Source organism: Apteryx mantelli, chromosome 1 (assembly GCF_036417845.1).
Source record: "Apteryx mantelli isolate bAptMan1 chromosome 1, bAptMan1.hap1, whole genome shotgun sequence".
Lineage (NCBI taxonomy): Eukaryota > Metazoa > Chordata > Aves > Apterygiformes > Apterygidae > Apteryx > Apteryx mantelli.
Genome location: NC_089978.1, coordinates 188,939,650 through 189,055,237, shown reverse-complemented (window position 1 = coordinate 189,055,237; position 115,588 = coordinate 188,939,650). Strand labels below are relative to the sequence as shown.

At 39.1% G+C, this 115,588-nt stretch overlaps 3 protein-coding genes across 9 annotated transcripts; 1 reads left to right on the top strand and 2 right to left on the bottom strand.

The window, feature by feature from the left end:
- Positions 1 to 59,709: 59,709 nt before the first annotated feature.
- PUS7L (pseudouridine synthase 7 like) lies at positions 59,710 to 73,422 on the bottom strand. 3 transcript variants are annotated; one of them, XM_067314478.1, is made up of 9 exons: positions 73,388 to 73,422; positions 72,214 to 73,144; positions 71,343 to 71,502; positions 68,259 to 68,454; positions 66,377 to 66,475; positions 64,722 to 64,803; positions 62,931 to 63,208; positions 61,625 to 61,678; positions 59,710 to 60,971 (listed from the first exon to the last, which is right to left on the bottom strand). In XM_067314478.1, exons 2-9 carry the CDS (start codon positions 73,109 to 73,111, stop codon positions 60,648 to 60,650), a joined length of 2,091 nt encoding a protein of 696 aa, XP_067170579.1. In that variant the 5' UTR covers positions 73,112 to 73,144; positions 73,388 to 73,422; the 3' UTR covers positions 59,710 to 60,647. The 3 variants fall into 3 exon arrangements, with proteins under 3 accessions (XP_067170579.1, XP_013802705.2, XP_013802706.2); XM_013947251.2 differs by lacking the exon at positions 73,388 to 73,422 and having other exon boundaries at positions 72,214 to 73,277; XM_013947252.2 differs by lacking the exons at positions 61,625 to 61,678; positions 73,388 to 73,422 and having other exon boundaries at positions 72,214 to 73,277.
- A 95-nt stretch (positions 73,423 to 73,517) lies between these two features.
- On the top strand, positions 73,518 to 88,173 carry IRAK4 (interleukin 1 receptor associated kinase 4). Of its 5 annotated transcripts, none has more exons than XM_067314441.1 (12): positions 73,518 to 73,569; positions 74,009 to 74,196; positions 75,224 to 75,369; positions 75,720 to 75,917; positions 77,086 to 77,246; positions 77,939 to 78,003; positions 78,320 to 78,434; positions 80,289 to 80,398; positions 82,846 to 83,029; positions 83,950 to 84,012; positions 86,377 to 86,535; positions 86,628 to 88,173. In XM_067314441.1, exons 2-12 carry the CDS (start codon positions 74,018 to 74,020, stop codon positions 86,658 to 86,660), a joined length of 1,413 nt encoding a protein of 470 aa, XP_067170542.1. In that variant the 5' UTR covers positions 73,518 to 73,569; positions 74,009 to 74,017; the 3' UTR covers positions 86,661 to 88,173. The 5 variants fall into 5 exon arrangements, with proteins under 5 accessions (XP_067170542.1, XP_067170537.1, XP_067170551.1 ...); XM_067314436.1 differs by lacking the exon at positions 73,518 to 73,569 and adding an exon at positions 73,607 to 73,692; XM_067314450.1 differs by lacking the exon at positions 73,518 to 73,569 and adding an exon at positions 73,611 to 73,692 and having other exon boundaries at positions 74,009 to 74,178.
- Positions 88,174 to 90,774: 2,601 nt separating this feature from the next.
- On the bottom strand, positions 90,775 to 113,281 carry TWF1 (twinfilin actin binding protein 1). Its single transcript, XM_067314424.1, has 9 exons — positions 113,223 to 113,281; positions 109,225 to 109,302; positions 106,968 to 107,146; positions 103,287 to 103,382; positions 100,684 to 100,788; positions 96,631 to 96,756; positions 96,286 to 96,436; positions 95,740 to 95,861; positions 90,775 to 94,026 (listed from the first exon to the last, which is right to left on the bottom strand). The coding sequence occupies exons 1-9, from the start codon at positions 113,245 to 113,247 to the stop codon at positions 93,856 to 93,858; spliced, it is 1,053 nt and encodes a 350-aa protein (XP_067170525.1). The 5' UTR covers positions 113,248 to 113,281; the 3' UTR covers positions 90,775 to 93,855.
- Between the last annotated feature and the right edge of the window lie 2,307 nt (positions 113,282 to 115,588).

Below are 115,588 nucleotides of genomic sequence, written 5' to 3'. Positions count from 1 at the left end.
CACAAGAATAATTCATCTCAAACTGTAAGAAAATGGACAGGCATAGCAGGAGGCCAATTTGGCTGATGGGGAACCCCTTACTGACCTTAACCAAAAAAAGGAAGTGTACAGAAGGTGGCAATGGGGATGAACTACTTTGAAGAAATATAGAAGCACCACCCAGGCATGCAGAATTAGGAAGGTCAGGTTGGCTGGAGTTGAAACTGGCTGAGGAATGAGGTTTATTTTGCTGGGAAGAGAGTAGGCTAAGGAGTATCTGATTGTTTCAGCTACATAATGGAGGTGCATAGAGAAGACAGAGCTAGACTCTTCTCAGAGGTACCTAGCTTAAAAAATAAAAAGCAATGGTCACAAGTTGCAGCAAGGCAAATTCCAATTGAATATATAGGGAAAAAAATCAAATGAGGGAACATGGACGCAGAGAGAATGTGCAGTCTCCATCCTTCTAGGTACTCAAAACTCAATAGGACGGAAAGGCCCGGCTCTAACTTTGAATTAGCCCTGCTTTGAGCAGGAAGTTGGCCTAAATGACCTCCAGAAGATCCTTCCAACCCAGATTATTCTATGATTCTGTGAGGTAAAGAAAAAAAGGATCATCGAGAAAGCTGAAGAGACCGAGGTGGAGAGGAAGAAGGGAGTCATTAAACCTACTAAAAGAACAGATACATAGGGGAAACAATGAGAAGAAAATAGTCTTATATTGCAAAGAAACAAAGGAGGAAGAAAGGAGAAGCAACTGAAAACATTTTATTAGTTTTTTCAAGGCTGGAATGCTTAGAAGCTGTAAACTGGTAAAGTTCCAGCCAAGGCAGTGGAACTATGCTGGTTTACATCTCCAAGTTCTCCATGGTTTAATGTATTTTGACTTTATTAAATCTGCCTTGACATTGAAGCTTGCTATGGAACAGTTGCCTTTAAAATGCTTCCTACATTAGTGAAATAAATCCATCTATTTTCATTGCTTATTCTTGTTACTTATTTCTTCCAGTGAACATGTTTGAAATGAAGTGTGTTGTGCCAATTATTTTGCAAGTGAATGAAATACAAGGATATTCTGTGCTCACTGAAACCACTTGCTTTCCTCGGGGTTTCGCTAGGACTGCATGGACAAACTGAATTGCAATTATGTCATGTTTATTCAAATATTTGTAATGTACACTTAACATTGTGCAGTAGATAAGGCTTATCAGATAAAAGAGTAGGATTTGCAAAAATGCACATTTAGAAGTTAATAAATTTCTTCCTTAGCTCCAGCACAGTCTACCACAGATTAGTTATTAAATCATTTAACTTGTCTTTGCCTCCCATTTCTTGAAGCAGTCTCTTGTAAGTGGCTTTGGCTGAAAATCACAAAGTTGGTTAGCAGTATAAAAGTATAAACATAACAGTATAAAAGCCTGTTGTTTAGAAAAGGCAAAGACAATGTTTAAATAAGTGCAATTGTTATCAAAAATAATACTGATGTACAAATTTTATTTGGAAAAGGATATTATATGAAGTAAATATTTTACTTCTTATTGTATTTTGACATTTTTCTATCTTGTGTAATGCAACTTAAATCAACCAGCCAGGCTCTTTATTTATTGTTCTTGTCAGGATAATAAACCCATTGCACAGGTCTGCTCAGCCTGTAGTCACTTCCCTTATTCATCACGTCTTTGACTGAATGCTTATCCTGAAAAGCCCCAGAGGTTATATTTACACCATGATAGCATATATACCATGGAGCCATCTCGTCCCTGGCACAAGGTGGGGAGTGGTTGAGCCCACACTGCTTGCGGCTGGTGTCCTCTGCCACAGGATGGCCTTGCCCTGCTCTCACCCCCGGAGCAAGGACGGCACAGTGCCTATCCCCCGGCCATTTCCGCCTGCACTGGGCCATGCCCCAATGTGCTGGGGTCCTGCAGAAGCTGCAGCGGGCCCCTGAAGCTGGGGCCGTCGGAGGGGGACCGTTAGCTTCTGTGCTGTGACTCAGGGCCCGCAGTATCGTCCATCAGAAGGCTATCAAGGACTGCCTTTCAGCAAGGCCTCTGGGCATGCTCCAGATAACTTAAAGCCCACATAGGTTGGGCGCTGTTCACCCCCACCTTTGCCTTGCTACCTCCTCCTCAGTCCTGCCCCACGCCATCCTGCGTGATCCCAGCTCCCCTGTCAGAGGAGCTGCCCAGCCTCCCACCCACTGCAGCTCCAGGTCCTGGTGGGGGGGAGTGTGCAAGGGGATCTAGCTGTGCGACCCCACAGTACAAGAGGACAACATATGTATTGTAATGAAATATAAATTTATTACCACCAACAGGAGTAAAATAGAGGCTAAATAACCTCAAAGCCCAAGTAAAGGGCACTTCAACTAAAATGATCCTCATTGGCCAGGTATCAAGTAACAAAATGCCTTGGATAGCACAGTCCTAGGGTCTTCCCTAGCCTTGGGGGCACAATGTCAAGGTCTGCGAGCCGTGGAGCAGTGTGTGGAGATGGGTGAAGGTGCATGGACAGCAGGGAGGCTGCTGGAGGCATTCTCAGGTGAGCCGGGAAGCCAGCCCCAGCATGGTCTCATCCACCCTCGCTGTGCAGAGCTGGAGGAGACTGTCCCTTCAGCTCCCCGCTCAGCCCAGAGGGAGCCCAGGAGCGCGTGTGCATGTGTCGTGTGGGTGCTGAGGAGACCGGGGCACGGGACGAGAAAAGAAGCCAAACTGCCCCTGTGGATGAACCCACAGAATGTAAAGGGGATGAAATCAATGAAATTTTATAGAATCCAGTAGAAACCTGTAGGGGGTTTGAACCATGTTATAAACAGTTTCAACAGTTTTATACAACAAACTTTTTCATTCTTAGGCTTAATTAAATGTTTAGGGTTTTTTTTCCTACAGTATATACACATTTATGCCACTATCCACATTCAAACTATAATATTTTTTTAACAATGGTGATTTACTCTAAGGGTAATTTTTGCAGCTTTATTAATCCCTTAATCGTAGAAGAATACTGCATACCGTACCATGTAATTGGAACTTGCTTCTCTTAGTTTTTATTGAGATCCTTCATTATTGTTGTTACAGCAACAGTAATGTCTCAGTCCACAGCAATTTAAGAAAACAAAGTACTAACTTAGTGGAAAAAATATTATTTGCAAGTGATTAAATGTATGCCAGGCAGTCATAGCTATTAATTGAAGAAACTTACAATTGATTTAAATAATTTTTCTGTACTGTAAGTGAAAACAGGCATTTTGATATCATTACAGGTCCTCTGAGGAGGGAAAGTAAAGCAGCGTATGCCAGCTGCAGGATATTACACCCAGCGTTATGCAAGCACCGTGTAAGTAAGAGGGCTCCGTTTCGCAGGACCGAAGCCGGCATACGGCTATGTTCTTTCTTGCTGACCCCGGAGCAGCAATCATGGGTGTGAACTTCACCCCTTTCCAAGCTCCATCAGCACCCTGCACCTGTTGTGCCAGCCAGGGGGAACGGCAGCTTTCAAGGGGGTACAAGTGTAGGGCACCACAAACTTTTAGGGAAGAGTACACAAGAAAAAAGCCCTCTAACTTGAGATTCATGAGTGAATCTGTACAAATAATTATGAAAAGTAAGAATTACTGTATTGTGGAGCCAAAGGTCTGTGCACTCATTCTGCCAAAAAAACAAAGTTTTTTTTTAGTCACAAGCACACTGCAGCTGTTGCTTTGGCTGTACAGAAAGTATTCCCTACAGTAATGAGACATAGGGCCCAATTCATCTCCCGTATCATCTCTATTAGTTATGCCAGGCATAATTTGGCTCACATAGCACTCTGCTAACTACCCACCCTTTTCAGAGTCCTGCCCTGGGCAGCACCCTAGAATTACTCCACAGGAGAATGCAAATTTAATATTGTAAGACACAAACAACAGTCATCAAATGTGAGCATCAAATGGTTAATAGCAAGTGGAATGACTTCTAATTGGGCTAACTTAAATTGGTGGTTACCCAGTGGTATCCTGTGCCCTTTAGAAATTCCAGCTTTAGTGGGAATTAAAGTCCTGAAAACCAGAAATTTGAATTAAAGTATATGACCATACAAGTGAGCTGTGCAAATAGTGGGATCTGGAAGCAAGTGAACTGCATTCACTGTGCTAGGTGTGGCTGTACTGAGTGATAAAAAGATTAGTTAGAGCACATTACTAGAGCTGTGACAGCCTCATGAGACATCCTCGTATCAGGGTTGTGTTTCAGAGGATGTGTGAGCTTGCTTGGCACTAATTTCACTGTTCTGTGAGATTCTGTGTCATATTATACTCAGGCAGAAACATCCCAAAGTCATGATCTTTGTGATATCTTGCTAGGCAAAATACTAACATAGATTTCATAACTGAATATTCAGTTGGGTAATATATTGCTGGAGACAAGAGGAGAGTGCAATTGTGTGCAGCATTGAGAGACTATCCCTGGAGAGAGTGTGCGCTTCATGTCTTGCGAGAAACTTCTAGGAAAAGAGCTGTCAGTTCTCTGCCAGCTGTTAGTCACTGAATTACTCAGCACAGCAGAAGCTACCATCTTCATTCGGATTGTTTCAGATACAGGATTTTTTAACCTTTTTCTGTGCAATTTTTTCCCTGGTTCGGAGACTCACAAGAAGAATATTAAGCTGACTACCAAGACAAAGAATGGATGAGGGCTTCAGTGGCAAAGCAATAAAAAGCCATATGTAAAGAACTACATTTATTGTACAAGGCTTATACAAGCTCAAGACTCAAATTTAAGTTATGAGTGGAGGAACCTTGAATTTTTTTGTTTTGGTGTGTTTTTCTTTGATAAATCATATATTATTTTCATACCTTTTTGCTGCAGTTTATATTATTCTAAGTAGTTTATCAAAATTAATTAATTTCAGTTATGACTTTAATCTGTCTTGGAATCTATTATTCTGTAAGACTTGGAAATGCTGTCTCTGTCTTTATTAATTAAGATTATCTCCTGATAGCCAGCTTGTCGATATTCTTTATGCACAAAGCAGTGATGCCCTAACTAGATTAATCAATTAAATCTTCAAGACAATTACAGTGAAATTTATTTTGATAAATAAAGTCAAATTCACCAGATGATTTTGGCTGAAATTAGTATTGCATTCATAAAATTAATGAAGGAGGAGAGCTGTTTTACCCCAGCCAACAGTTACAGAACTCATCCAGGGGAAAAACCCAAGTTTAATTCCCATTTCTTGCAAAAGAGATTTGACCTTATGTTTCCATTAAAAACTGTTCATTAGAGTAAGCTGGGGATGGCTGAAACTCATTTCTTGCTGATATCCCACTTCATATAACATATTTTCCATCTACCTAGTGGAAAATCTGTTACAGTATCGCAGCTGGATCAGCTTTCTGTTGGATGGTTTCATATCCCTTTCAGGCAGCAACAGAAAATAAATTCAAGACTCCTGCATCCTTGTTGGAGTCTCTTAGCCTGGGGTTGCTGTGTAGAAGAACTTCTTTCCTTAAGGCTAGTGTCATTTCCTCTGCTTTACTTTTGTCGGCTTGAAAGAAATGGCATTGAAGTGGGAGCTTTTCTAGTTTTCCCTTTTACATTCTCTGGTCAACAATGTCAGGAAAAAATCATTTTGGTTAGATCTGAGCCAAAGAGTTAAAAAACAATTCAGTTCAGTCATTGAACAAAAAAGGAATAGCTTCATACAGCCTCAAGCAGGACCTGAAATATTTGCCTTGAATATTTAGCTTCCTGAATAAACTTGAAGGTAAGACAGCTAAATGGACAGGTAACCAAGTTTGATAAATTTGGAAGTTGTGGGAGTTTGGTATAAAAGTACACGGATACCTACCTCAGTTATTCAAAAATTGATTTAGTAAGAGCTTGTAACCTTTTCCTGAGATAGCACTGTTTCACTGGATATTAGACCAGGGGCTTATAAAGCACTATTGCTTCCAGCAAATGAGAGGTGCAAAACTGAGGCACCAGTTTACCGACTAAAACCAGTATTCAGAGATACTGTTTGTACTTGCTGTTACCTAGGACACAACTTTAATGTTACTAGGAAAATCCAAACAACTATTATTGACAATCCTAAGTCTTCCCTGCCAAATAAAAGCTCTTGTGTTGTAGAGCCTGTAAAGCTAAGGTCTGATGCAAACTGATCAGGGCGTTTGATTTAAGACAGTGGGGATCATGAAATGGACAATATTTGGGTCAGTGCTAAAGGACTTTGAATTTGAGCCATAAATCTAGAAATAAAACATTTTCTTTCCCTCTTTTTCCTGCTAAGTCCAGTTGCCTTTTCTTCTTAACGTTTTCATTTCTAAAACCAAAAATATATTAAGCTTCTGTACTCAATAATTCATTTGTTACAAAAGAATGAGAAGCCCTAAGTAATTCCACTGTAATTTTAACATTACTCTCCCACACATGCATGATAAGCTCTTTCATTACCCTTTTAGAAAATAATGAGCAGTTTCATTCCGTGCATAATAAAATTAGAAGAGCATTCCCTGCTGGGGGTTTGACGAGCTACAGAAATAAAACTGTTAAGCTGCACCTTTGCTAAGGAAGAGAGATTGTGTAGCTGGCTAACTGTTGCCTAACTTTGAATCTTTCTGAAATTTGTTAGTTAATCTTGAAACTTTGTTCAGTGTTAGTTAGCCTTGAAAGTTCATCCTAGTGCATCTATCCTCTCCTCCTGTCATCTCAAACTACAGAAAATGTTTCATTTATGTGCATATACACAACCTCTGAACATATTCAGTAATTTTTGTAGAATAAAGTACACATTTTCCACTTCTAGCTTATGCTAATGCAGAAGGATTTTTAAATATTATTAAATTAAAGTTTTCTTAAAGATTGCACCAGAGACACACCCACAAACAGATCTATGCATTGTACAAATACTGCAACTCTCAGCCTTATATGATGGCCTGAAAGGGACTTCAGTGTGTGCAGTCCTTTCACAGGGAAATTTGCTTTGCTCATATGCACACTTCCTCCTGAAAACTGCTGCTTCAGAACAGCAAGTTACCTGGAAATTGGCCTTTCTGCAAGCCAGGCCACATCAAGTCTGTGCTCATCTGGAGAAATTGTAGATGGTCTTGTTATGTTTGCATTCCTGTGAAACTATTCACGCAAAAAGAGAAGTTACCATAATTTCAAGATGTTTGCCTATTTCTATTTCTAGAATACATGGACAGACTATATCCTAACCTGTGTGTGATAAGACATATATTATTACAGATATCATGCTAGATCATGGTTTGGCATCTTCTAGCAAATTAAACAAAACAGGTGCAAAGTGAGTAAAAAAAGTAAAAGATCTAAAGCAAATTAGGATTTGGATTTAGTAGGGAACTAAAGTATGAGAGTAAGGAAACTAAAATTTTTAAAACCTGAGTCATTAGATTGTGATTTTTTTAAATTCATAATTGCAGTATTTTGAACCAGCTAAAAGTAGGAGAGTATTCCTGGGGAAACCCCTACATTAAAATACAGGTTACAGAAACAGTCACAATCTTGTCATCGGTATGTAAAAACATCAGCTGAATTCTGGCTATATTCCACAGAGCAGGTGGTATAAGGAAATAGTTCCTTATCTGATACAATGATCCCGGGTTAACAGATGGTGGCATCATTCAGGCTTTTTATAAAGGGTGAATCAGTCTCATCAGAAAGATTAAAAATAAATAGAAACACCAATCCTCCCTAACATATATTTTAGTGATTTATTTCACAGATATTCTAACCAGTTAAGATAACTCAAAAAATATAAAAAGGAGCCATCTTAATTCATATGCAGTATAGTTCATTCACTTTTCTTACATTTTTTTTAGTAGTCAGTCTATAATTTGCTCTTAAAATGAGGTTAGAGGTACACTTGTAAAATCTCCATTGCCCCACAATCCTTCTCCCATTTAACTTCTTGGATTTGTCTGTGCACTGTCTGCCTGCAAACTTCTCTGCTCACGGATTGTCATGACTGACCATTCTAGTTACTCTGCTCTTTCTGTATGCCTTGCTGTCCATGACATCAATAAGCAAATATTACTTTAAAATATGCAATCATATTTCCTAGATGAAATAATGGCAAGTGCTTTGTTATTCCCCCTTTCTTAACAGTATTTTCATGTATAGAGTTTATGATTTTATGATTTTTTCTCCCTCCTTTGTTGAGGCACATTTACTAAGACACACATTCAGTTCATATTCTTACAGAAATACAGATGTAAGAAATGCAGTGGAGGAAATCTGTAAGAATTCTTTATTCATAATGTATTTTCTAAGAAAAATGACCTTTTCAAAAACAAAGTTCTTTTAAACTTCTGTTTCTAAAGGCTTTTGCTACTAAATGTTCTCTTTTTAAGCAAATATACACACACACACACATTGTTCTCATAGTTGACTTTCTAGGTCATACGCTATTACTTAGATAGTTTTTATGTTGATAGAATGTGGCCATTAAATGCAGTTGTTCTGATTCTGAAACACTTTGCACCCAGCTTTCTCAAAAGCACACTAAGAATTACGTTCTCTAATTGCTAAAAGATAATTTTTGAGAATACATGGAAACTTCTACTGCAGTCTTAGCAGTCTACTCTGACACACATAGCTTGCATTAGTGAATGTCCTAACAATATGCTCTTGTGTGCACTCAGTAATGCGTTATATAATGCTTCGAGCATAGTAAAAGACTCACTCAGAAATATGGCAAGCACATTATGCATCTGAAATTAGAAACTAACCCATGTTGCTTACATAATACTACTATTATTACTGTATCTCGTTCCTCTTTGGGAAATAATTATCTGCTTCCACATTTAGACAATACACAGGACCAAACTTTTCTGTGAATTGCACCATACATGCTTGTTGAATTCAGCCAGATTTGTCTGATATCAGTCAATTGTAATTTACAGACAGACATGTAATACCTTGCGGTATTAAATATAATTGTCTATAACTTTCCTGCAGTTTCTTAAAAACGAAAACTGTTAGCAGCAAAGATTAACAGTGGCAGACTATTAGACAGTCAGATACCTATTTTATTTTTTTGAAATAAGTGATAAAATAACTAGAACTTGACCTCTATAACCACAGGAAAAAGCCTACAGGGTAATAGATACATTCCTTCCTTGACACACTAAATCTGAATATGTTAGAAAGAACTCTTATCGTGTTAAATGGTGCTCTATGAATCTTAGTTTATATACTTGTCATATAAGTGAAAGTCATAAAAGATGGAGGCAACAGAAGCAGAAAGCTTCATATTGAAGTGAAGCAGAAAGGTTCTAAAGTTAAAGAATTAGAATATAAAGTCCTCTTATGGGAGCTGTTAAAAAGTAAAAGTATACTAACTGTCATATATCCAACCAGGGCTCTTGCCAAGAAGGAGCCTGGCAGGAGATGAGAGAAAGATAACCTTCTCACAGAGATTACCCCAGTGACCTGACAGAAAGCCTAGTAAGGTGGAACAGCTTCAGGCTGGCAGTGAAATGGAGGCAAAGAGCCACTGGCCATTCACGTCAAAGGCAGGAGGGCCAGAGTCCAAGCAAGGCCATAGGATACTTTCCCTGCCCTTATTAAAAAGCAGGACAGGCTAAATACAGCAAACCAAATTCTCAAGCATCTGAAATGGAGAAACTTCCCTTTATCTGGAATTTCTTTCATGTATTTCTTTCAAGTATTTTTGCCATGGAAAACTCCTGCTGGCATTTTGAAACTCCCTGTGCTTGGAGAACAGCATAGAGGAGTGACATGCAACCATTTGTGCTGGGAGCAGCTGATTCCCTGTCACACAGGCACACCAGACCCAAGGACTCCCTGCTCTCCTCTCATATATTATCTTGTCCCCACTGGAGTCCTGCCCAGACACTCATCGTGGGGAACCCATAGACTGGTATCACCAAGAGAGCAGCCACCAGAACGAATGCTGTATGGCATGTATCTCTCAGTGGTTAGCAAGTCAGTAAAGCCATTAACCTGAAGGGACAAGTAAAAGGAGTGACAGTGAGCACCAGCTTCAGGATCCAACCAGTAATAAGCATGGCCGTGGAGGGGCTGTGGGCTGCAAGCCACAGACAAAAGGAGTAATGCGTATTGATGAATCGAGGCTGTTTTAGATGGCACATAAGAGTCATGACTCGAGGGATGATTAAGGAACACACCTTACATTTCCCTCAGTCACTCTCTGTAGGACACATACAGCGTTGACAACAGATTATTCTCAGTAGCTTATAGCAGAAATGTCGAAAAGATGATCTTCACATGCTGTGAATAATTTTGAGATATTTTCCTACATTACCACTGAATTTATTAAATTGTAAACATTTAATCACTAAAGACAACTACATCATAGGAAATAGAAATGCAAAGAGCTCCTTACTTCTGAATGTTGATATTACACGGCTGCTTTATTAATACAGGCATACCTCGTTTTATTCCGCTTTGCTTTATTGCGCTTTGCAGATATTGCGTTTTTTGCAAACTGAAGGTTTGTGACAACTCTGCATCGAGCAAGTCTATCGGCACCATTTTTCCAACAGCATGTGCTCACTTCGTGTCTCTGTGTCACATTTTGGTAATTCTCACAATATTTCCAACTTATTATTATATCTGTTATGGTGATCTGTGATCAGTGATCTTTGATGTTACCATTGTAATTGTTTTGGGGCACCACAAACTGTGCCCATGTAAGATGGCGACCTGAATCAATCAGTGTTGTGTGTGTTCTGACTGCTCCACCGACCGGCCGTTCCCTCGTCTCTCTCCCTCTCCTTGGGCCTCCCTATTCCCTGAGACACAACAATATTGAAATTAGGGCAATTAATAACCCTACAGTGGCCTCTAAGTGTTCAAGTGAAAGGAAGAGTCACATGTCTCTCGCTTTAAATCAAAAGCTAGAAATGATGAAGCTTAGTGAGGAAGGCATGTAGAAAGCCAAGAGAGGCCAAAAGCTTGGCCTCTTGCGCCAAGCAGTTAGCCAAGTTGTGAATGCAAAGGAAGAGTCCTCAAAGGAACTTCAAAGTGCTATTCCAGTGAACACACGAATGATAAGAAAGCGAAACAGCCTTCTTGCTGATATGGAGAAAGTTTCAGTGGTCTGGATAGAAGATCCAACCAGCCACAACATTCCCTTAAGCCAAAGCCTCATGCAGAGCAAAGCGCGAACTCTCTTCAGTTCTGTGAAGGCTGAGAAAGGTGAGGAAGCTGCAGAAGAAAAACTGGAAGCTAGCAGAGGTTGGTTCATGAGGTTGAAGGAAAGAAGCCATCTCCATAACATCAAAGTGCAAGGTGAAGCAGCAAGTGCTGATGTAGAAGCTGCAGCAAGTTATCCAGAAGATCTAGCTATGATAATTGATGAAGGCAGCTACACTAAACAGCAGATTTTCAACATAGATGAAACAGCCTTCTATTGGAAGAAGATGCCATGTAGGACTTTCATAGCTAGAGAAAAGAAGTCAATGCCTGGCTTCAAAGCTTCAAAGGACAGGATGACTCTCTTGTTAGGGGCTAACACGGTGACTTTAAGTCGAAGCCAATGCTCATTTACCATGCTGAAAATCCTAGGGCCCTTAAGAATTATGCTTAATCGACTCTGCCTGTGCTCTATAAATGGACAACAAAGCCTGGATGACAGCACATCTGTTTACAACATGGTTTACTGAATATTTTAAGCCCACTGTGGAGACCTACTGCTCAGAAAAAAAGATTCCTCTCAAATATTACTGCTCATTGACAATGCACCTGGTCACCCAAGAGCTCTGATGGAGATGTACAATGAGATTAATGTTGCTTTCATGCCTGCTAACACAACATCCGTTCTGCAGCCCATGGATCAAGGAGTAATTCCAACTTTCAAGTCTTATTATTTAAGAAATACATTTTGTAAGGCTAGAGCTGCCATGCATAGTGATTCCTCTGATGGATCTGGGCAAAGTAAATTGAAAACCTTCTGGAAAGGATTCACCATTCCAGATGCCATTAAGAACATTTGTGATTCATGGGAGGAGGTCAAAATATCAACATTAACAGGAGTTTGGAGAAGTTGATTCCAACTCTCATGGATGACTTGGAGGGGTTCAAGACTTCAGTGGAGGAAGTAACTGCAGATGTGGTGGAAATAGCAAGAGAACTCAAATTAGAAGTAGAGCCTGAAGATGTGACTGAATTGCTGCAATCTCATGATAAAACTTTAGTGGATGAGGAGTTGCTTCTCGTGGATGAGCAAAGAAAGCGGTTTCTTGAGATGGAATCTACTCCTGGTGAAGATGCTGTGAACATCGTTGAAATGACAACAAAGCATTTAGACTATTACGTGAACTTAGTTGATAAAGCAGCGGCAGGGCTTGAGAGAATTGGCTCCAATTTTGAAAGAAGTTCTCTTGTGGGTAAAATGCTATCAAACAGCATTGCATGCTACAGAGAAATCCTTCATGAAAGGAAGAGTCAATCGATGCGGCAAACTTCATTGCTGTCTTATTTTAAGCAATTGCCACAGCCACCCCAACCTTCAGCAACCGCCATCCCGATCAGTCAGCAGCCATCAACATCAAGGCAAGACCCTCCATCAGCAAAAAATTATGACTTGCTGAAGGCTCAGATGACGGTTAGCATTTTTTAGCAATAAAGTATTTTTAAATTATGGTACGTACATTGTTTTAAATTAAGGTATGTACATTGTTTTTTTAGACATGATTCTATAGCACACTTAATAGACTATAGTATAGTATAGTGTAAACATACTCTTTATATGCACTGGGAAACCAAAAAATTGGTGTGACTCGCTTTATTGCGATATTTGCTTTATTGCGGTGGTCTGGAACCGAACCCTCAATATCTCCGAGGTATGCCTTTACCTGCTTTTATCTAGTCTTTTTTAATGTGAGGAGGGAGATTATCTTGATTGCTATAGCTCTGCTAGCGGCTTGGCTATGTCAAAACCTGACCTGCAGTTCATCTACTCCTGTTAGGGTATGCCAAAAAGCACTTTAATCAGAGCAGCTGAACAATCAATGTTAGGAATTAAACCTTTTTGCAAAAGCTGGCATACATGAAACTATCCAAAAGCAGGAATGAGTAAATGTCGAACTGCAAGTGTCTCCTATGAAAGTGAGCAGTGGGGGAGGACTGCAAGGAGCCTCCACCTCATTTTGGGTGGCCTGTTAGAGACACAGGCAATACTGCAGTCCCTCTCTCGAAAGCCCCAGAAACGTTCACTTTTTGTCTCCACTAAGGGTTTCCCATCATCAAAATGGATAGATAGGAGATAGAGTATATCCTGCTTCACTCTGCTCGTGGTTCCTGGAGCCTGCAGGAACTGTAAGTAGAAGTTACTGCAAGCACCACTCCTCGCACTGGATTTTGGATAGTGGGCAGGACCCTCCTGCATGAGAGGAAACCTTATGGGCTCAGTACCGTCCCCAGAGAAGCTGGCGGGCAGTCTGCAGCTAACATCAAGGGCAGCAGGGTTGACTTCACTGTGAAACAATTCTAAAAGCACTCACATATTTTTCAGAGTAATAACGTATTTTTGCTTAAACACAAATAGTATCAGATTTACCGGTTACATAAGTAGGTATAGTATCACTGAAGCAGTAAATTTCAAGATTATGTTTATTAACTATCCCAGATTTACTTCTTAAAAGATGCTAAAAAAATGCTAAAAAGATTCTAAGAGGTTAAAAAAATGTTAAATTGGTTAATAAAAAGTAAATGTAATTCTTAAAAAATGTCCATGAACTTTTAAAGGCAATCTACTGCCTTAAATGTTACAAACAGAGGACAAGTTTTATTACCTTGAGATTTTTTTAAAGGAATGAAAATTGATACCAATTTCCCAAAATAAGAATGTTTTAACAAATATAAAACTATTTTGAAATGGATGCAAGGTTTTCTTAAACACCATGAAACTAACTACTAACTAACTACAAAGTTAAAAATATTACTGATGCATATAAAATTTAGTTTCATTCTGTTGTCTATGTTGAATGAAGTGTAAAATACATGATACAAATGGCAATATGTAGACAGCACAATTTATCTCAGCTGTGATGATGTGTACAATGTTCTCAGTAACAGAGATTAGGTCTTTTAAATTAAAAACTCCTTCTGAAAAGGAGTATCTCTGATATTGCTAGTGCATGTTGGAGCGGTGGAGAATGTGTATTTGGGAAAAAGGGTCTACACAATTATGGTTTTTTAATTTTCTTGATCTCTAGTATCATTGAACTATCAGCTTCATATTTGAGCATTGAGGACTCAAAAGACCTAGGTCCACTAAAGTGCATGGGAGATTTGCCACTGATTTAAGAGTTCCCAGAAACTTATTCCATTCACTCTGAGCTGAGTTCGACAAAGCATGTCCTTAGAGATGCTGAACACGCTGAAACCCATCAATCTCAGCAGGATTGGAGATGCAGCATTTTTACATGAAAGCCATAGCACCTTGCATTACCAGTTCAAAGTATGAACATCTGCGATGGTGTTTACAAATGTCAAAGATATATAACAGTTTAACCCACTTCTCAAATCTAATTAAACTATTTTGGATGGGGAGTGAGTTATCACTATACCTATTTGTTAAAATTGCATACAGATGTTGCACAGGGCTTGTACAAACCTGTGCCTATGAACAAATTAAAAGCTTTTAAGATCACAGAGAAGTTTTTGATGTTAAAAATTAACCATGATTACATACACAATACCTGTCACTTCTTTAACACTTCCATAATATAAAACATTGGCAAGAAGAAATAAAATGTCCTGAAGAAATATCAGAACATAACTTTACACTGCTTAAAACATACCTCCAAAGCTGCTGTAAGAAATGCCAACAAGTAGTTTATTATTAAAGCACATGTATTCTTTAAAGAGAGCTATTTATGGTCATTTTGATTGACACTAAAGGATTCTATAATACACAAAATTACTTGCTGCACTATTCAAAAGATGAAATTATATGATCTATTTTTTAATTACAATGAGCAAATATACTAAGGCTACTTTTTATGAAATCTAGTAGTGTTAAAATGCTCTAAGATGAATGTACAACAGAACTAGTTGACAAGTATTCTGTGGGGTTTTTTTTTAAGTTTGGCTTAATATTTATTTAGTGGAATGTGCTTTATTCCAATGTGCTTTATTTATTTTCCTGATTCTCCCGGGATGAAGTCAAAGTCGTTTCAAAGCTTCTCATCATGGGAGGCAATATAGAATCCTGCTGCCAGAAAGATGGAAAAGCAGGAGAAAGCTCACTGGTGACACAGGAAAAAGAGGAGAAGAAAACAAAATTTCAGTGGAGAGCCAGTGAAAGAGCTCCAGAGTGCCAGGATTTCTGCAGCAGATGTTGCTGATAGAGGACAGGGACTCACGCTGCCATTAGGACACTGCTCTTTGCCCCTTTGTAGCAGCTATCTCCTATGCTCCAGTGCCTTTTTTCAGGTGCTGTAACACAGGCAAAACAAGCAGGGTGTATATAGTCATTTTTGTCATCCCAGGCAGTGTGTGGCCTTGGGTAACTTTGTCTTTATCTTGAATTGAACCTGTAAGAGGTCTAAATCAGATACTGAAGGTTATGAGTGGCTGCAAATACAATGCCATTGACTCGGAAAGCTTTTGAATTGTAGGAGAGAGATGGTAGAAACGGATTATCTCGCATTCCCCAGCAGTGGGCTCTTGCAGGAGGCCTGAATGCTAGTGAGGAGGTGCACGGGCCTGCTGCTGAGCTCTGGGCTGGAGAATATGACCTTTTAACCTGACTGATTCCAGGTTGCTGTATAAATACTTTTGTTTAAAAGAGCAGGATGGCACAGCAGAAAGGAAAGCTCTCTATTTCTGTTCTCCTGGCCCCTGCGGCAGGGCAGACACTCAAACCCCATCGCGCCACATCCGAGGTGATGAAAAGGAGAATTGCCCTGGGCCCACGGCCGGCTGTGTGGGCTTGGCAGAGCCCGGCAGGCACGGGAAGCCAGGGGATTAAAAAGCTCGACTGGCAGAAAAGCTCCCCTCCATGAGGACAGATTTCCTTTCGGACATTTTTAGTTGAATTGGTCTTTCCTAACAGATCTGATTTTTTTGGTTTAAAAAGTTATCGTTTTCCAGATTACTTATTATTTTGCACTGTAATAAACCAAGTGCCAGTTTGGGAGCCTTCTGGTACCTTCAGCTTGCTCACTTTCTGGAAAAGTGAGGAGCTTCCACTTCAAGTCTCTGCTTAACTTGAAGTCCCACCTCAATGCCCACAGCACTTCAAGCAGAATGAGGTTTGAAATCTATAACATTTATCTGACAAACTGCAGTACATTTTTAAATATTAATGATAACACTTAATTAAAATGAAGGAAGACCTCCTCTTTATATGATTTCCAATGCTTCTAAAAGCAATAAGCACAACTTCACTACAGAGAGGAGGGGAGAAGATCCTTTACCCTTCTCTGCTTAGCCCTGGCTAGAGCGCAGACTGCTCCTGTGCTGTCCAAAGCCGTTGTGGCTGGGTGGGTTCTCAGTTGTCTCTCTTGGGGGGTAAATATATTTCCAAGCTAACTACATTATTATGTGCTAAGAGAAATACAGAAATACATGACAGGTTACAGATGAAATGACCTACAATCCAGTTTAATAATCTTTCGAAACTGTTATTTCATTGCACATATAAAATAGAGTTAAAATAAATTTATTTTAAAAGAATTTTTAAAGCTTTGGCAGCAGTCATTTTGCTGTGACAAACATCTGTTGACTTTGTTTGCATTTGCATCATACTCATATTTGCAAGGAAGCCAAAAGAAGATTGACCAGGAAGCTATTATTTGGAAATTTCTTCACTTAACGCTTTCCTTTGCAGCATTAAACATGATTGTTCATGTCATTAATTTTGTTTATTGTTTCTACTATTCCCCTTCATCTCCTCTGCATTCATATCACATCATAGGTTTCTCTTTCATTCCACCAAGATATCAGAAAGGGAGTTGGGGTGCTAGGGAAGAGACATTGAAAGCACGGGCAAATCAAAAAGCAGATATTAAAAGAAAAACGTTGCTTCATTGTAGCCTTTCTCTAATGTATCCTAAATTTAATTTGATGAATAGTGTATATGCAATCTGATCAGCACTAGGAGCTGTGAGGGAATAAAGCAGATCTCTTGTGGACAGAACTATCATGAGTTTAGCTGTTAAAATGTGCACGTTTCTACTGAAGTCTGAATTTTCAGAGGTTTATAATTTGCAAAAACCTGGGAGAATGCGAAATCCATTGCACTAACATGTATACCATGCCTCTGCTCCAAGAAAGTTTCTTTTACTTAGGCAGCACTTTTTCAGCAAGGACAAAACTTTTTCTATAACCTTATTATCAGAAAAGGCTACAATGTTTTATCTTTTTTTTAAATATAATCAGCCCAAAGTATGATTAAGGAACTTGATACTAACAGGTACTACAGGAAAGACAACAAAGAAAAAAAGAAAGATAAGCATGCTGTAGATGTTTGTATCAAAATGACATAACTCTCTGCATTATTTTCTTAAACATGTGCTAGCTGTTTCTTTCCCCCTTGTTAAAAGAGGAAAGAAGAGCCAGAGCTGCAGAGCTCTTTTTTTTTTTTTTTTTTACTCCACAAACCAAGACACAGTTCTTGATCTCTCATGAAAAGCTGTGTACATCAACATCCATACTCAATCTGACTGCTAAGAATGACCTTCAGCTGCGAAAGTGCGAGTTCTGTAAAAGCCTATCAAAGCGCCAGAATACAGGTAGGATATATGAACAAAAGACCGCGTGCCAGTGAGCAAACTTACGTTGTTATAGCTTGTCCTGTGGAAACAACTTGTGAATATAAGCAAAAAACATATATGCATTCATGGTAAAAATACCCTAACTTAAAAATCTCCAGCCTTTGAAACAAATGAGCTGAAGGAGCATATTTGTCCTTGCCTATACAACTGGGATTTAGACTTCTGCCCAAATTCAGTTTGAGAATTTACTGCCAAAATTCCACCTGTCAGTATGTGGTTCTCCTCTTGTTTACAGCAGTCACATTCAGCAGTTCTTGGGCAGTAAACATACTAAATTTCCCTGTAGTATCTTTTTCACAAAAAAATAATCACCTAGGATCAGATTCTGATTTCACTTACACCAGAATTAGTCTGGATGCCTTTGATCAATACAAAGAAGTTGAATATGTAAGATCAGCAACAGGGGTGAAGAATATTTTTTCAACGCAGACTCTAGCTAGATAAACTGGCATAATTTTATTGATATAAATGGGGAAAAAATATGGATCAGCTGTGTCAGTGAGATACAGATATAACTTAAATAGGGTTAACTGTTTGTATCCACAGAGAATATCATCCTTACTGCATTTGTAGACAATAGTTTATCGAAATAAAACTCTCTGGTCCAGCTAAGCTACTCTGGAGAAAAGACAAGGGTCTGGGAGCCAAAATAATTCTATGCTCCTTTTTCAGCTCCACATTGCTGAGGCTGAGTGGGGGAACACTTGGTCCCTGATACAACCTAGAACAGACTCAGAACTGTTATGAATGAGGCAAAGTTGTCACTGCCTACAAAAGCATCATTTAAAGATGCCAAGTCACAGCCCTGCTCTAACCACACTTCCTTCCCACTTCCAGGAAGTTGGAGCAAAAGCAGTGTAATGCCAAAATGCTACATCCATAGACTCAGACATACTCACCCCCTAAGAAAATCTCTAAGGGAACAACAAACACCCTATGGATGGAGTGGTGCAAAGCAGCTGCATGGTAAAGATTCAGACCTGCCGGTTCTCACAAGAGCTGTAGATTGGTATCCAGTGTATATAAGAAGCACATCTTATTTGTACCTTATATATTTCACTGCTACCCTTAAGTTTTTAATATATATTCCCATAGGAGGTGCCAGTGTTTTTTTAGTTACCCAAACGTGTGCATGTGTTATTATTACATTTTCCATTCCCCCAGGTAAGGAGAAAATACTTCTTCTCTATGAGGTAGATAACTGAATTTGGATCTTAAATGATTTTTAACAAAGCAGCAGTTCATGGTGGGGATTACTGCACATGCATATTAGAAGCCAAGTGCCAAATACTCCTGCTCAATTTCTCTAACAGCTGAAGGAAATCTTTTTAAAAAATATTCTGATAACAGCTGAATGGCTTTCCTTCAACTTTTGGTTAAAGTAGATACGTAAGTTTGTGGTCCAGGATAATCAAGAAAAGCCACTGCAAACACAGACTTAAAAAATAAAATGCTGTCTAAACTGTAACCATAGCATCCCATGAGAGTAAATAAATTACCTAATTACAGCAATAGTAATACTATGTATTTATGTAGCAACTTCCATCCAGATATTTCAAATGCTTTAATGAATTATTAATCATCACAACCTTCCTGATGAACTGTTGTCATGATCCTTATTTCAGAATCAAAACACTGTAACACAACATGATTTAAATACTTCGCTCAAGAAATCTGTAGCAGAGCCAGGAAACATGTCCAGTTATGAGGACTTCACATTTTAAACTCTCAGTCGAAAGTCTTACACTTTAAATGCAATGTGTTTTTATATTTGATCTTTGTCCAGAACTTCAAACTTAAGTTAAAGTCTCAGTTTAAAGTTTTACCCTTTATATACTATATAACCCACAATAAAACTCTGTTATAGTTGGAGACTTCATCTGAACATAAGATGAACAAACCTTTCCCACAAACGTCTTTAAGTAAATCATCAACACCTTGTTATTATATCACTTACTGTAGTATGCATGGATCTCAGAAAGGGTGTTAAAGTGAAGAGAGAGTTAAGTATGTGGCTTTACATTCTTTGGAGTGCTATATTAGTTTGTACTTCCAATCTGAGAGAGACGACTTTTACGCTCCTCTCTGAATGCGCTAAAGTTTATGCGAGGCATGTGCTATGAGGAAGAATGTGCTTCAGGAAGACCCAGAACATTGATTTTAATGGTTGTAATTCTGTATTTGGTAAGGTTTCTTCCAGCATGACAATACAAAGTTAGTTATGTCTCCCACTTCCCTTCCCTTCCAAGTGTGGAAGATAAAAAATGTAGCAAGATGTGTCTCAGTCCTGAAGTGTTTCTGTGACAGAGGAAAAATATTGGCAACTAATCTAACTGTCATGCTTGCTAAACACAAGGATGATCATAGTGTGCTACTATTTTCTTTTTTGAATATCAGTGCACTTCTGTTTGTCTAGAAATAGGCAGATGTAGCCTAAGCATTCTTGAGTTATCAGATACTGAGATGCTGTGTTTTATTTAGTAACTTTCAGAATGAATCTGAGTTTCCAGTTCCAGAGGTCTGCATGGTAAAGATGCCTGAATTCAGTGAGCAGAGTGACTGCTTCCACAAAGAAAGGGAAAACCTTAAGAGACTCTGGAAGGCTAAGGACTAGAGCAAGAGACTTAAAGCATATGCAGAATAGACAAACGAGCGGACCTCTGGTAGAACTTTCACTCTTTTAGCATAGCAGTGTCAAAAAACAGTTAGCCCATACAAACATGAGCTTTCATGCCCCACCTTTCCTGTATCATTATATTAAATCACTGATTAGACGGCAGTGGTGTGCACTCTTCTTTCCCCTTCCTACAGTGAGGCAGCAATTAAAAGTCATCTCGCTACCCACACTGTGGCCCCAGAAAAATAAAATGAATTGCCAAACTAGATTGTATTGAATGCTGAGTACTCCAACAGCACTTTAAAAGACATTTTGTCCTGTCAAGATTTACAGAAGGAAAGAGTAACAGGAAATAAACTCAGAAAGTTGAGTAACTGTCTGCTGACATTTACGTGTGTGATTCACTTTGTGGCTTTATATACAGGGACTACACAAACTATCATGGTTTAAAATGGTATCTCTTGGTAGCCTAACAAGCGTACTCTGTCATCTTTGATGTAAACAGTGACTCTGAAAATTGTATCAGAAGCTGTTACTGATAGATTTGTACATTGTCAAGTAAACAGACAAAAAACATTTCCTAAATTTCTTCTACATGCTGTCATTGATAACTAGTGAACAAATCTTCAGAGATGACTATGAAGAATGTGTTTACCTTATTCCATTAAAAAAAAACAACTGGAAAGACAGTTTTATATATGAGTACCAGAGTCAACAGATGAGTATTTAATTCCACTGTACCTTGAACTGAAAGACTCCACACTTATTGATGGACATGGCAAGCTGAAAGACAATTTTAGTAGTGACACATTCCTCAGAGGAAAAGTTATTATGTGAAGAAAGTCCAGACCTAAAGAAATAGGTACAATATCCTGTTTCCATGGGACTTCCATACAAAGAAACAGAAAAATAGCAGCTGGGAATTAAACAGAAACAGAAATGGGGTTGCAAAAATGCATGTAGAAAATGTTGTTAGTTTACATGTATTTCTCCCTAGCCTGGTCACTGCAGATATAAGTTCCTTCAAAAATGTAATCTCTCAAAAAGATGACAGACAGAAAAAATGAAGGGTAATCTAGCAATAATTCTAAGTAGTATACAGATCTAATTCTGGATACTATACATACCAAATGCAAGGTTTCTCTTAGATGTGCTCTTTGGGTGAATTCAACCCTCTGGGAAAGAGTTATGAACTGTTACAGATAGAAATGGCTCCAACACTGACACTGAGTGGGACTCCAAACTGCCTTTGGGATCGCTACACTGCGCAGCAATGGGGATGGCTGTTGCCAGCGGACCGTTACTCGTTGGCAATAACTCACGCACTGTCCGTTCTGGATCAATGGTTAGTTGTATAACACAAAAATATAAAATACTTGTGTGCTGCAGCAAACTCATCAAGCAGACGTCATGCTGGACTGACAGGAGCCCCCAGGAGGCCCCTTGAGGGGGCCTTTTGGCCCTGCGTCCTGGGGGCATCTCTGAAGAAGCTGCACACATCTCTGTTCATAGGCTCACACCACAGCCCTGCCATCTCTGGGGGTCTCCTTTGGTTGCACTGGTAACGTTGAGCATTCACTGAACTTCCTTCTGCCCTCTAAACATGAGGAAGGGGAAAGCCCAACATCCTGCAATAAAAAGAAAATAGCAAACTAATTCCAATATGCTCATGAACACCAAAAAGCCCCTTGTCCTCCTGATCCATGGTTCTTTTTATCACCCCTTATGCAATGAAACCATGGGCCTACTGTGCACCCTACTATTTTGAATGAAATTTTTCTACAAGGGCATAACGCTTTACTGTTATGTACAGAAAATATAACTATGGCCCTACAGAATAGCAAACTGTAACACTGCTTGCCCTTTCTGGCTGGCAGTTGTTGGCAGAACAAAACTATTTGCAATCTTTTCCACAGCTGCAAAGTAGCTTTTGTGCATTCATTTCTCCAGGGTGTAATGCTACTCAAAATACAGAATTCATTTTTGATTTAATTTAAATTTGTCTTTTGGACAGTTAATTTCATTGCTGAAATGTGCAGTCAGTTATCTAAAAAGTACTATGTAGTAGGTGTATGCACCTTTTCAGGGGCAAATTATCAGGTTGTTTCATTCTATATGTATGCTGCTGTATAAACTATGCATGACAGCCAGATGATTTCAAATGTCATTCAGTTATTTGGCCACAACCTGCAGAACTGTACACATGCCAGGAAAGTTATGATTTGTTGAGAAAAAATTGAGGTCACGAATGTTTTTGAAAGCCTGGAATGCCGCAGTTTGGGGCAGAGATAGGCACTGCCTTTCTATTATTCCAGAGCTGTAACGTGGGAATTCAAAGTGCCTGATGTAGTGGAAAACGCAATGTGGCTTACAAATACCCCGTGTGAAAAAAAATCTTCTAACATCAGTCTCTTTACTGCCATCCAGAGGCAATGTAGAGCCAATATTAATTTCTTGAAAACATCACCCTAGAAACAGAAAAGGTCTGAAGAATAAAATCAGCAAAAGACTTTCAACAGATCAGTAAAGCAAACAGAAATGATGGAAAGTGCTCCATTTACTGAATTTGCATTCTAATATTAAATGACCACATCGGTAGTAATAAGTTCTGAAATAAGATAAAAGATTCTGTGATATTAAGATACTAGCAGCATGAATTTGGGATTTATACTTGTTCACATGAATGAAGCAACAAAGAGATTAAGAAAGTTATTTCAAACAAGTGTCAGTAAGACCTTCCGGTCACACTACATGGATCATTTCATTTCTTTGTCTTCAAGTATTCTCATCAAAAATACCTACATACAACCCCATAATATAATATATGTTGCCCAGAATCCCCTCCAAAAGCTTAGCTTGGGAAGAAAAGTGCACTGAGTTGAATTTCTACCAAAGCAGGAGAAGGTATTACAAAGAAGTAAGAAAATGAAAATAGCGGCGGGTGATTGTTGTGGGGGACTCCCTGCTGCAGGGGACGGAGGCAGCTATCTGCCGACCAGACCTCTTGTCTAGAGAGGTTTGTGGCCTGCCGGGGGCTCGTGTGAGAGATGTCATGCAAAGACTGCCAAGGCTCGTCCATTCTTCGGACTATTACCCACTGCTGCTCTTCCATGTGGGCGCCAATGACACCAAGGGCAAACTGGAGACCATCAAGCAGGATTTCAGAGCTCTGGGGATGGTGGTCAAGGGTCTGGGAGCCCAGGTCATCTTCTCCTCAATCCTGCCAGTGAGGGGGATGGAGGAGAGGAGGAGGAGACGGACTTTCCAGGTTAACGACTGGCTGCGCCTCTGGTGTTGGCAACAGGGTTTTGGTTTCTACGACCATGGGACCCTGTTTGAAGATCGACAACTGATGGCAAGAGATGGGATCCACCTCACGAGGCGGGGCACGCGGGTCTTTGCCAACAGGTTGGCCAACCTGGTAAGGAGGGCTTTAAACTAGGAAAGATGGGGGAAGGGGAGAGTTATAGTGACAGGGTAGCTGGCAAAAGACTGCTCGAGTCAGGATGATTCCAACAGGTGAATGCAGCCAGGGAAGTGCGCATGGGATGTGGCTATGGAGGACCCTCTTGTATCCCTCCTGGGAAACCTGCATGCTTGATCACCTCCCTGAAATGCCTGTACACCAATGCACGCAGCTTGGGGAACAAACAGGAAGAACTAGAGATCAGTGTGCGGTCGCAGGGCCATGATCTCATTGCCATTACAGAGACATGGTGGGATAGCTCGCATGACTGGAGTGCTGTCATGGATGGCTACGTGCTTTTTAGGAAAGACAGGCCAGGAAAGCGAGGTGGTGGAGTTGCTCTTTATGTGAGAGAGCAACTGGAATGTATGGAGCTGTGCCTAGGGGTGGATGAAGAGCGAGTCGAGAGCTTATGGGTAAGGATCAAAGGGCAGGCTAGCATGGGTGACACTGTGGTGGGTGTTTACTACAGGCCACCTGATCAGGAAGAGGAAGTCGATGAGGCCTTCTACAGACAGCTGGAAGTAGCCTCACGATCCCAGGCCCTGGTTCTCATGGGGGACTTCAACCACCCCGATATCTGCTGGAAAGACAACACAGCTAGGCACAAACAGTCCTGGAGGTTCCTGCAGAGCATTGGTGACAACTTCTTGACACAGGCGGTGGAGGAGCCAACGAGGAGAGGTGTGCTGCTGGACCTCGTACTAAGAAACCAAGAAGGACTGGTGGAAGATGTGAAGGTCGGGGGCAGCCTTGGCTGCAGTGACCATGAGATGGTGGAGTTCAGGATCCTGCAAGGAGGCAGCAGGGCACTAAGTAGGATCGCAACCCTGGACTTCAGGAGAGCAAACTTTGGCCTCTTCAGGGACCTACTTGGAGGAATCCCATGGGTGAGGGCCCTAGAAGGAAGGAGTGTTCAAGAGAGCTGGTTAATATTCAACCATCACCTCCTCCAGGCTCAAGAGCGTTGCACCCCTATGAGTGGGAAGTCAAGCAAAGGAGGTAGGAGACCTGCCTGGATGAGCAAGGAGCTTCTGGCAAAACTCAACCAGAAGAAGGAAGTATACAGAAAGTGGAAAGGGGGCCAGGCCACTTGGGAGGAATATAGGAACGTTGTCCGAGTATGCAGGGATGCGACGAGGAAGGCTAAGGCCCGTTTGGAATTAAATCTGGCGAGAGATGTCAAGGACAACAAGAAGGGCTTCTTCAAATACATCAGTAGCAAGAGGAAGACTAGGGAAAATGTGGGCCCTTTCCTGAATGTGGTGGGTGCCCTGGTGACGAAGGATGCAGAGAAGGCAGAGTTACTGAATGCCTTCTTTGCTTCAGTCTTTACTGCTCAGGCCAGCCCTCAGGAATCCCAGGCCCTAGAGACCACGGAGAAAGTCTGGAGAAAGAAAGACTTTCCCTTGGTGGAGGAGGATCGGGTTAGAGATCATTTAAGCAAACTTGACACCCACAAATCCATGGGCCCTGATGGGATGCACCCACGAGTGCTGAGGGAGCTGGTGGATGTCATTGCTAGGCCACTCTCCATCATCTTTGAAAGGTCATGGAGAACAGGAGAGGTGCCTGAAGACTGGAAGAAAGCCAGCGTCACCCCAGTCTTCAAAAAGGGCAAGAAGGAGGACCCAGGGAACTACAGGCCAGTCAGCCTCACCTGCATCCCTGGAAAGGTGATGGAGCAGCTCATCCTGGAAGCCATCTCCAAGCATGTGGAGGAAAAGAAGGTGATCAGGAGTAGTCAGCATGGCTTCACCAAGGGGAAATCATGCTTAACCAATCTGATAGCCTTCTGTGATGGAATGACTGGCTGGGTAGATGAGGGGAGAGCAGTGGATGTTGTCTACCTTGACTTCAGCAAGGCTTTCGACACTGTCTCCCAGAACATCCCCATAGACAAGCTCAGGAAGTGTGGGTTAGATGAGTGGACAGTGAGGTGGATTGAGAAGTGGCTGAATGGCAGAGCTCAGAGAGTTGTGATCAGTGGCACAGAGTCTAGTTGGAGGCCTGTAGCTAACGGTGTCCCCCAGGGGTCAGTCCTGGGTCCAGTCTTGTTCAACTTCTTCATCAATGACCTGGATGAAGGAACAGAGTGCACCCTCAGCAAGTTTGCTGACGATACAAAACTGGGAGGAGTGGCCGATACCCCAGAGGGCTGTGCTGCCATTCAGAGAGACCTGGCCAGACTGGAGAGGTGGGCGGAGTGGAACCTCATGAAGTTCAACAAAGGCAAGTGCAGGGTCCTGCACCTAGGGAGGAATAACCCCCTGCACCAGTACAGGTTGGGGGTTGACCTCCTGGAAAGCAGCTCTGCGGAGAAGGACCTGGGAGTGCTGGTGGACACCGAGTTAAGCATGAGGCAACAATGTGCCCTTGTGGCCAAGAAGGCCAATGGTCTCCTGGGGTGCATCAGGAAGAGTGTTGCCAGCAGATCGAGGGAGGTGATTTTCCCCCTCTACTCAGCTGTGGTGAGGCCACATCTGGAGTGCTGGGTCCAGTTCTGGGCTCCCCAGTACAAGAGGGATGTGGCACTACTGGAGCAAGTCCAGAGAAGGGCCACAAAGATGATTAGGGGACTGGAGCATCTCTCTTATGAGGAAAGGCTGAGATAGCTGGGCCTGTTTAGCTTGGAGAAGAGAAGGCTGAGAGGAGATCTTATCAACGTGTACAAGTATCTGAAGGGAGGGTGTCGAGAGGATGGGACCAGACTCTTTTCAGTGGCGCCCAGTGACAGGACAAGAGGCAATGGGCACAAACTGAAACACAGACACTTCCATCTGAACATGAGGAAAAACTTCTTCACTGTGAGGGTGACAGAGCCCTGGAACAGGTTGCCCAGAGAGGTTGTGGAGTCTCCTTCTCTGGAGATATTCAAAACCCACCTGGATGCAATCCTGTGCAATGTGCTCTAGGTGACCCTGCTTGAGCAGGGGAGTTGGACTAGATGATCCCCAGAGGTCCCTTCCAACCTCAGCCATTCTGTGATTCTGTGATTCTGTGAGTTTTGCCGTGGAACTATACTGGAATATCCATGCATTTGCAAGAGACAGCGTTACCCCTGCTTCATGTATTTCCACGTGTCAGCTGAACAGCAGTAATGCCCTGTGAGCACATTCTTGGACCATGACAGATCTGAAAAGTTGATTTTATCAGCTCTGTCACTTAAATCATTAAAGCTATCCTATTCTGTCTAAAGATGTCTGTGACTGCTCTATAGTCATCTCCTACATTTCTAAGGGACATTTTAAATTGCTGAAGTTACACGCACACTTACATACTTATGGGGTGGTAGTCCGTGATAGTATCTCACCTTTAAATGTGTTGCTGTCATAAGAGTCAGTTATAAAATAGTTTGCCAATGTATACATAAAAAATGCATATGTACAGGATATATATGAAGGAACCTGTTCTTCAAAGCTTGTATGAACTTTAGCTAATTGTTCTTACAGGCTAAAAAAAACTATTATGGACAAATTTAAAGTTCAGAATTTAAATGGTTGATGTATGATTCAATACATGTTGTAGCATTTTGTTTTATTTTAAACTACTAATAGTAAAATTGCTTAGAGAAGAATATTTTTGGTTTACCGATTTTCCTTTCTGATATGCCTTCTAGCAACAACATATAGATATAGGAAATGCATTCAGCTACAATAACAATATGATGTAAACCTGTGAAAATAAAGAAACTAATATTACTGAAAATCTCTTTCAACACACTCTTTTGAGCCTGAGTAGTGACAGCAAACACTGCTAAACAAGGGTAATCTTCCTCATCTTGTTACTATTATACTTAGTTATAAGGAGAGAGGAGTTCAGGAATATTTTGTAGTGTTAGCCTTCATAATATCGACCTCTCTGAGGTTGAGTAAAACCTTTCAGGTTATCTGAAGACAGTTTTGATGCCTTAATTGCTATCATCTTTTCTTTTTTTCCTGGGCTAATTAACCTCAGTTTGCTAAAATCTCCTGCAAGACATTGTAAAACATCACTTGTTAAAGAGATTGTGGGGTTTGTTCTTGACAAATGTGAAGTGACATTCTGCCGGTGTCTTTTGTAAGATCTTATAAAGGAGCTGGTTCATCTACCAGAGAAAGAAAAAACCCCACCAGGAACCAATGAAAAAGACACTACTCATCATACAGAGTAGCAGGGCTAAGTAAATGGTTCACACGTCTTGCGCGCATGAGATGAAAGGGAATGAATCTGAATTCATTTTACATTTGATCACAGACAAGGAATGTTCCAGATCAAAGTGTGCCAGAATAATGGAGACTAAGTAAATGCAACTAGATCCAAAAACATCTGTCAGGGGTTTGATGTCTAAAAATGGAAATCCTTTATATTAAATGTATTATTATATAACCACATGAGAACCAAAAGGCTCTTGAAGTCTTATTTGTTTTTGTGTATTGTGTTTGAGAAAATTCAGCTAACATAACCCCCCGCATAAATCTAACACATTGAGAGAAAGAGAGTGAAATGCAAGAATGGCCGAGTCGCCAAACCCTGTTCTCTCTGTGTATCATCAGGCAGTATTTTAAAATAGGCTAACTGTAGACGTGCTGGTGACCTGAATAAAACACATCAGCAGCATAGGAAATGAATTTGATGGTTGTAATCCAATTTTCAGTGGACAAGGGTGCACATCACAAAAACCTCCTCTACAATTAGCACTAATTGGCAACTTTTTTGGCAGCCTCTTTACAAAAGCCAAAAATTGAATGGACATGGAGATTAAACTGTCCTTTTGCTCCTAGAAGCACTCCCTTTGAGCAAAGGTTGGGGTTTATTGGTAGTGCAATGTGGAAAAAATTGCAGTGCTTCTGGCTGAGTTGTACCTGTTCTAGGGATGAGCAGACTTCATTCTCCAGGGCTGTCAAGGCTGCATTTATGCAAGAATTAAATTACAGAAAAAATGTGAAAACATTTATTTAACTCTTCAGTGAAAGTACTTAAAAGGTAATAAGTGTTTGAAGGCATAGTGAAACAAAGTGCAGAAAATCAAGCTTTAGAGAAATGAACAAAAATGTGCCTGGCATTTTTGATGGGGAGGCTTGTGTGCACAGAAGTCGTCAGTCCTTCCTTTTTTCCTCTGGGATCACTCAGATTCATTGAAGCAGTGCTTTTATGCAAGAGGGATGCATCTTTTTGAGCAGTCTAGGTGTTTGGAAAGACTGATGCTCTTTTCAAGCTGTGTTTAGGTCACTGAATTTCGAGCTGAGCTCGATCACGTAGCTGGAGTTGTGTTTCACAGAGGAGCACACACATTTTGCTGCGGCTATCCTTGCTCTACTGAAAAGCTTTTGGAAGTTGTCAGGCTTTAGAGCAGATCCTGGCTCTGCAGTGGTTGGGACTTGGGCGTAGAAATGACCCTCTCATCTGGGTGAGTGAAGCTACAGTGCAGCAGAGACTTTGATCCGTTACACTGTAATGCGGTTTGCAAAGAAAATCAGGGCATGGAGCAAAGTCCCCTTTCTCATAGGTTAAAAAATCCACCTACTTTTGGCTGTAGCTCTCTGTATTGTCGTTACTCCCAAGAAACTATCTTTCAGATTCCCAGGCCTCACAGTATTAGATATCTCATTTTCAAAGAAACGCATGCAGCTCTGCTTCTGTTGACATCGGTTGCTGTTCTGCTAACATTATTTTGATTAATTCTAGAGTCTGGTCTCTGTTTATTGCTGATCTGTAGGAACTTAGATTACTGTTACATTGGCCTAGTCTAGCAGTACTAATTTCTGCAAACAGAACTTATTACTTCCTGAGAGCTCTTTATTTTCATGGAGATTTCTGAACTTCACAACTTTTGTTTCCTTCAGTTTTGCAAGCTCAGCCTTTCATCCCTCTGAAAGATTAAAATTCTCTTCTGTTGTTGTCTGAAATTATTAAGTGCTAGCAATGGCCCCAATCACTGTGCATGCTTCTCCTGCAAGAGCTTTTTTTCTACAGAAGGCACAGAATAGGTAAGCCTAGAGGAGGATATCACAAGAATTTCTGCTTCTTGTTGTCAATTGTTAATGTTCCTGTTGCATTTTTGTGGGGACTGTGGAGAACCAACCCTTTTGGAATGGATTTAAAAGAATGGGAAGTGATGGCTTGGCAGAGCTGATCAGATGTCTGCAAATAGGAGGTATATCCCTTTTTGAGGTGTTCGCTCTTTTCAATGGTTTTATATTCTGTTACACATTATAGAACTTGAAATGTATTTAAGTGTCTTTATAGGCTAGAATCAACAGGACAGCAAGATGGCAAGTGCTGTTCATAGCAACAGATTACATAGGATTAATTTTTACCAGTGTCCTAAGAGTTTGGTTATGAACCAAAGCCTGTGTGAGGGATAGAATAACAGAGGGTAACAACTTTAAAGAAAGCAGCTCTCATTGAACAGATTACAGATCTTTTACATAAAGCAAGATGCAACAATGTTTGATCTGCCCTGATAAAACTTCCCTTTTAACTTTTTACACTCCCAGGTTTATTTTGATTATTCTTTTTCGAGAACAGGTTATTTCAATGGGAAATAGACAAGAAAGCATTTTTGCACATTCTTTATCTGCAATTTTACCAAATTTTCAAAGAAATATGAAAAAAGGGTACACAGTTGCCTTCAATGAAATGGAAAAAAATCCTGCATGCAAAGTAATAAAAAGTTTTCCATACTTTTAGCCATAGTGTGTTTTCAAATGCTGATCGGATTCTGCTGATATTGCTCGTACTCAGTAGTCCAATACTTCATGCATACTACAACTGATCAAAGTCGGTGGGATTCAGTTCTTCACAATAGTAATGGACCACCTAATAAAAAGAACAGTATTCTAAGATTTTTGATGCTACAGTTGTCTCATACTTCACAGGGATAATGATAGTGGCAGCCTGAAATAAAGCTTTATTATTTTCAACATACCAGCAGCCTGTGAGTGTTAAATTCCCCCTGACTAGCTCTGCTAAAATGAAAGAAACTCGGAACTATTAGCTAAGAATAGCATTGCAGATAAGGGCGCGTGAAACAGTTCCCATGCTTTAAACTCAAAGTAGACTCAAATGCCAGTTTCTGAAAGAGGATATTTGTATTTCTTTAACTGAGTGAGCTATTTTTATGTGCGTATTGTTTTAATTTAACAGAAGTCGTTAATTAAATTCTTCATTATTCCATGGATGGGTATTGTATATACTAGTACTCCAGGCAAGTATAAAAGAAATACCTTAAGGAACACAGCTTTGTCTGCTAATAACATATGTTTCTAGACTTCTGGAGTTTCAGGTCATTCTTTTTGACAGTGTTTGCAGTGTATTTTTAGTATCTTCTGACAGTAAATTACTCCATTTATTATTAAGGAATGCGATGAGCTATTATTTAGAATACATTATTTCCTTAAATCAAAATGGGCTGTTTTATTAAATTGCCAGATCAGTTAAAAATGTGAGCAAGAAAGGAGGATTTCCTATGCTTTTTTATTCATTAATTTTAACTTTTATTCACACTGAGATGCACTCTGACCTCTGTGGCAGTAAATTAATTTTCATTACACAATGCTCCCTTAAGAGAACACAAGGATGAAAAATTCTGGCTCCACTAATTCACCAAGGGGTTTGTCATTTCAGCAAGGCCAGGATTTGACCTAAAATATCTACTGGTACACAGATGATCTGGTTTTGTCAGGGAGGCTAAACTGAGGAATGATGTGGCTTTGCATGTGGTGTGCTCTATTTGCCATTTGGTCACCATATTCCAGGAGTTGTCCCCTCCTCGGAGGGCAGTCAGGGCTAGCTGTGTGGGGATGGTGAGACAGAGCTGAGGAGGTGAACCTGAAAAGATCGCAAAACAAACCCACCCATTTTTTCATTGCTCCGTGCCTAGCAGTATCTAAAAAAAAAACAAACAGAACTAAAACAATCACCATTCTCTCTCTGCTTCTTCAAAAGCCAAAGGCAAAAATGTTCCAATGATTTCAAAGGGAACAGTCTGGATTTTAACAAAAAATGAAACAGAAGGACCCATACCAAAAATGTCACTGTGGAACACACTTGTGGCCTTCAAGCCACCTTCCAGTTCAACAATTTGAGGGAGATTTGGCTCGGCTGGAAGGCTGCTGGACCTACCTCTTGGTGACTTCAGGAGGGGATGCACTGGGACCATCATGTTGTAGCAGGGCTGACTGAGAAACAATATGGAGTCTCCCAGTCCTCCCTTACTATCCTGAGGCTTAGCATCTTCCTTCTGGCTCTGATCTGCAAAATGCTTTGTCCAGTCCTTCTTTCTCTCCTTCATTTTATCCTCAGCTGCTGTTTCCATCTCCCACAGGATGTTCCCGAACTCCCGTACTCTAGCACACAAGACTCTAGAGAGAAGCTTTCTTTTGCCAATCAGGTTCACAAATTCTCTATTAATGTTTCTATAAATACGTGACCTTACAGCTTTTGTCTCCACATTGTGGCATTCAAGAGAGAGCCTTTCAAGAACAGCAGCATGGTGAAATAGATACCAGAATAAGCAGTGTTGCAATTACTGGCGAGCATCCTTAGACTCTTTTGGTGGTCACTGCCAACGAAAACACAGCGTTCATTCAATATCTGTAGTATTGCTAAGGCATTCCCTTTACAAAGAAATATAAACAGTGATTATTTCAAATACTGAAACAATATAGGGTAATCTATATACCCTAATATACAGGGTAATAATTAGGAAGTGCATTATTAGTGTCTCTCACTAATGTTTAATTTACATTTCTGCATAAGCAAGCATGTAGTTAACCTTTCAAGGTAGCAATATTAAACAATAATAGAGTTCAATAAATCAAGGAAATGCTATATGATGTACTGAACTTGGTTTTAATTCAGGGCTCCAAGCCGCTCAGATAACTCCTACTCTTGTTAAATTCATGGAGGTTTTGCCCCCAATATGTTTGCCATTAGTCTCCAAGCATAGCTGAGCTGGCTTGCTCTGAAAGTAAAAAATGAGAGCTAATTCATGGTGAAGTCACAGAGATACCGTGCAATATAAGCATAAGAATCTACTTTTTTTTTGGCTGAGCTTCTGTAGAGTCTGATGGAAAGTTTGATTATTATACAAGAGAATTTCAATTTCCAGAAATTGTTTAGGCTTACTCTTTATTCTGGGTTCTTTGAAGGGTTTTGATAGACATTCAGATAGGCACTGTACATTGCCTGTTATTGCCTTTAACAAAGTGCACTTCATGGAGCAACCAATTGTAACATTTTGTTGTCTTTTTCCTAATTTTTACAACATGGTTCTCTGTGTATAACAAGACAGAAATTAACCAAGATTGTCACAGGGTTTTACCAATGTCTGACACCTACTTTTATACCTGAAACTTCTCCCCATAATAAGCTTTATCAAGGTGAACAAAAATTTTACTAAAGAGAAATTCTGCAAATTTATTGAAAATTTTTACATCACAAACTTTTCACTACCCTTTCAGCTCAGATATTTAATTTATTTATTGAAATCTCAGCAGATAGTTTTTAAGTGATAACTAGAAATCCTCAGTCTGTGAATCTTTTTATTGTTATGCACTGATAGAATAACTTTTATCCTGAAAATTAACCCTGTCTCATCCTGCCAGTGAATTTAAATAAGCAAAGAAATATGACTTTAGTGAAAATCCGAGTCACTGTATGACTGTTTTCCTGAGTATTTCTACAGTGCACTGTCTTATGTTTATCACCAGTTATCACAAAGCTAACAATATAATACTTGGTTCTTTTTACTATCAGGCCCTAAATCTCATGGAATTAATCCAGACAAATGATTCCTCCCATTCGGACGCTCACTTCTTCACTTCTAAAGACGAAGCTGTTTATAGAGACACACTGCAGTGCAAAACATGATTAAGAAGCAACTTCCGAGCAGCAAAGAATCCAGACTCTCAAGTAACAATATTTGGGTTTTGCTGATTTAAAAAGAAACGTGATCTTGGCATTTTTCACTTTGTTCTTCTAATTTAGTCCTTTTTTCTTATCAGTTTTGAAAGCTAACATTTTTCAGTCTTCATTTAATTAATTTTGAAAATCATTGGTTTCATTTCTCTTTTAAAAATTGCTAAATTGAGTCTTGAAAAATATCTGCAATGTATGTGGTGCAATATCATATTGATTGCTTCACTAATAGCTTTCACTTTTAAAGGGCCTCCAACTTTCTTCCCCTTCTGAAGATGAAATTAACTGAGTTCAAACTCTAACATTAAAATTGCCCCTATGGCTGTGATGCTCAAACCCTTCTGCTGCCTTTCACCTGTGCAAGGGGCAGTTATTGGTGCTCTGAGGAGGGCTGGTTTTTAAATCTTTCCTTTGCTAGATTCTGCCTTTGCAAATTCAGTGACCCAGAATCTGTTCTTCAGCTCCATCTAACTAAATTTTTAAAAATGAAGTCAAACTACTGTTACTTAGCTTCAGTATTTAGTAATTTCCTAACACGAAACCAATAGCCTTTGTATTACTTGGTGGATCAAGGGCTGAGCCTACATATTTTATGTCATTACACCGTAGCTGTTCTGAAGTGATCACCCTGAAATTCAGTATTTGCAATAACCTCTGATACCACTGTTTATTATCTTCTTAAAGCCACAATGCAAGACCTAATCCTGCAACTGTTCTGTACAAGGAATGATCCTGTTTACTTCAATAACTTCATGTTTTGCTTGGCCTATTCACCTGATAAGCAGTAACTGCTTGTACAGTCAAGACTACTGCTTTAAAAACATTTTAAAGAAATTTTGTGTTTTAGTAAAAGCTATTCTATGATTAAAAATAATGAAAAAGAGACATTTTTTCAATAAGACCACTTTTTTTTTTCAAATTTAAAACACTGAATTATATACATTATGATCTAGAAAGACCAGATCTGCTACTTGATTATTCATACTGGTAGGTCCTGCATTTTGTCAGTTAGTGGTTTTATTTGCCCAGTCCTCCACAGGTCCATCAAGTATTATACCTCTCCCTTCCCAAAAGCAAACCTGCCTCCAAGAATGGTTTCTCTGTCTGACTCTCAGGGTCTGCAGTGTCACCCCCAAGACAGTGCCCACATCATGGCTATGGGCTGTGTGGTGTCTGTGAGGCAGGAAGAGCGTGTCCATCAGCTGCCGTAACACGGTCTGCCCCTGGGCACCCAAGGCGTTTGTATAACCCAGGAATCAAAGAGACCCCAGCAGGACCGGGCTTTCTGGTGAGGCCACAACCACACAGCTGGCCAGTATTCAGTATGCTTTCACTCAGCCTAAAGACTGTTTATAAGCCTGGTCTAGTTCCTACGTGGTTTGTTCCTCCTCTCTAGCAATGGTGTTATGTATTCATTCCTGATGTCTATTCTTCTCAGTCCACACGAGGCAGGTCTATGTGATTGGATTTGCAGCCGAGACATCAGGGTTTCACAGCTCACTGTGTGAGATCCTGCAGTAACCCACAGATTCTTAATCCTCCTTTTCCCCTTTTCCTTGCTCTGTAGACCCACCGCATGGGAGGTCCCAGCACACCTCACTCTTGTCTCCTAGCCTGGTTTGTTGGGGCATGATGTTTGTGGTCAGTTTGTCCCAGATGATCTGAGAAACTTGCCTTAAAGCCCTGAGTTAGATACTGGGTCTTGGCTGTTGCTCAGGAATAAAATGCTCCCCCAGCCCCACTATAGGACGGATGTGAGGAAGGCTGTAAACCCAGCTGCAGCACAGCAGGGCAGCATGCTTCACGTCCTCCATTGTCATCTCAGCATGTCTGTGTGGCATGTTGCTTTCTCTCACAGGATGGACAGAATATCTCAGGTGGCCCCTGCCAGCGGCTGACAGTACAAGTTGTGCAGTTATGCTGGTGTCTCACTTCAAGGTAAGGAACTCTTCCAGTCATGCACTCATATGCCTTAATGGTCTCTCTAAGACTCCATCACTCCATCAGTTAGCTCTCCTATTCTTGCCAACATGACCCTTACTTGTAAAACACGTCATACTGGTTTTGGATACCCTACCAGCCTGGGCGTCTAGGATAACCACAAGACTGGAAACCATGGAGTGGTTTGAAGGGAGAGAAAGAAGAGGCCTGGAGTTTTAAGCTCCTTCTCACCTGAAAGCAAGAGAAAAGCAAAAGATATAGTTGCTTTTGAAAAGCGCCTCCACATCTCCTTCAAAGCTTTATTAAGGCATCCTGCTGGTTCAGTATTCTGCAGGTGGTGTACTGATGTTCATAAGCTCTTTTATAGGCAGCAATCTGCATATTTCTAACATCAACTTGGAAGTATACTTAGTCTCCGGATCAGCAGTGATCTCTGAGACCTGGGAGAGAGAGGGAAAAAACCCACCTTCACAATTATGTCTTGGCCACAGAAGGAAGGCAAAGCTGGGTGTGAAGAGGAGAGTCATATCATTCCTTGAATCTCCATGCTGATACCAGAGAAGAGTCTGATAAGGTCCACAGGATTCTCCTTCTGGGGTAGGCTCCTCTTCTGCTGTGAAAATAATTCTCTCAGGCCCAACTTCTTCACACATATCTTCAGTCAGACTGCAGACCCCCATCTGTTGCCCAGTCACCTCATGTTATAGGAAGGGGCATCTGGGGCACTTTTTGGCTTTACCTAGACCTTTTTCCACCCTAAGGTGTCTTCTAGCTCTCTCTTAAATCCTTTTAACCTCAGCAGTTACATTTTCTCTTATCTTCTTCCCTTCTACTGCCTGTGTTGACATTTTCACTCTGGGCTAGCAGGTCCCAACCAAGCTTTCCTTAGTCTTTGAGCCAGATTCTGATCTCAGTCATGACTGTGTAAAGGAAAAGATCAAAGGATGTCAAATTTATACTCATTTAATGAAGATTAAAGTCTGAGCCATCAACCAACCCAGTTCTTTTCTTTATGGGACATTTGGAGCTGTACAATTGAGTTCTATGACACAAACATCTCAAAAATAGATCTGACACGGTAATTTCCACTGCAGGAATCTTTGGTAGGGTCAAGTACACATGACATTTAAAATTTTGCTGAATTGAGCTGAATTGGGAGAGCTTAGAAGCAATAATAATGTTGTATTATAATGTTTTATTATAGCATCCATATTCTAATTTAGGGTTTGTTCAAAAATCTGGCTTTGTACACCTGAAGCCTCTATTCGAGTTTGCAGTCTCTCTCCATGTTGTTGTTCCCTCCAGAAAGAGTGAAAATGAGGAGAAAGACTGAATGCAGTTGCCAGACTGGCTTACAGCCTACTGATCAGTAGATGCAACGCCTATAGGAAACTGAATCTCCTCACGTAGAATGAGAACAACAGCAAAGAGTCATAGAGGGTTGGAATTAACATCTCTTACTGAATTGAAACAACTTTTCCAAAAATCCTCTTCGAATATAACCAGGCTGCAAACACACTTGTTTTTAATCTTGAGGAAAAAAAAAAAAAAGTCTTATAATTATTGAGAGGACGATAGGGAATTCCAGTCATACTGAATTTAATTCTGACACAAATTAGCTCATTCTCCAGCTGATAATAGAAGAAATGAGAATCTATCCATCCCTAAAGCTGGATTTATCTACAAATCCATCTAAACTACAGACGCATTCATCGTCTTTCAGATAAAGACTTAAACATTCTTGCTGCTCATCTAAACCTAACACTAATGTTTTGAAACTCTTCTGTTACTGAAAGAAGACTTGTTTTCCCCAGCTTTCTAAGGCTTTCCTTTATTATATTTCCTTTATTTCCAAAGTTTTCTTTTTTTAATAGATATACTGTGGGATGGAAGGTTCCTCATTCTGTAGATTTTAGAGTTAAGGGATGTGATTTGTTACTTTGTTACAAAGAGACTAATCATCCCTATATGCAGGGTCTAGGCAATACCTGATTTTCTGTTCTCTTACAATAATGGAGCCTGACATATTCTGAATAAAACTTGCAACAGTTACGCTGGTGGTATTAAAGGAGCTTGGAGTTGGCAAACTATTACAACCCTCTGCTAAAAGAAATCTGCAGCCCCACTTGGAAGCTCCAGTTCTGCTAAATGGCAGAAAAAAGGCCTGCTGTGCTGGTCATCTTTTTTTCTTACTTTCTTTTTAAAATTTTGTCTTGTTGTCCAACAAAGTTGTTCTGAGGCCTGGCCTTCAAGCCCGTAGTGTGCTTTACAGCTCCAGCTGCAGTTCTGTGGCAATGTTTCAGCACTGTACGGGATAAAAAGAGTCCTCTGATTCAAGCATGTGGAAAGGAGATACACAACGTAAACCCACAACATATCTACTGCGCACCAAAGGGGGGTGCCACAAGATAGCAGCGGTCTGCCAAATCCTCTGAACTTTTGGCATCTAATAATAGGGACAGCGCAATAAAAGAAAATCAAGGAATAAAATTGTGAGAGAGCTGGGAAAAGGATAAGACTTATGTCACTTTTTGCAGGGCAAACTCTTTATCCTGCTTCATTAATGCAAAGATGATTGGACTGATAAAGACTTAGCTCCCAGGATGTCTGTTGGATAATAGCTGCTCTTTATTTATCTCTGCTCTGTGTATCAAAAAGTATAAAGAGAAGTTCACACTCTTCCTACACTCCAACCTCTCACCCCAGTCCCAGAGTCTGGAATTTTCTTTCCCACTGTTTTGTTTCAGTTAGAAAGGATATGCTCAAATAGGCTTTGTTTGAACTTCAGAGAGATGGTGTCTAGGACCTGCAGTCACGTCCAGCAAGAAAGTCAAATTGAGCTTAGTAACCCTCAAGGCACTATTGATCCCCCCCAAAAACCATGGGAAAAGCAGACATGAAAATATTTTTTAGTAGTATTTTTAGAAAAGGTGAAGGAAAAAGTAGTTTAAATCTTAAAATAAGAATGTAGATAAGTAGCTGGGTAAAAGTTGGTTTGTATATATGTATTTACTAAATGTGTATTTATTACATTGATTTACTAAAATAATTAATTAAAAGTATCTGAGTTTGGCTTATCTCTGGAAGTTGTTTTTCCTGAGTATTTTCTAGAAAATATCCCTATTAGGATGATGAAAGTAACAACACAAAGAAAGGTTTAAGTACTTACACTGAACAAACCTCATGTCTTTATCAGACTAATCCCAAAATAACATAGCCAAGAAAATGATTACTACTGGCACTGACTCAATTTTCTTCGCTAAATTCTGCTCTCAGTTTACATGGCTGCATATCTCAGGAATTCCAGGAGAATCATCTGACTTCAGACTTTTTTTAATTTGAAAACTGTTCCATGGAAAGCCAATGATGTCAATGGAATTAGTTCCAACTTATTTAAATGATGGCAGAGTGTGTCATTATAAATAAAGGCTTTCATCATGTTGCATGAAACTATGATCTTCCTAACTACCTCAGAACATGTGGCTTAATCCCCTTTATTCATTTGTATTTTTATTTCCTATGTCTTCCCTTTGAGAAGTCTTCCAGGTACTCACACAGTAATTTTTAATTTCTACTTTCCATTTAGCTCGTTCTCTTAGTTTACTTCATTTCTTCCATGTCACTCTATTCCTAAACATCAGTGTTAACTTTTTTTTCCACACTGTCTCTTTCATCTAGTTCAATTTCTTGGATTTGGGTTTTGGCCTTTTTTTTTCACTTTACCAGGTGGATTGGTCTCTTCCACCTCTCTCGTCAAAATGACTGTTTCTGTTGCAGTTACAACACCAGGGAGCAAGCATTTCCTCCGGGGCCAGAGTCGTCATTCCACAGCTGCTTATTTTGAGAGAACTAAGTTTGAGGAGACAAACAATGACATCGACTTGTTAAAGAAGGCCACGCTAAATAACTACCCAGCCTGTTCTCAGGCACTATTTCCACCTGGGCCATTTTGGACCAGTAAAACCCAGTTTTATAAAGGAGTTAAACAGCAGGCATGTATGAAGAGTCAGTAATTTCACTCTCTTCACTGTTTAGAAATACTTTGAGTTATACTTATGCCAGGTATTGCGGTTAGATGAGAGAAAAGCAGATGGAATTATTTTATTTTATTTATTCATTTATGAAAACCGATGAGCTGTAGTATTCTACTGCAGCAGTTCTCTGGAAGGGAAAATGAACAATCTAGATAGCAACAAGCATATCACCAGGCAGTGTGAACTATTTACAAACCACTGGAGAGGAAAGAAAACAGCACTACTTTGACAAGAACTTGTGAAAAATTAAATTCAAGCCAATCCGGATGCTGGAGATGGGAAACAAGATTTATACAGTTTAATGGGAAGAATCTTTAAGCAACAACTGAATTAAACTACTACAAGCACATTCAAATATCATCTTCTGGCTTCACTTAAGCAAGACTTAGAAATGCAAAATAAATATCTGTAAATGTTCTGACATGAACAAAGCCCTGCAAAAGGAAGATGATTTATATAATAACTTTACTTACCTATCAGAGGTGGTAGTGTATTTTTAAAAATCTAGACATGGATTGTGGCAAGAGGTAAGTTTATTCCCGCCAGGTAAATCATTCCCACCTTTTCACTAGTTGGGTAGTGGAAATTGGGAATCTATTTCCAGCAATCACTCTCTCGTATATCACTGCTGTTAGGCCAAGTTTCTGGCCTCAATAAATCAAGTGGGATCAAGATTTTGGTGATGAACTTCAAGGCTTCCAAAGTTTCAGAATGAAAGGTTCTTATTAGACTCATTCCACAAATTGTCAGTGCTTTCTGTAGCACTTGCAATCTTTACTGGGACCCTTTAACAATTCTGCAAGTATCTTTGAGATGCTTCTTATTTCAGAATTATTTCAATTAAAGTCTATGGCTGCCTCTTATTATTTGTATTTCTTGAGAAGGCCTGCCTGAACCTGTGACACACACACACACACACACACACACACACACACTCACACACACGCCATCCATGGTAAGCACCACAAATTCACATGCTAAAACACTGAATTTTCCCCACAAACATTCTATTGAAAGAGAAGAGGCAAACAAAGAATGAAAAGGAATTATCATCATTTGCATTTTCCAGATGGAAAATGGAGACAGAGACATGTTTTAGGTAGGAGTCTTTTCACCCGCAGTCTAATTTTCAAAAGTCTGATGCTACATTGGCCACATCACCTTGGAGTCCCTCCATAGCTAATGGAGACAAATAGGCACCTCCACAAGGCAGCTCATGTGACCTATACTAAATGTCTGTGTTAGGAGGAAATTAATCTGTGTCTTTAAAGAGAGATTAGTTCTGATTAGCAGCCTCCCAGAGACTCACTCAGACTTGAAAGTCTATCTTTTGGATGCCGAAGTTAGGGCTGAATATTCTTGTCCTCAGTTACTTGACAAGGCTGTACGGCGAGTCTTTACCAGAGCCACAAATTCAAAACAGATTTCTGCTCTGTCAAACCAAAGCCTCCATTGTGATGGCATCCTGCCTTCCAGCAAATGTTGTGAGCAAAAATGGTGCAAACTCTGAATAGCAACTACCTGTTAAAAAATAAATGGCATTCTCTGGACTAGAGAAAGGAAAAAGTGAATAACTAAATAGGATGACAAATTAAACTAAAAGGATGACAAATTGCTTTCTGATTTATATCTTTCCATTTCAGAAATCTGTCTTCCTTTTGTCAGGCTGGCATGTGTATTGCTTCTTTTGTGCCAAACAAGAATTTTTAGAGTTCAGAACATAAATGAAAGGTCACAGAAGTATAGTTTTCTGGCACTAAATCTTCAAAGCAAAGAGGCTGCTAATCACCAAGGATGAAGTCTAGCATAGCAGAAAAGCTTGAAATGGCTTCTTGAGAGAATATTTTAATGATCAGACCCTTTTCTTGGGGAGAAAGTAAGCACACAATTGCAACCTTTATCTAATAATCACTACCAGGGGCTGCAGTACCACCTCTTCCTCAGATGAGTGACACACCAACATCTAAAGGCAGTATCAGAGGGAGAAAACATTAACATTTTTCAAAACTGAGTCTGTGTTCTTTGATTTCAGCATTTAGCATTTGTTGAAATAATAAATTGTTATACAATTTTTTTCTTTTAAGACAATGTAGTTCTTTGGTTTTGGGGTTTTTTTTTTTGGTGATGCTTCATATCTGAAACATTTGCAAAAAAGAGAGTTAAACATGGAAATAGTTCAAAAGACTTTAAGGCCAACCTCCCCCTCCCCATCCTTTGCTAGGCAGGCTGCATGAGATACATCAAAGCTTCTCTTCAGTGAATGTGGTGACTGTTACCCCATGCTCTACATGCTAAGAGAGAGCTAGATCCAAAAAGGAACTTGGGCACTGAAATATGTTAAAACTTCTCTGTTACTTAACTTTACCATCGCTAGCTTTCAGCATCTGGTCCCCAGAGGGGAATCCAGAACGGAGAGTTCGGCACTTGGCCCTTTCTGCAGCAGCTCGGAGAAACACCAAAACAGTCAACACGGTCCCCAACATGCTGCCTGGCTCTTTGGCCCTCAGCCAGGGCTGCACAGAGGTCCTCGGCTACTCTAAAGCCACCACCCCGGAGTTTCTTACGTGTGTACTCCAAATCTTTCTAAAATAGGGTGGAAGACTTTGTCTTTTCTTAAAAAAGAAAAAAAAAAGCCATCAGGGTGGTATTCATGGCCTTCTTTTATATGGCATCCTAACGTCCAAAATTATGTGTTGCAGCCTTTCAAGAAGGGTATTGGAAAATACATGAGGGTTTTGTGAGCTATTGAAGAAAATCTTAGGAATTTTATTATTCTTTATTTATTGTTTATTGTTTTACTCTTTTAATTTATTCTAAGTTGTTATTGTAATGTTAATTTCAAAATGTAATTGCAATAAAGTAAAATATATAACTTAAAATACAGTAAAAGTAAATTATGATGGTTTGTTATTGGCAAAAGCTCACTTCCTCTGGAATAGATTACTTAGAATTGGTTGTAAATAAGAACTGGAAATTTTTTTTATACTGGTTAGAAAGCAACTAATTTTTTTTTAACAACAATGGCTGCTGAATGCCATTGAGGAGGGGCAGGAAAAGGGAGTGGAACTCCTTTATATTTAGCTATTTAATATGCAGAAAGTAATAACAGCTAATTCTCATTTCCTTGACGGAAGTCAGAAATCAAAGACAATTAGCTCTGCTCAGACTTGACTGTAGTAGAAATGGGAAAAGGTCAGAGAAGAATAACAAGGATCTTCAAAGATGATGAACAATGTTCCTATGGGAAACAACTAATCAGACAAAAAATTTCAAACTAGGCATGACCAGGGATTGATGTGAAAGTGGTCTGTAAAATCTTAAGTGGTGTGGATAAGGTGAATAAGGAATTATTGTTTACTGCTTTTTCCACTAGAGAACAACAGAGCCTCAAATGAGGGAGACAGGGTCACAACAAACAAGAAGGCCATTCTTCATACTGCTTGTAGCTGAGCTGCGAATCTCAGTGACCCAAGATGTGGTCACTGATAAAAGTCTAGGATAGCTCAAGGAGAAGTGGACAAATGAAAGACATCTCAATTTAGACAAATTTAAAAAAAAAAGTATTTTTAGCAAGAGATGGCCACAGATTGTTGCAGGCCAGGAAAACATTCTGGGGAATTTTTACTACGTCCTTAGCTTGTTTTTAACTTCCTTTGGCATCTGCCACTATTGAGGGTAAGCTATTGGGCTAAATTAATCTGTGGTCTGATTTGGCACAGTTCTTCTTATGTTTTTATGGATAAAAGCTGCAAATTTTTAGTGATAAGAACATAATCCAGGTCCCCTTTACCACCCTATGAATGTCCTAGATACTGATTATGGAGTCACAGTCACTCTTTATGGTCAAATGAATATCGAATGTCTCAAAAGACACTATACCTATGTAATCTGAAGATTTTACGCAATATTATATATTCTGAAAACTCACTACCTTCTCTCATACTCTGTGATGAGGAAAGCGATTGTGTGCTGTTCACAGTTCACAGATAAAAAGCCACTTTCTGAATGGATAAAACCATGTCCGTTCAGCAGTCTTTATCCATTGATGCAAGGATTCTAGAAGGACTTTAGAAAGGAATTCTAATAGGACATAAATAGTGTAGGGTTACAGTAAACAAACAGATTTAGAAGAAGGATCATTATATTTAATCAGCTTTCTGAAGTTTGTGACAGAGGAAATTCAAACCAAGGGAGGATTTTGGAGAGGAAGAAAATGTTAGAAGTCCACAATAACTTCAAGATTATTGATTTGAGAGCAAAATCAAGGCCTAAGGTAAGAAAGATCATCTCTAATAGAGATGAAGGACAAGCAGAACTTTCTGCCCCAGTGGGAACATTAATCTTTGACATATTCAAAACTAAGAAATTATGGCCTAGCAAAATGGAATGCCTACTTACTCTTTAATTGCAAATCAAGTTGGGCTTCACCTAAGTGATCTTCATCTAAAGTGAAAGCAAGCAATGCTTTGCCCTGCAAAGACAGTGCAGGAGTCTGAACTGGAATGAAAAGGATCGAAGTGGAGTTGCAATGGTGGAGTCCATGAAGCGTCTGAGCTACCAAAATAAGTAGTTTTCATGAGGTCTTAAAGATCCAACAAGTGAGGTCATGAGGGCAGACTGAAACTCTCTTCAGCTCTTTGCAGAATTTGAATACATTTTCCTGGTTTCAGACTTAGAAATCCCTTTTCTTCACAGCTGCATGCAATATTTACTTATCATTTCTGCCATCTGATAGTTTTGTACTTTTATCTCTCTGAGATTTCCATGGTTGTCTCTAAAGGAATTCTATTTCTATTCTGTTTTCTATTCTATTTCTGCTGGACTAGTTTGTGACGTACATCTTTCAGCAGTTTTTACTTCTTTTGCATCCATAATTAAATTAAAAATTCTTACAAGAAATTGTTTCACAAAAATGAGTAAAGTTAGGAATATTTTTGCACAGCAGGTTGCTTTCCACAAGTACATTTTAGCGCTGTACTTGGCTGTTTGAAGTATGTAGTTGTTTTATCTTGCAATCTAGAAATCTCATTCCTTGTCCTCAGTAACACTATATTATTCCTATATCCCTTTATCTTTTCAGCAATAACATCCTCTTTATATTCTCCTACAATTTCTTTTTCCTGCAGTTTCCTGACTTCGGTATGTTGGATAGGAACTTCTGCGCTGTGTATTTTACAAGCTCAGATGCAGATGTAACCTTTTAGAGACAGATTTTAGAATTCAAATCCAGGCATAAGGTGACACAGTCATCTCTGTGGTGCCCTGGTTCTCAAACTGCTCTGTTCATGCTCGCTTCCTTGGTGGACGCTAGGATTTCTTATTGGTTGCTCTAACATATTGCCCTGATAATGGCTCCAGTAGGCTGGAACTTAGGCCAGAGGCTGACTTGAGCTACAAGGCAAGACCTTTGATCAGCTGCCCACTGCAGCACTGGTACCAAGATAGGGCCAGAAGAGCCTCTGTAAAACCATGTCCTTGATTCGGGGTGAATCCAGGCTCAAACTGTGCTGATGCTTTGGCAGAGTGCCCTGGCAGTCTGGTATAAGCTGACTGCCATGCGCTGGAAGCTCACTACTTTACTTAAGAATAATAATCCTACCAATAATGGAGCACCATTTTTCTTCCTATTACTACCATTATCATAAAAATAAGGGCTTTTTCATGATAGTAAAAATTCTTACTATGCCATTCCTATTATCTCATTTTACTTTTACATGGGAATATAGCTTACTAGCCCTTAAACTACGCCTACTCCATCCACATAATAATGGGTTCACATTAAGTAAATGCCAAAGAAAACTGACTTCTAACATCTTTCTGACCAGATGATGATTTATTTTTTATTCCTAAATTTACTTCCGAAGTTTTCTTTTACATTACTTTGTCCCCTTTTAATCCTCTCTGATGATAAAATTGTCTGTTCCCATCATTGCAGCTAACCAAGTTGCCAGATCAGTGACTTGTTCTTATCCTGATAGTTCCCATCCTCTTGTTCTTTTTCCCACACTAACAATAATAAAATAACATTTTTTTAATTAAATAATCTCTGAGTGAAATGTATAAGCAGTCTTTGTAGCAGGTGTCCTCTCTTCCAGGGGAATCTCTCATCATGCAGCTAGAGAATTGTGCTCACTCTTACTATGCCTATTACTATAATGTATCATGATTCCTTTGTTTGCGGAGTGGCCATGCTTCAGAAAAAGAGACAGAGGATATATACACCCCAGGCTTGTAAACTAGGAGATGGGAGACAGAGGTTTGAATGCTCTCAAGCTGAGGAGAACGAATGTGCCAGGTCATTTGGTTTTGTTTTCTGTGACTGCATTTTTAAAGAAGAGTATAGCTGATCCATGAGTCTAGAAGAAACCATGGAGGCACCTGACAGCAGAAGCTACAGAGTCTAGACTGTAAATTCCAGTCTGGCACGTGAGTCACTTTTACAGCCCCAAACCAGATACCAAAGTACCAAAGGACACAGATGTTTGAAACACCTCCAGCTTCTACCTTTCTTGCTTGCTGGTTTAGACTCAGTTGGGTGGCTGTCAGGAATTTCATTTTGAGATGCTCCTTTCTGCTCAGTCATTGCATAAGGGCTTGCTCAGGAGCATGAGTGCCATGCTGTAGGAGCCATGCATGCAGGAGTATCTAATGCCACATGTCTTGATATTAGATACTCCTGGTGACCATATTCAGCTATGAAGCCAGGCTGTAAAATTTTAGATTTGCTCTAGTTTAATCAGACATGTTTATTTTATTGAAATACATTCACATGTAAAAATAGTCAAGCTGTACAGTCCAGCACTGCTCATTGTCTGTATTGCTTTTCATAATGCAAACACGGAAAATTGTCTCAATTCATTATCAAATGAATTCAGGCTTACTGGTCCATCCATCATATAAGAAATACTTGGTTTTAACAAACTGATTTGTCAAGCGGTCAAGTCAAGTCTGTTCCTCATCTTCTGAGTCATGTATATGCAGATATACAGCTTACAGAATCATTTGCTTTTGAAATAGGGACTTGCTTTGTTGATCACCATTTTCTTTTCCTTCAGTGAGTTGCAGAATGTTTTCTGGCAGGTGTAACTGCATACGAACTAGGGCACCGACTAAAATAATCATTGCCTGTTAAGCTAGTATTTAATATTTTGTGCCTCTTTCCTTTCCTTTTTCTTTCTTTTCATGCGTGATTGATATTTTGACTCTAAGCTTTCCTCTACAAAGTGAGCACCTTATGCAAACCAGAAAGTCAAAAAGCTCTTTTTAATGCTAAATGAATTGGTTTTACACTGATCCTATATCCCACCTGGTCTTCAGTGTGAAGAAAACAAATTTTCTATTACCTCCAAAATATGAGAAGGAAACATAGGCACTAAAACACTAAATGCTAGGCTCTGAGAGGTATTTAGGAGAGCTACCAAAGGACATAGGAGTAATGCTTGGGAATCTGGATCTGCTAAGTCCCAGTCCAAAGCCTGCAGTTTGTCCTTTCTGTTTCTCACAGGAGAATAGGCTGTGTTATAACCTGGTGACAGCGCTACTGTGATTCAACCACTTGAAATGATTCCTTTCTGGATATTTTGGAAAATCCTTTTGAATGGAAGGTGCTATAGCTCCCAGAAATAAGATAGCAATGCTATTGCTGATTTAAATGAAAATCATTGTGCTGTCAGTGTGTATAGTTACCTGGTTTATTACTTGGAGTTTTGGCCTTCCCTTTTCATTTGTATGAATATCTTTGATCTCAGTTAATACCTCTATTTGGAGATTTAGACAGCTGTAGTGTAAATACAAGGGGTGGCATTGTTTTCAAAATGACAGGGGTTTCCTCACCTGCTATTTCATGTTATCTTTTAATTCAGTTAAATCACGTGTTCTTATTTTCCTGAATCAGCTTCTGCTTGACAAAGCCACAATTTGGATCAAAAGAGCAAGGGCAGAGTGTTTTCACCTATAGAATACTGCATTTAACTCCAATTGCTTCTGTCAGTCACTTTCATTCAATTATCTCTCATAATTAGAAGATCATTTAAACAGATACTGCAGGTGGCTACAAAATTAGTGACCAGTGGAAAAATGCAGAAATTTCAGACTATTAGTGTGGATTTGTGCCTAAAATGGCAGCAGACGAAAGTCATCACGGTATGACTGCATGTTTCTTTATCTGAGATAATGACTATATACATTCAGACAAATTAAATTGTGAACTAAGGCCCACATCACAGTAGTCAGCTCCATCACCTTTTGTAGAGAAATGTGATACTTATGCTGGTGTCAATGATAATTAGATTACGTTCTCAGTCTATCTCTGAATAACAGCTGGACCCTCGATGCTTGTTCAATCAAAATAAATTATGGCATTGGGGCTACTTCTGAAAAGGGCTGTAATGTTCAGGATCTATTTTACTTGTTTGGTAAAGCAAAGCGACTATCAAAGCCACTGTATAACAATCCTATACAGGAGAAACTGCATCAGAAATGTTAAGGTTCCGTAGTCAAATGCATAGAGTTAGAAAATGCTAGTAAATGCTACTGTGACAATGCATTAGGAAATAACTTTAATAATATCTCTGCATCCTGTGATTCCACACAAGCAGTTATTCAAAATGTTCTTTGATACCCAGCGTACAGTGCACAGCTCTAGGCTCCCTACAAGAGTTCAAATCCTGCTCTGAAGAGATTTATTGAGTTCCTCATTACAATATAGCACCATGCATACCTCACAAACAATAAGTAATTTTTTACAAAAACTTTATAAAGTTGGGGACTCGTTCATCCCCCAATGGGGAAGCAGAAATTAAATAAAAAATCCTCCAACAACTTCAGATGCCCAAGCTGATGCCCACAGTTGAATATTCACAATAAAGAAAGTCCAGGGATCATTACTTTCAATTTCAGTTCACCACTCAGCACTTCTGCAGATCAGATCCCATGGTCTCAAAAAAGCTTCCCTTAAAAGCAAGGAAACATTTGTATAAAGTCTGTGGGTAAATGTCTTGACAAATATTACACAGGAATTCTGTGCTAGAGGCAAGGACAGAATCTAGTTCCACAGCATTCAGCTGCTATAATTCCACATTTTACAATTCTATATTCAACTGCCCAAAACAAAAGATCATTTTTTCTTTCTCTAGAGACCCCTACATCATAAGTTGAGATCACAAGACAAAGCCTCTTTCACTACGCAGTTCTTAGTCTTCATCAGAACTCTATCCATCCTTCACAGTTTCCTGTGGGAAAAATAATTAATAAAGGACTGTATAATAACAGAGACACAGAAGAAGATTCAATTAGGTTTGCACAGGGAATCTCAGTTTCAATGTTTTTTTTTCTTGCAACCATAATGTTCTTCTAATGCAGTTTCTAGACATGCAATTTCCTAGGCTTTTAAGAAAAACATACAGAAAACCCCCAAATCCTCTAATGTGGAACTGCAAATTATGCAATAAAATAATGCAGATTATACATGTAATCTCCCTGCATACATAGCAAGGGTTAAGAGCAGGCTCAAGGCTGGGAAAGCCTTGCATGGTCTGCCCACATTAGTGACTGTGGTCTCTGCTGTAGCTAGGCTCAGAACATTAATACTGTTTAGAAAAAGCCAGCCTCAAGGTATCTGCGAGGGGATGAATCTGTAAGTGTGCTTGGCTCAGTGTATTCCTGATCCATACGAACCAGACAGAGAAGAGCTTGACTCCACTCTAAAACACCTAGAATATCCAAACCTTCGCCTTTGGGAATTTTCTGGATCTGGCTTCATGTAAGGCTTCCAGACAGGCCTGATTTGCTTGGACAGTTCTGAAACATAAGAAACACCTCAGTTTTTAATGGAAATTCACTATTTTGCCTTGAATTTCTCTATATTCCTCCCAGTTCATTGCCCCGGGAACTTACCCACTATCCTTTAAATTATACCACATCTAGGGCCCCTTAAAATAGACTTTTACAGATTTCCTGACTATCTCATTACTAAATAGTACCATGATAATTTAGTAAATTCTTTATAAATAACTATATTATGCGTGTTAATTGGTATAGAGGAAACATCAACAGAATGGAGCTGTGTTTTGTGCAAGTTATGAACCCCATGAAGCAGCATATTCATTCCAGAGTCTATTAATACATATGTGTTTTTATTTTTCCCCCTATATAAATCTGTTTTTAAATAGGTAATTAAGTCATAGAGATGGAAAAACTGCAGTAAACTGTGCACACATTCTGACTCCTATTAGCCACTGTCATGCAAATTGTTCTCCTGCAGTATAGGAATAATCTGTATGCAGTTAAGATAAGCAGATCCACATGAACGTGGGGATCCAGTGCAGAGATCTCGCCATGGAAGAGTCAACAGAGAGCCCCAGAAGAGCCTGTCTGCCTCAGACGTCCTGGGGAACCAGAAACTGGGCCAAGAGCTTCTCTGAAGCATGCCTGTGCGTGTGTGTCTGTATGTGCAGTCTCTACTGGAGCTGGATTCATATCAATTTTATCAATCTGATGTTTTAGAAATGAGGAATGCATATCAAAGTATTTTATAGCAAGCACATGTCAATGTACTTTTTACAGCACAGAATACAAGGGGTGGGACACTTCACTGATCTCACAGCTTCTTCTCCATACACACATCTCCAGAAAGCAGCAATTCTTTTGACTGGTCGCCCTGTTTCACTGCACTTTATGTGCATGTGGGTCTCTCTTGTAACCTTTGTGGTTAGAAACTGTGGCATGCAAAATCAGATGCCCTTCCCACACACATACTTGCAGTGAATTTGTCTGTCTGGCTCTGATTTTACTTCAGCATTCCTACACAGCCACATGGTGGTCTTTCATAAGGAACTTCGGCACAATGATGTGTTGTTTCATTCTTTACTCACTTGTTAAAAATATGACAGTCTGGAAATCTCCTGTTTAATGCCTAAAAGCAATTTAAATCCAAGAATCAAATTTCTTGTGATGTTTTTACCTCAGATAGGCAATTATGCTGATAATAAACTGAGTCATGAATTGTTGTTGCACCTGCATAATTTGTCTGTCTGAAAATAAGAATGCTAGAAGATTACTTGTGTATTACAGAGGAAAATATAAAAGGGGCTAGTAAATACCATTGTTTTGGAAGACAGCTGAAGTTGTGGCAGAGCAGAAATGTTAATCTGTTCTCTTCGGGTATCCTTTCTCAGCATCGTAGCATTAGAAGAGAGTTATGTTAAAAGTGAAGATTGCCTGTCACAAAAGAAAGAGCTCAGATATAATATTTTCACAATTCTTTCCTGATGGTAGCATAAGAGGCCACAGCATAAAACATAGTTATCCCACACAATAAGGGATTTACCTTCCACGTCTGCATTGCTTTCATGTATGGAGCAAAAGAGAGAAGCTTTCAAGGACGAAAAATTCTCACATTCACCTGGTTCTCATTTTTTAATTCATTAGAATATTTTATACTCTGTACGGAGTGCCTTTTTTTACCTCATTTCAGGAAACTTCATCTGTTTGCTCAGCTAAGCCTTGAAAGCACTAAAGACAAACCTGTCCTGTGAAGATGACAAATCGCTTCACAGCTCCTGAACAGAATCAGCACCAAAAAGGTCCTAAGAGAAGAAGCAGGTATGAGCTGTAGGCCAGCTGCTTTGCCAAAGCAAATATACCTGTCTTCTGCAAAGAGTATTTTTCTTATATTTGTTAAAGTCTTGGTTGTGTAAATTTGAGCAGAACAGTTTCTGGGAGCTGCTGGGTCTCCCCTTGCTCTCTCCGGTACCCTCAAATCCAACACTGGAAATATTCCCAATCCTGGAAAGCTCTCAAGGGTCAAAGGGTTGAACTCAGTAAGAAAATGAGTTAGTAACTTGCTGTACCCGTGTTCCTATTGTGAAACCCAGCCTCCGTCCCGCAGTTTTACTTGACGCAGCCTTTTCCACCCCAGTGAGATGGGAAAGGGCTGCCCACACAGTGAGATAAGCTGCCTGGTGGGCCAGGGGCCAGGGTGGGCTTGCATGTGGGGCGGCAGCCTCTTGGCCTGCAGTGCCTAACATTACAAGGTCACGTTTTTAGCTTAGTAGGGCAAGAGCAAGTTGCTGCCTCCTGTGATGAAGACACCTCCCAGCATGTAAGAGTGAGGAAGGGCTTTAAAGGGAAGGTGAAATGAAGAACTCAGCATTAAATAAAAGAGTAAAATACCACAAAAATACATGATATGGGGAGAAGAGAAGGGGGAAGATAGTGAAACAGTTTTTTCCTCAATTAACTGATTAGCAAGCAGTGAAAAGCAGCTAAAAAAGCAACAGTGGCATGCAACCAAGATATTTTTGGCTTCTTTTGAAAAGAAACAGCGAAAAATAAAATGAGCAGCATAAAATAAAACCATTTGAAGCTGGGAATACTGTAATTACACTGAGGCTGCTGCTGCACTGATCCAGACCAGAATCAGTTTTTTTCTCCATTAGGTTCCCTTGTATTTGAAACCGCCCCTTTAATCAGCTTGTTCCCTGAAAGCTCCCACTCCCCTGCGCTCTGTATTCCCTGGAGTATCTCAACTGGCTCCTGTCAGTCAAGCTGACCTGCCATAAAGCCAGAGGACATAGCTCTCCATTTCCATGACTAGCTCTGGAAACGCCAGATCCTGAAGTGATCGCCGCCAACCATTGCTGTCCCCCAGTAGCGTATTTACAGCCTTGCACACTCATCCACCCATCCGTGACACAAGTACAAAACACCCTCTCTGGTCTGCTTTGCCATAGGGGCAAAAGCATATTTAAATTACAAGGCAGCATCTGTTCAAGCCCCTAAGTATCCAGTTTCTACACCTCCCAGCATTTCCAGTGATAATCCCTGTTGCTTTTTTTTTTTTTAGTACTGTTGATTTCATTCGTCTGCTGCACCCCAGCTTTTAACAGAACTGATATTTCAGAAATTGTTTGCCTTCTTTCAAGAAAAAATTATAGTGGCTTAGTACCAGTCAGATGCTGAACTGACTGATGTACCTGTACAGAGAAATATTTAGTTAAATGGGGCTATGTCTATTTACACAAGTAAATCTAATTCTTTATCTCTTACTGACCCTTTAGGCTTTCTCTTCCCATATTCCTCCCTTCCTGAGACCATTCATTTACAAAAACTGCTTCATTCTTAGACTGCCTCTCTCTCCACCGCTCTTGCCTTTCCCAGCACTACTCCACCGAGTGTCAGTGTTACTAACAGGCTCCATTGACACAGCCTCCAGAAATCCCTGCCTCCAAAATCATTTCTGCTTCACACTTCCCTCAGGCCAAAGCATCCACTCCAAAAGTTACTATGACTGAGAATATAACCTTGTGCTCTCTTACTAACCCTGAAATGTGCTTATTCAACTTCTCTGTGAGAGGTTTTCTCAGTAAAATAAAGGTGGTGCATCTTCTAGAGAGATTTAAATTTGATGGGGAAGGGTTTTTTTTCCCCCTTAGGAAAAGCAAATAGGCCAGAGTTCATTTACAGTAATTTTATAACATATATCATATTCTATTCAGGGAGGATAAATAGACAATGGTCTGCTTTAGGCGTTGCTAAAATGCCTAAGAGTTTGTTTATGTGAAAACATGGTTTGTGAACCAGGAAACTCGTCTTTGCCTTGGACCTGGCAGCAGGAGAGAAGCGCTGCCTGCAGCAGTGTCCAGCCAAGAGGTGGGACTGAGGAGCGGTGTGCGGCTGTCAACTCTGCCCGGTACTTTGCCAGGGGTTTTTTTAGAGCAACACCGTTTAAAAATTTGGCAACTCCTTGGTTAACAACCATTATTTGCAAGGTGTAAAAGAAATTGGCTTCGCATAGGAAGCGCTGGGATTAATTGCATGGCCTGGGTGCAGCATGTATCGTTTATGTTTTTTGAGGGTGAAGATGTTTTGAGTCAGAGGTTCTGCCAGGGCGCCACAGGGGCCGGGGGCTCCCCGGGGCCTGCATTGGCAGGGGCTGACAGGGGGCCAGGACAGGCCAGTCCTGGCTGCCAGATCCCGTCCCCCCACCCCAAGGGAGCAGGGCCCGGGGAGCTGGGGTAGCCCCAGCCTGGGAGGCATCAGGCACCACCGTGGGGCCAGGGCTGGGTCCAGGGCCGGGGCTGGGGTCGGTGAGGGTAACTGGGGTCAGAAATTTCATTCTTAGTATGTGCAAAATCCCTGAGAAGTCTGAATTGCCTCACTAGCTCATTGCAGCTGCTGGGCACATAGGAATTGAACTAAGCATTTCCTCATTTTCTCATTGCAGATCTCTGATGCTCTGAAACAAGATTCTCATCAGCGACAATCTTTCACCTTTCTCACCGCTAGGACCCAAAATGCTCAGCATGGGCATGCAGATGTGCCGGTCCCTCGTTCCAAAATAACCTGGTGAGGACAACGCACAGGTTCATAGTCTTTCCAACCTGAATCAGAACTTGACCCTTTACCTCCCATATTCAGACTTCAAGAAAGTCTTTCTCTTGCTTTCGGTTGGAAAAAAATCATACTTTGTCACTACCTTCATTAATATTTGTACAGACTATAACTGTGGTTAACAGGCTGTGATGAAATATGGATTCAAATTTCTGCTTTGAACTGAGTGGAGTACAGAGTCAAACCCAGAGCTTTCAAGTCCTGTGAGTGCTTTAAGTAGCTAAAAAATATTCTAAGTTGCTGCACTCTCTTCAAAGTATTTCTTACGCCTTCAATGTGACTTCAAGTTACTGGTAACTATAATGTGCACTTTCTGCAGAGTTATTTCATTATATAGTAGATATCTAAGCTATTTAAGTATATAGCTGTATATTACATACTGTGTGAAAGGGATAAAGAAAGTTCTGGTCTATAAGCCAGACAGCTGTAGTGGGCACATCTGAGAGAGGATAGGAGGGGTTGGCACTTTGATAAGCGTGAGCTCCTTGGAAAGAGCTGCCATGGCTTCTGCCAAGTGCTGTTCTTGGAGGTGTGTGGAAAAGACAGCAGCCACACGCAATGCCTGAGGTAGCTGATACGGTGTGCTTGGGCTCCCAGAAGGCCCTTGACAGTCCTTCACTAAGTGCCTTTAAGCAGCCATTGAGTAAGCTCGAAGGCCTTGCAATGAGCTTCACTGTGTGCATTAAGGCTGGAGCACTGAGGTGGCTGAGATTGCGGATGCTGCTGAGTTACTCAAGGTAATAAAGATGAGGGCAGAGTGAAAAACTGCAGAAAATCCTCCTGAAACCAATGACAGGGAAGTACAATGGCAGATGAAATTCAAAGTGTAGACACCTGTAAAGTGTCTCGTACAGACAAAAATAATCCCAGCTTCACACAAAAAAATAATCTTTGACCTGACTGTCACCACTTATGGGTGAAATCTTGGGATTATGACAGCTAGTTCTGACTAAACATTGCTTCGATGCTTGGTGTCAAAAATGCCACTGCCAAAGGTGTCAAAAAGCAAATTATTAATATTAGGGGATGTATGGAAACAAAGCAGGCATTGTTATGGCAGTGTCGAAATCCACAATATAAATATGGAACTGTGTGCTGTTCTAGACCCCTCATCTCCAAAAGGGTATATTAAAAACTGGAAAAGGTTCACAGAAGGGCAGCAAGTATGAGAGGTATGGCCATAGGAGGAGAGGATGCACAGCTGCTCCACTGCAGTAAGCGACTGATTTGGGGGATGCAATAGAAGTGGACAAGCTGCCAGGTGGCCAGGAGAGGATGGATGTTCACTATTCCTTTTATTGAAATGCAAGAGCCAAGGGCCATCAAATAAAGTCAGAAGGCGGCAGTTTCAAAACAAAGAAAAGGTGATTCTGCACATGATAGGTAGCAGACATGGAACTTGGGGAGGAAGCTGAATGTATGCAAGGGAAGACTGGAAAAAAACATGGGAAAGAAATCCACTGAGAGTTACTACATAGCCAACCCACATGAGGCTCAGGAAATAGTTGAGGCTATAGTTGGAGGCTAAGAGAGTGTTAAGGCAGGAAGTACCATATATGCGTCCCTTGCATTACTCTTTCCTAGGTGTCCACTTGCAGGAACAGTTGCAGAAAGGATAAGGTGCAAGACTGAGCACTGATCCAAATCATAAATCCAAATCCAGTTTAATTCTATTTATGTCTATGTAAAATCAATACATACTGAATAAATGCTTGAATATAAATTCCTGTTGGGCTTTCACAAATGGATGGTTTGGCTGGTTATTCCAGCTCTTTTTGTGTGGAGTTCTCAAATTTGGCTTATGAGCTCAACACATATATTAATGATTTCAACAGAGTTGTGAAGGTAAAAAGACAAATAAGTGCTTTGGTCAGGGGGCTGGCTTTTCAATTGAAGAAATGTTCTGAAAGACAGATAGAAAACAATTTGTTAAAATCAGGCATCTCTAAAACTAATTAAAAGCCTTAGTACTCTAGGCAGATAGGAGCTTTAGCGTATAACTATTATAAGATGAAAACGCATTTAAACTGCTGCAGTATAAGATTCTGACTTCTTCTCAGCACAATGCAGTAACTTCAGATGCTGCAAACCTATGACTTCTCTGATTCTGCCTCCTTGCAAACATGACATCCACAGACAACATCTACATGAGCGAGTCACTCTGGGTGACAAGCAGACCAACCTACTGGAGCAGTGGCATTGAGGCCCCTGTACCTATACAATATGCAGTACAGTAGTTTTACTTTGGATTAAATACAGCACAGGCTCCACAATGAAATGTATCTGTGTGTAGGGTCTGATGCAGTCCAAATGACTAACCTCTGGTTTGGACCCTTGTACCTCCATTTGGATGTAGCGTGTGTTTGGCATGCACTCGGAGCTCACTTTCTGGTTTCGTTTCCTCTGACAGGAGTTGAGTTCATGCACATCAAACTGCCCTGTGATCCGAACCAATGTGTGGGAAGGGAGGATGACTGGGGACTTTGCCTCAAAATCATACTGCTACTGTAAACCAAACTCATATTGAAAATGCAGCCTTCAATTCCTATTCCAATTTCATGTGAGTGAAAGGAAAGTGTTAATAGTTTCTCAGCTTGGTTCCTTGAGATTTTATTATGAGCAGAAGTTCTGCAAGAGAAAGGAAAGGAGGTCTGTGCTCATCACCTGGATGTAAAAGGTCAAATCACCAGCTGACAGACCCTAAAAGGAGAGTTAATGGAGTTATATAATGAGTGAGCTGAGCCAATAACCACTCATCTTACCTGGCTTCTGAACTGGCTTTATGATGGGAACACAATTTTAATCCATCTCATTCTGAAAGATCTGAAAATTTGTACGTTCTCACTGAGGATAATACTAGTTGTCAAATTTGTAATGAATTAAAAGTAACAGGATTTCACAGATTAAGAACATTTGCATTTTTCCCATTCAAATGCCCAATTATCTATCATCTATGCTGAAAAATTCAACAGGCCATTGAACTTAAAACCTCTTGTGTTAGAAACAGAATCAGAGACCTGTCTTCACTAGTATTAGCAAAGTGCTTTAAGGCATATCAGAAAAGGGGAGTAGCAATAGAAGCATATAGGAAGATGAGAGATCACCAACATGTAAGTCTTCTTTCTTAAACTCAGATCAGTGCACAGTGATTATTTTCTTTTCTAAATGCATGGGCACAGCTGTTTTGCTTATACGGATTACGCTTCAGGGGCTGAGTATTGCACTCATACAACTGTCATTCAATTCAATAGTTTATATGCATAATTCTGCAAAATAGCTAGTAAGATTAAGAGAATGAATTAAAAAAAAAACCACCCAAATACCCACTGGAATAAGCAGGATGTTTACCATATGAACACTTTAATAGCTGACTTGATTTTTCCGAAGTAGAACATTTCTATTACAGGAATTTAACCCATGGAAGTACATAATCAGCTCTTTCACCTTATAGTTGCTGAAAGAATGATTTGCTTAAGAAGATTAGTCCTTTTATAGTGCTCAATAGAAGTACTGACAAATGAGCCTAAAATGATTATAGAGGAACTCTGTTAACACCATCTTCTGGTCCTTTTTTTTTAAACAGCATGCCTTTCAGTAAAAAATCTTTTAATCTGACCTTTTATGTTTTTTCAAATCATGTATCAACTTTTAGTATTTCATGTATTGAAATCTCATATGTGATGCTGATGCCGTTAGAAATGGTTTTCAGGACCATTTTGAGTCACATGGAAGAAGACCACAGTAGTCTGTGAAAATAAAGCTTCAGTGCTTCAGTGCTAATTTCTTCTGGTCAATGTAACTGCATGCAGCTTCCTGTCTGCACTATAGCACTTTACCATTTCAGTGGTGACAGGACAACTCTTCTTGAGCTGTGCTGTGCCAAAATGATTGGGGTTAAAAATAATTCTCCAGAAGAAGGGTATTTATAAGGGCAGGTGGAATACAGAAGAGGTGATACTGAAAAGCAAAGACAGGAACAAAGCAGTCTCAGATGGGGTAGTGGCAAGGAAATGGACTTTAAATCATTTTGGATACATACCTTATCCTGAGGTGTAAACACTGTAATAGATCACGCTCTGTAGCTATTGTTTGCATGACAGTCTATTTTCCCATATAAAAGCTAAGGGTCAAATTCTGAATTACTTATATGGACTTACAGAATAATCCTCTTATTTAAGGCAGTGAATTATCTGGACCCTTCAGTGGTACACAGTTTTATACCAGCACTGAAAGCATGGGAATTATATTTTTCCACAAGTTGCATAAATAAACTGTTTATCAGCCTTGGGAGATTTATCTTGCTCAATTGTTAGCAAGAACTGAAAGACTGAGGTCATAAACAAAACTCAATTTATATTATTAATTCTCTCTCAGTAAAATCGAGTAGACTTTTCCAGTTTACTTTCAAGTCATACTGCCATCTACAGATTGAATAAACCCTTGCAATACTCAGTTTAAGGCCATAGGCCGAAATTAGACTAGAGACCTCAGGAGGGAACCTCCTGCTCAAAGCAGGGTCATCCCTGAGGTCAAACCATGTTGCTCAGGGCCTTATTCAGCTAAGACTTGAAAACCTTCAAAGATGGAGACTGCACAACCTCCCTGGGCAACCTGTTCTAATGCCTGACTGTCCTCATGTGGAAAAAGTATTTCCTTACAGTCTGAATCGCTCGTTTCAATTTATGCCCATTGTCTCTTGTTGTCCTGCTATGCACCACTGAGAAGAGCCTGGCTCCATCTTTTTGATAACTTCCCCATAGGTACTAGCATTCCGCTAATGAATCTCCCTGAAGCTGCCTCTTTTCCAGGCTGAACAAGCTGAGTCCCTCAGCCTCTCCCCCAGAGCAAGTGCTCCAGCCCTCAAGCAGCTTGGTGGCCCTCTGCTCCAATGCTCCTTGCATTGATCCCTTGCTCCAGTTTATTGATGCCTTTCTTGCACCAGGGGACCAAAATCAGATGCAATAGCTAGACACTAACAGGTGCTGAGAAATAAGGGATAATTACATCCAGCGATCTTCTGGCTGTGCTCCTGCTAATACAGCCCAGGACGCTGTGGGCCTTCCTCCCTACCAGGGCCCACTGCTGGCCCACGCTCAGCTTGCTGCCCCCAGGGCCTCCAGGGCCTTTTCCACAGAGCTGCTCCCCAACCATCTGTCCCCAGGTGGTGCTGCTGCAGTGGGCCCTTCCCTCCCAGGGGCAACACTGTGCTTTTCTCGTTGAATTTCATAAGGTTCCTGTTGGCCCATTCCTCCAGCGTGTCTAGGTCCCTGTGGATGGCAGCCCTGCCCTTCCATGTATCAACTCTTTCCCCCCAGTTTGGTATCACTTGCAAACTCAACAAGAGTGCACCCCATTCCCTCCTTCAGGTCACTGACAACTTTAAACAGGACAAGGGCCCAGGGCAGATCCCCAGTGCTCTGCTTGTTACCACATACGGTATGACCCATTAACCACTCTCTGAGCCCAATCATCCAACCACTTTTTTACCCATCTGTTTATCTATTCACCCAGACCATAACATCCTAACCTGGATACAAGAATATTGTCAGAGGCAGTGTCAAAAGCCTTGCTAAAGTTGAGGTAAATGACATTCACTGCTCTCACGTCATCCACAAATCTGCTCATTTTATTATAGAAAGCAATTAGGCTAGTTTATCATCCATTTCTTCCCTGAAATACATAATTAGCAATTTATTTTTTCAATTTAAAAAATACATAAATGGTTCTTCCAGGGATGACTCCACCAAAAATTCTTCACCACCATAAGGCTTTACAGTAACAGGAACAGAGTCTGCACCCAGTAAATAGTAAAACAAATTTGTTTTTTATTTTAAAATGCTTTTGCAATCATGTTAATTGCATACCCACATCTGGTCTTGAGGAGCTGACTGGAATAGGCACTAACTAAAAGCCATGCACTAATTAATCCTGAAACTGTTAGCAGTAACTTAAGTTGTAGGCTTTATCAAGTACCCTATAGGATGTGCCCATAGTACAACTTGCGTCCAAGTGTCCATAGGATGACTTGTCACTGTTGACTCAGGATAATGAAAACACAATAGATCCAGTGAACTTCAGTACAGTGACATTTCATTTGGATACCTGTACATTGTAATCTTGTGACATAACTGTTGGTTTTTTGCTCTTGAACAGTATTAAGTACGAACCAGCTTTTAAGAAATGATAATAAAAGAAAGGATACGTTTGTTTGCTGCAAACATTTTTCCAGGCTTTAACCTGGTGAGTCAGATGGCTATGCAAATATGAAATTCATGTTTGCAACCCATGGTTAAGCTTTATTAAGCCAGCCTGACATTACATGTAGTTTTGCAAAGTTTACTCCAGTGCATCCAAGACACATTTAGTTTGAAACTTTTTTGAATTAGGATCTTGGGTCTTTTTTTTCCTATCAGTTTGAATCTCAGTCTTACTAATTTTCCCTACTTCTGGCTTGAAACTGTGATTCTCTCTCATTTTGTTGGCATTGTATATAAAACATCATCATCAGTATAATATTCCTGTAATGTTTCATTAATTGGAATCTTAAAAGTCACATTTCATTATTTCTCTCAGACAAACAGTTGCATAACACGAAGGATCAAGGTCAAATGATATATGAAGAGATACTTTTGATTCATTCAGGTGGTTGTCTTCAATTCTGAGTCCTTTTTCACTGCCTTCCAAAAAATATGACAGATTTTGAACATTTTTCAAAATGGGTCTGTAGCATCCAGGTATATTCAGCTGTAATGGAGACACTCTGAATTTGCACATTTGCAGCTCATCCTTAGAAAGCCTTTCATGGTACCATTGCCCAACTTTATTACTAGGATACTTGATACTGTGTCCCACCATTGGAAGAACCACCTTCAGAGAAGAAAAAAAAAAGAAACATGTTTGCAATAAAGCCCACCAGTGTCCCTTTAAATAAATGTGATCACAATTTTAAACGTGTTTAATTCTTGTGTTTTAGGGCCTGAAATAGCAGCTTCTCTTGCACACTATAAAACAAAGCAGTGCAAGGCAGGTATCTTGGATGTAATTTAAATGAAAAGCACAAAAAATAATCAATATACCAGGACTCCAGTAACAAATCAGAAATATACTAACATGAATTTGCTTGCTTGTTGGGAAAGAAACAGAGCAAAAAAACACTGAATTGCCTTTGTAAGACTTCACAACACACTCTAAACTTTCAAAAATTAGAATATCAACTATTCCTGAATGTTTTTTCCAGAAGTAGACTGAAAAAGTTTTATAGGAATCTAGATTCAGCTTTAAGACAAATATTGCCCACGTACTGAAAAATGACAGTGTACTTATTTCCAATACAAAGTAAATAATCTTTTGTTCTGTTTGTTATGAGAGTGGGGATTAGTTCACATGTGTGTTTACTTTAATGTGCATTCTGGCAAGAAATAAGACTGCACCAGTTAATTTAATCACATTATTTTTAAAACAAAATATTTTAATCAAATAAAGAGATCAATATCTCAGAATTTTTCATACAGACAACTTACTTGGTGTATAGAATATTTGTTAGCTGACTCTTCTGAAGCAGTGACTATGTGAACCTGACAGAGATTTAAGAAGGTGTTAAAAAAAGCCACTTTTATAAAACATATAAATTATATTTTGAATCATGTACTGTACTCCCCAAATGTCCTTTTAAATAAAGGATTCTAAGGTTATTTGACTGTTACAAAGACAAATAATCTATTTCAACTACCAAAAACAATGGAGATGCTTAATATGAAATAACCAATTTACTGGTAAATGGCCTTCCATTAAATATTTACTGATGTTAGCTACTGTTAATTAGCAAACTATCACTCCAGATTCATATTCTTGGCCATTTGAAGTTAACTGTGCCAATTCAATTTCATGCTACATCAGTGAAAGAAAAAACACTAATAAAAATGTCTTATGTTAAATAAGAATGTATCTATATTAAACTCAATAGTTTAGTACTAAATGTGATAGTTCTGCTTTTCATTGGATTTGATCTATTTGTTTTTTTACATTTATTTACTCAAAATTTTTTGTGAAGCAAAATCACACTGAAAACAGAAACCACTGTTTACAGGAACTGGAAGGTTATTCAGTAACCTTTTAAGTGCTCTTGCTTTCAGAAATATTTATGAGACATTCACTCAAAAGAATCTGGGATACATTCTGCCTATAAACACAGCTGTTTACTCTCCAGTAAAACAGTGCAAAATTCTACACTTTACCTGTGCAAAATTCTATACTTTACCTGATGAGCAGGAGAAAGATAACTGCTCACAAGGTAAAAAAAAAAAGCAGTGTTAACTCTCAGAGAAGAGATGGTTTCAGCCTGTGACCAGCACACTCTGCTGGCTGTTGTTCATTTCGCTTGCCTGTAGCTCCACGCACAGCATCCAGACTGTGCTATGGGAAAGAAGCAGCATTCCCCTGCCCTTTGCTATAGCGGACGCGGAACCTTCCCAGGAGGAATGCTGTATTTTTCAAACAGTTGCTAACAGTTTAGGTTCATCGTCAATCTGTTCTAATTGACTGAGTATGAGAGTCTGAATCTGTGCTAAACATTCTGCCATGTTCCTTCCCCTCCCATGAATAAAATGAACGGTCAGAACAGATAAGAGCTGTTAATATATATCTAGCATATATGCCTATTTGTGGTAAATCAACAAGAGCTACATCATTTTTTTCACCTTTGTCACAAATAGTAATTATTATAATGAATGAATCAAAATAAAAGTATTAGAATATCTGTCTGACCTACGCTAATGTATTAAAATGCATTAAGTTAACTTGTACAAGAACTATTTTGTAAAGACTCACTTTGTCATTCATGGAAAAGTTTTCATCGTTTTTCTCAGAGAGGACTAGATCACCCTCAACAACTTTTGAACTGTAAGTCTTCAGCCTATATGATGCTGCTTCATTCCAAATTTTACTGCAATATGCATGGACATAGAATATGCGCATGGAATGAGGAATGTTGAGCCACCCTTTGGTACAGCCTTCATGGTTTACACCATAGCGATTCAAAGCACGTAGCATCATCTTCTCTCTCACTTTAAACTCTGGCAGCATTGCAAGCGTGCCCTTTGCATCTTCTGATATAAACAAAAATAACCATATGAGCAATCACTAATTTTCCAAATGTTACCTGTCAGGAAAAAATACACTTAAGAAGATGAAATAATTAGGCAGGAAAAAATGGTATCAGTCTAATCTCTTTATGCTGACTTTTAGGTTATTAATCCCTTTCCTTCAGTGTGTTATGTCAGACAAATGTCATCTTATATGCCTATCAACATATTCCCATAAATTCTATTCTCTGTAATTCACACAGTATATATTAAACTAGCTGTCATTCAGTTATTTAGTCTAAGAAGTCTGCAGTTTCTTAGAAACACAGTGCATTACTCCTACTGCTTTTTTAGATCATGTAACTGAAAGTAAAAAACAAGTTATAAAAGAACTTGAAGCCTCTATTTGATATCATTTGAGAACAAGTGTTTTATAAGGGGTAAACAAATTTCTTTATTTTCCAGGTAGAAATTGCACTGGCCACTGGGAAGTCTGAGCCTCCACCTAAGTGAAAATATATTTAATCAGATTTGTACTGCAAATATATTATATAGAAGTTATATATTAAAAAGTTATGTTTTACATATTTTTCCTTCATAATTTTTCTCATTAAGAGTAGGTATCTGAAGCAGCCATTTGTGTAGCCTTTTATTTCTTGTTTTCAGGAAAAGGCAAGCAGCATTTCCAGAGTCCATAACAATTTCTTTTCATGCGTCATACAGCAATGTACAGCACAGAATGATTCATCTTATCTCTTCTGTGAAATGAAATGTATCTGTTTCCCTTGAAGCCATACATTGTAGCTGTTCTGTCAACGTACAGTGATAAGCAGGCTCACAGATGTAGGAGATTTGAAAGGAACAAATATATTCAAAGTCAAGAGCAATTCCAAGATTTTTAGCTTTGGAGGGAACACTAAGTTGAATGACAGCAACAATAAATATGACAAATAGCATTTTATTCAGAAGGCACACTTTTGTCCTTGGCATATTTCATTGGACTTACTTCAAGATAGAAAGAAGGTAGGTCACAAGAAAGCATAGAAGAAGATACAGAATTAAATAAAACATAAAAGCAAAGTCCAAAGGTGTAAAAACAGGAGCTAAGATTTTTATAGAAATCTCAGAAAATTAGATGCCCAAACATGATTGGGACTGAATATAAGCTGGGTGTCTCATTTCTGTATTCTTCTTTTTAATTACAGAAGAGAAGTTTATATTCCAAAAGCAAACAGACAGAATGAGGCTAAAATCACTTTGTGAAAATTATATTAATCTCTTTCATCATGAAGATGTAAAGCCTTTGATTCTGTACCATCTCGCACCTGAAATATGTTATTTTCCACTATTTTGCACACTTAAGGCTTGATCCTCATTTCACTTTTAAAAGTGTAACTCTACTGAGTTCAATGGAATAGCTGTAACTGGTACAAAGCAGTAGCTAAACAAAAAGAACTTCTCTGTGCAGCAATGCCATAGTCCCCCCCCACAATACCCACCCTGAATAAATATACAGGAAATTTAAAATTGGACATACCAGTTTGAAGAAAGTATCTTTTTGCCTTGTTTACAGGGTCATCAGTATCCTCAGGTGTGAAGAATAACTTCACAGCTTCCACCTTTAAGCATCAACAATTTATATTTTTTTCATTTGAACATAAGTTTTATAAAACAGAAAATCACACATCTCCTTTTGTGTTATCATATTCTGCAACCTCTCAAAATTTGATCAGTTCTTTAAAGACTAAACCAAACACTCCCTTTCACAGAAGATGGCATGGACAGCAAATCACTGTGGCTGTGTTTCTTCTCAAATTAAAGAAAGGTTTATAGTTACACAGACAGTACAAAAAGGCTTTCAGAGCCCTACAAAGAATCAGTCACTTTTCTTTAGAGTCTAGTTAGAACTCCTCCACTTTGCAATGCCATCATGCTACTCTGAGTAGAAATGTCCTGTCCCCTTCTTTCCCTCCAGCGTGTTTCATGCAGGATTTAGACTGATTGCTTTCCACAGTCTCCCACGCAGGGGCAACAATCTTTTTTTTTTTTTAATACTGATCTGTATTAGGTTAGATGATACTGCAACAGAAAAAACACTATATTAGCCTTCATTGCTTGCACCACCAGTGCAGCCACACAGTGCTCTAGCGTGTACACCAACCTATCTGTGACTCTTTCTGTTGATCAGTTTTATTAACTTTTTATTGATTAATTGCTTAGTATTGGACTGTGCACGAGAAGCACATATTTGTGCACTTTTAATATAAGTAATAGTTTCTACAAGTTTTAAATTAAAATGTAACTGAATTAAGACTAGAGATTTAAGTTATTACTCTGCAAGGACTGACACATGGTGTCAACCGCTAACATATCAGAATTCAAAATGTCAGATACATCAACAGTTACTTTTGTGCGTTGCCCTCCAACCTCGATTCTTCTTGTATTTGGAGGAATAGTTTTTCTGACTTTTCTCAGAATCAGAACAAGAAGAGAAAGGGGAGAATACTCCAGTATTCATTTGACTCTGTGGGGCCTGATTGTTTTAAACCTGTGCCAAATACTATACCATACACATTGCAAAGTATATGACTCTTATCTTAGGAATTACTACTAAACAAATAAATTCTTAGCTTACACTTTCTCAGAATTAAGATTTAGGGTAAGTGGCTAAGGAATAATGAAAAACAGCAATTTTCTCTATATAGCAGATAATTTATTGTGGTATTGAAAAAGCAAATCCTTTCATATGATCTTATGTAATATCTTGTGGCATTTTTAGGGAGAAATGTATATAGAACCCCAGCAGGATAAAAGGGTTACAAGTTAGGAGACATTCAAGACCATCAATAAAAACTGTACAAAGATTGCCTCATATTAGTGTTCAAGCTTTATACTGAATGGAGCCACTTTCCTGAGAAGTGACATGATGGCAATAACAATTGGACACCAATTATAGACAGAAAGATTGCTTCCTGAACTAAAATTGCATCTACTGTTGCAAAAACTATTTTTTGTTCTAGCATTAAGATTTTGATGCTTGGGTTGCTGTCAAAATTGGTCTGGTAATTACTTCCAGCATACATACGTGAAATTGTTCACTGGGATGGTCCACTCCAGAACTAGACTCAGATATTACAACAGTAATGTGAAATGAAGTTGCCAGTAACTACTTAAATTACAAGATGAAAATACCATTTTTTCATTCAGTAAAGCCAATCCTATTTGATCCGTCTGAACATTTTGTCCCTGTCCAAATCGTTGAGGTCCGTAGTAATTTACAAAACCTTTTGTCTATAATTAGAAAGAATAAATATGTTAAAAGCATCAAAGTACCAGTTATTAATAAGAAAACTAAGCACACAACATACATACAGCTACACTTACATTCAAGATGCATACAAAGTGTTTTTAATCAGAAATAGTACAAAAGAAAACCATAACTCATGATCATTACGATACGTTAGCACCTAATTTTCACTGATTTCAGTACATTATACTAAATTGTTCTTTGCTACCGTTAAGGATCTGGATGGTTTCTCCAGCCCAAAACAGCCAGGAAACATCTAAAAAGAGAATGAAGTTCTATTCTCTTTATTTTCAAGAAAAATGAGTAAATGAAACTAAATCATTCCTATGTAAATAATTATCTGTATTGTAAATACGACTACGGGTTAAGTCAAAGTAACCGAGCTTTTTCTATGTGCCAAATTCTGAAATTTTTACTCAAGCAAATGTAGCATAACACAGACAAAAAAACATAATAACTGCTGTTGGACACCTTTTCTTAAAAACACTCATTCTTTTTCATTTGAGATCATTTGCATGATTGTTACAATAGTGAAGACCAAGAGTAAACACTTCTTGATAATTAGGATTTTAAGTCTCCCAATAGGATTTTGGTCACATGTGGGCAGTAAAATCACAGCCACATGACCCAATGAGAACACCATTTTTTGGTAAATAATAAACATGCATGGAGCTGCCAAGCTCAAAAAACATAAGGAATTTGTTGTTGAAATGGTTAATCCGTTCAAATTATATAACCTTGCTCTGAACTTCCTTAGAATTCACATGCCATTTTGTTTTTGTGGAAGATGAAAAATTCTTATTTTGGATTAACATACATGCTGTATCTATCATTCGTCATCTGACCAGAGGTTAAATCTAATAAAGCAAGACACAAGATCAAAGGAATTGGTGTTCATTTTCCTAACAATAAAACAAAAAAAACAGTCAGAAATAGAAGAGAGAGAAAAACATCGAAACAGCAGTTAAATGTTTTTTTTCAATCATAAAATGAATTTTCAGCAATTTTCTATACTACATTTCATGTATTTATCTTTTGCATACTGGATATTCTTCATTCAAGTCTTTACTTCTGGATTAATCTTCTTAAAGTAACCTGTATTATGGTTATTACTTAGAAAGAAAGAGCAAGATAACTGCTGCTGTACAAAATACAAAGTTTTTCCTTTCCATGATTTTCTTCTACTTTTCCCCAAAATTTTAGAGTGCCTGATGATGGGTTTTTCTTCAGAGACTATGGATAACAGCAATCAAAATCCACTGAATTTCAGGGGAACTTTTTTCTCTGTTGCTGGCATTTCACAAGTATTTATGCTATGAAAATATACATTTTTTCACATGAAACAACCATGCATTTTCTTCATGTGACCAACAAAGGCAACCAGCTGACATATATAACTGTATTTTTTCACCCTATCATTTGCCAAGAAAAGTGAAACACACCACTTTGGTTGTCCTTAGGTCTGTGGAATGATAGCTCATATATCCATACTCATTTGCTACCAAAGTTCCCATCTGTCATGCTGTACAGTTCTGGGGTCTGAAGTCCATAACATAGAATAAATTCACTACAGACCCTCTTTGGAAGGAAACTTTGCTCTTGGTCCCTTGGATAATGCAGGAAAGCCATAAAATAGTAAAAAGCATCAAAAGCAAGTGAAATATTGCCATTATTGTGCCATTACAAGCATTTTCTTAAAAAGAACTTTTTTTTTATAGCACAGAATTACAATCCTATTCATTATTGACAACCACAAGGATTTTTTACCTCAACTTTTTCTATTGCTTCACATATTCTCTCTTTCAAATCTGCAGAAGAGTCGTGACTGTGATGTTTCAGATCTCTCACAACTATATCAAAGTGATTTCCTTTCAGATGACCAAGTCTGAGGTGCTGGCATGTTGAATGTATGTTGTGTATTCTTATTCCCTTTTTTGCCATTCTACTTCCGATTTCTTTCAGCCTGCATAAATAATTGGGAGAAATTATGTACTATCCTCTACTAAAACAATACAACTTCTAATAAATATCTTCATTTTTGCACTAGAATTATAAGCACTTAAAACTTTTCAAAAGAAAATTAAAATGGACCATTATGAGAAAATCAAATCAAATGCACTTACAGAGTTTTTCATTTTTTTCATAATATGAAATCCTATATTGTCTGGGACAGTATTCTTCCAACTCATGACCACGTGGCCAACTTTACAATTTCTTTAATACCATCCACTAGTCGGAAACAAGAAGGAACCTACGCTACATGACCCAACAGGTTTCCACATACTGTCAAAATATTAGTAGTAGTCCACACTGGTAGTCCACAGACAACAGTTTAAGACCTTTATACAGAGACAAAGATACGAAACTAAAGTAAATTATTACAAATGTACTTTTGACAGATTTGCTCATAAATATCCACTTCTATTGTACTACATTTTAGAAACATGAGATTAAGTAAAGAAGAGATCACTGAAATTGAGGGCAGAAAATACGTTCTAAACAACGTGTCCACAATACAAGACACACCTTTCCATTCCCTGTTTTTGCCACACTGTACACAGTTCAGTGGGTAAAAAAACATACATTAAGTTCTGCAGTAGTAACAAAAAATGGCTGGAATCAAAACCATAGCTTATTTCTTCCTGCCTCTACCAACTTTAACTTTCCAGTGGTTTTTAGTCTGGGCAACAAAAAAGTATACTTTGCAAATAAAGGAAGGTAGAATGTATGTTTTTAGGATTTGATACTAGCATAAATATATATCAATAGTAAAATCCCTTTGCAAATTGGGCTGAAAAGTGTATTGCTCAAGCAATAATTAGCAAAACTTTGCATCAATGCTTCCATGTTTAAACAAAATAGTTAAATGCTTCTGAGCCACTAGTATCTCAGGATAAAAATAAAGTTGCATTTCACAAAATTATTAAAATATTGCTTAGAATGCAGTATCTTACACAAAAAGTTTCCCTTGATTTGAATGACTATTACTTACACATAAGAACAAAGAGATTAAGTGGATACTTTAAAGGGCAAATATTTGAAGTCAGCTGTGTTTCCAATTACAAGCATGTGCAAGCATACCCAAGGAGAATCAATGCTCTGAGTTTGTTTTTATAAGGCTGTCCAAGAAAGAGTAATTGTGCTTTGTAGACTGCTAGAGCACAAACATTAATTTTTTAATGAAAAACAGATTTTCAGGACTGAACAATAAATTATTTGTTTTTCAATAAAAAATTAAAAAAATGTATTTGCTTGCCCTGACAACGTCCAACCAATTGTTTCATTCCAATACCTGCCAAGCTACAGGATATAAGCACAAATGAAGCAAACATTTAAAAAGTATTATTTCTGGACTATAACTGATATTTTAAGTACTAGTAGACTCTTATCTTTCCACAATTAATACACTAACTTGCTGGAAAAGAGATGATTTAGATACCAATCCTGCATACACTCATTTCCAGATATTGTTTACTACATGTCACCTTACAAAAGTCAATGAGATCTCAAGAATTTGTAGTCTGGCCCTTAAACAAGGATGTCCTTGATGCGACAAGAGGGAAAGGAGAACGCATTTCTGAATCCATGGGGCTCTCGGTTCCGAGCACAAGTCGCTACAGTTAACTACAGAGTTTCAGTGCTCTAATGATATATATGTGATATATATATGTCATATATATATATATTTATATATATATATAAAATATATATAGAGAGATATCATATTTATATAAAATCATAATTTCATACTTCTGTTATTGAAAATGGATTCTCTTTCCTTGAAGAGCACTTTTTAAGTTCATTAGTTATTCCCTTCTGAGGGATTACAAAAATTTTTGTCACCACAGCACACTACAAGTGCACCACATTGCAGCATTTGTTTCATGCTGCTGTGTTGGTCCTGCTCAGAGGAGGCAAGATAACAGAAGAGCAATTCTGTCCTCCATTTTACATCCACCTCATCTCTTAATGTTAGTCAACTAGGCTATGTAGGAAAAAGTCTGCCTGAGTTAAAATCATGGTTTCTTTTCTCTTGGGCTCCCTCCTAGTACTTGGCTGCTGGAATGCAGCAGAACTTTCTTCATATAAGTACTTGAGAATATGCTACGTACAGCTTAGAGGGATCAATAACCTGTCCTCTCTATCTGTAGCAGGTAGGAGAACTTGTTGTTTTGTGAAAAAATCCAAAACTGAAGAGAAACCACGAGTTGAAACCCTGGTGCATGTAGACCATGTATCTATTTTGCGATCTCTTTTGAAGTGAGAGGTAGCAGCATGTTTTTCAACATCTTTAAAGAATAGTGACTATACAAGTCACCTCTTGAGGTAACATGCAGCTCTTTTCTTTCAAACAGAACAGTCAAACAGTGAGTTCAAATAGTGGATGGTTCCTCCCAGTCAATTCCGACTCAGAAGGATTAAGATTTTGGGGTAAGCAGAAAGTGGATGCTGCTCGGACAGACATGTCAGTTACAGGCTCCTCAGCCTTCCCACCTCCCTATTAACTAACTCATTTTGATCAGCGTTATGAATGAGCAATACATTCTACCAAACTGTGTATCTCTGATACTGTACCCTTATCATTTAGTCCATCAGAAAGGAAAGAGAACCTCTCCAAAACATAACAGCAAGACTCTTCCTCAAATTCCCACGCTAAGGGACTTCAGTACTAAACCGTATATACTCCAAGCCCCAAAACTATCAAATGACAGAACAGCCATTGCTGCTGTGCTCTAGTATGGGAGGAGGGAAGACACTGTAATAAGAACATTCCAGTAGATCCTACTACACTGATATTTATTAACATGTAAAACATATGTCCTACACTGAATACTCCCAGATTTTTAGTACCTCTCTGGAGACACCTTCTTCACAACCATAGGTTGGTAAGTAATAGCCTTCTTATCTTTGATGCCAGTGTAACTGAAGTCTGAAGCAAGGATGCCAAGCTCAGAAGCCAAGAAGCCGATTGCTTCTAGTGTTTCCAGATTTTCTTTCTGAAGGGTGAAAGCTGAAACAATCATCTCAGAATTATTAGGAATCTACACTTCTAAATCATACAGGTGCTCTGTCCTGACTGAGGGGCAGGGTTTTTCCTTCAAATTGTAAGAGAATGGAAACTGCAAAGAAACTGTGTCATCCCACCCTGTTTCCTTCTCACCCCCCAAAAGTAAAGGAAATGGGACTTCTTCAGTACTGAAAAACAAAGAGACAATAAACAAAACTCTTACAGCAACCAAAAACCACAGCTGGCTTTAAAAACAGTACTTGATAAAATGCAACACAATCCTACAATTTAAGTAATGTGTCAACTTAATGCTAGAAACATTCTGTATATCAGAAATGAACCACTTTAAGAAATGAGATCATAAATCAGATTTGACCTTACCAACCTGTCCAACATCTAAATGCATCTTTTAAAATCCTCCAGTTACTTTCAAGGGAGAATGACCACACACAGAATAACACAGAGCAAGTGGTACAGCTAAAGGAACTGCAGCCATTCCCACTGAACAGTTTATGTAAATCACTGGAGTAACTCGATTCACCTACCTCATGTTTATTTTCCAGTGATGTAACTTCACTGAATTAACAAATGGTTTATTTTGGCATAAACAATCAGTGAATCAGGCCTGTGTATCATAGAAAAATGATTCCGAGGCTCAGACTTACAAAAGAACATCATAACACTTGACACTTTCATTAAAAACCTGATATTTACCTGTGTAAAGATCTTGGTTTTCCTGAAGACCACCAGTAGGCCTTTTTCTGGACCATCTTTTTTCTCTAAATCTTACTGTTATTGACATATTTGGCTGACTGTTGACATTTGTCACAGTGAAAGACTTTGTTTCTAAGAGTTTTCCAAATTTTCTGCTGATAAAGTGGTGAACTACTTTTCTGTGCTCTTTGTTTCCATCAGGCTCAAAAGAAAATGTAGAATTTTCCAGCTTTGCATCTAAAAATTTAAAGAAATCATTTGCTTCCTTTTCAGTCACTAACTGACAGAGTTCTCTGTAATCAGCGTTTTCTTTTACAATCATTTCACTGTCTTTTGTAACAGTGACTAAAAAGGGGAATTCCTGTCTAATGGTACTGTGTAAATCAGCTCGATTTTTCTTGTCCAGTATAGGTCCCAGGGAGAATTCACGAGTGCTGGCACCGGAATTACTTCCTGAGGTCCATGCAGCCTTCAGCTCATAAGCAAATTTTTTAAGCAGTTCACTCACGAGCTTGCCTAACAAGGAATCCAATACATTGGCTTCCTCGGGGCTACAGTTCAGGTCAGGTTCATTCTCACAGTGTTTTTTGTTAAGGGATGTAAAGCAGTCTCCTCCTGCCGGGGCTGGGTCGGTCTCGGGAGGGCTCGGTACAGCACCACGACTGTCACGGCTGGCACACCGAGCAGGAGGCTCTGCTCTCAGCTTTTTGGGCGGCTGCGGACACAGACTACTCTGCTCTAACGGCGCTTCGCGGATTTTCTGAAGAGATTCAGCCCGGCTATCCCTAAGCATGTGCTCGGGCACCTCGATTTCTGTCACTATGAAGTCGCTTGGTGAGTTTTTTATCGTGCCACAGAAGCCAAGGTGATCAGTCACGTAACTGAAAGAATGAAGCATGGCTGCTCTGCGCCCTGCCAAAAATCATTCGACCTGGAAGAAAAAAAGAAAAAAAAAAGAAAAAGAGAGAGACTATCGATTACTAAGGAAAACGCTGCTGAAGGGCACTCGGGGTGGGGCAGTAGGACCGCGCGCCCCGCTGCCGTTACGGGATGCGTTAACGGCCCCGCCGCCCCCCGCCCAGCCCGGCCCGGTCCGGCCCGGCCGCCACCACCCGCCCTGCCCACGGCGGGGGGTCCGCGGGGGCCGCCGCGGCGCCGCGCGTACAGTCCGTACCAACTTCACGAGGCAAAACAGAAAGGAGACCCCCCCCCCGGCTCGGCCAGTCGTGGGACGCTCCACAGGAGGCGGGCCGCGCGCCTGGCAGCCTATAGGAAAGCCGCGCTGGGGGAGGAGGAGGGGCACTTTCGGTTTCTCCTCACGGAGCAGCCGTTCTCCGTCGCGGGTGTCGCGGGGAGGTTGGTGACGTCAGCGATTGCGTCACTCCCTCTTAGAGGGAAGCGGTGCATCGGGAAGGTCTGAAGTTGAGGGCGGGGGCGCGGGGCCGGGGGCACCGAGGCTCCGAGGCGGCGAGAGTCGAGGTGCTTCGGGCGGGGGGCGCCATGTTGCGACGCGCAGGGCCCGGTGCCGCGGGGGGAGGAGGGGAGTCGGGCCCAGCCGTTGGTCTCGGGGCGGGAGGGGGGAGGGGAAGGGACGGGGGGCCGTTACGGCCCGGGACGGCCCCCCCGTCCCTTCCCCTCCCCCCTCCCGCCCCAGGCCAAGGGCAGGGCTAGGGCCCGGCTTAGCGGCTGGCGGTTGTTTTGGCTGAGCCCGTCCAGTAAAAAATCTTAAACTTTCTTCGCTGGTAACACAAGCCCAAACGATCCCGTTACTGAAGAGATTCACTGTGTTTCTCAGGGCCGGAAGATGAGCAAGTCGGTAACGACCTCAACGTACGTTCGTTGCCTTAGCTATGGACTGATGAGGCGGCTGGCAGATTTCATCGATCCGCAAGAAGGTTGGAAGAAGTTGGCCGGAGATATAACCAACCCTTCTGGCGAAAGCAGATACAACCAAATGCATATAAGGTCTTATGTGGAAGTCATGTAATGTAACCTTACTTATTAACTGTTTAATGTAAATATCACTGTCTTCTTATTATAACTTCTTGCCATTTGTTTGCCTGTAAGTACTTTTAAGGCTGACCTTACAGCACTGTTTCCTTAGGGAGCTCAAGATAATTAATTCTTATTGTGCTGTAGTTCAGTTTTCAGACAAGCCATAGCCAGATAAAATTGGCCAAGGAAATTAGAATTAATTAGAGCCCTGGAAATAAATATTTTTAGTAATAGAGCATTGACTGGGTAACTTTCTGTACCAGTGGCTTAAAGACACTGATTTCACTGTGCGCTTCTAGACAAGAACAGCAAAGACAGATAACTGGGCCATAACTTCTGATCCTCACAAGACACTTTTTCCAAAAAAAAAAAATATATATATATATATTCTCTCAGAAATATGGGGAGCCTGAGGCCAGAAATTAATGTGTAATTGAAACATAATATGGCAGCATTTTATTAACTTCTTGATGCTTGAAGACTGTTGAATCTTCAAGCTGTTTTAAAGGTTATGTGACTTCAACTATGTATTGTCTTGGATTTACAGCCTTTCTTGTGATCTTAGCATTTGGTTTTCATTTGCTTTCGTTTTATATCATTTCTAGAATAATAATGAATCCATCAGAATAAGAGATCTCAATTTCTTCTTAATTCTTGTCTTTAACTGTTCAAAATGAAGTGTGAAGGCCAAAGAGGAGAAAAACAAACATTTTCTATTTGCTCTTACACTTGTGCTCTGTCATATGTTAGTCCCATATGCAGATGTACTGTGTTCTAGACAAAATGTTGAAGCCATATCAATGTTGATGATGAAGCCAAAAGTTGATGCATATTTTACCCGAGTTTAAATCTCTGTTTTTTTACCTGCATTTTCTGAAAGTCTGCGAATATTTGTACTGTACAATTCAGTACATTCTCATTTTTTAAGTTTCTTTTCATTTGCCATTAATCTCTTTTCCTACTTTGTTTCTCCAGGTCACTTTTTAAAAAAGTATGTTTTAATTTATTCTTTCAGGAGATTTGAGGCATTTGTACAAATGGGAAAGAGCCCCACCTGTGAATTACTCTATGACTGGGGAACAACGAACTGTACAGTTGGTGATCTTGTGGATCTGCTGATTAGGAATCAGTTCCTAGCACCAGCAAGCCTTTTGCTTCCAGGTTAGTGCTACCCATGTATACTTTGTGTATACTGTGTTTTCAGTTTTCTAAGATGCTAAACAGCTTCATAGTAACTTGAAAATCAGAAAGTATTAGCTCAAAATAACCAAAGTGGCTATATTTTCCATTATGTATAATAAATTTAATAACAGTTTTATAGAAATTGCTTAGTGTGTTCCAAGTTTAAATAGAGTTCTACAATTTACACATGCATGCAGAATATAACATTTCATGAAGCTTATATGTTTCCTAATCTGAATAAACGTTGGCATTAATGTTATGTTTGGTTGTTTTGTTTTGTTTTTTTTGATTCCTAATATAGTTAACGCTTTTTAAAATTCCATTTTCAGAAGCTGTAAGGATGGCAGAAGAAGTTACATTACCTCTTTCTTCACAGGAAACCTTGCCTATACATGAGAAACAACTGCCTGTACAGGAAAAACAAGTGGCATCTGTAATGCCGGTTTTAGCTCAGGATACTGAGAAGCAACTTTCAGCTCCTTCCTACTTAAGTCAAGAGAATAGCAGCTCACAGTCTAGTAACACAGGTAGGCATAGAGTTTTGTAAAATTAAAGTACAGTCTCTTTTGCTGACCTATCCTTAACCCCATGTGAAATAAATAATAAGAATGTATTAGAGCAACAAGTATTTTGCTATCACTGTGCATCCATGTATAGAGCATCTTGTTTTTGTTCATGTTGTTCTGTGTGACTACGAATGTGGCCAGTGGTAATAGAGATCAGAAAGTAAGGTGTACCTTGCCACTAAGAAGGCTACTGTGATGAAATACTTGAGTATTAATTAAAATGTAGTTTATTTTGTGCTGCACACAATCCTGTTGCCTTTTTTCAGTACTGATTTTGTGGACTGTATAGCATCAAGTGCTTTAAAACTGTATCTTACGTATGAGGAGTGACTAAGAAGCCTGGAGAAAAGATGACTGAAGGGAGATGCTAACTCCAGAACCTTCTAATACCATTACAAGCATAGAGTGGTGAATAGAAATAGACCATTCACCGTCTACTGTGATACAGGAATTAGGCAATGTCAAATTAAGCTTGCAGGTAGCAGATTCAAAACAAAACAAAAAACAAAAAAAAAAAAAGGAAAGGGGGGAGAGGTGATTCTTCATGGAATTTATTTCACGCCAAAGTACTCTGTGGTTGCTAAAAGGCTATATGAACTCATGATGGAGGTGGGCAAGCTTCTGATGGATTCCTCCTCCATAGTCTGCTAAATAGAGAAGCATCATTTTTGACTTAAAAGTGCTTGGATCAAATGGTTGGAGGTTAGGAAAGCATTCTAGGAAAGTATATGCTTGGTCTATTCTTACCTTCCTAGAGCTCCACTTTTTGGTTGCAGCCATAAACACAATAAGAGCTAGATATATTTTTACATTTGACCCAGTGTGGCTGTCCCTGTGATTGGCTGCATATTAAATTTCAGTTACCTCAAATGACAGAAAATTACAATCAGAAGGCTGCTACACAGCTAGTTGTGAAGATGATTTCTCCTAGCTAAATGTAATTTATCTACTTTTCATTTTCTCTGATACCTTCGTTATGAATCTGGAAGTGAGGCTCCACTGTGTCAGTGTTTGTGTGGTGACAAATTTTTGGTTTAATAGAACTGAAGCAGAGGGAGAATCTGTTTGATGCAGTTGTTCCAAAAGATGAAAACATACTTCTGTGGTAAATGGTAAATATGTCTTTTAGATCTCCACAGTTTTTGGTTTCATGACTTGGAAAGTGTTACAAATAATTTTGATACACGACCAGAATCAGCTGGAGGTAATAAACTGGGAGAAGGTGGCTTTGGAGTTGTGTTCAAAGGCTACATCAATGGCAGAAACGTGGCTGTCAAGAAACTTGCTGCTGTGAGTTGTCCTGGATGTATACCTTTTTTTTTTATTTATTTTTAAGGAGTGCATGCCTTATAGTATAGACTTGTTTATCTATGGAAGGTGTTGAATGCTACACTTCAAAAAGTGTCACCATTTTAAACTTTAGTTAGATTGAGAACCTTGTGCTGTAGTTCCATGAATAGTGTGAGCTGGCACAGTCACCGAAGATGAAGTGTTGCCCGCTCTGTAGTTCTCCTTTGTGTGGCCCAGGCAGTCATCTGGAAGAGCAAAATGCTTCCCCAGCACAGCCCTCCCCCCCGCCAATGCACAAGAAATGGCAGGTGGGAAGTGGCACTAGGGAGATTTCCCACTTATGTCCTCGTTGATACATTCAGATGAGTGATTCACAAGCTGGATATATATTGTCATAGGAGTTTAGTCTTCGTAGTAGATGTTTTGTGTGAATGATTACTTTTTGTAACTAGTAAGTGCTATTAGTAAGTAACAGCAATTAAAAAACCCACTAAGTTAGTGACTCCGCTGACACTGGATCAATTTGTCCAATGAGTTCAGTAAAAACTATGGTAAGCAATTAAGTAGCTGTTATATTTAACTAATTGAAAGTAAGGCTTACAATTCAGATTTTTTTTTTTTTTTGATGAACAATCTTGCATTTTAATATGGCTGGCAATATTCATGTCAAATCTTTTTTTTTTTTTTTGTAGGTGGTTGATGTTAGTGTTCAAGATTTGAAACAGCAATTTGATCAAGAAATAAAAATGATGGCAAAGTGAGTACAGTGTCATACAACGTCATTATAGCTTTTTCTGGGAATCTAAGTTGGCAGATTTAGCATGTTTACTAGCATGGTTTCTTATTTTTGTCTTTCTGGCATAGGTTAAAATTTTCATACTAAGTGAGAATGTTTCATATAAAGTGTGATTGTATTTTGTTCATGTTAATGCACCTGTGCAAATACCTGGTTGGTAACTGTATGCAGCAGGGCTGCAACTTGGAACTTGGGGTTCAAGTTCCTTGTGCTTTGCTTTTCCTCAAATGCTGGGAGTGTTGCACAGCATATTTGATGAGAGGTTTTGTTGCCATAGGTGTCAGCATGAGAATCTAGTAGAACTGCTGGGTTTCTCAAGTGATGGCGCTCAGCCATGTTTGGTTTATGAATACATGCCCAATGGTTCATTGCTGGACAGACTGGCTTGTCTGGTAAGTAAAATCTTTTCTAGTTTCTGGACATCTTGTTTTGTTAGGGTAAAGATATCTATGTAATTATCTGTGGAAAAAGTAATCAACTATAGTAGCCAAACAAGGTTTAACTTCTGTATTCTAGAAGGAAGACCAATATGATAAAAGGTTTTCTTCCAATAGCATTTTATATTTATATAAAATATTAATATTTATTATTCTATACAAATGTTTGAGACCCAATGTTACTTAGTCAAAGCAGGCTAACTATATAATATGGTGTACCAGTACTGGAAGCGATACTGGAACTTGGTCTTACTCTGCCTGTATGGTGCGGAGCAATGGGTGCTGCAGTATATTGTTCCCGGTTCTGGCATTGGCTTGTTCTCTGCTAGCTCTTGAGGTTCTGCAGCAAAAATGTGCTTTCTTTTCACTGCCCTTGTGATACCAGTTATAACATGATGATCAGAGTCTGTATATTTGTTTCTGTAGTGCCTAAATGACTAAACACTAAACAAATGTGAAATACTTCTTTTGTGATAGTATTTTGTGTAAGTAAAATATTTTCTTTTGATTTAATCAAATGATGTATTTTTTAGCCTTGGCCTTTAAGTAATAAATTGCCTTTGTTTTGATAGAGGCAACTCAGTGTATGGGGGACAAACTGTCACTTGGCACAGTGATACCAACAGTAAGCCAGACTTAACCTAGTAGATGAGTGTCCATGTTAGCCTGTTGAAGGAATTCAGAAAATGTTTTATACTAAGTAAGTGAAATTTATGAGGTTGTAATCTGATGAACATTTTGGACTGGTGCTACTTGCACACCATACGCCCCCCAAAAATGTGTTTTTGCCTTTTTCTGTGCTGATCTACCTCTTACCCTGGCACAAGTAGAAGTTGCAGAGAGAGATGGATTAGGGAACTGATCAGGCTGAAAAAATACTCAGAAACCTTTCATTTTCAGCTGAAGAGATTTCTTCTGTAAGGCAGCACAAATACTTCATGTATTTTTGCCTGGATAGATTAAGAAATGTATACTGTTAGTCTTTTACATGACTTACTGAAAGCAGCAAAAGATAGCAGGCAAGAGTTAAACTGTGCAAGGAAGACAAAGGACTGTCCAAATTAGTTTGTTTTAATTAAAAAAAAAAAAAAAAAAAAAAAGGCAAGTCCTAATTTTTTGTTCATAAGCTATTTAGGAAGTCAAGAAAATGCCGGGGCTTATTGATTACATATTGCCTCTGCTGAAGTGCTTGAGGTCCAAAACCTATTTCTTGATATTAGATCTTGACTTGAGATATGCAGTTGTTTTTTTGATGCTGAGATGTTCCCTCAGCACTGAGGAAATGACTACAGGTGTTTAAAATTCAAGAGGTATGTCAATTTATAACTGACATTAATTGGCGACAAGTGGAATGAGGAAAGATATAACAGTGTTGTAACTGATACTCTCTTGGCTTCTGTTTTCAATATCATCTGTTTTTAAAACAAAAACTGTCCGCAATCTTTTTGTTTTTTTTTTTTTTTTCCTCAAGATGAGTTAAACCTTTTTTTCTTGAATTGTTGAAACCAGTTTTTTACAGCCACTGGTTCGTTCAGTGAACCACAATATTTTCTGTTTTGATATCCAGAAGGTATCAGAAGTTATGTGAGTGCTGAATGTCCTGGTTTGTATTTTTCACTAAGTTTCAGTTGTTATCAAGGTGTCTTTATTTCTGAACAGAATAGACTTTTGAAAAGCAGGCAGCTATCTGCCTACATCTTTAATTGCCTCAAAGTCTGGCCTAATGTGCTTTTACATATCAAATACATATACATATAATATATATAAATTTTTCACCTTTGTACTTCCCCTTCTCCCCTCTCATTAAAGGATGGCACTCCACCAATTCCTTGGAATACAAGATATAAAATTGCTCAAGGTACAGCAAATGGCATCAACTTTTTGCATGAAAATAATCATATTCACCGAGATATTAAAAGGTAACAGCTGCTGACTATCCCTGTACAATTTTTTCTGGTAAAGTCATTTTAGAGAAAACAGACTGAAATAATCACTACTTCAGCCAAGGGCACAATCTCTTCTGCAAGTGACGCCCATCATCATAATCTTGCCTGTGCCCCAAGGACATCACCAATACACAGTTCTAAAGATAATTATGAAGTTGTTGTGACCTGCCACTATCAAATAGTTACTTGAGGACTGTGAGGACACCCTGAAATTCTGTTCTTTTGCAGCTGCTTCTAACAGAAAAGCTCCTGCTAGAGAACATTGTGACTTTATTAATGGGGAATTTTTAACTTAAAAATCCATCTTGTTTTTTTTCTTTTGCTAGAACATTTCTTCTGAATGTCTCCTTGATTTACTATTATTTATTATAAAGACATTAAACTGACTTGAGTCAGGTTTATGAAGTTCAGGACTCTTCAGGATTACTGTATGTTCACTTGTTTGTTGCAACAGAAATGTTTCTAGGGATATCAGAGCTCAGAACAAGGGTTAGTTAGTTTGTTTGTTTGTTTTGTATGTCTCCTCTTCTCCCTCCCTCCACCCCCACCCCAGTAGCAGTTTGATTCTTTTTGAAATATCAAATCAGTCCAAAGGTTTAAAGAAGTGCTCAGATGCCATATTTCTCCTGTAGGTTAAGAAGGAGCATAACCGACTGATTTGATGTTATGAATGAATATTTAAATAGCTTTCTGGCTTCTGGAACTCCACTAAATATCTATATCACTTAGGTTTTGTGATGTTCCAGCACGTCAGGAAAGACAAGATGATTTTTGCTTCAGGTCTCGTAAAATGTGCTTGCTGCTTTGAGAGTTCGTGTTTCTTCTTCTTCCTTTCCTGCTTAAGCCTCTGGACAACTGACTGGAAGGAAAGTCTTTTTTACCTTACACTATTTACCCTTCTAACTGCTGTGAGTTGATCATATTACAATATTGCTTTTTTTTCTTCTTTTGCTTGGATTCTGTTTTGCAGCCTCTTGCACTGTGAAAGTTCAGTGAGTATGTATGACCAGTACTATTCACAGTGCTGCCACTCCTGTGGAAAACTTAGATGAAGAAACATCTAAGTAGGTTTACTTCATTCTTCGTTTGTCTCTACATATGACATGTAGAGACAATTGGTAACCATGCTGGCACTAGAACAGCTGTTGTGGAGGTTAGAGACATTTCATTTTCAGAAATGACTGAATTGGTGTTTTCAGAATTGTCCATAATTTTTTGCTTGTTTATACCCAGGAGATAGTTGATTTATCTTTGAAAGCCTAACAATTGCAGTAAAACTTGCTTCTGTTGTGCTCTTTGTGGTGTATCAAAATGTGAGCTCTCTTTTGGGCTCGTCTCTTCAAGTTGAAAAGCTAAGATTTCTGAGTTATGATGATGTACCAGTTTCCTGTAGGAGTTGAGCTTGAAATATGAGACCAGTTGGTGGATAGTTCCTTGATTAGTGTTTGGCCTTTTGCAATGATCATATATTTAACACTTTTTACAGCAGTTCTAATAGATCTTTTCATAACTTACAGCTGTGCTAATTTTGTTTAAAAGGTTTGGTGAACAGGAAGGAGAAGCTAGGAATAAAAGTTTGTAATAAGCATTGCATGTTGTAGTTGGCTATGTGGTTTGCTTATGGTTCCAGTAAAAGGGTCAGAAAATGACAAAGATCACATAAGTTTTAAGTCAAGTGATTTTAATATGGTTCCCAGGGCTTCAAGTTAAAAACAGTAGTAGGATTTAGGTTGTAATTCATCACATTTCAGTATTTTATAAACATATACCTTCTTTTACGTGAGCCCAATTCTTCAGGTTTTCTGAGAGCAGCAAAAACTGTAGATGAAGTGGAAACGCAGCAAATAAAATTATTCCAGCCTTAATATGTATTCTCTTTCTCTTTCAAGTGAGGAATAAGAGTATTCATTTGGTATGTGAACTTGTAACGGTTGACTTTGTACAGGATAATAGGTACAAAACCTGCTTTTATTGGTTCTGGGTAAAGATTTAGACAGGTAAAAATTCTGTTGTGATCCAATACCAGTTTATCAAAACAAAATATTGTATATTATCCTTCTTAAAGGAAGAGTATTCAAATCCAAAACATAGGGGTTGCATAACTGGCATTTTATAAGAATTCTTTGTATTTGTATATTTTGTTTGGGTTTTTTTTTACATGCACAAGAAAAACTGTGTGTGAATCTGTCTTCCAGGCAGACAGTATTTGATTTATTTAGAGCAATTTATTTTGAAATTGAGCAATTTCCAACAAAGTTGGTTCTTGTATTTCTTGTTGTGCAAAAAAGTATCTTAAATTTCAAGAAATAATCAAAGTAACACTTTGCATTTGATTGCTAAAGAACTGTTAGTCTGTTAGAAAACCTAGTTACTGTACTGTTTTGGAGAACAACTTTTTGTTTGTTTTCTTCCCTTCTCAGTGCAAATATCTTATTAACTGATACTTACATGCCCAAAATTTCTGACTTTGGACTTGCAAGAGCATCTGTAACATTCACACGAACCATCATGACTGACAGAATTGTTGGAACCGCAGCCTATATGGCACCTGAAGCTCTGCGGGGTGAAATAACACCTAAGTCTGATATCTTCAGTTTTGGAGTAGTAAGTAGAATGTGGGAAACAGTATATGACTTCATTTTGTAAATGATAAAAACATACAAAATCAAGAATATCTGAAATTAAACAAGCCACTCTGATCTATCATTTTCATTTTGCACACCTTCCTCCCCTTCCTCCCCTCCCTTCCTCCCATAATGTGCTCTTAGGATAGCATTTCTAAACTTTTTTTGATTGGCTTTTAAAGCATTTGAATATGTCAATTAAAACTTGACTTTGTATCTGCTAGGACTTACTACCATTCTGGTGAAGTATGAATTTGTGTATGAAAGACTAGGGTAAAATAACATGCTAAGTTTTAGCTAAGTGTAGTTTGAAGTAATATGGAACATTGTTTCTTTTTGAACAGTATTACACATAAATGTAACTCAGGTTGAAAACTTTTTTTAGGAGAATGATGATCCAAAATTGAGTGTTTTGATTATATTACATCAGCAGATGGATGCTGTCCATGTGGGATTTGCCTTAAAGCTGAGCACAGTGCTTATGCAATCAAAAAAGACATCTCCTTAATATTTAGGAGAACAATGAACCCATTCTGAGTAGATCCAAGACCTTAACTGACACTGACCCTCTTCTTCATGGCATTTTGTTTCTAGGGGAAGTAGGGCAGGTAGTATATCTGAATACCTGGGAAATCCTTCCATCTTGCTTTGAAGCAACACAATGTAGGGCAAGGAAAAACTTGCTTTGAAATTCCCAGACCACACTGCTAATAAGTGATAATGAAAATAAAGGTAGGAACAACGGCAAAAAAAATCAATTGTATAGAGAGCACTGTCTTTGGAACACATTCTCACAGAATCTGTCTTTCTCCAAAGACTGAGGATCATGCTCCTTTTTTCAAATGCTATATAGGGTAAGGATTATTGTATACTTTTTCTTCTCTTCTGTTTCTCTTCTAGGTCTTACTAGAAATAATAACAGGTCTTCCACCAGTAGATGAAAACCGGGAGCCACAATTACTGGTATTTACTTTTTACTACACCCCCACTCCCCCACAGATTCCTTTATATGAAATCATAGGCAGTCAACAAGTTCTGAGACAATTCAGTTAGCAAGAAGGTGTACTTACTTAAAACAGGTCTTGTATCAGTATTTGTTTTAGAAATCAGCAGAAACTTTTATTTCTTCACTGGTAGAAGACTGTTCAGTCTTTGGTGTTTGTTTTATAGAGAAACCTCTCTTTCTGCAGATTTTGCTATTCCCTGCAAGCCAGATTTCTGTCATTTGTTTTTGGTTAGGTATTATCCTGCAGGATTATCTGTCTTTCTGATTATTCTAATTCTGGAGCTTCTTTATAACTCTTCCAGTCTGTATCTCTTCAATGTGATGACAAGACTATTTATGTTGATATCTTGACTCCAATGCTTCCTTATTGGAAGTATTCATTCCTATTGGGAATAACCTGCCTTATATATACGTTTGCCTTTTTTCACAGGCACCTTTTGTTCTTGGCATATTGTGTCTTGTAATCAGCTAATAAATTATGGTGTTTTTCAATATCCTGTCTCTTGAAGCTCAACTGCTTGCAATTTATAATAAAGGTTCTTTTTACTAATTCCAAAAATGCATGACTGTATACTTTGTACTACTACATTTAATTTCATTTCTGCTGTTCCACTCATCAAGTTCATCTTTCTAATATGATATTCTGATTCTCCCTGTTTTGATACTGTCTCTCCCTGTGATATTAAGCTTTGTCATTGTATTCCTGTTTTACCCATATACCTTACAGTTCCTCTCTCACCAGAATACTTTTAAAATATTCATCTCAGTTGGTTCTTTGTTTCTTGCCATTCCTATATCAGTTCTAATCTTTTTCAACTTTACTAATAATTTGCAAATACCTTGTTTTGCAAATACCTTAGGGAAGTTTGGGATGTAAGGTGGTGGTTGTTCTTTTTTCTTTCTTTTTGTAATTACTTTTCAATTAGTAATTCAGCCTACTAATTAGGAAACTAATGTCTCGGATCTTACTCTTTTGAGTTAAAAATCTTGAAAGCTTCCTTTTTGTTTAGTTTTTCGTTTAGTTTAAATTTTAATTCCTAATCACTTAATCCAAATTTTCCTGGAATAGTTTTTATAAAAGGCTTAGTTATTTAGTAAGTGTGAAATAGCATTGAGTTTTGGATTTTTTTGATCCATGGTGTGGGACAGTAGATCATGTTCTTCCACCGGTTTGAGAATACCTGTATACTATTAATAACACTTTTTTTCCTCTAAGCTGTATCTTCTGGAGTGATGTAATACTTCATCCTATTTAGCTCTGTAATGCCCGTGAAAAACTCCGTCCCTGTCTAAATTCAGTCCTGAGTGTTATATTATTTAAGCAGGCTTTTTCAGATGTATAGGATTAAAAGCAGTATAAAGTATGATTTGATTGGGACAGTTTATCTTTGTAATGTACTTTTGGGAAAATGTAGGGAATTGTCAAGGCAAGGAAGAGCCCTACGCAGATGATATGGCATCTTTAGCTTTGATCATTTTGGGGTAATTGAATGTTAGTTAAGCAATTTCAGACTGATGCACAGGGAAAGGCAGAAGGCCTGCCTCTACTTGCCAGCTGGCATTTCTCACTTCCTTTGCTATACTGACTTCTCTGAGGTGTTCCTCAAACAGTATTTGCAATTACAGATACTGCATTTCAAGTATGTGGAAGCTGGAGAGCTTCAGACTAACATATCGGATTTGAAAATTCAGTTCAGACCAGGAGCCTGCTTAGAATAGCCATAGCAGCCAGTTAGAAACTGAAGCCTCAAAATAAAGATGGAGAAGAACGCAGGATCTGTTTTGGGGAAGCTGCATTAGCCTGATCAGTTCCTCACTGCAGTAAATAGTTCTGTGGTGACGGAAAGCATTAGTTTCCAGAAAAAGGGCTTTACAAAGTCCACACAAAAAGGAAGGAGTCATTCACACTTAAGCTTGCATATTTGTGGATTTTTAAGTAAACATAGATACTTGGTTGGGCACACTTTTTTTTTTAATAAAAAGACACAATACTAAAACTGTTGAGCCTTGAACTGGGTGAAAATTATGACCATGTGATGCAGTTTAAAGAAAATTGCTTTACAATTTTGTGTAAACTGAGAAATAATGCTATTAAATTAAATAATACATATATATATAGTAAATATGTATAGTCCATTTATAGTCTCGGAGGCTGTTTTTGCAGATAATATTGCTCTAATTCTAATGCTGTTTCACAAAGAATTGTCATTCTTTGTCTAGAAGAATGGTTGAGAAAGAAAACAAAGAACATCCACAAGTATCTAAGGATTATATATTCCACACTAATATTTTGAAAACTTGCAATTTAAATTCTCTTGTAGTTAAGTATCAAAGATGAAATTGAAGACGAGGAAGCAACTATTGAGGATTATGTTGATGAAAAGATGAGTGACTGGGATGCTACTTCAGTTAACAGAGTGTATTCAATTGCTAATCAGTGTCTGAATGAAAAAAAAAATAGGAGGCCAGACATTAAGACGGTATGTAGCCTTTCACATTGAAGGGTTGTTTTTAGCCGTTGCTCTTTTGGTGACAGTATCAGTTATTTGTATTGCCATCCGTTCTTTTGCAGGTCCAGCAGCATCTACAGAAGATAACAACTTGAAGTGTTTCTTCTGATACACAAATGTTTTCTAAATGGAGTAGAGACCAGCAGCAAATACAGACTTTCATTAGTATTTAGTGTGACATTATCAGCTTGTCTGCTTTCCAGACCTTCCTGGTCTGCATGTAAGGTGTGCTGTTGGCCTGTCACCATTGGGCTATTTTTATTAACAAATTAGCTTTTTCACATATCCTTGGCCAGTGGGTCCTCAGCATGAGAAAACTGAGAGCCTTTTTTGGATTAACGAATTGCATTCCTGGTACAGCTTCTCCACAGCTTTTTAAATGCATTTCCGTATTAGAATCTATTCGTCTTAGATCTCCAAGTATCAAGTATGTCTTCTGCAAAAGCATATAACAATAAGAGGCTGGGTTGTTTTTCTTCAAATCACTTTCTTGTGCAGATGGACTAGACCTTGTTTTACTAGAGACAAAAAACATTTAGTTGATGTAAATGGCACTCACATTCCTTTTTTGTGAGAAGACAGTAGTAGTATCCACTTAAAACAAACTTTTTTTGGTTAAAATTTTAACTTGCAAATCCAAATTAATGTGAGTGGACAGTATTTGTGAATGTGACAACTGTCTGGATTCAGACTTTATTTTTTAAAAAGTCTTCGCAGGATTTGTTTTATTCAGATAAATGCTGCAAAACATGTTTTAGGTTGTTCTTTGGTTTAGATGTTTTACAAGCAAAATAATTATATTGCAATGCAAATACAAAACTAGATACAGTTTTCTTCTAATGTACACTGTATGATGACAAACCATTTAATGTTTGTTCATAAACTCACTTGTTTAGGAGGAAGACTCTTAATTACTTTTAATATTCTTTTTATGCTTCAGTAGATTTCATATAGTATATTATAAATACAAATGGTTTCTTACATTGTAGGGGCCAGTATAATACTGTTAGGACCAATTCTGCATTCTCCTTAGTCAAGTAATTAAGTGCTTATCTTAAAATATATATGTATTTATTTATATAACAGCATGGAAAGTTTTCTAAAAGAGAAACTTTGACAGATGAAAGCAGACTAAAAAGGGAATGAAAGTGAATAATAAGATTCCAAATACTTTGGACTAAGTAGGTATGAGAATGCTACTTTTGTAAATATAGATGTTACTTTCATGTAAACCTTTTTTGCACCTCATGAATGCTTTTTTTCTTGACAGTTTAGGGGTAGGAAAATAGTCTTGTTTGAAACCCATGATTATCAAAGAACAAAGGAAACTGAAAAATGAGACTTGATCTGAGTGCATTCAGGGATGTATACATTTTTGTAAAAAGCATGTGATTTCTAACATTTGTATTTATATCATTAGAACTCTACCTGGCTATTAAATCATTCTGTATTGCCTTTTAAAATGATAGAATAATCTAAAAAAGGTATCCACCTGTACAACTTCAGTTTTATTGAGCACAAATTTGGAAAAGCCGTTAACACAAAACCTGGCATTATTGTTGCTGATGTTTATTTCTGTTAATAAAATTTTGGCATTGGAAACAGTCATTTTATGTTGCTTGTGCTTCCAACAATAGCATTGGGTTAGACTCACTGCATGGGATAGAGCTATACAGAAATGAATGTGGCCTTGCAAAGAACGTAGCTGTTCTAAAACAATCAGAATAAAATCCCTGTATTAAGGTCATGGTTTAGTTTTAAACATCTCCTCCAGGTGTCCATCCTGAAGATGACTTATTAAAGTATCTCTGCTCTTTACTATCCCTGCAGCTAGCATACATCCGTATTGCTGTTCTGAAGCATTTGCTGTAGTAACTCCCCAGTCAGTGTTGAAACAAGAAGAAGTATTTCTGTTCACATCTAATATGGTAGAGTAAGTTTGTTCATGTGCTAGAAGTGATGTTTTAAGCATTGGGAAAATCTTAGCTGCACGTGTGTGAATTTCTGTTCTTCTGCCATAGTGAACTATTTAGCTGTCACTTGGACCTCTGCTGTCTGTCCCCACCCAAATTGTGACACGAACTTTCCTCACTCACTGAAAATGAAGCATGGTAGCTACCGTTTCCTTTAATAAGTCATGTGGGTATGTCTCCTTTATTCATCCACCTTATTCTAGTCTCTTACCAGTATCAACAGTCAAAGAGATGTTTATCCTTGAAAACTCTTATGCTGCAGGAATGCTATTTAGTGTGTGGTTGTAGTAAAGCTGTTTTGTCTTTAAGGAGTAAAGATGCTTTTAGCTAAAGAAACTTTGGTAAAAGCTTTGAGATTTTTCAATAATTTCTCTTGCTATCATCAGTCTAGTGAGGAATGAAAATGTGAAGTGTACCTAGCTAGTTACCTTAGAACACTGCTTCTTTTAAAAATGCAAGTTGCAAGAAGGAAAGGTTTGTGGGGTTTTCTCCCCAGAGATTTTTTTTCAAGGCCTTCACATGGTATTCCTAGCACCTATAGCTATTGCCTGGGGCTAAGAGTTGCTGACTTGGGCTTCACTTATTCCTTGCAGAAACATTAAACCATTCTAGTATGCAGCTTGTACCTTGCAGGATCCATACCTCTTTGCAGTAATTACTACAGTAAGATTTTCAGGACACCAGTCAGGAACTTCTTTAGTCATTCAAGTTCTTTGTGTGTAAAGGGATAATCTAGTTCTACAAAACTGGAGCTTAGAGAAAAGGTGGAGGTTTGGGCTAAAGATGCTCTCAAGGATAGAGTTTAAGGCCTAATATTGTTGCTGTAGATTCTGTCTTGGAGGGGAAGGAGGTAGGAAGCATCTCCCTAAGTGAAAGATCCAAACCTTTTGCATGTTAAGGATCCAGAAAACTGTAACTTACAGCAATTTATGAAATACGAATGAAAAAGAGCAAGTGAGGTACTGCTAATTCAGCTGAGAGTCTAGAAAGTAGCAGCAGGATAAAAGCAAATCCTAAAGGAAAAAAAGACCTTCTTAACTCACTAGAAACTGAGCCAAAGAAAATCTGTTAAGAAAGCCTCTTACAGAGGGCAATAATTCTACCATTGGCTCTGGCAGAACACAACAGACTGGCTGTAGTGAGCCAGAGCTGAGGGCTGCATGGTCCTCGTGTTTGGGACATGAGCCAGAAGTGGCTGCCGAGGAAAGAGCACAAGAACAGAGCAAGTATGTAGTGCTACTCCATGGAGTTTACTGGCTTGCTACAGCTTGCAGCTCATTGACTTTTTGAGAGAGATGTGATGTCTTCATATGTATTAAGCCTCTGTTGACTATTCCATCAATTTGTCCAGTTGCTTTTTGAGTCCATGCACACCTATCAGTCATAGTATTCATCTTCTTGCTATAAATGTGAAGAATTGCATCATCTTTATTTTGAGCTGGCCAGCTGAGTTTTATTTAATACTCCATTCACTGAAAGGCAAACAAATCAACTTCTGTTCACATTCCTGATTATACATAGACAACTAGCATGCATCCCTCCTCCTACCTCTCTTACCCTTTACTACAGGAGCAGCTTGCTTTCTGTATGGCATTTTGCATTAAAATCAATCATCCTCTTAAATCACAGTTCAAAACGGCAGATTTCCCTCTTTTAACTAACTTCAAAATTGCCATATCACACATATCTCCATGAGGGCAGGGGTGTTAGCAGGACAGTTAAAGGAGAAGCCAAGCTACTACAAGTTATTTTCATTTTGAATTTTGAGAGGAATAGAAAGACTACAGAGTTAATGAAGCATCATCATTTGAACAGTTTAATTATATTAACTCATGCTGAGCAAATACCATAGCAGATGATAGTAATTCAGTAGTTCTAAACAACTTCTTCAATGCCTACACAGCACTTTAAAAGGACAGCAGCACTTTTTGAAGCAGTTAATTTTTGAAAGCAAAAAAAAAAAAAGAAAAAAAAGCACTTGCTTGGATTCTGCTATAGAGCCCTCACTGCTGCTTCCACAAAGCATCTGGAAAGTAGCCGCTTCTTGTAGGGTGCAAACTGATTTTCTCCAGTATCAAAAGCCAGGAATTTTGTTTGTCAGCCTCTCTTCTTCCCTGTAATCACTTTTTCTATATTGCTTTCTAATCCTGCAGTAGCTGTCAGTTACTTACACACAATGATGCTAGGATGTGTATTTTGGTAGCCTGTATTTAACAAAATCCAGACAACACCACACTAAAGCTTCACTCTTTATTTATAAAGTAAATTACAAAATGGATAATGAAGTAAACTTTTATTTTAGCATCTGAAGGTGGCTAAAGTTCAATACATAGATACCATAATCAAAAGTTTCCTTTATCAATGTGTTTATACAAATAATAGAGCAATTATTACCTTAGCTAGTTTTACAAAACCTCCAATAGGAGTTGTTCTTGTTGTAAAAGATCCAATTTTCCCTACTTTAGTCCTTTGTAACCTAAACATTTCAAAAATAATTACCTGTTTGTCATTTTCATTAATGACTACTAAATAGCTTGAGAGTTAACTGCAAGCAGCTGCATTGCTTTGGAGCTTTGTGAAGACCAACAACAACTTAGAACCAACACTTTCAATTATTAAATGACCAGAGGCAGTTCAAGGAACAACTTTTAATAATGCCCTTATTTTGTGCTGGCTCCGAACATTCATTAACAGTGAGCATATGTAGTATTACGTGAGGCAGCTACATAGATGTAAACATGACAGATCTTCAAAAAGATCAGATGCTGCTTATTGCTTTGTCAGGAGAATAGCTGCAAGCGGCCCGAAGGCACGGTCAGCGCTGTGAGGCTCCACCCGGTTTGAGACCAGGCTGTTGCAGCAGTGTTTGTTTCTCTTTTAGGGGAGAGGTGAGGGGGAAGTTCGCTCAGGACACTACTCTGGGGGCTGGTCAGGTGCTTGCGCAGAAGCACTGACTGTGAACTGACCCTGTAAAATATTTGAAAATAACGTATCTTAAAATGTCTGGTTTGGGCTGAACTCATTATAAACTCATGGGAGTTTATGCTCAAATGAGCTTTGGGCAGGATTTGGAGAAACACTCCCTCTCATACCTAGGGCAGGATTTAGAGAAAAAAAACCCACAACATGCACACATCCGTAGCAGGTCAAGCTGTTCATTATTTAAAACAGTATTAAAAAGCTGAACTTCTTTACTGGTTCTATTGGTTGTAAATATGTAGAATGTAAAAGTGTATATGTCAGCCAGGCCAGGAGTGCACATAGGCAGGAATACTGAATTAAAAATCACTGCTAGAGAGCTTTTTGTTTGAACTGCTATGGTCGACCATTAACTTTATTATACCTTAATAACCTTTATTAACCTTAATAATTTTTTTTAATTTTTTTTTGATTTAGGTGTGCCAAAAAGATTCTGACTTAAACTAAAAATACACTTAGCTAGAGTGTATAGTGAGCTGCACCGACATTAACTGTGTTTACAAGAGAACGCCGCCTGCCTGACAGGTCCTGAGTAGAACAAAAATTCCAAAGACCAGCTCCTGGCCCTAGAGGGAGAAGGGAAGAGGCAGAAAAGGAACAGGGCAGCACTAAGGACAAGGAGATTAGCTGAGGGTCAAGAGCTATTGAATTGGATTGATGTACTGTGTAAGATTAAACAGAAAAGCTGAGGTGTAAAATTTCTACTGCAGATGAAAAAAACAGAGTAAAACCAACAATTGTTACAATCTTCACATTATACAGAGCAATCTCAAAAGGGCTGATAACAAGCTAGTACTCCAAATGAAACAACAGATAAATTTTACCAAGAACTAGTAGTGTCAAGGCATTATTTCCCTACACAACAGGTTAAAATACATCTTCCATCAGGTAAGAACAATGATGTGATGCAGCTATGTAATGCGTACAACCACAATTTATGATAATATTATGCAGTAAACCAAGACTTGCAACTCATGTAGCTTTAAAAATCAAAGAGCACAAAACCCACACACAAGACTCCAAAAACCAAGTCCCCACTGGGGAATATATTTTATCCACTAGATATTTGCCTCATTATATAACTTTAAATATTTAAGCTCATTCAGTATATGTGATTTTCACATCTAGTTCTTCTTTAGTCTACTTGTAAAATGCATCTATTTTTCCTATTCCTATTAAACAGATTAAACATGTTTTAATCAAATTTATACTTTTCTGATTTTAGTATGTAGAAGGAGGAAGAAAAAAAAAGGACAAAATCTGACCAAGGAGCTGCCAGCAGTTTTTCAAGACCTAGCTGGATTTTTGCTACGGATTTAAGTTACTATTAAAGTTTAAACATTCAGAAAAATCATTTTCAGAACATCTTGAATGTATTAAGTTGCAGTAGATACTGCAAATGCAATAGAAAAGAATCTCAAATCAAGAATAACTCAGTATTATGAAGCAAGTTTATGTTTTTACTGAACTTAGTTTTAGATCCAAGTGCACACATAATCAGTTTTTATAGAAACTTTAAGTATATTGCTTTGAAAGCAGCTCAATAATCTATCAAGTATACTGACTCATGCACTTTTAGTTACATTTTACTTGATAGTTCAATACCTAACATATAAGGCTTAAGAGTGGTATCAAAGTCTGGAAAAGCTATAGTGGTTTTATGTCAGATTTCTTCAAAAGACAATTCCACAAAATTTATTATTTATTTGGAATGACCATGCTTTTTTTGCATGGAAAAAAATTCCACCTATTCCTGAACATCTGCATCAATTTTTTAAATAATAGATTTTAAAACAACTTTTCTATTAAGAAAACCAAAACCAACAATGCATCATTTCAAAAACAGGAGAAAGCCTTCTACTGTAGTATTATCCATGAGAGCTACAAGGAAAAAATAAAGACTTATCTGGGACAGCACTGCAGTCCTTCAGGTCTTCTCACATGGTAAGTCTTACTGGTTTCCATAGGCTACTACTCACATGAATACAGGTCTGCTATCTAGACAAACAAGGAAACTATCCACAGAATACATGGCCTTAATAGGTTTCTGTCTGTGATGTTTATGATCACATGTATAGCTATTAAATAATGGATTCTAATTTAAAATAAAGTGATACAGGTTTAAGTTTTCCTCTAGCCTTGAAATAATTAGCTCTTCCACATGTCATCAAACATGGTAAACAGAAACTCTATATAAGTAGTGCTGAGGTCAGGAGAGGGAAGAGTAGAAAGAGCTTTTTTTCCTAGCATCTATGAATGGAATGATTTCAGTTCATTAGCAAAAGCCAAAATTTCATTTCTTGCTGTAGTATCTTATTGTTAGTGCAAACAGCAGCTTTTAATCAGTAGGTGTTTCAGTCTCTGCTGGGCCTCTGATCAGTCTTCGAATTCCCCTTTTCCCTGCAGGACCTTTTGGTTTAGCAAAACTTTGTTTGTGTGCATGTTGTTTTGGATGAACCTCTTCATAAAGGAAGTCAGCAGTTAACTCATCACCATTATCTATTTCAATCTGCCAAAAAGAAGAAGCAGTTCTTCATCATATTCATCTCAAAAACACATTTAATAACATTTAGAGATGTTTATTTTGCTGAAGCTCTCAACGCTATATTAAAACCAGTATGTGCAAGAATGTTTGGAGTCTAGCATGAAGTGTTCTCCAACTTACTTGTGCCTAATCTCCTCAACAATCTTGGATAGTTTTTCCTGAGATCGCTCTTACTCTTAACCAGCATAGTTAAGTGTGATTTGACTTAATTAGTTCTTCCTGAAGTATAAGCACAACTACACAGTACATACGCCAAGAAACTTCCATAGCCTCAAAGCTTTAGCACAGTGTACATTAGTACTAATACTGGGAATAAACATTCCATATGGAAACAAGTACTTATTACTCCTTTTCTGTAAGTAACTTCCTTAATATATAAGAAAGCAGCATGTGACCTTTCAAAACTAAGGTTTACTTTCTTATTCTCCCCTCTGAAGGAAAAACTTTTCATTGTCCCAATGTAATAATCACATCCTAACAATTAAAATTTTTCACTAGAAAAGTGCTTTAAAATTGAAACTTGTAAAAGCAACATGCATGACATACTGTTGTCTCCTGAGATTGGAGGGGAGGAGCAGAAATGGCTTATATGATTAGTGGACTACTGCCTCTCAACAAGTTTCAAAGAGAACGTATTCCAGCCAGGGAAAATGCTAAAATCAGTTCAATGAGTAAACGGTTTTGTTGCTGTTGTTGTTGTTGTTGTTATCTTTTAAATGTAAGAATATAAACCTGAATGGAAAGAAAATACTGTTCTCAAGCCAAGCCCCACTGTTTTTAATTGTAGGAATGTAGCATTGAGAGAAATGCTTTGACCCTGTCCTGCTGAGTATTTAACACTTCGTGGTCTGCCCACCATAGCGCTTGAAGGAGTGACCAGCCACTATATTGCTGTGACAGTACACACTTCAGAAATGTGTCTACTAGGTATTTCAAGAGTCACATGGTACATTTCCTTAACTGTAAAAAGGAACTTTCTAAGAAATAATTAGGTATAAAAATGGGTAGAATTAATTCTATCACTTTTTTTAGGCAGATGTAATCCCCATAGAAACCAAATCTGAAAGTTCTCCTAAGTTTAGAGCACAAGTATTAAGAATGTAACCAAAGGTCATATATTCCATGAACAGACTACTACTATGGTCTATTTGCTAGAGGTGATAAGCTACTCATTCTTTATGCATAGTAGTAAAACCTTTAGCGAGAAAAGATCAGCTTACTTACAAATCCTAATTTGCCCTTGTCAAGGACTGATAAGATAGCAATTAATATTCAAGAACTGCAGCTTGAAATTCATTATTTTGAAAATCCTCAAATAACTTTAGCCTTACAGGAATTCAGTGTTCAGAAACAACAGTATGTTGAGGTTTATAGTAAGAAATAATGTTACTTCTAAATACTCCTTCAAAATACTATCAAACACTCCCTTGAGGCAAAAGGATATATTTACTAAATCTATCAAAGTGCAGAAATTATAAACCACAGAAAAACTTTCATAGCCTAAGTTTAAATACAAAGGTTTTATCAACAAGTATTTCCTGTTGAGGACAAGCATTTATACACAACTTTAACAGTTACACAACACTTTCCATTGTTTACAGAAAGTGGTTGCAGAGACAGCTATGGTTAGGTATCAAGAAAGGGACAGAAGGATGGAGAAAATACCGGCAGACTTACTTTTCTAATTATCTGCATCCACAACTGTCCTTCTACAATTTCTAACAGCGGACTTTTGCAACTAGAGTACAGCATCCGTTCTCGTATACTACAGGTATACCCTGGCATAGAGTAGATGAAAACTGCAGCGGAGGGGAAAAAAAAAAAAAAAAAAAAAAAGAACAAAATACATCGTACCAGAACCTTTATCATTAAATCATTTACAGCAGAAAGGCAGCGGAAATCTACCACACAGTCTGAAAGGGAAAATGTAACATCATTCTGAATGTTTCATTTCAGATATGGCATCAGAGAATGGCCAGTATCTTTTCACATAAGCACTGATTTCTGGATGTTTAAAAGGTTTTCATTATCAAAATGGGTAGCTCTGTACTTTCTAAATATAAGGACTCTTCAGAAGTCTCAATTTCACAACCAAGTGACACTGAAATTTATGGTCACATTGAAAGATCAGATTCCTGAAGCTAAACAGGTAACTCTGCCTCAAGATTACTAAATTGCTTCAAACAACTCAATGAAATTTCACAGAGGGAAATTTTCTCATACCTATGGATTCCAAATAGTCCCCTTCATGGGCATGCTTATAGAGGAAAAAGTGATAACGCGCAGAATCCTTTGGAATTCTTTTTGGCAAGTCCTTAAGTTCAGTATGAAGCGTGTTGGCCAAAATAATAGTTTCATTTTTCATATCAATTTGCTGTTAACAAAACAAACCTAAATATAGTTAATACACAGAAAGCAAACCAGAGAACAGGATAGGATTAAAAAAAAAGATGATTTAATTAATCTAGTTGAGAATATCAATATATGCCATATATGCACATTATTTAATATGTATGCAATCTGTACAATACTATTAAAATAGTTAAATGAAAAGTATTTTATACTTGCCAATTGCACATAATTGAGTTGCTTATTTTTCAATTGTTCCAAAGCCTGAATAGCTTCTTTAGCAATGGGGAATGCTACTCCTTGCAGTGTTTGGTGCTTAGTATCTACACCAACATCTGTCTGTACCTGGAAACAATACAAGTCAATTCAGATTTAAATAGAAATGTTTGCAAGCATTCACTTGGTTTCATACAATAACTGACAATGCATTGCATATGGTTACACATGGAGATAGCAATAGGTATTCTGATTAAAAGCTACCCTGAAACATTATCCCCTTATTCAACAGATTTGCATTTTTTAATTTACAGGTCCTGTTTGCTTGCTTACCTGAAAACAGTTTCATATCTCTGAAACCGCTAGCTTTGCGAAGCCAACAGATTTATGAGAGGGGAAACTGGCTGAAGTGTCAATAAAGCTGTAACTTAAATTCTCGTACAAAGATACAGTAAGCCAGGAGGAAATAGTTTGATTTTCATATGCTATGTTGTATTTATTAACTGACAATGTTGCTTATAAACTCTGCTTGTATCTTGAAAAATTTTAGAACAAAATATATGCTATTTTTAGGAAGTCAAGATTTTGAGAGGAAGGAAGAGAAATATCGTCTTATTAGACAAATCGATCTACTTGAAGGAAAACCAAAGCCACTTCCCTCCCTCCCACTTCAGCCCGCTCCCCCCACCCCCAAAACCCTATACCAAATAGAAAGCAAACCCAAAAAAGTCTGGTTTTGACTTCTGACATAAAACAGAGAAATCCAGGCTAACTACAAGTCAGACAATTGTTCACAATCTAGTTATGTTAATCACATAAACCATTCTAGAGAAAAGGACAGTTATTTTAAAGCCACTTTTCAAAAATATATATGTATCAACGTTCATGCACAGTTTCTCTCAATATAAGCTCTGGTCTCCAGTTTTCCCAGCTCTGACCAGTGAACTTACTATCTATTTAGAAGCTTTTGAATACACTGACTTCCTTTTTCAAATCCACAATTACATTAATGTCAGTGATGAAGCAGCAAAATGCTAATCAGCCAGGAAAAAAAAGTAAAAAATTGAAAGGATTGGTCTTAGATCTATCAACTGGAAGATTTTTGGCTTAAATTAAAATTGGATGCTAATGAAGTATGAAACATAGTGATAGAAAAAGAAGAAAAAAAAAATCAAAGCTACGTGGAGCAATACTAAATTATACTGCATCTTTTAAAAGAATGGCTTTCCTGTAACTATGGAAGAGGAGAAGAAAGCAGGTGAAAGAGCTTACTTTAATATCAAGATTAATAAATTTATTAACAAGATTATATGACAAATATTTACAAAATATATTCCTAATATATATCTGCATAAAAGCCTGATTAATAAAAAAGTAATAAAAATATATAAGCCTCATAAAATAAAAAAATAACAAAACATATTAAACATAAAAGTAGAAAAAAACCCATAAAAGCCAGCTGTGAAATCTGGGGACAAGCAGGAGAAGAGAAGAACCTTGCACTCCAAGTTCAGGGATATTTTGAAGATTTAATAGTCCATATTGTAAATTATTTCAGACCATTAAAGCAAAATGAGACACCTAAGGCACTTAAAAATATATGAATTCATATTAAAATTTGTTAGTGGTGACTGCTGAGTGGGTAATAAAATGGCAGATGAAATTCAGTACACATAAATGCAAAGTTACGTACACAGGAGAAAAACAACCCCTATTCTACTTATACAGTGAGGGACACTGAAACTGGCTATTACTGTTTAGGAGCAAGACTATGGAGGTCACAATAAGTAGTTCTATGCAAATGTCAGCCCAGTAGCCAGTCTTGGTCAAGGAAAAAAAAAACAACCCAAAACAATAACCAAAAATACCCTCCAATAAAGTACCCAAATGAAACATTATAAATTGTTAGAAAAAGAGCAGAGAACAAGAACAGGACACATCATTACGCACTGCGATATCAGTAACATGCCTACATTTCAAATACCACATGCAGTTCTGGCTTCCCCATCCCTCCATCTCATAAATTATAAAGTAGAACTGGAAAAAACACAGAGAAAGGCAAAAGGATCAAAAGTATGGAGTACCTTCTTTAGGAAGAACAACTAAGTAGATTAGGACTCTTCAGCCTGGAAGAGATAACTGAGAAGGAATACAACAGAGATCTCATGGATATAATAGGAAAAAAAAAGAGTGAGGAATGACTTTTCTCTGTCTTTCCCATACATGCGTAGGGATATCACAATAACTATTGGATAGCAGGCAGTAGTTCCTTGCATAGCATTTAGTCAGCTGTGGAACACCCTGTCATAGGATCTGTGGACAACAAAAACTTCATGTGGATTTAGAAAAATGGCAAGACTAGATCATAGATGAAAAACCCATCAAGAAAAATTAAATACTAAGACATCACCTCTTGCTCAGAAAGATCCCTGCCTGCAAACATTGAGACATTGAGAGAGTATTCAAGGGAATTATCATGGTTTTCTTGCCCTGCTCCTACACCCTTCCTAGATTCCTACCGCTGCCCACTTACAGACTTGACACTGGACCAGGTGAGCCTTTGATCTGATCCAGTAAAATATTTCTTAGGGTAACTGTGGAAGAATACACATATGGAAAACTTGAATTCAAAATACATTCTGTTTTTGTTTTTTTGTCAGAAAGCTTTTTAGTTTTCTGAAGCTAAAGGAAGAAGGTTAATGAAACTGCTTCAGAGAGTCTAACTATAGCCTTCACAGTGGTGGAAACAATGAGGAGCTTAAGTTAGTTAACATATTGCGAGATGCTTCACGCAAAGCCAAAATGACAGCAGTCTACAGCTTATCTCTCTCTGAAAAGTACAGCTACTGCTGCCAAAGTTTCATAATAATATATAAAGTTTTAGCCTGCCTGAATCAGCTATTAAATACAATGCATGCACTGCATAAAATACTAGTACTAGAAGTAAATGATCATCAGTACCACAGAAGTTTTATATTCTTCAGGTTTTTTTAAAGCTGTTCAAGTAAAATGTAGTATTTGATGATCAAATTTTATATCATAAGCACGAATGCACTTCTACATTGAGTTGTTGAATGGATGGAAAATATCAAAAGGCACTAAGGACAAAAATAAATGTCAAGAAAAGAAAACAACAGAAATGCAGCATAAGCATGTTAGAGAGTGAAAAACACTAGAGAGAAGATTAAGAGCTGCATTTAACAGGATGGTTTCCTGGCATCCAGCTGCAAAAACAAATCATCAAGTCTCAAACACGTAAACAGTGGCTGTAAAATATAAGCCTAAAGAACTATTAAGCTCAACACAAGACCTATTTTAATACATGCATGAACACAAACAGTGATCAAGTGAAGAAACAATATTATGAAACAATGAAGAAACAATGTTACTCTTTCATAAGTAACAATGAAACATTTCAGTCACTGGCTAACTGGCAATTGTCAAATTATTTGGTTAAAGGTGTTTGTTAGAGATTTTTCCATTAGGAGTTTGTGACAAAGCAAATTAGTCCTTTAAAAGGGCTAGCTATTTGTTTTAGAACAAAAAACAAACAAACAACAAAAAAAACATTTTAACTGGAATTCTATTCAATTCCTCTCAGTCATGAAGACAATGAACTGGTTCTGGAAGCTAAGAAAGTTTCATCCAGGGGTAAGGCTGCTGAAATACTCTTTAGAATTATTCACTGCAATAGTTGCTATTTTGTATTTTCTCTACAGTTTCTGCTACCATGGGAAACTTATCTGGGCAATGAAGCACATCCAGTGATATTAAGCATATTTAAGGACAAAGTTGCAACAAATCGGCTCTTCAGTTGCTAGGCCTCCGACCCAGACACTAGGCCTTGAAAACTCAGCAAGATCATGCCACTCTAACTCCAATCATCATCAGCCTGGAATCACTGAGAGAAAAATTTATATTCTCATCCACCCAAACTTTCAGAAACTTTCCATTTTCTGTTCTGCTTTTTTCACTCTAAAAAGACTTCTTCCTATGATATTAAAGAACTCTGCACCCAGTTCTCCCTCCACCCATGTTCTAAGGCCATGTAGGTACCTCATTAATCTTAATTTGTCGAAGTTCCTCTTCTGCTGCAGTCAGAGGTGCAGGAGAAGACTGTGATATCAAGTATTTTTTATATCCATTCAGTGAAACATCATCCTGAAAGCACAGTATAAGTATCAATCAATTTATAGTAGTAAAAGTTTTCTTCAAAGATACTCTACGCAGAATAGAAAAAGCATTTACATACACCGTTATTATGTTCATTTTATTTGATGGATTACAAGCACAGCAGCATCTGCAAATTCAGTTTGGCTTCTTGAACAACAGGGTCCACTGGGCTGCTCTGATGCCCTTCTTACCCAATGGTACAATGGGCAGCATATCCACAACCAGCCCCTAATTGTCTTGCTAACTCAAAAATCAGACTTCATGAAGACTGAGATGTGCATGAAGTTATTCAGTCTGCTTGAACAAAACCTCACTGAAGTGTCACAATTCTTATAAAAAAAATCTTCTTATAAAATCTGCATGTCCAGACAGTATACTGGTAGATGACTGGTAGTTTTCTACCTATAAAATGGGAGGCGGAAATACTACCTGTGGACAGGTACTAAGCACATGCTCATGATACAGCAAACAGTTTAGCATGCAAATTCACAGAAATGATGAATTCTGATAGCCACTTTGGGGAATTAACTGCTCAGTGTCAGTTCTGGCTCTCTGCAAAAATTCTGATACCAGATGTAAATGCTGTTCTGCTTTTACAATTAAGGCATCGCTCAGAAAAGGGCAAGACTTTATGCTATTACACAAATGTGGTTTTATACTCCAGCTCTGGGAGCAAACAGAAAGCTTTTTAGCTTTTCTCTTTCTGAAGGAGGCAGATCATTTCAAATACAATTTCCAGTGCCAACAGTCCAGTATGTCTTGCTTCAGGAGCTCAGAGGTAACAAAAGGTTAATACATGTGAAGTACCACATGGGACCACAGCCAGGTTCCATCATGATACCAGAACTGGTTGTACGTAAACCATCCTTGTGTCTAACAAAAGATAAGGATAAAGAAACACATGAGCAGACCACTGGATACTGATGATCAAGATTCTGTGCGAGGTTTGTGACTCAAATACTTTGAAGAAGCCGTGATCTTCACATAGATGAACATTAGAGGCAATTAATAACTTTATAAAGACATTAAAACCAACTATATCTACTTAGAGATATAATAAGCTATAACATTATGAACTTGGAAAAGCAGTATTATATTGACTTCATCCTCAAAGTGCCCCAAACATTCTGAAATAACAATAACAAACCATTGCAATGCTCCTTGGAAACTCAGCCTTGAGCTCCAAGTTCCAGGGTTAGAAGCAAATTGTATTTATTACGTAGACTCCACTGCTAATGCTCCACTGCATGTGGTGCTAAGAGATTAGATGAAAGAATGGCAACAAGAAATAACATGTACTTTACCAGGAAACCCTCTTAGCAATTGGGTTATCTGCTTCTTTAGACTACAGCCTCTCCAGGAGAGGCTTGTTAGTGTTTGTTAGGATAACACAGCCTCCATTCCATGTTAATGCTGAATATAACAAACAAGTTACTTAATGAGCAGTAGAATTATTACTCTCATTTCCTTTTGGATTTGCATCTTATGCTAATGTGTCCAACACAACAATCCATGTTTTTTTCTGAGGTTTTTCTCCAGTATCCTCTGTCCCCCAGATCTCCAACTCCTTCCCTTCCTTCACCCCTAGATCCCTGAATCAATAGTGGCTGTGCTTTGGTTCAGATTTGTGCATACGATAAACTAACGAACAGAACGTACCTACTGTGTTCTATGTGTTTGCTAAAGGAGAAAAAGAGGAGTGCTAATTTGGGTCTTTAAATAATCATCAGTTTTCATGAAAGTTATTGGAATTTTGCTTCTTCAAGAACTGTAACTTGTATTTGTTTAAAATTGGCAATACACATAACTGAGGTAATGCAACAGCCCCATATTTCCTTATATGCACAGCACTTGAATGTTCCTTAGAAGTTCATTAGACTTTTTACATATAACTTCCAATTATCTTACGGTAGTTGAACACTCAACCATTAGTATTTTCATGGAACAATTCAGTGATCATTAAAATTCTGTTTCCATAAATAAAGATGGTAACCATGGACCTTAATTACATTTTATGGTCAAATTTTAGAAAATACATTTTAATATCTTTGGTTTAAGATAAAAACATTATTTTTCAGATATTGATGACTCCAGATAGCCATGCTGGCCTAATTTCTGATTTAGAACCATACATCTGAAAAGGCCTTTGTAAATAATTGGCCTGAAAGTTTTAGTATAATGGCTTTTTTGAGGATTTGCATGCATGTAGTGAGCTTGAAAGATTCTCCTATTATTCCTAGATTATTTACTTTTCATAGACATTTAAAGCAAGGACTTCTTAGCCTGAAACTGTTACATATACTTACATACTTTTTCAAACAAGAATAATTACATTTAAACACTGGAATAAAACACATACCTTTTAACCTTTTTTTTTTCCTTTCATCAAAAGAGAGCTGAAACACCACAAATTCCTACTTGTAAAATCAGCAACTATATTTAGTATATCTTAAAACAGCATGCTGACTTTAGAAAGAAAAACATACCTGTACTGTTCCAAATACTTCATCCTTAATATGACCACCTCCAAATTCTTTCTTAAGTGTTGCCCGGGTTGCCGCATACAACATTTTTTGACGAACCTAGTATATCATAAGATAGTCTTGGCTTGTTTTGTTTTTTTCTTTTTTTTTTGATGTATACACAAAAACTAGCATTTTTGCAGTATGCTAATTCTATTTAAAACATTTTTCTTAAATATTTTACAGCTGAAACTGTGATTCAAATTTGTAATTCTTAATAAAGAATAAATTCCACAGAGTGAGCTCTGGAGCAAGATAATAACATAAGCTATTCAATTCTCAAGGGTATAAGAAGACATTTTACCATGCATTATCAACAAACTAATTCAAAATTGCAGTTTTAATTAGAGTATGTGTGAAGGTTCCTCCCCCCCCCTTAATAACACAAAATCGGTACTAACCCTAACTAATTTTGAACAGAAAACCCCAAAATTGCTTAGATCCTTTTTCATGGCTCTGCGTACTGATGCATACAATAGACACAGAAAGAACAAACTGCAAATAGCCCATTATTATTTTTGATTTGGTAGTGACTCCAAGTAGTTTTAGTTCAACTACAGAACAAAGAAATAACATTTTCTGGAAGCAGAAGATCTAATGAAACCTGCCCCGTACCAATTTATGGCCAACATACTCCCCTCCCAATAGTCCCATCTTTTCTACCTTATTTCCCCACCATGCCATGCTCATCACAGTACCTTCACCTTTTCCACCCGATCTCCTCTATATATTCCAGCCCTCGATCTCTTAATATTTCCTAAATGCTAGTGTAAGTAGTAGGAATCTGGGAATAACTTTACTTTCTGTCTTCCCTTATCTCACATTCCCCAAACACAATATTCCAGTTCTCCTAGAAATTCATAACTCTAACCTCAGCTCTCTCCCATGTTCTCTAACTACTTGCTGTGTAAGAAACAGTGCATGCTGTGGTCGGTCACAGATGCACAAGTGCCAGCTGGCCAGCCTGAAAGACAAACAGGATAAACAGCTTGAGCTCATGCTATAATCCTTCCCTCTATGATGGCACCAGCTGAGATTTCTGTCCTCTATCTTGCCATGGATTTTCATGAAACAACACAGAAAAGTAGACAAACAGTGCAAAAATGTGTTTTGTCTCCTTAAATCAGGCTAAAAATAAATTGGATCAGCTGGACTCCAACCAGACCCACTGATACTGCTCCTTAATCAGCAGAAGGAAAGGTGAGTATGTTTCCCCAGTTTCCATGGGGGAAGGGGGTGGGGATGTTTCATGAACGTACTAACAAACAAAGAAGGACTGGTGGAAGATGTGAAGGTTGGGGGCTGCCTTGGCTGCAGTGACCATGAGATGGTGGAGTTCAGGATCCTGCGAGGAGGCAGCAGGGCACCAAGTAGGATCGCAACCCTGGACTTCAGGAGAGCAAACTTTGTCCTCTTCAGGGACCTACTTGGAGGAATCCCATGGGTGAGGGCCCTGGAAGGAAGGAGTGTTCAAGAGAGTTGGTTAATATTCAAACATCACTTCCTCCAGGCTCAAGAGCGGTGCATCCCTTTGAGTAGGAAGTCAAGCAAAGGAGGTAGGAGACCTGCATGGATGAGCAAGGAGCTCCTGGCAAAACTCAACCAGAAGAAGGAAGTCTACAGAAAGTGGAAAGGGGGACAGGCCACTTGGGATGAATATAGGAATGTTGTCAGAGTATGCAGGGATGCGACGAGGAAGGCTAAGGCCCGTTTGGAATTAAATCTGGCGAGAGATGTCAAGGACAACAAGAAGGGCTTCTTCAAATACATCAGCAGCAAGAGGAAGACTAGGGAAAATGTGGGCCCGCTGCTGAATGGGGTGGGTGCCCTGGTGACGAAGGATGCAGAGAAGGCAGAGTTACTGAATGCCTTCTTTGCTTCAGTCTTTACTGCTCAGGCCAGCCCTCAGGAACCCCAGACCCTGGAGGCAAGAGAGAAAGTCTGGAGAGAGGAAGACTTTCCCTTGGTGGAGGAGGAGTGGGTTAGAGATCATTTAAGCAAACTTGACACCCACAAATCCATGGGCCCTGATGGGATGCACCCACGAGTGCTGAGGGAGCTGGCGGACATTATTGCTAAGCCACTCTCCATCATCTTTGAAAGGTCATGGAGAACAGGAGAGGTGCCCGAGGACTGGAAGAAAGCCAATGTCACCCCAGTCTTTAAAAAGGGCAAGAAGGAGGACCCAGGGAACTACAGGCCAGTCAGCCTCACCTGCATCCCTGGAAAGGTGATGGAGCAGCTCATCCTGGAAGCCATCTCCACGCATGTGGAGGAAAAGAAGGTGATCAGGAGTAGTCAGCATGGCTTCACCAAGGGGAAATCATGCCTAACCAATCTGATAGCCTTCTATGATGGAATGACTGGCTGGGTAGATGAGGGGAGAGCAGTGGATGTTGTCTACCTAGACTTCAGCAAGGCTTTTGACACTGTCTCCCATAGCATCCTCATAGACAAGCTCAGGAAGTGTGGGTTAGATGAGTGGACAGTGAGGTGGATTGAGAACTGGCTGAATGGCAGAGCTCAGAGAGTTGTGCTCAGTGGCACAGAGTCTAGTTGGAGGCCTGTAGCTAGCGGTGTCCCCCAGGGGTCAGTCCTGGGTCCAGTCTCGTTCAACTTCTTCATCAATGACCTGGATGAAGGCACAGAGTGCACCCTCAGCAAGTTTGCTGACGATACAAAACTGGGAGGAGTGGCTGATACGCCAGAGGGCTGTGCTGCCATTCAAAGAGACTTGGACAGGCTGGAGAGGTGGGCAGAGAGGAACCTCATGAAATTCAACAAAGGGAAGTGCAGGGTCCTGCACCTGGGGAGGAATAACCCCATGCAGCAGTACAGGTTGGGGGTTGACCTGCTGGAAAGCAGCTCTGCTGAGAAGGACTTGGGAGTGCTGGTGGACACCAAGTTAAGTATGAGGCAGCAATGTGCCCTTGTGGCCAAGAAGGCCAATGGTATCCTGGGCTGCATCAGAAAGAGTGTTGCCAGCAGGTCGAGGGAGGTGATTCTCCCCCTCTACTCAGCCCTGGTGAGGCCACATCTGGAGTGCTGGGTCCAGTTCTGGGCTCCCCAGTACAAGAGGGATGTGGCACTACTGGAGCAAGTCCAGAGAAGGGCCACAAAGATGATTAGGGGACTGGAGCATCTCTCTTATGAGGAAAGGCTGAGATAGCTGGGCCTGTTTAGCTTGGAGAAGAGAAGGCTGAGAGGAGATCTTATCAACGTGTACAAGTATCTGAAGGGAGGGTGTCGAGAGGATGGGGCCAGACTCTTTTCAGTGGTGCCGAGCGACAGGACGCGAGGCAATGGGCACAAACTGAAACACAGACACTTCCATCTTAACATGAGGAAAAACTTTTTCACTGTGAGGGTGACAGAGCACTGGAACAGGTTGCCCCGAGAGGTGGTGGAGTCTCCTTCTCTGGAGATATTCAAAATGCGCCTGGATGCAATCCTGTGCAATATGCTCTAGGTGACCCTGCTTGAGCAGGGGGGTTGGACTAGATGATCTCCAGAGGTCCCTTCCAACCTCAGTGATTCTGTGATTCTGTGATTCTGTTCCCCAAATCGTTCTCACCTAAGATTTAGAGCAAATGGCACTGCTGAAAAATCATTACCAATGTGAAGTTTCCGATGACTATTACTTACGGGGGAGTGATCAGGTGACCATGCAATGAAGATCCATTCATATCCTTGAGCATTCTGAGAATCTAACCTGTACAGTATATAGCATGGTTGCTTGTCTTCAAGAAGGGAAAGAACAAAGGAATCGTAATCCTTTTCCCATGATTCAACAGGCTGCCTAGAGGATCCCACAACAAGTTGTTCTATAAACAATAACCAAAGCTACAGGTTAGGAACAATATTGTTAATATTGATTATTAAAATTAGCAATTACAATAAGCACTTACAGTTAAATATACTGGACTACTAACAAGACTAATTTTAAGTCACTTTGTTTTCCCTAATTACGTCTACAAGAATGGAAGTCAAGAACAGTCAACGTCAAAGCGGGTAAACTCCTGCAAAAGCTGCATATGCTCAACACCTAACTTACTTTGACCCAAAAACAAAAAATTGAGAAGCAATGTGCTGGTTGTCATCAAGTTCTTTGATCTGCAGGGATATGACTGTTGTTAACATTTTAGCACAATGCACACAGAAGAGAAAGAAAAACTATACTGTGACAGTTAATTTATTTTTATATCAGAGTATTTAGGTAGAAGCAAGATGAGAGTAAACTTTTAATTTTTAGAATTATTGCTGCTCTTGCTATAACATATTAGTGTTTGTATTTATTGTAAGGAGTCAGTAATCCAGCTACATAGCGAAAAGAGTTTGGAATGAATATGCTTGCACTAATCACTTTAATTTGACTATTTAAGTGGATAAAACCCTTTTTAATACAGCTTCATAACATAACATAGACTCTTTAAATGATTGAATTAATTTATTATGTATAATTGGCTTAATTCTACACAGAATACTTTAAATGAGATTTAATTATGTGTACAGTTAAAACAAGATTTCTCTCCCTTACTTATGAATCACATCTTAGCTTCCAGAAGAAAATATTACCACAGTATTTTTCAAAATATTTATCAACCTCCCGTTAAATACTAGCCCCCACACCCAAAAGAGATGCACTTTGTTTAAATGAGATTCCACAATGGTTTGAGGACCGTAATAATATTTAGTTTATAAAATAGACTAAATTTTTTGTGAAACCAGGACCTAAGTTCTAATATTTCAGACAAGAGCGCAACACAATACAGATGCCCTTACAGCAAGTCTTTCAAAACAAGCCATTCTTCCACATTAATTTTCCAAGGCACTGAACATAAGCAGCTCAGACAGAGAGTGTTTGGCACTTCTCTGCAGCAGATTCAAAGCAGCAGAAGTTGTATACCTAGAAGACTTAAGAGTATTCAGAATGCACTTGCCAATTCTTAAACTTCAGATGGCTTTGAACTCACTTGGATTTGGACAGAAAAATACAATTAGAGGAATTATACTGCCCAGCAGCAAACCTGTTGTATTAGTAACTCTAATTAGTAGGACTCGATTTTAGTATTATCTATTGACTAAAAAAAGTTGCTGCAGACAGATGAGGCACTGTCCCTCTTCCATCATTCTTGGAGTGTTACAAGTTTCTTTTTGAACTGTGGAAAGAAGTATGAAAGACTGGATTCTGCTTCTACTTACAGATAAAATGCATATATATACACAGAAGGAAAAACATTTGATATAAATGGAAGACATTCCCCATTTTTAGCCTTCATTTTATATTGAAAAAGTAGTGCGTGTTCAAAAACACAGTTTTTTTATCTTGCCTAATAAAATCAAACTCAAAGGTATGTCAGCATTTGCTAACCTGTGCTGATGAAACTTTACCGCAGTGACCTGCCTATAATACTATTATTGCTGCTTCTTTCAGAAAAGCAATATAAAAATGGTGGAAGACTTCCTAACAAAAGCAAATGCAAAGAAGATAACAGGAGGTTTATCTATCCAAGGATAAAAGTACATGTGTGTATGTATGTACACACATACATTTCTCCAGCTAACAGCTATTTCAGTGTACTGTAAATGACTGAACGCTGGGAACAACAAAAAAAAGTGAGGTCAGCATTTGATACATTTTAAAGATGGACTAAACCATGCAGCATTTTATACAGTTCAAATCAGCATTGCCATTAGAAAAAAGTATGCATGCTGTCCTGCATTATACTGAAAATTATAGTATCACCCAAAATTAAATCCTACTTTCAGTATACTAAAGACCTTAGTAACACTATGTTTTGCAATTTTTTTAAAAACAATTGTACATGTAGGTCACTAAACAACTAGAAAACACCCAAAAGAATCAGGCAAAAACAAAAAATCGTATTAAAATTTGACTAACCATTTTCAATGACTATTTTTAAAAGCCTGTATTGTCCATTTCTGGCTCCAGCAAAGGTGTCCTTAAGGTTTCCACTAGCTGAAAAAAAAAGAAAATAAAAGTAACTGAATGAAGACTTTCATTTCCCTAGGACAGGGAATAATCAAGAAAGGTAAAAACAGTATTGTACATTAGAAGAGCATACAGCTAGACCTTTACTACAAAGTTGGACTGGAAAAAAATAGAGAAGTGATATCCCCCTATGCTCCTCCTGTTCCAACCACTGGGATGCAGCAAAAAGGTGACAACAACATTACAAACATCTGAGGAAAAAAAAATAAAAGAGGAAAAAAACAGCCCTGCTTTCTTACATACCATAGAATTTTCAATATTGTGAAAATCAAAGATGATTTGTCACATCATAAATCTCAGGTTTCAGAGTTAATACAGCAACACAGTAAAATATGGCACATCTCAAATTACAATAGCAGGCTTCGTACAAATTTTCAGACGTATAAATGGTACACCTGCCAGGAAAATTTTAGAGTCTGTCTGCAAAATTGCTAGTCTTTCCTAAGGACATTGCTCTGCAGAGTACCAGTGAAGGCTGTCACCCTTCTCTCATCTTCCATATAAACTCATCTTCTTGTAAGGCTCTTAATAACAATTGTCAAACCCTGACTTAGCAAATAGGATAGATTTATAATGAATTTACAAAGTAACTAAAAATTTCAATTTATATATTTCACATCGACAATACAATGCAAACATGACAGACGCATTTCAAAAAGCTCATTAAAGAACTGTGCTTGAATCCTGAAGATCATTCTAATCTCAACTGCTCTGCTGAATATTCTGAGTGCAAGTCCGTTTAATTATACCCTAGACAGGGGTGTGTGCAGCATTTATTGAAGAATATTTATTGCTTCTAAGCAATCCCACAACATAGAGCATAGCACCAACAAGACAAACATCTGCTATCAAACCAGGAAACAAATAAAAAGGATTATTTTCAGTCACATTGATGCCAAACAACAGGTGGTCAGACTGCATCTGGCTACACTACTGTCCATATTTGGAACATTTAAAATTTATGTCTATCAAGGTGGTGTGCAGGTCCAGAATGGGGACAAGAGGAGTGCTAAGCAAAATTAACTTCATTGGGTTACTAGTCCCACACCAGCTTTATCTCAGTTAGCATCTTCCCATTAACTAGTGCTGACCCTCAGTGTCATTTACTCCCAGCTCTTCTAATTGTCTGTCTTTCTGCAAAATCCCATTCAGCACACAAACATTTTGCCATTTTCTAGACCTTACGATTCTCCTGGGACATTTTTTGTCCTCTTCTTGTCTATTAGCTTTTGTTCTTCATTCTGTAGTATCAAGGCTACACACTAAAACAAGACCAACACACAGTAGTCTCTACTGCACCAACACCAGAACTGTGACAGCTCCTGAAGTAACAGTTGAAGACAAAACACCACTGTTTGAGAAACTCTCTCGCTAACAAGCGATCTAGATTTTTTTTTTAGCAAAGGTTTTAAAAGCCAGAACAGAACAGTATTATTCTCTGCTTAAACTTTCTGCACAGCAGAAATTTATAGACTTAAAATTTTTGTATCTCATTGTGCAGCTTTTAGTTTAATTTGAATTTCTTTTTCAAAAAAAATTCATGATGATAAACACATCCATTTTCTTCATCCACACTACTGCTTCTATTAGTGCAGATGAGTTCCAGTAGCAGAAATGTTTAATTAGATACTTGGGAAGAGACACAGTGATTGTATACAGTTCCATATGCCCTACCCTATCCAGGAATGGACATGATCTGCTGTCTCAGCACTATCCTCAACAGGATTTTTAAAAATATGCAACCTACAGAACTTTAAGATAGACAAGCTGAGACACACTCTTCAATAAGCAAATTTATATTAAATAAACTATTCAGCATTTGAATAGTCCTTTATATGTGCTGGTTAAAATCTTCAAAAGATTGCATGTAACTGCCTGAAAACATATACATGTATCAACTACTTAGATTTATTTCGCTGCACTTTCAAAGTGACTGTAGTCACTGTAGTCATCTGTAGTATGGAATATTAAAATACAATTAGGTTTATTGCACAAATATTTTACAGCAAATTTTATTTAAAAATAATTTAGTAAACTTTAAACAATCTGGTGAATTTTCCACAGCTCAATGCAAATCAACATTCTGTGATTTCCTGCACTATTACTGCCCTGCTTGAAAGTTCAGTCCCTTTAGCATCTGCCTGGTATGTATCAGACACCTGAAGCATGACTGGTTCCCACTACTTGATTTCAGTTTCCAGAAAAGACCAGTGCATGTTGTCAAATCTTGCCACTATTTTTCAGGGATACTAGCGTGCCTGTAGCTAAAGCCAGTCTCACAACGGCACACCAAGTTCTATTCATCTTCCAAAGTGCAGCCCTGCAGAGAGTGAAGTGGATGCTGCGCTGCCAACAGGATCCCTGATTAGCGGGCTGCCCTGCACCCCAGCCTGCCGAGGCACAAGCAGCGCAGCAAGCTACCCGCGTCCTCTGCGGCTCTCCTCAGACAACAAAGAGATTCTCAAAGGCGTGAAGGAGAAAAGGCTTAGCTCCTCAGCCCCTGCGGTAAGCAACAGGATAATTCTTCTGCTCCTCCCTCCAACACCATCAAGGAGAAGAAAAGGGAAGGAAGAGCCACCACAACAGTCCTCCCCAGCCTGGAATAAAAGCTATTTTGGATGCACCCCAGGTCTGAGAAGGGGCAAAGAACTTAAGAGAAACAAGAGGAGCAAAAATTGATGCAGGAAAAGGAGGAGAAAGGGTGCCTAACAAACATAGCAAATTTACAGCAAAGGGGTTGGAAGCATAGTTAAGAGCTCCTACAGCAGGTACAAAAGTCACCTTCAACAATAAATGTGGGAGAGCAGGCAAAGTACACTATCCTAGTCACTAAACAAGCAGACTGCAGAAACCAAGACACAAACTCAAAACCCCCGTAATCCTGCAGCATAATCCTTGCTTACTAATTCTGTGCTTTAAGGGGCCTGATAATACTGAGAAATAATATGGCCTCTTCTAATTGCACTGCACATTCTCCCTGGCTTGGGAGCATGGGAAACAGGTTCCCCTACACCTCCCGCCTTCACAGCCTCCTATAACAGGGCTTTCACCGGGCTCCCCCCCTCCTGGATTGCTGCTTCTTCCCGGTTTCCCTTCTGTCTCTGCTGTTTCTCAGAGCTTCTCCCCACAAGGCGTCTGGCAGCGACTCCTGGCATTTTCAGCGCTGCCCAAACCATTTCAAACCAGCCGCAGTGACACTGAGCAGACACCAGCTTCTCCCAAAGCCCGGGGGGGGGGGGGCGGGGGGACGGGACGGGGACGGACGGACTGCGCCCTGGCAGCAACCCTCGGCCCCAGGGCACCGGTCCCGCTCCAGCACCCATCCCCTCACCCCACCGCCGGGAGGAAAAGCCGCTGCCAGGTGCGGCGGGCACACCTTGCCCCAGGAAGTTACTTGAGCCAAAAGGAGATCTCCCACGTCACTTCAGGGGGGTTTGCCCTGAACAGTTACTTACCTTTCTTGTCCTGGTTCCCTGCCGCTCTAAAGCCGACAAGTGCAGTTAGCTGCATAAATAAAACCTACCAGTCGCCTCCTAACTCGCGATGCGGGGAGGTTTATAATGCAACGCGGCACTGTCCCATTACGGGTAAAATCCAGAAGAGCCGCGGCCGCCCGGAGCCGCTGCCAGAAGCGGCGCTCCCGCTCCTCGCAGAGCCGCCCGTTGCGGAGCGCACGAGCAGCCCGGCCGGGGACACCTTCCTCCCGAGCAACGGCCCCAACGGCCGCCCCAGCGCCGCGCGACCGCGGCTCCCGCCCTGCCCCGCGGGCGACTCCGCTGCCGGCGCGCCGCGGCCCCGCTCGCCTCCTGCCCTGCGGAGCGGCGCGGAGGGAAAGAGCGGCGGTGCCACGGGGGGGGCGCAGGGCCAGGGCAGAGCCGCGCGGGTACCTTGGATGCCGGTCTGGTGGGACATGTCGCAGCCGCGCCGGCACCGCGAGCCGCTGCGCGCCCGGGGCACTGCGCCGAGGCCCGGCCCGGCGCGGCGCGCACGTGACGCGCCCGCGCCACTCAGCGGCGGCGCCGGGGCCGGGGCCGGGGCCGGGGCCGGGGCCGGGGCGGCGGTGCTGCCCCCTACCGCGAAGCCCCTCCGCGGGCCGCGCTCCCGGGCTGCGGGGAAATGAGTGAGGTGACCTCAGGCAGCTCCGGGAGGCTGCGTGGAGGCCTGCAGCTCTCGCTCGGGGCAGCAGGGAAGGGGCTGCAGGGGAACTCGCAAAGGAGTACGCCAAGCTGCTGACGTGTTTTATGAACTTTGCATTAAACAGTCATCAGATAAATAGCTCAGAGATGAGGGAACAGAGTCCAGAACCACAGTTCTTTCAACTCAAGCTGTTATTCCTGATGAGGGAGTCAATCTTGCATTATTTGCTACTCAGTGGCACAGCTTCAACAGGAATAGCAAAGATTTTCTCTATTTCAGCATCTGACTGCTGCTTGAGACACTCTTCTGCATTGCCAAGGTCCGAATGCAGGCGGATGAGGGAGGCGTCTACCTCTCAGTGCGTGGCCTACCCCCAAGAGCAATGGCTTTTACACCCTTTTGACTCGTGTGGAAAAAAGTTTTCTTAAAAATTTTTTTTTAGAAGTTCCCACTGGAAGAGAGTCAAGTATAGTGAATTTAAGCATGCTCTAATGGCAGGTTTGCTTTTGATAATTACCTTTCACAGGCACCTTTGTCCACAGGTTGAAAACCACCATCCTCTGATGATAAAAAGATGTGTACTACTTCCTTTTTCTTTAAAAATGGCTTCTGTGTTCTGTACTGTACCCAGTGTTTTCAGTCTGTTCTGTGATCTAGATTAGACTCCATAGGTAACATATTCAGGCATTTGTAGATGTAGCAGGACTGCGGACACTTAATGTCTTGATGCTGATGTTCTCTCAGATTCACAAGGAGTTAGCAGGGGGTCTATGAGTCACTATTCAACATAACATAAAAAATGCGGTAACAGGGCATACCAAGTATCTAACCCAGCAGCCTGTCCCCACCAGTGGGGATTTTATTTCCCACAGGAAAGAAGAGAATAAGGCAAGCATATAGTAATACTCCCCTGGTGTACTCCTCCAGCCTCTAGAGATCTGTAGCTCAGGGATTTCTGAAGTCAGCTGATTTATCTGTGTTGGTAGATCTGGGTGTCTACACTTCATCACATCCCCAGTTTGAAGACACCAGCTGAGGGAGTCAGTGTCCTATTTGGGAAATGTGAACTAGCATTGTAATTGTGGTATATGAGCTCTACTGTGCGATGCCAGTCCAGCAAATAAGAAGTCACTATGGAGACATGTCATCCACTAGAGAGCTGGAACTCTCTACAGCTGGAGCTGTAGAGAAGCTGCAGTTTATCCTCCTTCTAGCAAGGAGATTGAAAGAGAGAGGGAAAAGACTTCACATGAAACCAAGAGATGAGAGACAGCAGATACCTCCCAGAGAACAGTGAGGTCAGCTCTAATTCCTCTATTACAAGTCTCCCAGAGCAGAATGGTCATTGAAAGCTAAAGCAACTCTTGGACAAGAGCTTTTCAAAGAGGGAGACGAGTATTAGAGTTCCAGTCAGAGTGGCAACCAAGATGTGACACTGTCACAATTACTTTAAATCACTGGTCCTATGTTCTTGGTTCCTCCTATGTGTTGGCATTTGTGTTTGTGAAGGACTGATTTGGCTGAAAGTATCTTGAGGAAAAAAGGTTTCAGACAGATCAGATCCTTGATCCAGTTGCTCATGTGTCCCCAGGAGCACAAGTACTGGCACAGTGTGGCAATGATGCGTGGCCAAGTCTGTGGGACTCTGCTTTCAATGGCAGCCCACACTTAGACTGGAAATATTGGACTGATATGAGACTACAGTATCTGTCACCAAACTGAGATCACCTTGACTATCTGAGGTGACATCACATCAATCTAACCAACTGTCAGAGGGGTACAGTACAGAAAGGGGGAGTGGATGTACAGAAAAGTACAGAAATAGGATTTTAACATTTGCTTAGTAGGACATTTTAAAAAATGAAGGCTTGTATACACTGGCATTTCATAGGACCTTTTGGAAAAAAGGCAAACAAAGTATAAAGTATTTTTTAAATCCAAATATCAAAAATATTTTCCTGTATTACAGTGTTTCCTGTTTGACAAAGAAGAGACATGTTCCAAAAAAAAAGCAAAACTGAGCAAGGATTTAATATTTAAGAAGTTTATGCTAAGCTTCTTAAATTTAGTGTGCTTCAGTCTTATTAAAATGCTTTTGATGATTAAACTGCTATCG

Excerpts from the sequence above, each read along its gene's own strand:
- PUS7L (XM_067314478.1), bottom strand. The coding sequence starts at position 73,111 with ATGCTTCATTCTTTCAGTTACGTGACTGATCACCTTGGCTTCTGTGGC. Across the intron at positions 71,503-72,213 it reads AAACCAAGATCTTTACACAG|CTTTCACCCTTCAGAAAGAA; the intron begins GTAAATATCAGG and ends TGATTGTTTCAG. Across the intron at positions 63,209-64,721 it reads AAGATACTTTCTTCAAACTG|AAGATGCAAAGGGCACGCTT; the intron begins GTATGTCCAATT and ends TGTTTATATCAG.
- IRAK4 (XM_067314441.1), top strand. The coding sequence starts at position 74,018 with ATGAGCAAGTCGGTAACGACCTCAACGTACGTTCGTTGCCTTAGCTAT. Across the intron at positions 75,370-75,719 it reads AGCAAGCCTTTTGCTTCCAG|AAGCTGTAAGGATGGCAGAA; the intron begins GTTAGTGCTACC and ends TTCCATTTTCAG. Across the intron at positions 83,030-83,949 it reads ATATCTTCAGTTTTGGAGTA|GTCTTACTAGAAATAATAAC; the intron begins GTAAGTAGAATG and ends TTTCTCTTCTAG.
- TWF1 (XM_067314424.1), bottom strand. The coding sequence starts at position 113,247 with ATGTCCCACCAGACCGGCATCCAAG. Across the intron at positions 96,437-96,630 it reads AACTCAATTATGTGCAATTG|CAAATTGATATGAAAAATGA; the intron begins GCAAGTATAAAA and ends TTTTGTTAACAG. Across the intron at positions 95,862-96,285 it reads GGACTATTTGGAATCCATAG|TTTTCATCTACTCTATGCCA; the intron begins GTATGAGAAAAT and ends CCTCCGCTGCAG.